General features: G+C 48.4%; 4 protein-coding genes, 1 non-coding gene and 2 pseudogenes across 7 annotated transcripts; 3 read left to right on the forward strand and 4 right to left on the reverse strand.

Moving 5' to 3' along the window:
- The first annotated feature begins 30 nt into the window (after positions 1 to 30).
- LOC142458276 (ubiquitin-like FUBI-ribosomal protein eS30 fusion protein pseudogene) lies at positions 31 to 536 on the forward strand (annotated as a pseudogene).
- A 5,044-nt stretch (positions 537 to 5,580) lies between these two features.
- Positions 5,581 to 13,399, forward strand: PHOSPHO1 (phosphoethanolamine/phosphocholine phosphatase 1). 2 transcript variants are annotated; one of them, XM_075559301.1, is made up of 4 exons: positions 5,581 to 5,871; positions 6,939 to 7,025; positions 10,067 to 10,176; positions 11,698 to 13,399. In XM_075559301.1, exon 4 carries the CDS (start codon positions 11,837 to 11,839, stop codon positions 12,584 to 12,586), a length of 750 nt encoding a protein of 249 aa, XP_075415416.1. In that variant the 5' UTR covers positions 5,581 to 5,871; positions 6,939 to 7,025; positions 10,067 to 10,176; positions 11,698 to 11,836; the 3' UTR covers positions 12,587 to 13,399. The 2 variants fall into 2 exon arrangements, with proteins under 2 accessions (XP_075415416.1, XP_075415415.1); XM_075559300.1 differs by having other exon boundaries at positions 11,828 to 13,399.
- Positions 13,400 to 14,206: 807 nt separating this feature from the next.
- On the reverse strand, positions 14,207 to 24,604 carry ABI3 (ABI family member 3). 2 transcript variants are annotated; one of them, XM_075559303.1, is made up of 8 exons: positions 24,488 to 24,604; positions 18,355 to 18,504; positions 16,742 to 16,918; positions 15,576 to 15,661; positions 15,359 to 15,454; positions 15,126 to 15,271; positions 14,607 to 14,744; positions 14,207 to 14,370 (listed from the first exon to the last, which is right to left on the reverse strand). In XM_075559303.1, exons 1-8 carry the CDS (start codon positions 24,602 to 24,604, stop codon positions 14,207 to 14,209), a joined length of 1,074 nt encoding a protein of 357 aa, XP_075415418.1. The 2 variants fall into 2 exon arrangements, with proteins under 2 accessions (XP_075415418.1, XP_075415417.1); XM_075559302.1 differs by having other exon boundaries at positions 18,337 to 18,504.
- Positions 24,605 to 28,137: 3,533 nt separating this feature from the next.
- Positions 28,138 to 28,706, forward strand: GNGT2 (G protein subunit gamma transducin 2). The gene is made up of 2 exons (XM_075559304.1): positions 28,138 to 28,221; positions 28,581 to 28,706. The coding sequence occupies exons 1-2, from the start codon at positions 28,138 to 28,140 to the stop codon at positions 28,704 to 28,706; spliced, it is 210 nt and encodes a 69-aa protein (XP_075415419.1).
- Positions 28,707 to 47,082: 18,376 nt separating this feature from the next.
- Positions 47,083 to 47,154, reverse strand: TRNAQ-UUG (transfer RNA glutamine (anticodon UUG)). The gene has a single exon. It is a non-coding gene; the product is annotated as a tRNA-Gln (tRNA).
- An 11,991-nt stretch (positions 47,155 to 59,145) lies between these two features.
- On the reverse strand, positions 59,146 to 105,962 carry B4GALNT2 (beta-1,4-N-acetyl-galactosaminyltransferase 2 (SID blood group); the record flags this gene model as incomplete). The annotated part of the gene is made up of 10 exons (XM_075559305.1): positions 59,146 to 59,351; positions 59,887 to 60,106; positions 66,336 to 66,476; positions 67,296 to 67,483; positions 69,343 to 69,429; positions 70,342 to 70,522; positions 72,604 to 72,641; positions 73,226 to 73,332; positions 105,095 to 105,229; positions 105,763 to 105,962. Coding segments are annotated over 10 exons (1,503 nt in total), but the record flags the coding sequence as incomplete, so codon positions are not given.
- LOC142460233 (large ribosomal subunit protein uL3 pseudogene) lies at positions 79,981 to 81,207 on the reverse strand (annotated as a pseudogene).
- Positions 105,963 to 143,070: the final 37,108 nt, after the last annotated feature.

Below are 143,070 nucleotides of genomic sequence, written 5' to 3' on the forward strand. Positions count from 1 at the left end.
GTCAGTGTAAGACATGGAAAAACAGCTCTTTCTCGCCTCCATCTTCGCCGCAGCCGGAGCAGGCGCTACCTTTCAGCCGCCATTATGCAGCTCTTCGTCCGAGCCCAGGGGCTACACACACTCGAGGTGACCGGCCAGGAGACGGTCGCGCAGATCAAGGCCCATGTTGCGTCGCTGGAGGGCATCGCCCCCGAAGACCAGGTGGTGCTTCTGGGAGGCTCGCCTCTGGAGGATGGGGCGATCCTGAACCAGTGTGGGCTGGAGGCCCTGGCTACTCTAGAAGTAACTGGCCGCGTGCTTGGAGGCAAAGTCCATGGTTCCCTGGCTCGTGCTGGGAAAGTAAGAGGCCAGACTCCCAAGGTGCCTACACAGAAGAAGAAGAAAAAGACTGGCCGGGCCAAGCGGCGGATGCAGTACAACCGGCGTTTTGTCAATGTTGTGCCCACCTTTGGCAAGAAGAAGGGGCCGAATGCCAACTCCTAAAGCCTTTGAAACCCTGGCTTGCTAATAATAAAGCCATGTCGCCCCAGGCAAAAAAAAAAAAGACATGGAAAAACAATAATAATTTATAAAGTATCAAGGGTTCAGAGGGAGGGAGGGGGGAAATGAGAAGCTGACACCAAGGGCTCAAGCAGAAGGCAAATGTTTTGAGAATGGTGATGGCAACAAATGTACAAATGTGCTTGACACAATGGATGGATAGATTGTGACAAGAGTTGTATGAGCCCCCAATAAAATGATTAAAAGAAATATCCCTGTGAGTTTCTGAGACTATAAGTCTAGGGGAGTAGAAAGCCTCGTCTTTCTACCTTGGAGAAGATGATGGTTTCAAACTTCTGACCTTGAAGCTGGCAGCCCAATGCCTTAACCACTATTTCTAGGGGATGTACACTGGTACAGATAGGAACTGGAAACACAGGGAATGATCCCTTCAGGACCAGTGGTATGAGTGGCGATACTGGGTAGAGGAAGGGTGGGTTGGAAAGGGGGAATCAATTACAAGGAAGACATCGAACAGGGCAAGATAAGACAAAATAATAATTTATAAATTATCAAAAGTTCATGACAGAGGGGGAAGCAGGGAAGGAGGGGAAAAAATAAGGAGCTGCGGGGAGGGAGGGGGGAAAATGAGGAGCTGATGCCAGGGGCTTAGGTGGAGAGCAAATGTTTTGAGAATGACGAGGGCAATGAATGTACAATGTGCTTTACACAATTGATGTGTGTATGGATTGTGGTAAGAGTTGTATGAGCCCCTAATAAAACGATTAAAAAAATAAAGAGAACAACCACACAAACTCACACACAAAGAAAGCTAAGATCTTGGGTTTCTCAGCCTGTGGCTCTAAAGCTACAATCCTGGGGCAAGTGATGCTCCTTCCTGTGAAAAGCACATGGAGGACTCCAGCCCTTGTTATCTGAGTCAGGGTTCACCGGGATACCAGGGAGCCCGTCACCTCAAGTGCTCTTGGCAAGATCTTCACCTGAGTCCCAAAGTGAAACCCCCATACAAGGAGAGGAGGTCCTGCTGCCCACATGCTGGGCCAGGCCTCACTGGTCCCCCATGATTCCATCTCTGTCTTTACACATGTGGGCAACATCTGGGGCGTTCGGCTGCTCAAACAGCTTGCTTACCCTGAACCACGAGGGAGAAAGGATCGAGAGAGATTGGGGGACTCTGTCGGAGACACCTTAGCACAGAAAGGAGGTGTTTGCCCTTATTTCACTAAAGGGGGTATTTCACAGGGTACCTGTGTTAGTTAGATGGTAATATGTCAACTAGACACTCCTAGTGAGGGATGCAGTCAAAGCTGTCAATCAAGTCTTAGCCTGGAGACTCCTTGATGGCATAAGAGTGAGACACTGGAAGCTGCAGCCTCTCCCCTTTCGCCTTCCTGTTTGCTGGCCACCCTACAAGCTGCTGGAACCCGGCCACATTTCCACTGACCGTGGGTCCACACGACTCTGCACCCACTGGCCTGTGATCTCCCTGCATCCTGCACCATTGCCTGTGGCTGCGTGATTGTGAAGAAGGACTCATGGCCTAGTGTCACACCTGGGGACTTGAGTCGGACTGGGCTGGGACGCTTTCTTGATATATAATTGTCAGGGGAAGCCAGCCCCTAACGCATCATTACGGGTCCGGTAGGCGCAATTGTACAGCGATAATAAGCAGTGATCATAGTAGAGTTACTGAGAGCATGAGAGATAGAAGAGAAGTGTTGAAATAAATGGAGTCAGACACGTTTCATGGTAGCATGCTCACCTCTGCCCCGCATGATGGTCCACGTGGAGGGAGAGAGAGAGTTTAATGGTAGCCCCGGCCCCTTTTATATTCTCTGGGGACATGCAAGCCCCCTAATTACAGGTGAGGACATATGTCACAGGAAGGCCCTGTACTATAGGTAATACAGTAATCAGAAGGGGTGGTCTAGGGACATACACGCAAAAGGAAGGGAAGGGTATGGGTTATACATGTGACAAGATGGGCGGACCCTAGATTCAAGATGGCGACCTAACCTTGATCATCCTTGGATGGGTTTGACTTCTCAAGGGTCTCCTACAAGGAAACAGACTACTATCCTTATCAGAAGGGAGTGGGCCCTATTTATTGTGGGATAAACAGTGGTAACTACTTGCTCTAGATGGCTGATAGCTCTCAGGGAGAATAACCCCTGACCTGCTTCTGATGACCTCCAAGTATAGTCATTCCCAAGCAGCTGTCTGGCATATATTTGGGGGAGACAGCTTGGGAGAAATCCTTCTGGATCCCACATATAATGACTTCTCCATATAAAGCTCTTTCTTATGCATCTGTGTCACTGACTTGTTTCTTAGTCAACCCTGCCCGGCACAGTACTAATGAGCCTTGGCATTCCGCTGGAGCCCAGCTTGGCAGTTAGAATTCAGAGATGCCTGGGGCCACAGAAAGTCAGCTGCCCATCCCTCCCCCAGCTCCTATCATGAATTTGAAAACAAGGTTGGAAACTGTTGCTAATATCTTCAAAGGATTGGGGTTCTGGGGAAATTGTTTGATCCGCCTGTATTTATGTTCCTGGTTGTAGGGTGGGGAATGATGCTGGAATAATTAATTATTGTGAAGATTAAATAATGTCTCCCACATAAAGCCTGGATGTTGGACCTGAGCACAGCAGGGGACTTGTTTCGATCAACAACCAACAACTAAGGCCTACTGTGTGCCAGGCTCTGTGCTAGAAACTGGGCTCTCTGCTCTCCTGCTTGTGGGCTCAGGCTGAGACTCTGGTTAATCAAACTCACAGCCATCATCAAGCCAATTTTGACTCTTGGTGACCCTGTAGGGCAGGGGAGAACTGCTCCTGTGGGTTTCTGAGACTATCACTCTTTATGGGAGTAGAAAGCCTCGTCTTTCTCTTCAAGAGGGGCTGGTGGTTTCGAACTGCTGGTCTTGTGGTTAGCAGCCAAGCATGCAACCATTTCACCGTCAGGGCTCCTTGGCAAGCTAATTGCTGGGGTGGAAACCTGGGGCTATCATTCACCAGCTGGGTGACCTGGGGAAGCACTGACTTCCCATTTCATAGGGTTGCGAGGACTACATGAGCACCTACTAAGTGCTTAGACTGTCATGTGATCGGTGACATGAGAGGAGCTGAGGTCTATACGACAGGCAGAGCTGGCCTGCCCAGCAGGATGGGAAAAGGCTTTTGGAGAAGCAGCTATTGAGGCAGTGGGATGAGGGTGCCCAACAAGATGAGGCAGGGTGGTCAGGGGAGAAAGCCTCAGGGAGGGAGAGGGCGAGGAGGCAGTGAGGTGGGAAGGTGCGGAGTGAGATGGAGCAGCTGGCCGGCTTCAGGAGCTGGGTGCCAGGAGGTCCTGTCAAGGGTTTTAAGGCAGGGGTGACATGTTCGGGTGTGCAGTCTTTGTTTTGCTTTTAAGTCATGGTAAGTATATAGACCACAAAACATTGGCCATTTCCATGTTCTTGACATGTCTAATTAGTGGGATTCGTTGTCGTCATTGTGTTGTGTGACCAGGCTCAGGATTTGCAGTTTTAAAAAGATCTATTTCCCATTGGGAGGAGGCCCTAACAGTTAAGGGACCAACTACCAGCCGAAAGATCAGTTCAAACCCCACCGGAGACACCTCAGGAAACAGGCCCACTGGAGCGCAACACACACGCTCGACATCACACTGGACGGCAACCACACACTCTACAACCAGCAACACATACATTCAACGGCAACCCACAGCAGCAATTTGGGGATGTGGGAAATGGCCCCCGCTGCCTGCCCACGCCCCCCACTGTCTTCCAGCCACTCTCCCCTATCCAAGCCATCCTCCCCTCCTGCCCTTATACGGATTTCCAACCTCTCTGCCTCCTGTGACATTGGGGTTACCTTTGGGTTCATTGGGCTGTGAACCCAAGTCAGCAGTTCAAAACCACCAGCCGCCTCCTGGGATAAAGATGAGTCTTTCCGCTCCCTGGAGTTTGTCTCAAAATCCCACAGGGGCAGCTCTACCCTGTTCTATAGGGTCCAACTGTGAATTGGAATTGACTCGATGGCAGTGAGTTTGGTTTACAGTTTGCCTCACCTCCAGCAGCTTCCAGCCCCCTCTCCCCACCGCACCCACCCCACACACTCAGGGCTTTGCTGGCCCTCTGCAAGGAGGACGGTCAGGATTTAGGGAGCCCGGAGCGCCACCCCGACCTGCACCGACCTTCCACATTCGTCCCTCCACACACCGCTCGGTGTGACACGCTCCGTGGAATCCAGTGTGCCTGGGCTTGACTCGGGCCAATCATTTTTTCTGGCGGGGTGGGGACATTTCACCACAGCACAGCCCTGAGTGTGTCCTCAGGGAACCTCAAGTTCGCTGCCCGCTGCCCCTCTCCTCCTTCGAGCCACTCTGCCTTCCCTGATCCACGGGCTGCGAGAGCAAGAAGCGGGGCGGCGGCTCCTAAGGTGGCAGAGAGTGGTTTTCACTAATAGCTCCGTTTGCCGAGGGGCACGCCGTGCGGTCTCCCGACTCAGAGTTTGGGCGTAGAGCCCCTGGCTGCGCTCCCCCCCGGTCGCTGGGGGAAGGGTCCCCAAGGAGGGAGGGAGGGAAGGCCAGGATGAGGCAGTGCCTCCGCTGGGAGGGCAGAGGGCACGGAGCTACCCGCACGTGAGAGTCCACGCTGGGTCATACCACCCGGCTCAGGGGCGCAGGACAAGGTGCGGGCTGCGGACAGGGGCGCATTTCTGCAAATCTCGGGGACCCAAACCCCGGAGGACGCGGCGGCGAAAGTCCCCAGCTCTGACATTGTTAGGTGTGGGAGAGGAGGGTGACATATATGTCTGTCACCCCATGAGGCGCCCGCACCCACACTTCTGGACCGACACGCGCTACGTCTGCCCCCTCCGGCTCCCTCCCCCGCCGGCGCCCAATCCCACTTTCGGGCTCTTAGCGCTCGGGGCGCCTCCGGGGCAGCCAGGAGGCGTGGCCCGCCGGCCGCCCGCCCCTTTGATGTGCGCCGGCGCCGCTCTGATAGGACAGTCGCTTGTGACGTACGGGGACTGCGGTGGGCCCCGGTGCCGCAGCAGCCGCAGCGCGCCGGCGGTGGCTCGGGCTCCAGCTCCCGGGCATTTAAAGGGGACGCTGCGGTCGCCCGGGGGGATGGGGTGCAGGTGGAGGGGACGGCCCAGGCGTACATCGTCCACGGCCCCTCGGGATTGGGGGTATTCATGAGCTGGTGTCCCTAAACCAGGGGCTGGAGAAGACACAACGCGTCCCCTCCAATTCCCGTAAGCACCCCTTGCTCCATCCTACGCCCAAATACCTCCGCTCCTCTCCCCTCCACCTCCTCGCGCTTCAAACTCAGCCGGGACAGACTACAGCTGTCGCCTCTCCCACGTGAGTGCCAGGCTCGGGGAGGTCGGGAGACGGCCGGGGTCCCGCGGGCGGCGGGGGCTGTGTGGAGTTTGAGGATGCTCCCCAACGCGAGTGACAGTGGGTGGGGGCAAGCCCCTGGGACAGATGAGTGAGTCCCCCTTCTGGACCCCGGGCACACGGTGCCGGGGTGGCAAAGCTCAGGTTTGTTCCTGGCTCTCGGGAATAGTGAGAGCCTTGCTCCCGGTCACCCACGGACTCCCTCCTCTCCCCGAGCTGCGCACCCCCATCCCCTGCATTGGAGCGAGGTACCCGCCAGCTGGGGCTGTGCCACAGCTCCAGCTTTCCAGCCACCTCTAAAAATAACTGCCCCCACCCCACCCACAGCTGCCATCTCCCTGCCCCTGCCCACGGAGCCTCTCCACTCCAGCTCGTCCCGCCTGGGCAGCGGGAGCAGGAGGTGGATCTCGGTCCTCACTTCCTCCCTGACACCAGCTGGTCAGCTCCGCCGGTTCACGACCCAAAAGAGGCTTGAGGGCCAGTCGGCCGAATCTCAGGCGGCACTTTGCCCCAGAGTCGCCGGCGAGCTCCGAGTTCTCATCCTGGCTGGGACTACTAGGATGCCAACTTGACCTTTGGGCATCTGTTTTTCCTATCTGTTGCTGGGGCGTGGTGAGCAAGAAAGGCCGCAGGCACCGTCGGAGGGAAGGCAGGAGTGGCCGTGTTGTGGCTGATTCCTAAAGATGGATAGAGGGGAGCTGATCTTGGACAGAGGATTTAGGACGGTGGTTTTTCTGGGATCCTCCCCACCCCCCTGCCCCCATCCTGCATATTTCCTGTGGAAAACTCCCGTGAGCCCCACCCACCCAATTACAAGAGGGGCTGTAAATTTAGGGCCTAGCCAGAGGGGCTAGTTTCCTCCCACCTTCTCCCCTGGCGACCCTCCCACCCATAGCCACAGACTTCACCTGGGACCGTTTGTCTAAAAGGCTGGAGGAAGTAGGTGAGGGTTTGTGATTGGCTATAGCGTCTGGGAGGCGGGGCCTTTTGGACGGGACCACCTCCCAGAACCCCTCCTCTTTTTGCTCCAGCCTGAGAGGACTGCTCAGGGCTTGCTTCACTTTCTCAGAGGCACTCGGTGACCCACGACCTGATTCCTCCGGACGAAGCTGCCAGAAGTGAGTAGCCTGGTGAGACTTTAAGGGGAGGTAGGCCGCAATGCGATGGGTGCCACGGGGCTTAAGCATGGGAGCGCTTTTGATGGTAGTGCAGGACAGGGCGGTGTTTCCATCCGTTGTGCAAATGGATGGAATCCACCCAATGGCACTCAACAGCAGCAGCAAGGTTCCCACTGGGGTCCTGGAGGGCCGGCCGGCCGGGGTCTCTGTGACTGCTTGGGGAGGAGGGCATCCTGACATGGTTGGCTCAGTTGCAGGTGGAAGAAGCCCAAGGTGCCCGGCTCTCTGATCTGACCACAAAAAGTTGGTCTCTGGGTAGCACTTCGTGTTGTCTCTGAATGTGCCCTTCCTTTTTCCGCGAAGGCCTGACACATGCCTGGACGAGTTTGCCTTTACTTCGGGAGGTCATATCAACCAGGATTTGGGAAGGCTGAAACTCCCTCCCAAAGGATCATCCCCACCCCAAACTCTCCCTCCAACACCTGTCACTCCCTTGTCCCTCGTGCCTCTCTCCCCATAGTGCCTCTGACTCGCCTTTTCCAAGTCCCATCGTTGCCCACACTCCTGTTCGGCTTGGACCTCTTTTCCGAGTCCCCAGAACAGTGGTTCTCCACCTTCCTCAAGCCGTGGACCTTTCCATGCAGCTCCTCCTATGGTGGTGACCCCCAACCATAAAATTATTGTTATTGCTACTTCATCACAGTCATTTTGCTACTGTTGTGAATTGGGCAACCCCTGTGAAAAGTTCGTTCGACCCTCAAAAGGGTCGCGACCCACAGGTTGAGAACCCTTCCCTAGATAGTTCTCCAGGTAAAGCCACTTCACAGCCTCAATCTCATCACTGTTCGACGGGGTTTAGTGTATGGGAAGTCAGGGAGCTTGAGAGGGTTAGGGTACCCCAAGATGGAGTGTCCCCCACCCCAGGCTGGGGGTGTCCTTGCCTCTTAGATATCCCATTCTCTGTCCTGAAGCTCAAGAGTTCCCTGCTTCTTGGACACAAATGTGGTCCAGGGAGAGTCACCTTGACAAAGTCAGAGGTGTGCTGTGATGCCCATGGTGGTCACCAGAGGGCAGCAGCCAGTCAGGTTTTTGCTCACTGTCTTGGTTCTACCGTGGCTGCCTCCTCTTCTTATTCAACTTATTCAAGTGGAAAGACCAGAGCAGAAAGGGCACTGGGAGCTGTGGATGGTACCCTGTAGCTACACTGGAAGGACCCAAGAAGGCAAACAACCCCATTGCCAAAGTCTGCCAGAGATTGAAACCCAATTAGAGTACCAGGATGCTCTCCAAGGCAAGGATGCCGAAACTACCTCTCACGTGCTTTGAACATGTCAGTAAAGACTAATCCCTGGAGGAGGACATCAGGCTCAGTAAAGAGGAGGGGCGGCAACAAAGAGCAAGGTCCTGGGCGGGATACAGCGACACAGTGGCTGTAACACTGGGCTCAAGCATAGGAACAATTGTGAGATGACAAAGTTCACGAAGCTCCTGTTTTTCCTCGCTGCTCTTCACGCTCCTGAATTCCAAGAGCAAGAACAACTTGCTTGAGGCCACGCTGTTTAGCTGAGACTATGGGCTTCCTGACCAAGATTAGCACAGGGCCTTAGGTAATCTTGTTCTTGGGGGTCCGGGAGTCAGAAGACTAAAAACAGGAACTCCAAAAGCAGACTTTGCCACCCTTCAAAGCCTCTCTTATTTGTGGGATTCAGGAGCCTGTGATGTGCAGTGGGGAGCTCTGGGAAGTAGTGGTTATGCATTGGACTGCTAACTGCAAGGTCAGAGGTTCAAAACCACCAGACTCTCATCTAGAGAAACACAGGACTTTCTACTTCCATAGCTGTGGGGTGCCAGTCCCCACAATCGAATGGGTCCAAGGGGAGGTTAGTCATTTAAAGAGACATGAGACAAGCTAAAGCGTGCTAGTGGCCACCTCTGGGACCATCATGATTTTAGGAGCCAGGTCCACGCAGAGAGAGAGAATATATTTCAAACCACGGCTTATATACACCATGCAAGTCCCCCTAATTACAGGTAACCACATACATAACAGGAGGGAGATGAGCTAGGGGTATACACACAATAGGAGGGGTGGGGCACTAGGTGGGGCACACATGTGACGGGAAAGTATACACTAACAATATAGGAGGGCTCTAGAGTCAAGATGGCAGCCTCACCTTGGTTATCTCTGAATTGGCTTGACCTTAGGAGTCTTTAGGCTCCTCTCCTTCAGGGGAATAAGGGAGTGGGTCTTACTCTGGAGTCTGATTGCCTTAAATGACTGACAACCTCTCCAGGTAGATGACTTTCAAGCAGTTGACCTCCAAGTCTATAGTCAGTGACCGTGTGTTTGCAGGTAGCACCTTAAAATTGGCATTATGGGGAATAACTTTTACTAAAGAGAATGTGAGTGGAACGAATCTCCAACCCACGAACATGAAGGTTTTCTCCACGGGAGCCTGGGCCTCATCCTTAATGTATGAACGTTGAAAGTTTGTCTTATACCCTTGCTTCCTGGTTGTTTCCCACACATAGCGAGCTAAGTTCAGAAACTCACTGGGGCAGTTCTACCGTATCCTACAGGGTCTATGTAAGTTGGCATCCACTCGATGGCAGTGAGTTGGTTCTTTTTCAGCAATGAGCAGTGAGCAGGCGCTTTCTTAGTTAAATGGAGTGTATGCCCTGCTTGTGTGAGGGGGCCGTGGCAGGTAGAGGAAAAGACACTAGACTTCAGCTTGGATCTGGTTTTCTGAACTGACTCTGTCACTTCTACTCGGTGACCTTTGGGCAAATCAGTCAACCTCTCTGGGTTTCTAATAGCACCACCCATCACCTCTCCAGCATCTTGGGGAATTGCTATGAGGAGACAGTGTGGTCTCTAAGTGCTGGGCCTATTGGAAGGGTGGCTTTTACTGAGACCTTGGCAATGGTTTCTGGGAATCGGAAGAGAGGGGATTGATGCAGATGGGCAGCAGGCAGGGGGGTGGAGGATGCAAAAACATCTGGCCGACCTTCTCAAATGGACCTCGTATTGTTGTCGTCAGGAGCTCTGGAAGACAGCTGGAGGCCAAGAGTCCCTACTGTCAGTGTCTCCGGTGCTCTGCTGACAATGAGTGGATGCTTCCCAGTCGTTGGCCTCCGATGCCTGTCTAGGGTAAGTGGGGGCTTTCAAGGGTCTCTTCAGAGGAGGCCACCTGAGTCTCATCCTCACCTACACGGAGGTTCCATTAATCCCCAGAAGCTTCTATTCCAGGTGTGGGGCACTGGTGCTTCTCAACCCCAAGGCCATTGAGACACCAGGCAAGCTATTAGTGAGACCACAGGGTAGCGCTAGGGTTGAGGTCAAAGGGGCCTTAGGGAAGCAGGTAACCACTGGCCATTAAGTTGATTCTGGCTCATTAGGACAGAGTAGAACTGCCCCATAGGGTCTCCATGGCTGTGGTTTTTAGATATGGAAGCAAACGGCCTCACCTCTCTCCTGTGGAGCAGCAGGTGGGTTCGCAGCCAGGCACTGACCACTGCATCCTTCTGGCTCCTGGGAGACAGACAGCGAGGTTCAAATCCCAGCTCTGGAATTAGGGAGTTTGGACTTGTATTCTTAGTGAGTTGGGTCATTGACACCCCAGGTCGATTGACTGAGGGGCTGTTAGGAAGAAACCAGTCAGAGGGAATGTCCATTTCCAGGCTTGGATGGTGGGGAGTGAGCCGAAGCTGCCCCTGTACCCAGTCTCACTGCTCCACGCAAAGGTGACAAGGACCAGCTGCCGGGCTCCTGCTGTCCCCACTTGGCTTGCCTTGGCTGCTGCACACTTGCCCTTTTGTCCCAATACTCTACTTGTCCTGGCTAAGGTCCCTGCTTTCTGGGAGGCCCGCCCATTCACTGTATCGTTATCCAGCGGTCTGTCCCCAGGCTCCTCTGGCATGGCCTCCTGCCTTCCCCTTCCTCACTGCTGACTGACACCCAGCTCCTCCCCTCTCCCTACCAGCTGCCTCGGGCCACTGCTGCACTCTCTCTTCTCCCTCCCATTTCCCAGGTGTGCCGTGGCCTGGCCTGGGGGGCTCCCACCTCCCCAAGCCCCACTGCTTCTTCTGCAGCCTGCTTGCTTCGGACCCTGGCAGAAACCCCACCCGCCGACAAGTCCCTCCCAGGGAATTGGCAAGTGGAAGTAATGAGCATCAGCGCAGGGTCCTGAGGATTGATCCCCGGGAAGCTGTGTCCCTTCCCTGGATGTGACCGCCTAGAAGCAGCTGCCAGAGAGCCTGCCTAGGTCTTGTACGGTCCACCCAAGGGCTCTGATCCTGTTCACTGGCCAGGGGAGAGGCCCTGGCTGGCCGCACATTTCTCCTTTGGGCTAAAGCCTTGGCCCCTGGAGCTTGGCTCCCCAGAACCCATCCCGAGCCTGGCATGAGGATGCTAGTGGACATCTTCCCACACCAGTTACAGGGGACCAGGGGGATTCTACAAGGTCCAGAGCCAGAACCCCCAAAGGGTGACATGCAATGCCCTCCTGTCTCCTAAACCCCTCCCTTGTTAAGATTCCAGATTGGAGCAGCAAAACAGGTCCCAAGGGCCACCCTTTCGGTGGTGGTTCTGATGTAGGATGCTCAGAGGGGGAGGGCGGGGCGGGCTTGTGAACCACTCCGCCCCGCTTAACCGGTCTTGGGTCCTCCCCAGGTCTTGGATATGTCGCTGCCTCAGCCTCAGGCCCAGCCCTGCTAACCAGCCTCTTCCCGGCCGGCTGTCGCCGCGCCCCCTCTCGCTTGCCCCCTCCTCCTCTCCCCACTCATCCCTACCCTGCTCCCAGGACGGCGGGATGGCTGCGCAGGGCGCACCGAAATTCCTCTTGACCTTCGACTTCGACGAGACCATCGTGGATGAAAACAGCGACGAGTCGATCGTGCGAGCCGCTCCCGGCCAGCGGCTGCCGGAGAGCCTGCGAGCCACCTACCGTGAAGGCTTCTACAACGATTACATGCAGCGTGTCTTCAAGTACCTGGGCGAGCAGGGCGTGAGGCCCCGGGACCTGCGCGCAGTCTACGAGGCCATCCCCCTGTCGCCTGGCATGGGCGACCTGCTCCAGTTCGTGGCCAAGCAGGGCGCCTGCTTCGAGGTGATTCTGATTTCCGACGCCAACACCTTCGGCATCGAGAGCTCGCTGCGCGCCGCTGGCCACCACGGCCTGTTCCGGCGCATCCTGAGTAACCCTTCGGGCACAGACTCGCGGGGGCTGCTGGCGCTGCGCCCCTTCCACAAGCACAACTGCGCGCGCTGCCCCGCCAACATGTGCAAGCACAAGGTGCTCAGCGACTACCTGCGCGAGCGAGCTCAGGACGGTGTGCACTTCGAGCGCCTCTTCTACGTGGGCGACGGCGCCAACGACTTCTGTCCCATGGGGCTGCTGGCAGGGGGCGACGTGGCCTTCCCGCGGCGCGGCTACCCCATGCACCAGCTCATCCAGGAGGCGCAGAAGGCCCAGCCCAGCTCCTTCCGCGCCAGCGTGGTGCCCTGGGAGACGGCCTCCGATGTGCGCCTCCACCTGCAGCAGGTGCTGAAGGCGTGCTGAGGGCGGCCGCCGCCGGGGGCGGTGAGTGGGACAGACTGACTAGTGGATTATGCCCCTTTCGCTCGCTCGGGGACCGCACTGCTGCCGGGGGGGGCGGGGGGGGGTGGATTGCGGCTTCTTCTCATTGGGAGGTGGGAGCGTGGGGTTCGGAGCGGTCTCTATCTATGCAGTTCTCCAGCTCCACTGCTAGTTACATCAGGTGCTCGGCCAACCGAGGCGGGCGCTCTCCTTGGAAGGCTGAAGGGCTTCCGTGGCAGAGGCCAGAAGTGACATCTCCTGCTGCTTTCGCTGCCCCTTCCCTGGTCTTCTCTCAAGGAGACCTAGAGTCCGGAAATCGTCCAGGTCCCTGCCACCTATGGTCCACGCGACTCCCATTGAAGAGAAGATGCTCCCTCCGCCGACGGCCACGCGACTCCCATTGAAGAGAAGATGCTCCCTCCGCCGACGGCCCCAGGCCTCTTCAACCTTGCTTCACCCACCGTGATCGCACACTATTGCTAAACGGGCATCCCACCCACCCTCCAGCCCAAGGAAAACAAGCCAGAGGAAACAATCACCTCCTGGTGGTGGCACGAGGTAGTGCACCGTCCAGCTCGAGGACCTGGCAGCCTGGGGCAGTGCCTCCTCTCACCCCCAGCCTCGTCTATGCAGCAAGAGACCAGGGACTTTTTACCAAAGTCGCCCCCGTGGGCTAGGCCCTCCGAGCCTCCCTCTCCCCCGCCCCCCGTCCCCCGTGTGGAACAGAAAGCCATGACGTTTTTAAGCAGAGCCAGCAAAACTCCTCCCTCTTTGGTGTTCGGAGCTATAAAGAAGGTGAAGGGGGAGGAAGTGTCTGAGATCTCTCGCGCCACAGCCTTGAGGGTGGGGGTCAAGGTGGTGTCTATTCACCGAGAGCCCCACCTAGAGGACTAGGGGGGTGGTCTCCACTCTTGGGGGAGGGGGTTGTCCAGCAGTAGTCTAGACATCAGGAAGCACAGTACACCAGCGCTCACTGCAGGGGACCTTAAGTAGAGAGGGGGCTACTGAAGATTGAAGAGGGTGAGACGGGGAGATGTAGGGCCTGCTCTACTTACTGCTATGGAGTCAGTGTGAACGTGTGAACGCATCCCGAACCTACAGGTCAGAGTGGAGCTGCACCTGTGGGTTACCTAGACTTATTTCTGGGAGTAGAAAGCCCCGTCTGTACCCGCGCATTGGCTCCTGGTTTCAAACGCCCAACTCATAACCACTCCACCCCCAAGGGTCCCGTAGATCAGACTAGGGAGGTTCGGTAATTAGCAGAGGCGGACTACTAATTATGTATGGCAGGGGCGGTGACTTAAATGATTCTTCCCTCTGGCCCCCCAGTCTTGCCGGGCAGCCGAAGTCCATCAAGGTTTTATTCAAAGTTGGCACTTGTGGCTGGATACTCCTCTGCAGAGGAGAACACACTCCTTGGCTCCCAGTTCTTCCTCACTGCCAACAAATGGGTTTCTGGGTGGTTCCTCATTCTACCTGCCGAGACCCTGTCCCACTATCAGGGGGCTGGGAGGGCACAGTCCTTGAAGTGGGCAGGCCTGGCCCCACCCAGATGGTGGAGCTCGCCAGCGGCCAGGCGCAGAGCCTGGAGCGCCCAGGCGGTCAGCAGCTGGGCTCCACATAGTTCCCAGGGAAGAAGCCAGCGCCCTCTGAGCTGACGCCCTCGCACCAGCCATCCGAGTAGCGGCGGGTGATGCAGATGATGGTTCCCGCGGGGAAGGAGAGTTCATTGTCCTTTTGGCGGGTGTATGGGTACAGGGTCACCACTGCAAGGCAGGAGGCGGGGATCATGAGCTGGGAGGTGCAGGAACAGTTCTTGAAGTCCCCCTCCCACCCCTCCCAGCTGGATCTACGTTGGATACCAGGCTCCCCAGCCCCGGGGGCTGGCCTAAGATGAGCCTCGGATCTGTTCATCTAAATGCGGGGAGGTGGGGGGGAATGAGATGCCTGGGGGAGCGGGCAGAGCCCCCACGAGGCCAGAACCGCCCCAGGTCTCCAGTACCTTTCTCCAAGTACGCAGCAGGGACCCAGGCGGGCTCAGATGAGCCAAACCCTGGGGGCGGGGGTGGCAGCGCCAATTCGTCCACGTCTAGGGGTGGAGGAGGTGGGGGCAGGTCCAAGGGCAGAGGCAGCTCAGGGGCTAGAAGGGAAAGCGGGAAGGCCACCCTCAGTGCCCAGAAACTACTTTGTGGAAGAGTAGGGGCCCAGGAGCCCCCCAGTTGTATAACTGCAGCCCTGGTCCACCTGACTCCTCCCACGGTGCCCCTAGATCCTCAGGAAGCACCAACAGCTGGGAACAACCAGGTGGCCACAGGGCAGGGTGGCCTCGGGTAAGTGACCCCGCTGCCCCAGCCTCCACGCCTTTACCTGCTAACGGGTGGTGGGTATGAGGGCCGAGAGGGCTGTACAGATCTCAGGGTATTAGGCTCAGCGAGGTGGAAGCTTACAGACCCGCTGTTAGCCTCCCTGGGAGACAGTGAAGAAGGCGGCTCCGCATGGAGTGAGCGCAGGGAGCGCTTACCTGGCGGGGGTGGCGACAGCTCCTCAGGCGGAGGGGGCAGCTGGAAGGCGGCGGCAGTGGGTGGGGCCACGGGGCCAGGGAGAGGTGGAGCAAGGGGAGCTCCCAGGCCCTTGGTCTGGAAGACCCCACCGACCCCTTCAGCGCTGCTGGAGACAGAAGAGGGCCCGTTCGACGTAGGCGCCTGCTAGGACTGGGCAGGCCCAGGACACCCACCACCCCGCGGTAGGGCTCACCCTGCCGAGGCCAACGAGGAGACGGAGGAAGCCGCGGAGAGGTGGCCGTCAGGCACCACCGGGAGCTGCACGGGCTCGGGGATGCGGGGCGGCCTCCTGGGGGCGGGAGAGGGGCATCTGTCAGCAGGGAGGGGCGGGCTGGGGAGGACAGGCCAGATGGTGCCATTTGGGCGCGGGGAGGGAGCGGGGTTGACCGGATCCGACTGACAAGCCTCACCCCAGGGTGGCGGAGGCGGGTGTGGAAGGCGCCTTGACGCTCTTTCGAGACAGGGTCCCAGTCCGCGACAGCTGCGTGCTCAGGTCCTATAAGGGAGTGGGCGGGGCTGACCTGTGTGGGGATGGGACAGTCCCCACCTCATTCCCCAGAAGAAACAATGAGGGACGGACTGTTAAGAACTAGGAGGGAGCAGCGTGCTGGCCCAGCAAGTTCCTATTTCTACTTCTCAGCCGCCTGCCACCCCCTCCCCACCCCCCACCTCGTCTAGCTAGTGGTCTGGGAGCTGGGGCTTAAGCTGCAGTGGGCCCACGACGTCCGGGACCACAGACACTTTGGGGCGCAGACACAGTCTGGTGGCCACTTCCTTTGCACAGCACCGCGGGGATGAGGGGTGGGGGCACCTCCACCCATGTCCCCCTCCCCATCATCACCATCTCAGAGCACAGGCTCAGCCTGACTAACCCAGTCCCTAATTCATTAGACGCCCACCGCCCACGGGAGCATCCTGAGGGAAGAATCCACCGGCCACTTTGGCAGGTCTGTGGAGCTGGCTTTGAAGAACTTGTGGTCCCAGAGCACTTGGAGTACACAAGTGACACAAGGGAGTAGTGGGGTCCCCAGCTTTGGGGATGAGGGCATGGAGCCCGCTGGGCTCCCCGGAGCAAGAGGGAAGGTGACTGGAGAAGGCGGAGAAAGCAGAAAGGCCTTCCCAGGAGAAGGCATGGGGAGTGGAGGAGGGAGTGTGAGTCGGAATCTACTCGGAAATGTGCACGCAGAGGAACAGGCAAAATGGGGGGGGAAGCTGGAGGTGCCCTTCCCAACTCTCAGGAGGTGGGCAGAGAAGAAAGCCCCCCACTTCCGCAGTGTGTCCCCCCATCCACAGCCGCTCTGGGTTGGTGGCTCAGTACGGTGACCTCAAACCCCCAGACAGAGGAAGTTGCTGTTCTCATGCACACCCTGACATCCTCCCTGCCCCTCTTCCCCTTCGCACCCAGCACCCACAGTGGGGGCCTCAGGATGTGACGCTCAGCAGATGATCGGAGTACAGGATGAAGGTCTTTAGGAGAGGGAGGGGTCCTGACAGTGTTATACTTCAGAGAGTTAAGAAAAGGCAAAACGGAGGTGGAAGACGGCTGGGAGTGGGAAGCAGTGGGACCTTTCTTTACCTTGATCCCATGGCCAATATCATCTAAGCAAGCAAAGTTGAGGGGTTTCCTGTAGTAAGGCGTGAGGGCCGGCAGGCTCTCAGGGGCGATGACCTTCTGGCCAGGGGGCAGGCGCTGGACAGCAGCCAGTGTGCCAATCTCCCTGCGGGCCACCTTCTCCATGTGCATGTTCACCATCTGCAAGACAGGATTTGGGGCGGCCATGGAGACATCTGTCCCATGGAGATCTTGGAGGTGGGGGGTAGGGATCATGGGAGGTAGCCAGGTCAAGAGACAGCTTCAACCCCGAGGCCAATGAGCAACTGAGAAGACTAGCAAAGGGAGGTGGGGGGCGGGGGGGGGGGAAAGAAAAGTAGGGACTTCTTCTCCCCCGCAAGTCTCGGCCGTGCACAGGGCCAGTTCTCCCCGGGCCTATAAGGTCTCTGAGTCAAAATCCACTCTGTGGGGTCAATTTATTATTTTTTTAAATGTTCTGTTCTGAGCAGGGGAAGGATGGAGCCACTTTAGAGCAACTTCCTGGTGGAAACAAATGAAGGTTATTCTTAGCTGAGCAGAAGCGGGAGGAAAAGAGAAAACAAAATCCTGGGGGTAGCTGGGAGGAGACGGGAAGGCTGGGCTAGCTGCGAGGTGGCCTGCGTGAGGTGGAGGCGGCAGAGGACCTTGCTGGGTCAGTTCCCTTCTATAGGGGAAAAATAAATGAATAACCTTCCATTTGGAATGTTCTAGGGGAGAAGCCGACAGCACCAAGAGGGCAGTGTCTCTGGCTCAATGAGTGAGAGCAGGAAGAACGCCCCCCACGCCCGCCCCACCCAGTGCATACTGACCATGTGGCCAGGGCGCAGGCAGAGCCAGATGCGGAGCTGGCCTATGCGTGTTGAATCGGGCAAGCCCTCGGTCAAGGATCCCGGAAGGAAGGAGGAGGGCGTGCGTGCTAGAAGGGTGGGGGCACTGCCTGGTGGTGGCAGTGTTTCCAGGGCTGACCATGACTTTGCCAAGGGAGCCAAGTGCACATGGCCTCAGGGGCATTTCTGGGGTCCTATCTTCAGGGGAGAGGAGCCCTGGGGTCAGAGTGGCTACTTGTGGGGCTGCGATCCCCAAGAACTGCAGTTGGAAACCACCAGTGCTTCCGAGGGAGAAAGACAGATAGAGCTCTGGACTCCCACAAACAGTTATCGGCTCGGAAACACAAGGGCAGGTCTACCCTGTCCCATAGGGTCGCTGTGAGTCAGCATCCACTCCCTGGCAGGGAGTTTGGCTTGAGTTGTTTCCAGATTTAAACAGGGGCCGTTTGCCTCTTTGTGGGACTATGTAGCCCTCAAGATCGATAGAGCCAGTTTGCTAACTGCAGGGTGGACTGCGGAGAAGGCAAAAGTCCTGTCTTCAAGGAGCTCGTTGTCACATGGACAGAGAGAGCCACCATGGAGACAAAGCCACAAAGATAAGGAGGTGCCAAACTTTGGGAAGTACCAGCCCTCTGGAGTAGTCTGGCCCCTCGTCTTGGGGAAAAAAATCAGGAAGAGGCATCTGCTGAGGATATGTCTGAGTGGGGCTGAGGAGTCAGAGACCACAGCTAGAAGCCCCCCCTGCGCCCTTACCTGGCCCAGCGTGCTCACACGGGCTTCCACTTGCCGCAGCGAGGCTGCCTGCAGATCCAGCATGCGCAGGGTGTGCCCGGCCAGGTTGCCCACCTGGTAGGCCACACTGGCCAGCGCCTGCGTGGTGAATGCCATGGTCTCCTCCAGCGCCTTCCGCTTGTCTGAAGTCTGAAACACACACCGTCCTGGCCTGATGAGGCCAGCCCCTTCGCCCAGGCCCCTGGCAGAGTGGGACGGGACAGGAGGGAAGGCAGGGGAGGCTGGGATGAATGTCCAGGGCATCTCCAGAAGGATGTTACAATGGCCAGAGGGCATTCAGTGGCATTCGGAAAGCCAGTGAGCCATTCTGGGGAATGAGTGCCAGGGGAGGGAGAGAGAGCCTTTCTCAAAAGGCCCCCTGGGGAGGGAGTTGCGAGGGCCCTGCTACTTTCCCCAGAGCTGCCCTGTTCCAGGGGAAGGAAGGGGAAAAGGAAGGAAAACTGACTGGAAGGGACCTTCTTAACTGAAAAACAAACAACATACTGTTCCCACTCCAGAATTCTTCAGGGGTGGAGGAAGCCAAGGAATCTGTGCCTTTAAAAGCTCCTCAGGTGCTCCCTCTGCTCCTCAAACCCAAAATCAAATTCCTTGCCACCAAGTTGATTCCAACTCAGAGCAACCCTATAGGACAGTAGACCTGCCCGTATGGATTTCTGAAGGGTAAATATTTTTTAATAAATTAATTGATTATTCTTAAAAATTTTTTATTAGGGGCTCATACAACTCTTATCACAGTTCATACATATATCAATTGTGTAAAGCACATTTGTACATTCATTGTACATTCATTGCCCTCATCATTCTCAAAACAGTTGCTCTCCACCTAAGCCTCGGGTCCTCATTTTTTCCCCTCCCTCCCCACTTCCCCTTCCCTCATGAACCCTTGATGATTTATAAATTATTATTTTGTCACACCTTACCCTGTCCGACGTCTCCTTTCACCCACTTTTCTGTTGTCCATTTCCCAGGGAGGAGGTCACATACAGACCCTTGTAATCCGTTCCCCCTTGCCAATCCACCCTCCCTTTACCCTCCCAGTATCGCCACTCTCACCACTGGTCCTGAAGAGATCATCCGCCCTGGATTCCTTGCGCTTCCAGTTCCCATTTGTACCAATGTACATCCTCTGGTCTAGCCAGATTTGTAAGGTAGAATTGGGAACATGATTGGGGGGATGAGAGGGAAGCATTTAGGAACTAGAGGAAAGCTGTATTTTTCATCATTGCTACATCACACCCTGACTGCCTCATCTCCTCCTGGAGATGCTTCTGTAAGGGGATCTCCAGTGGCCTACAAATGGGCTTTGGGTCTCCAATCTGCACTCCCCCACTCATTCACTATGGTAAGTTTTTTTGTTCTGATGATGCCTGATACCTGGTCCCTTCGACACCTCGTGATCGCACCAGCTGGTGTGCTTCTTCCATGTGGGCTTTGTTGCTCCTGAGCTAGATGGCTGCTTGTTTACCTAATTTTTAAATCATTTTATTGGGGGCTCATACAACTCTGATCACAATCCATTCATCATCCATTGTGTCAAGAACATTTGTACATGTGTTGCCATCATCGTCCTCAACATCTGGAAGGAGCAAACATGATCTTTTGTTCTGAGGACTGGCTGGTGTTCCCAGCTGCAGCCCAGCACCTCCCCCACTACACCGCCAGGGCTTCTTCTCCTCCTCCTGTGACCTTAATGCAAAAGTGAGCCTTTGGGGAACTAGTGGTCTGGTCCATTTCACAGCTAAGGAAGCTGAGGCCTAGAAAGGAGTGGCTTCATCCATTCCCCTCACTGGCTTTCCAATACCCCGAGAACAAAATCCAAAACCCGAGAATCTGCTGCAGTTCCCCCTCTCCCTGCCAGCCACACAGGCCATTGCTAAGGTTGTTTCTATAGAATCTCTGGTGGTGTGGTGGTTACTCATTGGGCTGCGATCTGAGAGGTTGGCAGTTTGAGACCACCAGGTGCTTCATGGGAGAAAGATGAGACTTTCTACTCCCATAAAGTTACAGTCTCTGAAACTCACAGGGACAGTTCTGTCCTACAGAGTTGCTATGCATCGGCATCCACTCCACAGCAGCGAGTAGAGAAGATTGTTTCTACCTCGGGGCCTTTGCACATGCCAGATCTTTTTTTTTTCCCCCTCCTAATCTTAGCATTATATCTCGGCTTCTCAGAGACACCATAACCTCACTACCCTATTCAAAATTTCCCCTTGACCTTCATATTGACTCTTTATCACTACCACCTTGTTCTCCTCTATGTGTGGCACTGAGCACTATCAGAAACTATTTCTCAGGCGGTGAGGGCAGGCGGGCGGGGAGGGGGCTACTCTTGGAAGGGAAGAAGTTGTCACTTCTTTCTCAAGTGATGTGTTTGCGCCTGCTGTAACATTGGTACTTTCACAAGAGATGTCATAATTTTGATAATAAAATTCTTAACTTTAAAAAAGAAATTATTCCTCTATTTCTTCTTCTACCCGCCCCCCCCTTCTTCTTGCTAACTATCCCTCCCCACTAAAAGGTAAGTGCCAAAAGTCCAGCACTTTCCTGTTTGGCGGACTTTCTACTCCATAAAGGTTTAAGTTCTCAGAAACCCACAGGGGCATTTCTGCTCCCTCTGATAGGGTGGCTTTCCATGAGTCAGAGTTGACTGGATGGCCGTGAGTGGGCTTTGCCTGAAGGACCAGGGGAATGATACCTGACACACAAAGATACTTAATAAATATGCATTTGTCGAATTAATTAATGGGCTGAATGAGGATCTGAGCACTTTCAGGGCATCTTCCTACTGCATGCCAGGCACCCTGCCAAATGGTGGCCACAGTCACGCTGCCCGTCGGTGGTGAAGGAGTGAGCAGGGGAGGCTGGAGACAGAAGAGGTTTTTCAGTCCCGGATCAGACTGTGGGGGCTGGGAGCAAACTCCTTAGGCCTTTTGCTTCCCCAGGCTGCTTCCTCATCTCCCAGCTGTTTGCTCCACCCAAAGCGACACTCCTTTGCATGTCCACTTACATCTCATCAGCCTAAGTAACCAAGAGCCTTAACAAGACAAGCTAATCAACCATAACAAAACCCAACAGTGTGAGTGCCTCATGCTGAGGCCTGGATTCTGATTCAAAGTGACCCTAGGAGACAAGTCACAGCTGTCCCATAGCGTTTCCAAGACTCAATCGTTATAGAAGCACACTGCCTCATCTCACGCACATGGGGGAGGAGCCAGTGGGTTTGAACCCCAGACCTTGCAGTTAGCAGTGAAGCTGTGAACTCCTGAATCTCCAGGACATCACAGACTTACACCAGGAGGTTCTAATCAGCTAGGAGAACAGGTTTTGTTCTAGCTCAAGGTCTTCCTTGCAGAGGGAGACCCCTTGATTTCTTAGTTCTCCCCTCTTCTCCTGCAGCCCCCCACCCCAGAGTGGCATGTGGAATTAGCCACATAAACAGGAAAAGCAGGGGCTCGGGCCCTGCTCTAAGAGGCTAGAGGCTGCACCCCCACTGATTCCTGACCCAAACTGAGGTCTGGGAGGACTACATGCAAATAACCTTGTCTGTAAACTCAGTCGACCTTGACCCAAGAACTCTGCAGAGCACTGATCTGAAGTTACACTCCGCCTCCCCCTCCCCCCTTGCCACGGGTTCTTGACACCTGGTTGTGGGTGAAGGAGTGAAGGCGGTGAGAACCAGGCCTTGGTGAAGAACAGCTCTGGGAAGCCATACAAGCCTTGCCTAGGGCATCTGATCTCTGGACAGAGCCTCAGAGAGGCCTGGAGACGTGACTGGTGGTGCGGTCCTGGCATTCCCACTGGGGTCTGGCTTTCCCATGCCCTGGGTGTCTTTGCAAGCACCGGTCACCCCTCTCCACGTGAGTTATATTACCCACCATGTGCCTTTTACCTCTGCACTGAGTCAAAATAACACAGACATGGCAAGAGCTACCATTGAGCATGCCCCGCTTAAGGGCCAGGGCCGGGGTGGAGGCCGACTCTAACACGTGATCGCAACTCACCCCACCTGCAGGCGCCCCTTGGGGAAGGGGAAGGGGGAAAGTTGCCACAGTTCTGGGTAGTTGGCAGGTGGCTAACCTGGGACTTGGAGTCCAGGCTCTGTGACCCCGGATTCTGCGTGTTTGCTCTGTGTACCAACAAAAGCCCATCCAGACACATGTGAGATCTGCAGGAAGCACAGCAGCCCTGGTGGTGCGGTGGGTTAAGCATTGGCCTGCTAACCTCAAGGTCAGCGGTTTGAAAGCACCAGCCAGTCCCTGGGAGAAATGTGAAGACCCTCAGTCCTGGGAACCTGAGGGGCAGGCCTACCCTGTCCTAGAGGGTCGCGGTGAGTCAGCATCCCCTCAATGGCGGTGAGTTTGTTTCTCTTTTTGACAGAGGGAATGGAATCAAACTGGTGCTGCGCCACAACTTGACTCCTGCGGACCCTGGCGAGGTCGGAGGAGAGCTGTGCTCTCTAGAGGTTTCGCTGGGTGGTTTTGGGGAAATGGATCATAGGCGTCTCTTCTGAGGTACCGCTGGCTGGATTCAAACCCCTGACCTTTGATTTGCATCATCCGGGAATGGAAAGGACAACTTCCCTGAACTTCTTGAGCCGAGAGCATGAGCTGGCTTGTAAGCCATGTGCCATCTCACCCAGCAGACCCCAACGACAGTCGGGTAGTGTGACCCGTTTGAGGTTGGTCTCCGGGGACCCTGAAGTGGGATTTCTGGGTTTGAATCTAGGTTTCTGCTGCTCACTTGGAGACCTTGGGAAAGTGACTTGGATCTTACAAACCTCAGCTTCCTCATTCGTGAACTGGAATGATACTTCCTCCCAGGACTGGGGTGAGGACTGACTGAGGCAGAGCAGGGACCAGGCCTGGCCCCAAGCAAGTCCCCATCCCCCACCAGTCTTGCTAACTGGCCCCCTGCAGTCTCCCACTGTCTCACCCGCACTTGCTCCTTGCTCTTGGCAGCCTGGGCTGGGAGACGGGCCTCCTGGGGAATCTGGGCTACTTCAGGTTAAAGAGAGTTTATCCCAGCAGCAGGTGGCCAGAAGGTCAGCATTTTGCAGGAAGGTTGGCAGTCAAAAGCCACCCCAGACACCTTAGAAGGAAGGCCTGGCACAAAGCTTCCCAAAAGGCACAGCCTCCCAGTGGCCTCAGGAACAGTTCCGATGTGCCACACCTGGGGGCCTGGGAGTTGAAATGACCCACAGCAACTGGCTGGGCTGGTTTGTTTGTGTCACAGGCAAAGCCTGTGCCGCTGTCTTGATGTCACACGGCATCTCAGGGAGGGAGAAGGATGGCGAGGGAAAGGCTGAGCGACTTAGGATGAGTCACCTCGCCCTCCCGTACAACCTCCTTCCTTACCTATGCCAAGAAATACCAAGCTCACTGCCATCGAGTCCAGCTAGCGGTTTTGAACTGCTGACCTTGCAGTTAGCAGCCCAGTCTGTAACCCAGGACACCACTAGGGCGCCTCTCTCATCTGTAAAGTACAAATAATGAGACTGGCCTCACTGGGTAGATATGCAGGGCAGTGAGGACCTCAACATTAGATCCACCAATCGATATTCTCAGTCCTGGGACAACCCGCCAACTGAAAAACTACTCTAACACTCTCCCTCGTCATCTTCGGCCAGTAGTCTGCTCCAGGAGTCATGCTGTCCCCACCCCTGCCTTGGGGTCAGCCCTCCCATGGCCCCAGCCCAATCGGCAGGCTCGCAATTGTCCCTCAAGGTATCAGGGAAAGAATGCCACTCCTCCTGTGCCTTGTCCCTTGCCCATCTCTACTTCACTGTAATGACTGGGGAGTTCTTCTGAAGTTATCTCCTAGACCATCCTGAGAATGGAATGATGGTGTGAGGACCAGGGCCTGTGGGGACAGGCAGGCAGCAGGTGAACCCCAGGTGAGGCTGCGTCCAGCAGTGGGATGGCACTGACCTGGGTATTTCTGAGACCCTGGGAGCGAGAAGAAACAGGCAGGGCCTTGGCTGGTCAGGATTAGAGTTTGGGGACAAGGTTAAGGTCAAAGCTCGAGTGGGAGGGGTCCTGAGCCCCAACCTAGCCCACCGCTGAGCCCTCTGGTACCTGTCAGGCTTGGGACAGTCCCAGGCCTGCCCACCTACCTGCACGTAGTTGTCCTCACAGTAGTTGGCAACCCGGAGCAGGGCACTGTGGTTACTGAGCAGAGCCTCCCGGCCCGCGGGGATCTCAAACTCCTGCAGCTGCTGCAGCTCCGCCATGGCCCCCAGCCACTTGCTGGCTGCTCCCCGGGGAGCCGCGGGTTTTGAGTCTCACCTTGCCCTTGATTGGTTGCTGGGCCTCCCCTCCCTCCCTCCCTCTGACTACTTTTGGTTTCCTCTGCGTGAGACCCAAATCTGCCTGCAAAGGACAGAGGCTCATTCCCGGACAAGAGGAAGTCAGTCCCTACTTCCTGGGCCTGGGCCTCTCTGTCCCCTGATCAGAGAAGGGGGAAGCCAGGGGTCTCTTTGAGGGTCCAGCCCCTCAACCCCTCCCAGCAGAGGAAGCCAAGGCCCGGCCAGCAGTGATTGCTCCCTGGTCCTGGAGAGGAAACTGGATGCTGGGGGATGGGGTGGGAGGCTGCGGAGGAAGGGGCAGGCCTGCCCTGGGAGGTGGAGATGGATTTTCCACTCATGAAAGGGGGAGGAAGGGCAGAGGGTGGGGGCTTCCTTGGGAAGCTTGGGGATGAGTCACCAAGGGACAAGGGAGTGGAGGGCGGATAGGACATGGACGTCAGTCGCTCTGGAGGGGACTTGGGATGGCAGTCAGCACAGATGGAGAATAGCCTGTAACAGCAGAAGGGCTCAGGGCTGGGCACCAGGAAGGACATACCAAGCGGTTCCCTGGGAGAGGCTCCGGGCCACTAAAGTTTTCCACCCACTGCCGTCCACTCCATTCCTGCTTAAAGCAAGCCTGGGGACCAAGCAGAACGGTCCCATCGAGTTCCTGAGCCTGTCATTTTTTTGGAAACAGATCCCCCGGCCTTACTGTGGAGCAGCTGATAGGCTCCAACCACTGCCCTCTCGTTCAGAGCTGCTGCCCCTACTTGGACACACTCCGTGTCTGATGCAGGCAGTCCAAGACACGGTTGACCGGAGCTCGGGTGACCGAATGTGCCACTCAGATTGGACCACGGAAGCACTAGCTTCAAATTCCAGATCAGTGGCTCTGTTTCGGGAAGCAGCAGCGGACGGGGCACCCAGCTGGCCTCAAGGGGAGTGGTCTCTAATCGCCCATTAATGGGGACTTGGGCTGACAGGACTTGGGTCCTGTCGGACTTCAGGGTCGAAGGTGTCACAGCTGTTCCATGGGACTTGGATCCTGGTAAGAGACTGTCGATGAGGCCGGGCTGGCCACCTCCTCCTCTCCCCTCTTCATGTCCAGTCCGTCACCTGACACCTCTCCCAGTTACCACGAGGACTCCCTGAGAGTCAGAGGAGGGCGGAGCTCCTGGGCTTCTCAGTCACTGACATTCCTGCAGTAGATCACCAGGCCTTTCTTCAGCGGTGTTCAGGCTCATTGACTGCTTACACCTCCCAGGGGCTGCCTCTGGGTCCCTAAGGCATCTGCTCTACCAGAGCATCCCCTTGTCATTGACAGTCGTCAGCCAGAGCAGGAATGACGTTAAAGGACACAGCCCTGGGAGGTGAGGGGAGTGTCCTCGGAGGAGACCAAGAAAGATCAGTATGTGGGCCCTGTGCTGGGGACTGTCATCAGGGAGACCCCCTACTAGGGGCTAGAGCAGCGGGTTCTCAACCTGTGGGTCGAGACCCCTTGGGGGTCAAACAACCCTTTCACAGGGGTCACCTAAGATCATCAGAAAACACATAAATATTTCCCAATATATAATTACAAATTATTTTGTGATTAACTACTAGGCTTTAATCATATTTAATTATGTTAAATTTGTAACAATGAAAATACATCCTGCAAAAAAAATAAAAATAAAAATAAAAAAATTTAAAAAATTAAAAAAAAAAGAAAATACATCCTACATATCAAATATTTACATTATGATTCATAACTAACAAAATTACAGTGATGAAGTAGCAAGGAAAATAATGTATGGTTGGGGGTCACCACCACATGAGGGTCTCGGCATGAGGAAGGCTGAGAACCACTGGGCTAGAGGGAACCCATGAGGCAACGCATTATGAATGCAGGCGTTGAGAGACCACCGACAGGCATCGGAAGCAACCATGTCCCCACTTGTGAACCGGCGCAAATGCGTTGGCAAGAGGCCGTCTTGATTGGAGGAGTGAGTGACGGTAGAGCTAGGGGACCCTTGTAAGAAGCCACTTCGGGCGTCCACTGGGGCACACAAAGGCTTCTTGGATGAAGGATGCAGGGAGCTGAGCCAGAACGTACCTTGTTGGCAACATGAACCACGTCAGCATCGCCCTGGAGGGGAGGAGGGCGAGGGTGCGGAGGAGAAGAGGCAGGCAACAGAGACGGAGCCCCTTGCAGACCTGGAGCTTGGGACTTGGGGAAATAGCGCCGGCGGGGCCTCTGACCAGCGCCTGGGTTGTGCAAACAGACTGTCCTGGGCTACTAATCAAAAGATCAGGAGGTCGAACCCATGCAGCAGGACCATAGGAGAAAGGCGTGGCCACCTGTTTCTGACAGATCAGTGCTTCGTAACTGCTCGAAGTAGTTCTCCTCTTGTTACATGTGAGGCGGCCCTGAGTTGGAAGGGACTTGATGGTATTGGGCTGGGGATGATGGTATTGGATTGGGGACGTCGCTGAGGGCAGCGTCAGCTGACGCAAGGCGGGATGAAAAGAGGTACATTAGAGTCAGAGAGAGGGGGGTGACCCCTGTTCCCTGGCTTACTTGTGGGAAGAACATCAGCGTCTCTGCTCCAAGGTGGTCAGGAGGGCTTGGGGGCTCAGGCGGAGGATAGGCTTAGGACCTTGAGCCTCTGATCAGCTTAAGCCTCAAAGCTTTTGACTTCCAGACCATCTGCTTGATCCGAAGATTTTCAGCGGCCGAGGAAGAACTCAGAGGCTCAAGCAGCGTCTTGTCTGGACCACACAAGGGCTTCCAAGAGCTCCCTTCTTCCTGGCAGGTGAGAGGGGCTGAGGTCTCACGGGGCTGGGGTCTAGCCCAGCACGGGCACCGGTGCTAACTCTGTACTGACAGCGATGATGGTAATCACACCAGTGATCATAAGAAGCGTGTTAAGGACCCACTCTGTGCCGGGCCAGGAAGGAAACTAGCTACGGGCATTATTTTCTCCGCGTTCACAATAGCCACCTGTGGCAGGTGCTATTCTTACACCATTTTGCAGATGAGTAGACTCAGGGAAGTCTAGTGACCTGCCTAAGGCCACACAGCGAGGAAGCAGCAGAGCTGGGGTCAGAGCTAGAGCCTGGCAGGCTGCAGAGCCTACTTCATCACCAGTACCCCAAAGTACCCACCCGTGCCAGGACCTGGGGACAAAGCAAGAAGTGCCTGCCTCAATCGAGAAAAATAATGTTGCTTTCCAAAGCTTCCCCGTGAAAAGACCTTCCTTCTCCCTGCTGTGGTTCCCTGTTTGCTCCGTAGATAGGCTGCCCAGGACAAAAGCCGCACCTCTGTCCTCAGACTCGGGGCATCCTGCTCCTCACAGCGGGACCTGGGAGGGTGCAGTGCCCCTGCATTGCCTGCCCTGAGGGCGATGGCAGGGCCAAGGCTACAAGCCGGGGGTGTGTGTGGAGAGGGCAGAGGAGGATGCTGAGGAGTTGCCCCCACTGCGGACTCTCTGTAGGGGAAGATGGCCCAGGATCTCAGTGAGCAGGAGCTGCTGAAGATGGAGGTGGAGCAGCTGAGGAAGGAAGTGAGGAACCCCAGAGACCCGGTGAGCCTTTTCCCTCCCCCTCACTCTCTGTTCTCCTGCTCTGTGCTCCGTGGAGATCTGGGGCTCAAAGGAGGTAGTGATGGGACATGAGACGGCTGGAGGGAGCAGGAGGCGCTCTGGCATGGAGCTTGGCCCGCGGCTGCCATCCCTCTCTGAGCATCGGCGCCTTCAGGGTGTTCTGCCCCCACCCTGGCTCGGACGCAGCCCCTCACTCTTTACGGTCTGGGTCCAGGCTGTACCTCTCTCCTCTTCCACTCATCGCTGTCCCCTCTGGCCTAACGGGACAAAGCGGGGCATTCGTTCTGAGGAGGAACAGCCCAACAAACCCCGGGCTGCCCCCGCATCGTGTCCCCGCACAGGTGTCCAAGACAGGAAAAGAAATCCAGGCGTACGTGGAGGCCCAGGCAGGAAGCGATCCTCTTCTCCAAGGCATCCCTGAGGACAAGAATCCCTTCAAGGAGAAAGGCTCCTGCGTGATCAGCTGATGGCACTGAAGCCCCTGGCCTTCCTCAGCCTCCTCTTCACCCAGAACCACCGGAGGACAACGCCTCCCCTCCCCCCGCCCCCGGGAACCCGTGAACTTCACCTCCCCTCCACCTGCTCAGAACCATGCCCCATCTCCCCCGCCCCCCCCCCCCCACGCAGGAATAAAGCTCTCTGACCAAAGGCGATGTGACTTTGTCCCCAAGTGCCTTTTCAAACTCTCTGCCAGCAAGGTCACCACTAGTCCCGTAGGAAGCCTTCTTCGTGGGCTTAGCACTGAGCACCATTGCGGGGGCGGGGGGGGGGGCGCTCCGAGACCCTATAGGGTACACCGGGGGAACATTGACTTCTCTTTAGAAGCCCAGTCATTTGGAGGCCGGTCTTGGGAATGGTTGCTCCTCTCCTGACTCGTGTCCTCTCCTGTGGTCCTCCTCCCAGCCGATCCGATCACCCCAGATGGCCTCAGGCAAAAGGAGCTTGGGAGCCACGCTGGATCTCTTGCTTTACGGAATGCCATTGGGTTGCCCAACTTGTTCTTGGCACTAGGGATGGAAGAGTGAACAAGACTGGCATGGTTTCTGTTTCTATGGGATTGAAACAAGCCATTGACAGTGAATTCAATAGGTACTACTCCGATGGGGAATGCGTGATGCCGTCGTCCGTCAGCACAGACAGCCCACGGCAGCTAGCCCAGAGAGGTGGGGAGCGGAGAGAGGTCAGGAGAGCTTCCTGGAAGAAGTGGCTTTACGTTGATAAAGGAAAAGACCAATCTGAGGAAAGGAAGTTGGGGGCGGGGGGTGGGGGGAAGGGGGCGGCCGTGGGGGGAGGGTGCTCTAGATGGAAAGCCTGTGCAAAGCTGAAGGTGACATTCCGGACAATGAGCACCGGCAATGGAGCAAACCTGTTGCATGCTGGGAAGGGGGTTGAGGGTGGTAAGAGACAGGGTTTGATCAACCACGAGACCAGAGAGAGTGATGGAGACCAAGTCTCAATAGGTCACTACAGGTAAGCATCAAAAACTCACGGCCATCCGGTCAGTGCCACCTCACAGAGACCCTATAAAACAGCGGCTCTCAACCTGTGGGTCGCAATGCCTTTGGGGGTCGAACAACCCTTTGGCAGGGGTCACATGATTCATAACACTAGCAAAATGACAGTGCTGAAGTAACAATGAAAATCATGTTATGGTTGTGGGGTCACCCCAACATGAGGAACTGTAGGAAAGGGTCGTGTCGTGGCATGGGGAAGGTTGAGGACAAAGCCAAACTGCCCCTGTGGGTTTCGGAGACGGCCACTCTTCCTCCTCCTCCTCTCCTGAAGAGCGGCGGCTGCTTTCAAACTGCTGACTGTGTGGGTAGCAGCCCAGCGCGTAAGCCTAGGCCACCAGGGCTCCTTTGAGTTCAGTGGCCTTTTCTTTTCATCTGAGAGGAAAGAGGAAGCCTGGACAGGTATTTAAGCAACAAATGGACATGCTTCAGGTCATATTTTTAGCCCATGTTTTTAGCATACCCCTCTGGCAGGAGGAAGGTGGACTCTGCTGAGGGACTAATGAGGGGGTGACTCACTCTCGGCCTTGTCATCAAGGAGATTACTGTCTAGAGGATACACAGATGAAAAGACAGTCAGAATGCTATGTATTCTTTTCTGCGGGGGGGGGGGGACTGAGGGTGGGGGGGTAGGTGATGCTAGTTGCCACCGACCCTGTGTGCAACAGAACGAAACACTGCCAGGCCCTGCGCCATCCTCATCATTGGCGCAGCCCCTGTGTCCGTCCATCTGGCCAGGGCCTTCCTCTGTGTCGCTGCCCCCCCCCCCTACTTTACCAAGCAAGCGTGATGCCTGTCCTTCTCTGAGGAGGGCGACCTGATTCAGCTGAGAGTGTGTGCCACACCCTAGGAGGGAGGCCCCAAAAGGCTTCTAGAAGCAGCTGATCGGAGTTGGGTCTTTAGGGTTAAGTCAGAATGGACGAATGGAATGCATTGTGAGTAGTATAAGCCGGCATGTGGGTGTGGGATAAACTGGGGAACACCTATCCATTTTGAGGTGTTAGAAAGTCGTGAGGGAGGCCTAGATGCTTAGGGCCTGCAGCAGCGGAGAGGTGGGGCTGCAGATGATCTGAGAGGTCATGTCCACAGAGGGGTTTGAAGACACGTGACTTGGGAATGCGGTGGTCGAAGAAAATGTGCCTTTTGACCAACGGGAACATGTAGAGACAGGGAAGCAAGTCGGGCAGTGGTTGGGGAGGTCAGGGGAGAGGCAAAGAAGGCCTCGATTGGATGGCGGGCAGAAATCTAGAGTTGGGCGCTGGGTTGAAGGGTTCTTGGGGAAATAAAGTTTTCAGATCTTGACGATTCAGAGAGTGAAGAGCGAGGATTTATTAGATAGGGCTGAAAGCAAGAGTCAGAGAAATCTAAAATTATACACCGTATTGCTGCGAGTTTACTCAGCCTCTCCTCCCCAGCAAGAGACAATCCAAAGATCAGCCATCTGCACAGGAGTGAGGTCAAAGGGCTACTTCATACTGCCCTCTGCTGGTGACTCTCTGGGACAACACACTGCCGGCTCTCACCTCAAAATGAGATGCCCAGGGTCTCTTCAGAAAGAGCCCAATGGTGCAGAGGTTAAGCACTTGGCTGCTAACTGAAAGGTTGGTGGTTTGAATCATTTGCTCACTCATTCACTCACATCCAGTCCATTCTGACTCATAGGGACCCTATGGGACAGGGTAGAGCTGCCCTTGTGGGCTTTAGAGACTATAACTCTTTATGGAAGTAGAAAGCCTCGTCTTTCTCCCACAGAGTGGCTAGTGGTTTCGAATTGCTGACTCTGTGGTTAGCAGCCCAACGTGTAAGCCCCTACGTGACCAGGGCTCCTTACCATAAAGAATCCAACATTGAACTCCCTGTGAGGTAGTTCTCCTTTGTCTGGTGAATCAGAATCAAGTGGATGCCCATGGGCATTTGTGCCGACGCATACTTCACCAGAATAAAACAATCGGCGGGGCAGGTGCAGACTGTTGTGTGGAGAGGAGAGAGGATCTCTCCTGAACTGAAAGGGACGGGAAATGTGGAGGAGGGCTAGAGAGGGCCTCAGAGAAGCTGGAGTCAAAGGGGAAGCGTCTCATCGCCTAGACCAGGGACTTTACACGCTGTTACCTGGGATTGCGGCAAGTTATGGAATTAATTTAGTACACGGAACAGCTTGAAAAGCAAACAAGTGATAGAGAGCCTTGGGGCATTGGTCCAGTAGAATTCTTACCTTACACGAGGAGACCTGGGTTGAATGCGAGGCAGGCACAGCCACCGTCCGCCAGTCATGGAGGGATGAGTGATCCATGATGAGAAATGGCTTTTAGCAAAGTGTCCAGATGCAGATGGACGAGGAAGGAAGACTTGGTAGTCTGCAACTGGCTGACTTGATAAGTAACAACCTGCACCTGCAGTAAGGATACAATGGTTTCTTCAGTCTTTTGCTTCAGTCTGTGTATGTGTGTGTACGTGCATTTACTGGGCTGTGAGGTGAGCTAGACTTCTTACAGGGGTTTTGTTTCCACGAAACAAAAACATGAAAGCCTCTGAGAAAGAGAGAAAAGTCCTTCACAGCCGAATCGGACCGCAGGGTGGAGAGGAAGGTGCCTTTGAGGAGCCTGGCCTCCATCAATGCCATCATCTCCCCGCCTGCCAATCGACAAAGACCCATAGCTTCTTCAGACCACTCCCACACACCCAGGCTGTCTTCTGCCGTCCTATGTGGGTCTGCTCCGATCCTGAGAAAGTGCCTGTCGGGCAACCCAGAGGAGGCACAACCGGGCATGGACATGAAGGTGGAGTCTTGTGTTTGCTAAGATTTCCCTCTCCTCACATAAGCAATGATGCTTTTCACAAGTTGTGCTAGAAATTTCCAAAATACGCTGTAATCGTGTTTATGCTGACTCAGACCCTTTAGAACTTGTCCCGTGGATTTCTGAGACTGTAACTCTTTATTTATTATTTAGCTATCCATCCATCTATCTATTTATTTTTGAGACTATAACTCTTACAGAAATAGAAAGCTTCATTTTTTTGCTCCTGAGGAGTGAATGGTGGTTTTGAACTGCCAACCACGTGGTTAGCAGTCCAAGGCATAGGCACTACGCCACCAGGACTCCTCTACTATGGACCTGGCACCTAAATAAGAAATAAGAACTGCTTTATGGATCCTGGCAACACTGATGAAAAAGCACCATTGAATCCTCTTAAGTAAAAAAATGTACCGCGAACTTCTAAGTTGTTAGCCAGTTTCTGACAAGACAAAATGTATCTGTGTGATCTCAGAATCAAGTTAGACCTTCTAAATGCAGATCAATAGCTCACAGCACAGCCTCTTCTCTTGTCTCCCTCTCTGGCAACAAACCTTCCATGGAGGGCCTTCCTCTTTCTGGCCGCTCCTCCACTTTATCAAACCGGATGTCTTTCTCCAGGGACTGGTCTCTCCTGACAGCATGGCCGAAGTATGTAACATGAAGTCTTGCCATCTGGTCTTATTTCATCCAACACAGATGGGTTTGTCTTTTTGGCAGTCCATGACACTTTCAATCTTCTTCTCCAGCACCACAATTCAAATGTATTGATTCTTCTGTGCAATAGTATTCCATTGGATACACACAGATTATATATCCATTCTACTGTTGATTGAAGTGTGAGTTCTTTTCCAGTTTAGCTGTTTTAGGGTACAAAAGAGACACTTTCTCAAATATAATCTACAGAGAACATTTACTAGGCCTTTAGAGAGACAAGAACAACCAATGACATATGTGGGAAACAAAGATTTCTCCCAAGTTGTCGCCCCCAAATATGTGCCAAACCTAGCTGCTTGCTACACATGGTGAATGACTACACGTGGAGGTCAACAGAAGTAGGTCAGGGGTCATTCTCCCTAAGGGTTATCAGCCATCCACAGCAAGCAGACACCACTGTTTATCCCACAACAAGTAGGGCCCACACCCTTCTGATAAGGATAGTAGTAAACTGTTTCCCTGATGGAGAGCCCAGGGCAGTGAAGCCCACTCAAGGGTGACCTAGATCACGAATCTAGGGTCTGCCCATCTTGTCACCTGTACATCTCTGGTTCCACCCCTTCCTATCATGTGTACACCCCTAGCTCATCCCCTTCCTGTTATGCTTATGTCTGTTGCACATCCCTTTCCTGTGACACATATACTTATTGTACAGCCGCTTCTGGTGACGCGTGGTTACCTGTAATCATGCCCCCTCAGTAGCTATAAGCCTTGGTTAGCAATACATTGTCCCACCTTGCCTCACTCTCCTGCCCTCTCAGCCCAGGCTGTGTGTGGACCTGGCTGGTAAGATCATGACCATCCAGGAGGTGAGCATGCTACCATGAAATGTTTCTGACTTCTTTATTTGGCTCTCATTCCCATTTCTCTATGACTTTATTATAATCTTTAGGTACATCTTAACCGTACAATTGGACCTACCGGACTTGTGATGATTGTTGGGGGAGGCTCTCCCCTGACAGACCTAGTAGACACATCTTCCAGAGGAGGGAGTCCATATTCGCACGAGGCCAAAATGGAGCCAAAAGGTTTATTGAGATACAAGGCTTTAAAAGGCCTAGGAAGCGGATGAACAATCTGGAGGAGAAAACAACGGGACCGACAATTCCAGGGGGACATGGGAGAATGGGAGATGTGGGGAAAGGTAGTGGTGTTAACAAACCCAGGGACAAGGGAACAACAAGTGACCCAAATTGGTGGTGAGGAGGGTGTGGGAGGCCTGGTAGGGCGTGATCAGGGTAATATAACTAAGAGGAATTACTGAAACCCAAATGAAGACTGACTGAGCATGATAGTGGGACAAGAGGAAAGTCAAAGGAAATAGAGGAAAGAGCTAGGAGGCAGAGGGCATTTATAGATGTCTAAATAAAGGCAGGTATATATGCAAATATAATTCTATATGAGGACGGGGAAATAGATCTATGTGCACATATTTATAGGTTTAGTATTAAGGTAGTAGATGGACATTGGGCCTCCATTCAAGTACTCCCTCAATGCAAGAACACTTTCTTCTATTAAATTGGCATTCTATGAAGCTCACCTTCCCGACACAACCACTGAAGACAAAGCGGATACATAAGCAAATGTGGTGAAGAAAGCTGATGGAGTCTGGGTATCAAAAGATATAGCATCTGGGGTCTTAAAGGCTTGAAGGTAAACAAGCAGCTATCTAGCTCAGAAGCAACAAAGCCCACATGGAAGAAGCACACCAGCCTGTGTGATCACAAGGTACTGAAGGGATCAGTTATCAGGCATCAAAGAACAAAAAATCATATCATTGTGTGCTCACCTCCCTGATACGGTCGATGAAGACAAAGCGGATGCATAAGCAAATGTGGTGAAGAAAGCTGATGGCGCCCAGCTATCAAAAGATATAGCATCTGGGGTCTTAAAGGCTTGAAGGTAAACAAGCAGCCATCTAGTTAAGAAGCAACAAAGCCCACATGGAAGAAGCACACCAGCCTGTGCGATAATGAGGTGTCTAAGGGATCAGGTATCAGGCATCATCAGAACAAGAAGCCTTATCATAGCGAATAGGGGTGGGGGAAGAGTGCGGAGTGGAGACTCAAAGCCCATTTGTAGGCCAGTGGACATTCCCTTACAGAAGGGTCTCGGGGAGGAGATGAGCCAGTCAGGGTGCAAGGTAGCAATGATGAAACATACAACTTTCCTCTAGTTCCTAAATGCTTCTTCCTTCCCCACTATTATGATCCCAATTCTATCTTGCAAGTCTGGCTAGACCAGAGGATGTACACTGGTACAGATAGGAACTGGAAACAGGGAATCCAGGGTGGATGATCCCTTCAGGACCAGTGGTGTGAGTGGCGATACTGGGAAAGTAGAGGGAGGGTGGGTTGGAAAGGGGCAATCAATTACAAGGATCTACATGTGACCTCCTCCCTGGGGGACGGACAACAGAAAAGTGGATGAAGGGAGACGTCGAACAGGGCAAGATATGACAAAATAATAATTTATAAAATTATCTAGGGTTTGCGAGGGAGGAGGAGCGGGGAGGGAGGGGAAAATGAGGAACTGATGCCAGGGTCTTAAGTGGAGAGCAAATGTTTTGAGAATGATGAGGGCAATGAATGTACAAATGTGCTTTACACAATTGATGTATGTATGGATTGTGATAAGAGTTGTATGAGCCCCTAATAAAACGATTAAAACAAACCAACAAAACAAAACTATACAGCTGCTAGAAGGAACCGTGGGGAAAGACATTTGGGCCTTGGGGTGAGGCCACGATATCTTCTATTTGAAACCAGAAACACAACTCACACAAGAACACATCTATCACTGTAGTTCATCACAATTAAAAACGTTTACTGAGGAGATATTATAAGTCACTAACAGGGAGAAAATCTTTACAAAGTACATACTTGATCTAAGATAAACCCCCAAACGAAACCCAGATGGCACAACCCTCTTGAATATGTTTAGACCATTGAATTATGTGATGTGTGCATTATAGGTCAATAAACTGTTAAAATGAGGAATTAAAGAAAGTGTCACAAAACCATGATTGGTGGCAGATCGATACATCACAGCTAGAGGAGGGATCATGGAAGCATGAATGGGACTGTGATTGGGGCACATACATCATTAGAAGAGCTTAAAAGATTGGTCCAGGGCCTTCCAACGGAGGCAGCCGGGGTGGTGATCTCCATCAAAGAGACACCCAGCAAGGCCCCTAAGAGAGGCTGTCCTTCCTAGGTTGGCCAGAGAGAGCAAGACATTCTGCCTGGGGGCATGATTAGCTACATCCTTTGTTAATTATCAGAAAGAGTTCAGCGGAGGCTGAATCTATGTTAGTACTTTATAAATGGATTTGGGGCTGTGGGTCCTTCCATAGCTTTTGAAAACTGGGTACAAACAATTTAAATCTTCTTTTTTCAATTTAATCATTTTGTTGGGGGCTCATACAACTCATCACAATCCATATATACACCCTCTGTGTCAAGCACATTTGTACTTTTGTTGCCATCATCATTCTCAAAGCATATGCTTTCTATTTGAAACCTTGGTATCAGCTCATTTTCCCCTCCCTCCCTGCTGTCTCATAAACCTCCCTCAAAGAAATAAAATAAAAAGAAACTTCCCTCATAAACACTTGATAATTTATACATTTTATTATTAAATAATAAAATTATTATTTTGTCATATCTTTCACTATCCGACATCTCCCTTCACCCACTTTTCTGTTGTCCATCACCCAGGGAGGAGGTTATATGTAGATCCTTGTAATCAGTTCCCCTTTTCCAACCCACCCTCCCTCTACCCTCCCTGTATCGCCACTCAGCACTGGTCCTGAAGGGATCATGTGTCCTGGATTCCCTGTGTTTCCAGTTCCTATCTGCACCAGTGTACATCCTCTGATCTAGCCAGATATAAGAGAGAATTGGGATCATGATAGTGGTGCAGAGGGGAAGGTGGCAGGGGAAGCATTTAGGAACTAGAGGAAAGTTATATGTTTCATCGTTGCTACACTGCACCCTGACTGGCTCATATCCTACCTGAGACCCTTCTGTAAAGGGATGTCCAATTGCCTACAGATGGGTCTTGGGTCCCCTAATCTGCACTCCCCTTCATTCACAGATTTGATTTTTTGTTCTTCGATATCTGATACCTGATCCCTTTGACACCCCGTGATTGTGATCACACAGGCTGGTGTGCTTCTTCCATGTGGGCTTTGTTGCTTCTCAGCTAGATGGCCACTTGTTTACCTTCAAGACTTTAAGATCTCAGGTGCTATATCTTTTGATAGCCGGGCACCATCAGCTTTTTTCACCACTTTTGCTTATGCACCCACTTGTCTTCAGCGATTGTATGGGGAAGGTGGGCACACAATGATATGATTTTTTGTTCTTTGATGTCTGATAACTGAAGGTGAGCGTCATGGAATGCCAGTTTAATGGAACAAAGTATTCTTGCAAAGAAGGAGTACTTGAGTGGAGGCCCAATGTCCATCTGTTACCTTAATACTAAAGCTATATATATATATATTTCCCATCCTCATATATATATTTACATATATACATGCCTTTATTTAGACTTCTATAAATGCCCTTTGCCTCCTAGTACTTTCCTCTATTTCCTTTTACTTTTCTCTTGTCCCACTATCATGCTCAGCCTTCATTTGGGTTTCAGTAATTACTCTGGGTTACATTACCCTTGATCACACCCTACCAGGCCTCCTACACCCTCATCACTACCGATTTTGGATTACTTATTATTCCCTTGTCCCTGGGTTTGTTAACTCCACTTCCTTTCCCTCTATTTCCCCCTTTCCCATGTCCCCCTGGGAACCATCAGTCCTATTGTTTTCTCCTCCAGATTATTCATCCAGCCTATCTTATTTACACAGACCTGCAGAGATAATAACATGCACAAAAACATAGCAACAAAAGAAAACAAAACAAAAACAACAAAAAGCCCATGACAAAACAACAAGGAAAAGCCTGTAGTTCAAGGACTGTTTGCTGGCCTTTAGGAGTGTTTTCCAGTCGTGTCTGATGGGGCGCCAAGCCCTGGCTCCAAAGTCTATTTTTGGTATTCTCTGGGGACGTTTCTCTGTTCCCCTTTCTGTAAGTGTTTTCTTCGGTGTGGCGGGATCAGATAGGGCACAGTTCCCACACTGTGTCTCCGGTGCTGTCCCCTGTAGGGCTATGGGTCAGGGAGGGACGTGTCTCACAGTAGTGCTCACCTTCTGGTCCTCTCTGGATTGGCTGCTCTGAGCAGGAATATCCTCGTCAAGGCTTGGTGGGCCAGGATATGGTCCACTCTCTCTTCCTCCCCCTCCATTTGCTCCTGTGTGCTCTGATCAGAAATGCCCCTCTACCAGGGCTGCAGCTTCAGTGCTGCCCTCTAAAGTAAGTTCTTCTGGGCGGAGGGCAGGTGTCCATGTAATTGGGACTGGGGCAGGCCCCTAAGACCTCTCCACACAAAACTATTCTTACACTCCTCTAGACACACATATGTACACATTTCTGTTAGCCTATGTATGGGGGTGGGGTGGTTTGAGGGGAAATGGAATTTTTTCACAACCTTTTTGAAGCCTCCTCATACCAGAGTGAAAGTGCCAGGTTATAACATAAGATTATCTTCAACTTTAGTATTTACTGTGAAACCATTTTCCAAAGTAACTGTTCCAATCTCCAGGCCTATGAGTAATGAAGAGGTACAGTGGGATTCCAACTTAAATCCCAACTACCCTGTTGGCATCAGGCTATGAATGTTTGTGAAAACTCCAGCTTCCATTGAAACTCCTCCGATAATTAACCAAGGGTGTAAATCAGGGGGCTCACACTTTGTCAGCGTGCGAGCTACTTACAAAATGATCAAGTCAAAATGATCTGCCGGCTACAAACATGCAAAACATGTACTTTAATTAATTTATTATTTATTCATAAATGTATTGAGAATTCTTTATATGCACAATGTATGTTTATGTGCCTTGCATAACCACATAGTCCATATTGCACAACACAACACAATTAACTATGTACATTTTTTGCCTTTACCTGAGTTTACTCTGAAGACTTGCACTGAATGGAATGAGCCAGGGATGCATAGTCTGGACAGTAGCTGCTGACAGCCAGCCTCAAGCACACTTCCAACTGATCATCAGTCATGGTGGAACGGTACTTGGACTTCATGATCTTGATGTGGGAAAAGGCTGAGTCACATCAATAAGCAGAGCTGAATCATGCAGTCAAGGAGGTAGCACATTTTCTCATGTTTGGGCGCTTTTCCTTTGCGAGTAAGTTCCAGAACTGGTCATGCGCTCTGGACCTCAGCTGAATGCCGGCTTGTAGTGTCAAAATCTCCCATTCCGTATGAAAGTGATACGTTTTTGTCTTCTTACTTGGTCCAGCTCCCCACTCATTTTAATATCCTTTCTTACGTTTAAGAGAAAAAAACCAAAGTCTAAAAATTGGTGATAACTTAGCGTGTCAGTCTTGCTGCACTTAGCGAACTTGTTTTGACATGTGTTTGACACCTAAGATTGCATCTGATTGGCTGAACTTGATATCAGTTAAGCGATGGCATTGATGATAGGTTTACATCTATTTTTTTTAATGCCATGCGATCTACCCACACTATATTTGGGATCGACTAGTAGATCCCTATTGACATATTGAGCACCCCTAGGGTAAATAGTCTCACCCTCAGACAGTGTATAAGTCTGGGTAGGCTAGAGAAACAAATCCAGGGAGACTTTATGTGTAGGAGAGAGAGTTTCCTATGAAAGAGCAATTATACATTAAGAAAGCATCCCAGCCCAGTCCAGATCATGTCCATAAATTCAACATTAGCCCATATGTCCAATACCAATCTATAAAATCCTCTTCAGACTCACAAAATGATGCCGATCACAATGATGCCGAATGCAGGAGGATCACAGGCCAGTGGGTTGGAGGTCTTGTGGATCCAGTGGTGTTGTAAGCACTTCAGCACTTGCAGGGGTCTCTACATGGCTTCTTTGCCTCCAGAGGTCTGGTTGCATCAGGGTAGGTCCATGTGGCTTCTTTAGCTGCCAGGGCGCAACACCATGTGTCTTGTCAGTAAAGCGTCTCTTAGGGAGTGAGCAGAGAGAGAGAGAGGGATCTCCTGTCTCCAAGGAGGAAAATACAGGAGTTCCTAGAATTCTCAGGAGAAGGCCATGCCCACACAAAAGCTTCATTGGTTATATCTTGATTGACAAGCCAGACTCCACCCTTTCACTCATAATCCTCTCAAATTGACACCAGATTATGTAACTACCACAGGCAGAGTGAATTGGAATGTGGATTTAGACTTTCTTGAGGACTTGTCTGAGTGTGTCCTTGAAGGATATTACCATACTGGGCATGGTATTGAGGGGTGTATGTATCACAGAACCATGAGTCATATTCGATCAGTCATTCCCTAGTTTTCTTGGTCAGAAGACCCTAGACCAGCGGTTCTCAACCAGTGGGTTGCGCCCTCTTTTAGAGTCAAATGATCCTTTCACAGGGGTCGCCCAATTCAGGACAGTAGCAAAATTACAGTTATAAAGTAGCAATGAAAATAATTTTATGGCTGGAGTTCACCACCACATGAGGAACTGTAGTAAAGGGTTAAGGCACTTGAGAATCACTGCCCTAGACCAATTGATGAGGTAGGAGGGAAAAGAGTCGGCCTGTTATTAATCAAAATACGAGGATAATTTAAGATTGAAAATTTAACAACCCCCTCCCTTGCAATAACCTTCCTTTTAAGCTTAATCAGTAGGGATGCTCTAACACCCAGAAGGTGGTAAGCAAGACCAGTTAGATGAGTAGCCAGGCCCAAGCATCCCCACGGACAGAAACTATGGTGCACGCGGCCCCAGGCATGGTGGTCTGGTAGCCCCTGGAAAAATAACGATGCCGATCGATTGTTGTTTTCTGTGATCACTGTCACATTGTTTGTAGTATGTAACTTTCTTGGTTTCCACTGGATTTTTGAAGCAGTTGGGAGGTAGCAAACTCCACGGTTTTCCTCCATCTTGCGCTTGCAGAATCAATCTGCTTTCTCTTGTCCCCGAACAGTGACAGGCAATCCTGGACCCGAACAGTGACAGGCAATCCTGGACCCTTGCTTCTGGCAACGTAATTGTGTAAGCTCTTCTGTCGAACATAATAAACAATGTCCCAATCATGGCTCTCTTCTCGTCCCACCTGTAACTGTGATGTACTGATCTGCCACCAACTGTGAATTTGTAAGTTTCCTTTGTTCCATGCCTTATTTAACTAGCATTCTGTGAATCCTCCCGATACCATTATGACCTCATGTTGATGCCCCCCCCTTATCTGGATGATGTCTGCATCTTTGTGTTATTAAGTCTAAGACTTAATAAATGGTCTCCTTAAGTTATATTTAAGATTGGGGTCTCAATCACAATGATCTACATATAAGCCCCTCCCAAGGGATGGACAATAGAAAAGTAGGTGTATGGGACAGTAGGTGAAGGGAAACATTGGTCAGTGTAAGACATGAAGAAAATAATAACAATTTAACAATTATCAAGGGGTCACGAGAGAGGGAGGTTGGGAGAGGGAGGGGGGAACGAGAAGCTGATAGCAAGGGCTGAAGTAGAAAGAAAATGTTTTGAGAATGATGATGGCAACAAATGTACTTGACACAATGGATGGATGGATTGTGTTAAGAGTTGTATGAACCCCCAATAAAATGATTTAAAAGATTGGGGTTAGCAAGAGACCAGAATAGTGTCCAAAGGAGTCAAGGCCATGGGGCTAATTATCGATGATGGAAGACAAAGGAAATGGGTCAGAAACGAAATCACTGTGCTGGACTACTGATGGAGGGTGAGGGAGAAAGGACCCTACACACAAAGTTTACAGGTTAGTTTAAAAGGCTTCTAGGATTAGTTCTGGGGCTTGATCACCTGCCCATGTAGTGATGAAGGTACGACCATGACTACGAGGTCCTGAATCATATCCAAGTCTCCACCAGGACTCCGAACTTTATTTTTCTGCGGAGACACTTTAATTCCCATGGTGACCCTGGGACCTGACAGGACATTAGCGGTGAGGTTGGCCTGGTGTGGATGTGGGTGCAGCTGGACCCAGTCTTTGGTAGCTGTCATCTGCTCTGGTGATCTCGTAGTCTTGGGTACTTGGACTTGATTTTTCTCTGTGGAGGTGGTGTGCTGGGCGCCCCCATAGCCCATGGAGTAGCAGTACACATGGATCTTCTTATCCTGCTCTGATGAGAGATGCTCCTGCGACTCACAGCCATAGCCCCGTCTCTATCGCCCCTACTCTAAACTTTAGATGGCATGCAGCTATCAATGATTAAAGGCTTGCCCAGTGTGGTAGTTACATAATTCCATGTCAACTTGATAAATAGGTGTAGGGGTGGAGTCTAGCCTGTCAATCAGATCACAGCCTGATGAGGCCTCCTTGTGGGCGTGGCCTTCTCATGGGGATTCTAGGAACTTCCTCTCTTCCTCCCTGGAGGTGGGACACACACACACACACACACACACTCTCTCTCTCTGCTTCACTTTCCTGCTGTTGAGACACTCAGAAAAGTGGAGGAGTCTCATGAAGGCCGATGCTTCCACTGCCACTGGATCCAATAGACTTTCCACCCACCTGTCTGTGATCTCCCAGCATTCAGCATCATTACAAAAACTGCATGAGTCTGAAGAGAAATTTATAGATTAATATTGGACATATGGACTAATATCAGACTTAGGGACTTCATCTAGACTTGGCTGGGATGTTTTCACAAAATACAATTGTTCTTTGATATAAAGTTCTCTCTTACACACATGAGTGTTAATAAATGTGTTTCTTTAGTCAACCTGGTAGAACACCTGCCAGGCAAGTTTCTTAAGGGCAAGACTGCCCCAGCCACCCCTAATCCCACCCCCGGGGGCAGTTGAAATCTATTTTCAAACATACTGCCACATTGCTGTCTAAGGGTCAAAAAGAACTTAAATAGGACTCATAATGGAGTCATGACGCCCATGGCACACCCAAGCCTTTCACAAAGCCTGTTCTAAAGTTTAAGTTCAAATACAAAAGTCAGTGAGCTTTTTCTTTGCACTTCTGATGATTGGTGACAGTTTGCACCTATATGTGTTGATCATTTTTTTTCCTGCCTTATTTATTTATTTATTTATTTTAAAAATTTATTGGGGCTCATACAATTCTTTTCACAGTTCATACATATACATACATCAATTGTATAAAGCACATCTGTACAGTCTTTGCCCTAATCATTTTTTTCTCTTTTCTTCTTTTACATTTTATTAGGGACTCATACAACTCTTACCACAATCCATACATATACATACATCAATTGTATAAAGCACATCCATACATTCCCTGCCCCAATCATTCTCAAGGCATTTGCTCTCCACTTAAGCCCCTTGCATCAGGTCCTCTTTTTTTTCCCCCCTCCCTCCCCATTCCCCCCTCCCTCATGTGCCCTTGGTAATTTATACATCGTTGTTTTGTTGATCATTTTTAATTTCTCTCTTTTTTTCTTTGGTGAAGTGTCTGTTGACATCTTTTGCTACTTTTCTATTTTGCAAAGATTCTTCCTTGATTTTCAATTTGGTCTGTAATTTAGATACTTGTCAGCTGTTCATTTCAAATCTCTTTCCCATTCTTTTGCTGACCTCTTCATTTTCTTATAAAGGGTTTTTGATAAGAAGAACATAGAATGTTATCTGGGTGAGGTGGGGGTTCTCAAAATTTGAACAGGTCCTCAGGAGCAACTTTGTGGAAAATATTAAAGACAAACAGACAGTGGGACATAGGGGCTCCTCATCCCATGTCAGGGCTGATAGAGAATGTATTTCCCAGTGGGTATATAAAATGGGGCTTACAGCTCTTTCATAAGGCATGCACGTCACACAGCTAACATATTACATAGTTAACAAGTGATATAAGTGGTAACATACTAAACAAGCAATACAGTGAGTAAGCATCTTGACCTAGTGCTAGCTGACCTTGAGTCCCCCTGCTCCTCCCCAGGGGTTTGCTACATTTACAGTGGGTTGTCTATAGAGCCTGATTGCTCTTATCTACAGGCAACCTTTAGGCATTGGGAAGGAGCCAGCCACAGAAATGATGGAAAGTCAACTCTGGTGAGGGAAGACCCTTACAATTATGAGATATAAATAAGTCTTAATACACATTCTCACAACAAAACACAGTTCCTCCAATAACCGTCCACAAAAGAACGGTCATAAAGGAGCTACCATATAAGATGAGTCATTTCTGTGTCTAGGTCCTAAGAACAAAAAGACCACCATCAATATTTAAAAGGCCAGAGAAGAAATTTCTGTCCTGGAACAGGTGAGAAATACTTCAGCCAAAACCAAATTCAGGTTGAGTCGAGGTGGAGGTCAACTGATCATGTATATTGTACCATATTTTGATCCACATAATCAAGTTTACAATAATCTCTGTCAAGACAGCAAAGCTGTTCGAGTCCCTTGCCTGTGGCTGGAGGGGCTCTATCAGAAGCTTGTTGACTAGATAGTCTGAAGGTGTGTTTGGGGCGCCCACTGTCTGCCACAAATTGGGTGTTCACAATTTAAGCTCTGAGACTTTCCCCGTCACATCTGGATTTTGTAATTGCCATCTTTGGATCACCCAGACTGGTGTGCTTCTTCTGTGTGGACTTAGTTGATACCTCACTTAGCTGGCTGCTTGTTTGAATACGACAAGCCTTTAAGACCCCAGACACTATTAAGATTGATAGCTGGGCACCATCTGCTTTCTTCACCACCCCTTGCTGTAGCACCCTTATCTTCAGTGATCGTTTCACGAAGGCGAGTATCAAGCTGGGCCATGTGATCAGAACTGTTGTTGGATCGAGCCCAGAATCCATCTGCTTGTCCATGGGTTCTGAATGACTCTAGTTGTTCTAGGCAGTCATGTTATGACAAAAGCAGAAACCTATACGAACAACAACAAAAACCAAACCAACAAAAGGCCGAAAACAAACAAACAAGAAAACCATTTTCAATCATCTCCCTGGGGTATAAGAGTACACTGATAAAATCAACAAATTTATCAAAAATCCAATGATTTCGAACTTAGTGCTGTTGATAAGAGAAGTTCATGTGGGAATAGTCCAACTTTGAGGTGCAATCACGAGGTTTTGCTTCGTACAGATTGATTTCATAATTGAGCTCAGTTTACACTGAGCATGGGGGTTGGCACTAGGGGAAAAATTTCCTGTATCAAGTCTTACCGATGCAGATCCTTGCCTAACAGATTAACACCTGTTATATTAATGCACGGAGAGGTTTTATGTAGATGTTGGTTCTGAGTCCCCTTTCATTGGGTAACCCACTATGTCAGGGGCCCCACCCAAGGTCCAGGGACCACCATTTCCCCCATCTTTTGCTTCCTTTCCCATGCAAGTATTTCAGTCCTAAGTCCAAGGATACAGGTAGCTTTGTGGTAGGGCCCATTATGTATTCAGGCATGTGGGCTGAATCCTTCTGGTGTGGTCCTCTGGGGAAGCTATGGTGCCTGTAAGGCCAGTGTCTAAGGTCATCACGGTGCTTAGTCCATGACATGGTTCACCAAGGGTTGGGTAGACACATATTTGTAGTGTCTACCCAGGAACATAACATCGGGTTGATTTCCCCCTTTGGTTCCCTATACTTGCTGGGCATCCCTTCCCAAGGTGAGGTTGTTCCTTCCCATTTACCCACCATACTCACCAACAGAAATACCAGTGCCCCTCTGCAAAGCGGATGCTCCCTCCCCTGATTTCCCAGTTAGGTTCGCCTCTCGCTCCTGTGGAGGGTACAGACTAGCTCTTTACAGGAAATCCTAGTGTATGGTTGGTAACACGCTTTCATTTGTGGTAGAACAAGTCTCAGGCACACCGATCCATTCAAGTGTGGGGTGGGTGGGGAGGAGAAGTGAGCGAACCCTGTCTCCATGGCACCCTCCCAAAGGTGCGGGAGCAGCGCCAATCACCCTGCAGGGAGATCGGAGGTGCGTCAGCGGATTCCCTGGTCACGTATCCCAGAGGAGCAGGTAACACTCCGAGCATCTCCTCCACACTATCCCAGCGGGACACGCCTTCCCGCAAACCGCTCACACCCCAGACACCCCAGACACCGATCCCGGGCCGCCTCATTAATCGAGATGTGTTCAGCCTGGTTGGTGAACCCCGCATTTCTCCCCGTCGACAGGTGACAAACCGGCAGCAGAGACCCCGAGAGGCTGTCGAGACGAACTGGACGAAGGGATCTTGTTTCCTGACTAAAACACGCCGACAACCTCACTGCCCGCGTAACCGACAACCGAGACCAGCCGTCCGCTCGCCTCCAAAGACACGCCAACCGCACCCTTCCCAGAGCCGGCTATTTCCTCGACCAATCAGAACCACGCGTGCCCCTTTACCCCGCCCCTCGGCGTCTGCCGCGCCATTTCATTGGCGCTCACGGAGAAGCCGAGTCTCGTATTCGCCAATAGCCGAGAAGGATTCCCGGGCGCTCTCGGAGAGGCGCGGGCCTTGGAAAGACCGCCGTTGCTTCCGGCAGGATCCTCGGAATCTTTCGGGATTTTCCGGCTGTTTCCTCCGGGGTAAAGTCACGTTCGCTCCGCTCAATCTCCCATCAACACAATTATTTTCTCCGCCCCAACTCTCGCGCATGCGCATCGTTACTCCCAGGGTGGCCCCTAAATGAAAGTTTCGTGGGCGAGCGACCTTAAGCCGCTGTTGGAGCGGTCAGCGGGACACCCTCCGAGGCCAGGATGGCCGCTGCCCTCGGCGACTCCCAAAACACGAATTGCGAGACCAAAAGGGCGGTGAGGTCCCACCGAGATTTGAACTCGGATCGCTGGATTCAAAGTCCAGAGTGCTAACCATTACACCATGGGACCCGCTGGCTGCTCTAGGCGGCCGGGAGCCCTTCTCAAGGCGCAGAGCGGGAGGAACTGGTTTCGAAAGCGGCCCGGCTGCCCGGTTGGCCGCGGCCGGGTCCAGGGCCCTGAGACCGAGGCCAGCCCGGTGGGCGGAAGCAGGGGACCGAGGGCTTCCGCATCCCTGGCATCCCAGCCGTTCCCGGCCTCGGGGGCGTCATCTCTTCCCGCCGCTTCCGGAGTCTCCCCGCTGGGACCTGGCGGGCACCCGAGGGAGGCGGCCGGGAGGCCGGGCCGGGCTGGCGGGAGCGCTCTCTGCCGGGCGGAGCCCGTGGACCGCGCCGGACCGGGGTCTGGAGAAGACCGGCGGGCGGTCTCAGAACCGGAGGCTCCGCGCCCTGGGCCGGGGCTTCGCACTGGTTTATTTTCCGGAAAGGTCTCTAGCAGGAACGCCTTGGCCACGCGGGCAGAGACTCAGACTGGCACGCGGGGGGACACTGGTTCAAGGCCCTTTCGGGGCGCTGGGGCCTGCGCGGCTTGGAGTGCGCCCCACCTGCGCCGGGGTCTAGCGTTCCACGTGGCTGGGGGCTGGCGGGAAAGCGTCCTCACCTCACCTTTCCAGCAGAACTTGGGCAGGAAATGCAAAAATACCCCCGACCTATAAATAGGACTTTCACTTGCTCCCTATAAAAGAAATCCCGGTGAAACAATGGAACATGATTTCCCTTCTCCCCACCCCGGCCTGCCGGATACTAAGAGAGCCGGACTCTCATAATGTGGGCGTGAAAACTAACATTTTACGCGGCGTTTGGCTCAGCAACTCTATTTCTTAGACTGTAAACCAAATTCCACAGAGATGCTATATGCACGTGTGACAAGGAAGAGCATTTAAAAATTAAGGCTCTGGACCTAACTAAAATTCCGGCTTAAGATCAAGGCCAAATTTCTCCTTGTCCCGAGGAGCTCTGTTTTGTGTTTTTGAAAACAACTTTGTTCGACAGTACCTCCTGATAACTATAAGCGTTTTATCGTGCACCTTTAAATAAATTACTTCTACAGAAAAAAATTGCGGACTTACCCACTTTCAAAGTTGTGGCCCATGTTCAAGGAGAGCTTATTCAGCGCAAGCAGGTGTGGGGCATCCGGTTAAACACGTGACTGTATTGGCTAAGCGCCCCCATTAGACCATCCTAACGAAACGCCTGTGACCTTTTTTAATATCCACCTGCGCTGTCCTTGGAGTCCTTTTAACGATGATTCCAGGAAGCTTATAGGCAGCCACAGCTCGTCAGCCCAAGTCCCCTTTTGGCAATAGTGGTCAACTGCAAAAATGATTGCCCAACATTCTGCCGCCTGCAGCATCTTTGTAACGTCTCCCAATCAGAACTGGCCCCCAGCGACCCCTCCCCTTCGGTCTTGCCTTTAGTAGCCTCTGTAGCTGCAGCTCCTTGTCAAAAGCTTTGGGACTCTGTTTTCTTCTTTCGCACCATGCTCTTTTTGCTGTAATACATTCTTTGTTTTAAATTTTTAACAGACTTGTAGGTCCCCCCCTCCCCCCACTGGGACAGTGACAAACATTTGCTGTTTATCTGCTGTGTGACATCTGAACTCTATTCCTTAGGGCATCCATCTCTATATAGTTCCTCATCACAGTAGGTCTGCGTCTCTGAAACATCCTAAGCTTGGTTGGCTGGACTTCTAATCCAAAGAGATGGATGCCCAGAAAGAGTCCGTTTGGATAGAACCTGTACTGCTGTGGGAAATGGCTGTCCTAAGGGCATGGGGGCAGTCATCGCATGTCCACTGGCAGTAGAAATGATGTTATAACCAGACCATCTCATATCCTGACATTGGCTGGGCCCTGACTGCCTATCCGCCCCCACCCCTATTCTTGGCCATTTTTCTGAGTTTGATTTCTCAGTCTGTCTCTGATGCTATTCTGATGGTGCAGTAGTTAATGACAACACTCAACCAACGACCAACAGTCAGTGGTTTCACTCTGCCTGTCACTCCTCAGAGGAGCCCAGGCGGTGTGTGGTTACAAGTTGGGCTGCTAACCACAAGGTCAGCAGCTTGAAACCATCAGGTGCTTTCAGGGAGCAAGATGAGGCTTTCTACTCCCATAAAGAGAGAGACTCTTAGAAATCCACAGGCATAGTTCTCCCTACGGACCCTTCAGGGACACTCTTGAGTCATACGCAACTCGGTTTGCTTTTGGATTCTTTGCACTGCTCAGGAGAGCGATGTGGTCGCTTGCATTTATAGAGGTTTACAGCCTTAGAGACCTCATGGGCAGTTCTCTGTCCTACAGGGTGGATGTGAATCAGAGAGCCAGTTGCCAGCGAGGGATGATTAGCGATCTGAAATCTTTCCAGTAAGTTTCTTTTGATGCCTATGGTGCCCAGGGTCCACTTCAGTTGTGTGCTTGGCTCAAACTCGAAAAGGATTTGATGACAACGATCTCTGAGGAGTAAGTGTATGTGGGCCTTGCTGTTTTTCTGTACTGCTTTTAAAATGTTGTGTTTTCTTTTCCCTTTTAAATATACCTCTTGTATATTGTTGCTATGAGTCGGAATCAGCTCGATAGCAGCGAGTTGTTTGGGGTTTTCCCTGGAGAAACGTTCAAGATGTTCCATTTTGAGAAACAAAACCATCTCCCCTTGAGTTCCTCTTGAGGAGATAAGGTTGTCCCTTGATAAGGCTAGGAGTCCTCGTGGTGTACTGTGTTACGTGTTGGGCTGCTAACCACAACGTTGTCAGTTCAAAACTACCAGCTACTCCATGAGAGAAAGAGAAGACTGTCTGCTCCAGTAAAGAGTCACAAAGTCTTGGTGTGGGATTGTAAAGAGACTTTTCCCCAGCTTTGTCTCCCCCAAAGACATGCCAAACATGAGAGACTTCTTGCTAGCATATGGGGGAGGTCAGATGCTTAAAGACATCCTCCCTAAAGTCAGTCAGTCACCAGACTATGGTAGCCCGCCCCCCACTGCTAAGGACAATGGGCTATTTCTCCCTAAAGGCTTGCAGTCATTGATTTGGTCCCTGTAGGTGGAGTTCACACCCTCCTGATAATGGTTTCTATAGTTGAGCCAGGGAACAGGTCAAACATGCTCGGTGACATCCAAAGTTAGGCTGCCATTCTGAATCTAGGATCTGCCCATCTTGCCACATGTATACCCCCAATCCCTTGTCTTTGTATTGTGTGGATACCCCTAGATCACCCCCCTCCCATTACTCTATTACCTATATATAGCACAACCCTTTCCAGTGATGTATGCCTTCACCTGTAATGAGGGGGCTTGCATGTCCCCACAGAATATAAAAGCCTTGGTTAGCATTAAATATCTCTCTCTCCACGTGGACCACCAAGTGAGGCTGAGATGAGCATGCTACTTTGAAATGTGTCTGACTCCATTATTTCTCTTTCTCATGCTCTTTATGACTTTACTATAATCTTTACTTATTATTGCTGTAAAATTGCGCCTTCCGGACCCATGATGATGTTAGCTAGGGGCTGGATTCCCCTCGCACCTAAGGAGCAGTTCTACTCTGTCTTCTAGGGTCCCTGAGACTTGGAATCAACCTGACTGCAGTGTGTGAGTTTTCCATGAAGGCTGGAGTCAGTGGCTTTAGTGCCTCTGGGTCTCAGTTCTCCCCTCTATTTCCTTCTTATAAAGGGCTCCAAAGGGACTATGAAGGAGAATACTTAGAAATTACATTTTCAAACTCAGGGATGAGGGAACAACAAGAGATCTAAAAATGATGGTGAGGAAGCCCAGTGAGGTTTGATCAAATGCAATGTATCCAAGAGGAATTACTGAGAGCTGAGGAGTGGAGGGTGAGCATGCTAGTGGGACAGGAGGAAGATGAGAGGAAATAGGGGAAAGAAATAGGAATCAGAAGCTATTTATAGAGGTATAACTATAGGCTTGTATATAGTGAATATATTTATAATGAAAGGGATAGAGGCCAATGTACACGTATTTATGTGTTAAAGTATTCATTGCAGACGGACTTTGGGCCTCTACTCAAGGCCTCCCTAAACACAAGAACACTTTGTTCTAAAAATCTGGCACTCTTTGATACCTTCCCAACACCATCACTGAAGACAAAATGGGTGCAAGAGCAAATGTGGTGAAGAGAGCAGATGGTGCCCGGCTATCAAAAGATATAGCATCTAGGGTCTTAAGCCATGGGTTCCCAGCCATCTAGCAGGGAAGCAAATTAGCCCACATAAAGTAAGCACACCAGCCTGTGTGATCATGAGATGTTGATGGGATCAGGTATCAAAAGATCCAAAACAATTTTATGCATGTGAATGAGGGCGTTGGATTGGAGACCCAAAGCCTTTCTGTAGACAATTGGACATTCCCCCACAGAAGGGTTACAAGGAAGGGAACAGTCAACTAGAGTGCAGTATAGCACCAAGGAAACCCAGCACTCCTCTAGAGCAGTGGCTCGCAACCTTCCTAAAGCTGCAGCTCCAATACAGGTCCTCGTGTGGTGGTGCCCCCACATGTGGGCATATCTGTATGTGGCACACCAGCCCGGAGATGCATACAGACAGGAGCAGTGCCTCATTTCCTAAGGCCATCGGAAATATGATCTTAGGTGACCCCTGTGAAAGAGTCATTTGACCCCCAAAGGGGTCAAGACCCACAGGTTGAGAACTGCTGTTCCTGAATGCTTCCTCCCACCTCACTACCATGACCCAGTTTTACCTTACAAATCTGGCTAGATGGACGTATGCACATTAGTACACATGGAATTCAGGACAAATAAAATGCTCAGGAGTAGTAGTGGGATTAGTGATATCATGAGGGTAGGGGGATGGGGGGGCGGGGAAGGGGGAGAAGGGGAACCCATCACAAGGTTGGATATATAACCCACTCCACAGGGGGACAAATGGAAATCGTGGGTGAAGGGTGACAACAGACAGTGTAAGACAGGAAATAGTGGCAATCATATATAACTGATCAAGGATTCAGGAAGTTTGGGGAGGGGGAGGGAAAAAGAGGAGCTGATACCAAGGGCTCAAGTAGAAAGAAAATGTTTTGGAAATGTTGATGGCAACATATGTACAACTGTGCTTAACACAATTGAATGATGGATCGGCATAAGCTTTGTAAGAGCCCCTCAATAAAATGATTTAAAAATTACGTTTTCAAAGGCTTCTATAGAAGGGGAGCTAATTGATGCCAGGGGCTTAGGTGGAGAGCAAATGTTTTGAGAATGATGAGGGCAATGAATGTACAAATGTGCTTTACACAATTGATGTATGTATGGATTGTGATAAGAGTTGTATGAGCCCCCAATAAAATGATTTAAAAAAAAAGAAGGGGAGCTAATAACGATGAGTACAAGACAGAAGAAAATGTTCCAAAGTTGATTGTGGTGATGATTGTACAACTAACTCTTCTTTTTAAAAATCATTTTATTGGGAGCTCGTACAACTCTTATCACAATCCATCCATCCATCCATCCATCCATCCATCCATCCATCCATCCATCCATTGTGTCAAGCACATTTGTACATGTGTTGCTATCATCATTCTCAAAACATTTGCTTTCTACTTGAGCCCTTAATATCAGCTCCTCATTTTCCCCCTTCCCTCCCTCCTCCCCCTTCCCTCATGAACCCTTGATAATTTATAAATTATTATTATTTTGTCATATCTTATACTGTCCGATGTCTCCCTTCACCCACTTTTCTGTTGTTCATCCCCCAGGGAGGAGGTTATATGTAGATCCTTGTAATCGGTTCCCCACCTTCCCTCCACCCTCCAGGTATCGCCATTCTCACCACTGGTCCTGAAGGGGTCATCTGTCCTGGATTCCCTGAGTTTCCAGTTCCTATCTGTACCAATGTACGTCCTCTGGCCAGATTTGTAAGGTAGAATTGAGATCATGATAGTGGGGGGAGTAAGCATTTAAGAAGCAGAGGAAAGTTTTATCATCGTTGCTACCCTGAAACCTGACTGGCTTGTCTCCTCCCCGTGACCCTTCAGTAAGGGGGTGTCCAGTTGCCTACAGATGGGCTTTGAGTCTCCACTCTACACTAACTATTCTTGATGTGATTGATTTATATGATATGTGGATCATGTGCTAATAAAATGGTTTTTGTTTTTTGGGGGAGGAAAAACATTTTTAAAAGCTTCTATAGAATAATAATTTTTAAAAAGCTTCTATAGAATTTCCAGTGGTCATGATTATATGCTTTGAGACACACAGTAGGACTCCAACTTTTCTTTACTTCCATTTTCTCACCTTTCCCCTGTAGCTCCCTCCACCTTCTCTCCCTTCCCATCTTCAAAAACCTACTCTCAAAGCAGACCAACTCAAAGGCACCCCCACCCACCCACTCCATTCCTCATGGGATTATCTCAAAAGATTACCTCAAAGGATTTTGTCATCACTTGGGGAAAGTGGAAGCATTGCCCTAGGACTCAGTCTCTTCTATCTCTCTTAGACCCTTTGGGCTGGGCGATGGATTCCTTAGGGACCAGGGACCAGGCCCTGCTCATCTTTGACTCCCTAGTATCTATGGCTGGTGCTGTAGCACGCACTTCTTGGAGGAAACAGAACTCCAGGAAAAATCACATGGCGATGGTAACATCAGAGAGCCTCTAGCTATCTGGGACAAAGGGAGAGACTAGGTCATTTCCCCCAGGCAGGCATAACTGGTTTCCTTGAACATAAATCCTCAGTGCATGCCACCCCAAAGGTGCCATCCATGACTTCTTCGGGAACAGACGCAGCCTCCACAGGGTCATGAAGCGTGGGGTTCCAGGCTCTGCCAGAGGTAGTCGGTGGGTAGCAACTGGAGTCTTGAAAGATCATCTAAAGTGCACCTGCTGGCCTCTGTCTGTCTGGAGGAAAGATGAGTGAAGAAAATGGAAGATTTAGCCCACTGGGCTAATGAACCACGTGAGCACCAGTTGCCATGGCCCTGAGGCCAAAGGAACGAGATGGTGCCTGGCTACCCCTACCGACTGCGTGGGAAAGGATCTTATCAGAAGGTGCCGGATAGAGTGGGAGAAAAATGTGGGACGCAACTCAAGATCATAAAAAAACCCCAGGTTTGCTGGTCTAATAGAGATCGATGGAAACCCAAGACTGTGGTACGTAATCACTCTTCCGGTTGGGAAATGAACTCACCCACGTGGCTTAATTTTCAGCCAAACAATACCCAGGTCTATGAGGCGAACCACGCTAGTGAGGGCCACACACCTCAGAACCTTCAACCATTTGAGAGGATAAAAGGCAGCGTTGGCCCAAGGACAAGGTTCAGAAGGTAGGGATGAAGGCGGATGGCAACAGGAAACACAGGGAGAAAGTGGGGTAAGTGGCATTGCATTAGTGAGATTTTCATGGCCAACGGGAACAAATTGTGTTTAAATTGTCGAACAGAAAGCTGGTCCGCCCTGTAAACCTTCCCCCAGTTCACAGCCAAAAGTTAAACCGTACAAATGACCGCCAAGAAAAGAAGCAATCTGTTGGTTTACATTCGGAAGCCAGCTTCTTATCTCATGAACCAGCCCTCAAAAGTAATAATAACAACAATGAAAACAACAAACACAAAACCACTGCCACTGGCTTGATTCCACCTCCCAGCGAGCCTAGAGGGCAGAGTAGAACTGCTCCTGTGGGTTTCTGAGGCCATAACCCCTTAGAGGAGGAGACAGTCTCCTCTTTCTTCCAAGGAATGCCTGGTGGGTTAGAACTGCTGACCTTGTGGTTAGCAGCCCGGGGTGTAATCACTACACCAAGGGCTCCTGTGAGTTTAGTACAGGACTTTCTTTTTCATCCTAAGGAAATAGGAAGCTTTTGCAGGTGTTTAAGCAACAAAGGGACATGCTTCAGTTAGCCTTTTTAGCTTATCTCGCTGGCAGAAGGAAGATGGCCTCCGCTGGGGGGTGTTGAGGGCGGGACTCGGGGACAGAGTACAGTGGGCCCTCTGCAAATCTTTATGGGAGGAGAAAGACTCGACTCTCTTCCTCCAAGCGCCTGGTGGGTTAGAACTGCCGGCCTTGCAGGTGGCTTTAAAAGTGACTTTCTTTTAGATATCAAGATGAATGATAACCAACAAATATCAAATTCAAAGTCATTTCAATAAACACACTCTAAATTTAAATTCTGAAAATTTAACCAAATCTGAATCTTTTTATAAAAATAAAATTTATGATTTTAGCCTTCCATGCCCATCTAGTTGCCAGTGCAAGGGAGTCACTTCACACTTTCTTCATGACATGCCTCGGCCTACAACATCTACAGCAATTCAAGAGAAGCGCAAACCTTCTCCTATTTTTAACCGTTCTTAAACTGCCGCGGGCAGTTGCTGTGACAGCCACGCTTGTTTCCCAGCTCTTTGGGGACCATGAACTGAAACAGAGAGCAAAGGAAGCAAATCCATACTAAGCACTAGGCAAGATCTGCTGCATTGATGCTACCAGAGTGGAGGAATAGGACCAAGGGAGCAATTTTTCTTTTCTCTCACCTACGCACTTTCAACGGTCAAACTAACCTGCGCGTCAAAGCTGTCCACATACTTTAGGGCTACATGTCATTCTGGCCAGCTCCGAGTCACGTGTGTTCATCAGTACATACACATGTCTATGAGATGAGGGTTCTCTGAAGCATGAGATCTAGACTGGACCCTTCTGGCTGGGTTAAAGGCACTGCTGCGTGGAACCGTCCGGGGGGCTTCCCTGTACAGCGATGGTGTTGTGTGTAAACCGCAGGTGCCTTTATGCATAAGTGATTCTGCACCGTTAGTTAAAGCAGCAAAGGCTTTAACCGCAATCTTTAGACAATAAAGTGATAATCGCTATAAATAGTCCTCATTACCCTCGCTAGTGATTGGTCCATTTCTGATGGCTCTGGATCTCACATCTGTAATTCTGTTTGAACAAATACAAGGGTGAGTGCCAATTTATATCCATAACTTGGAAATATTGGATTAAAGTGCTAGGCTTTAGTTTTTGTTTTATTGAAGGAGTCTCAGAACCCTTAATATGCTCATATGCAGTGTGACTTTCAAGAGTATGAACTGTTTTTCAAAATTATTTAACCACTCATTTTTTTCATGAAGTTTTATTATTATCTATCCCCACAGAAATAATGACACATACAGACATAGGCAAATCTATGTTCACTGTTGCTTTATTCATAATAACAAATAAATGGAAAAATCAAAGTGCCCGTCAATGAATGAGTAGATGATCAATTAGGGTACAATGAAAACAAACAGCGAAATACCATGCAATCATAAAGAATTATTATGAGCTCATGAAGCACAATACAACATAGATGAATCTGAAGGCACACCTGAGTTGAGGCAGGCATATCAGGGCATAGAGTGTTATGATCTCTCTTTTACACAAAAGACAGTAATCATTTTATAAAATGATAATAGATAAGTATAATGAGATCAGTGATCATTGGTGGCCACCAAGGAAAGGATGGAGCAGGGGACGTAGACTTTAGATCAATGAAAAGACATTATTCTATTGTGGTAGCAGGTGTACAATGCTGCTTGATGTGACTGAATTATGGAATGATGTATATCAACTCCCAATAGAAAATAAAGAAAATGATAAATGATTATATAAAAATGTGAATAGACAACATGAAAAAAAATTACTCAGCATCCCCCCTGGCAATGAAAAACATTGTCACCATAGCCCATAATCCAGGAGAAGGGGCAGGTGCCTGCTTTTTCAGGCCCCCTCAGGGGGTGGTATCACCCACTTTGGGAGACAGTGCAGACCATCCTCCTGGAGAAAAGTGGATTCCGGCGAGTAGCCCCGAGGACAGAGTAGAACAATTCAATAGGGTTTCCGAGGCTGTAAAACTTTACAGATGTCAACCGCTTCATCTTTCAGCTGCAAAAGGCCGGTGGGTTTGAACTGCCAACCTTTGAGTTAGTGGCCTAATGAGTAGCCCATGGTCCCACCAGGGGTCCTTAGAGACTTGCTAATTTTTGGTAATCGGAAAAATGGCACTGAATATGGATGTAATGAGCACAGCACAACCAACGTAAAATGAATGTTTAAGCACATAGGCTGGGTACACGCATACTGATGTCCAGGTAGGCACAGGTAGGTCATTGGAGAGAGCAGATAGAAGCATCTGTAGGTGTATATAAATACAGATATATGGGTGAAAACAAATAGTCACTGAGGACACAAATACAGATGTTCTTCTGGCAAAAACAAGCACCTTCCAAGACTGGTTTTCTGCACTTGACAAGTTAGGACCATGGTCTCATGGGCCGACTCAGTCAATGGGCATCATGTGGTTCACAAAAGTGATTTCCATCCTATCAGACATGAGTAGTATCTGGGGTCTTAAAAGCTTATGAGTGGCAGTCTAGGATATGACTATGGGTCTGTGCTCACCATGAGCAAAACAGTAAGGTAACCAAAAGCTCGGAGAAGAAATAAATCCATTGAGCCACAATCTCTTCTATCCCGAGACCAGAAGAGCTAGATGGTGCCCAGCTTCCACCAATGACCATTCTGACCAAGGTCACAAAAATGGTCCTGGCTAGAAAATATACAGTAGAACTCAACTATTATTATTGTTTTTAAAAATCCAGACCCACTGAAACAGTGAGACACCTTTGAAACCCAGAACTGAGCCTTTCCCCGGAGAGTACCCTTTAGTGAATTAGCAGAGTGGTGCACAAAATCAAGGATAGTGCCTATAATCTTGGTGTCTTACTAAGAAGCCATCAATATGAGACCAACAGGTCAACAATTACGCTAAGGCAGAGGTAAGAAGAGACGTGGACAGAGAAGCTAGAGGACTGCAGAGGTAATGAAGGAAGTACAATGAAAGAAACGTTGACTCAGGTTAGCGTAACTAAGGTCACTGAACAATTTGGGTGGAAATGACCAAATGGAAACTGCTTGCTTGTAAACTCTTGCCCAACACTCAATAAAATATTATTTTAAAGCATGTATCTCACAGAATGCTCTTTCAGAAATGCTGCACTCTCCTACGCCATCTCCAATCGGGATCTCCAGGGAACACCATGGTAAGTAGAAACCACAAAGGAGGGACGAGAGGAGCACTAGGGAAACCTGCTGGCCGCCAGTGGACCAGAAAGAGCCTTCCTCAGCAACATGTGACAGCTCCACGTGGTAGATGATGTGATTGTTGCATGGTCAGCAACTGGTCTCAAGTCCTTGGAATTGTGTGTGTGCTTTCAACCTCAGTGATGCTCATTCATCATGACACCTTAGCACAGGTGCCAAGTGTCACTGCGGTGGCATGTCTGATGCCAGGGAAGCCTTTATGCTAGTGCCCAGCGGGATGGTCCCCAGGACTCTCCTCCTCCTTGCTGTGTGCCTGATTCCCTTCCATCTAGTAGACTCTGGACTTGGCATCTCCCTCGCCTGGTCTGCTGACCCTGGCTGCCCAATTCCATTACTGGGCTCAACCGAACCAGGTTACAACTTCAAGAGAAGAATCTGGATGAGTCACAGTTTTTGAGCCCACAAGGTGGGACCAAATCAAATCAAAGTGTGTCAATGAGAGTGATACTCAAGATGATCTCATCGTGATAAAATGTGCACAAAACCACCCGTCCACCATTCTTCCCAGCGTGGATGCCAATCCCCCACAGACGCTTCTATGAGACAGCACATGAGATCGTGCGAAATACTGTGTGAGCAAGTGGTTTGTCAGTGATAAAGCGCCACACAACAGACACTAATTGGGACAGTCTCCATTGCCTCGGCTAGTGGCTGGTCCATTTTTAGTGACCTTTAACTTTTGCTTGGTGCTTCTGGTAACAAGACCCCCAAACAGTTACTATCGAGTCCTTTAACTCCAAGTGTGCTCTGAAGTCTGACCTGTGATGCATTTGTCCCTTCCCACCATTTGGTTCAAATGCGATGCTCATCTTCTCTGTAGTCCAATTTTTTTTTGTAACCCTAACCCTTGTCTCGCTGTTCTAGATAGCCACAACCAGCCAGTCCAGTGCCTTTCTATATCCAGGCACCTTTACGTAGAGCACTTCAGACGGTTCTTGAAGTAGTAGAGAGCCAGCTTGAACTGGACCTGGGCATTGGTGTTGGCCCGGTATGAACTGTAGGTCTTCTCCAGGGCTATATCCTCCGAGTCCACTGCAGTAAAATGAGCCTGATGACCCATAACCACTTCGGGGCAGGACCCCACCAACAGGGTGCCCAGCCCATCAATGAAGAACTCTGCAAGGAAACGAGGGCACAACTAAGATATCTGAGCTTCAGCCAGAGAGCCCGGGGAGGTCCGGCTCCAGGTAGGATCCACACCCTTAACTCTGGGAAGGAAATAAGCAAGCCCATTTCTCAGGCAGATGATCTATGGACACAGACTCAGAGAGACACACAGGTGTCCTTTTCAAGTGGACAGAACCATGGACTCCAGGGAAATGAGAAGGGCACCAGAGAGGGCAGTTCATCCATTGGAATCAAATGGGGAAAATATTTCCAGGGGTAAAAGCAGGATGGGTAAAGAAGGAAGGAATGGAGGTGGAGGAAGAGGAAGCATGTCTCAGGTAGAGGCAGCTTATGGGAGACATCAAAGTCTCAGAGAGGGTGAAGGAGGGCGCCAGAGAGACTGAGCTCCCTAGGTTGGGATGACAAGGGAACCCACTGCGGTTGGGCCCGAGACCATGATCAGTGGGACACGACCCTTGGAAAGAACACATTTCTAACACGAATTCACAACCCAGCTCCCTTCCTCGCTCTTCTGTCCCCTCACCTGAGTGAGCCACTCGTTGCAGATGAGGATCAAAGCCAACTCTCTGGAGTCGCTCGGTGTGCGCCAGGAAGAAGTTGACCACCCCACTGGTCACCACACAGTTGGGGAAGTTGTCCAGGGGCCTGAAAGATCCCGTCCGCCGATGAATACAGTCCCCAGCCTTGCTCTGCTCCAGCAACAGTTTAAACTGGAAGACGTTTCCAAGCACACTGCCACCTACCTACCAACGGAGAAATCACCATTAGAAATCTGTGTGAGTCTGGGTACTTTAGAAAAACAAATCCACAGACACTCATGTATAAGAGAGAGTTTTATACAAAGGTTAAGTGCGCATCAAGAAAACATCCCAACCCAGTGCTGCCCAAGCCCACAAGTCCAACATTAACCCATATGTCCAACACCAATCCACAAGGTCCTCCTCCATCTCACAAAACAGATGCAATGATGCCGACTGCAGGAGGAAAGCCGAGTCAGTGAACGTGTAAGCATCTCAGCACTGGCAGGGGTCTCCACACGGCTGCTCCAGCACCCAGGGCTGCATCAGGGCAGGTCCATGTGGCTTCTCCTCAGGGATGTCTTGCAGGAAGTGAGCCTTGCCAGCTGAAGCAGGGAACTGCAAAGGCAGCTGCACCCTGGTCTGACCATCAGAAAGCAAGAGACCCGAGAACTAGAAAGGCGAGTCTCACACACGGAGCCATTTATCTCTCCACCCTTCAATTAACCCCACATGTGTTTATTGGCCAGGTTGGCACAATAAACTAACTCAGAGTCAATCTCCTCTTGCCACTTCCAGGAAATCTTACCAGATCGTACCTGGTTATAATAAGGATGAGACTCTATCGGTCCTTCAAACTCTCCCTCCGTTACGCGCAGGCACCAAGTTTTAAGCGAGGTCTGTTCCTAAGAGTGTCTTGTTGTTCCGTGCTGCTGGCTGGTTCCATCTCATAGTAATATACAACAACCAAACACTGCCTGGTTCTGAACCAACCTCACAACTGTGGTTAGAGAAAGCTCTTTGTGGAGGCCACAGTGTCAATCCGCCTCACCCAGGATCTTCTTCTTCTTCTTTTTTTAAAAATCATTTTATTAGGGGCTCACACAACTCTTATCACAACCCACCCATCCATCCATTGTGTCAAGAATATTTTTACATTTGTTGCTCTCATCATTCTCAAAACATTTGCTTTCTACTTGAGCCCTTGGTATCAGCTCCTCATTCCCCCCCCCCTCTGGGGGGAGGTCAGAGGCTTACAGACATCCTCCCTGAGGGCAGTTAGTCACCAGACTACAACAGGTTAGCTCCAAGCGTTCACACCCTACCAAGAATGGTCTCTATCAGTTGAGCCAGGGAACAGGCCAAACTGGCTCTGTGACATCCAAAGTTAAGTTGCCATCCTAAATCTAAGATCTTCCCATCTTGCCACATGTATACCCCCAATCCCTCCTCTTCCTATTGCGTGGATACCCCTAGATCACCCCCTCCCATTACTGTATTACCTATAAGACAATCCCTTCCTGTGACGCATGTCTTCACCTGTAATTAGGGGGCTTGCATGTCCTCAGAGAATATAAAAACCTGAGCTCGCATTAAATATCTCTCTCTCCCTCCACGTGGACCACCAAGTGGGGCTGAGGTGAGCAAGCTACCATGAAATGTGACTCCATTTATTTCAATACTTCTCTTCTATCTCTCATGTTCTCTATAATTTTACTATGATCTTTACTTATTATCGCTATACAATTGTGCCTACTGGACCCGTAATGATGTGTTAGGGACTGGCTTCCCCTGACACCTCCCCACACCCCTCCATCCTGAGCCCTTGATAATTTATAAATTATTATTTTGTCATGTCCGATGTCTCTCTTCACCCACTTTTCTGTTGTCTGTCCCCCAGGGAGGGAGTTATATGTAGATCCTTGTAATCAGTTCCCCCTTTCTCCCCCACCCTCCCTACACCCTTCCAGTATCGCCACTCTCACCACTGGTCCTGAAGGGGTCATCTGCCCTGGATTCCCTGTGTTTCCAGTTCCTATCTGTACCAGTGTACATCCTCTGGTCTAGCCAGATTTGTAAGGTAGAATTGGGATCATGATAGGGGGTGGGGGAGGAAGCATTTAGGAACTAGAGGAAAGTTGTATGTTTCATCGTTGCTACACTGCATCCTGACTGGCTTGTCTCCTCCCTGCCACTCTTCCGTAAGGGGTTGTCCAGTTGCCTACAGATGGGCTTTGGGTCTCCACTCCACAGTCCCTCCACTCACAACGATATGATATTTTGTTCTTTGGTGTCTGATAACTGATCCCTTTGGAACCGCTTGAACACACAGGGCTGGGGTGCTTCTTCCATGTGGGCTTTGTTGCTTCTGAGCTAGATGGCTGCTTCTTTACCTTCAAGCCTCTAAGACCCCAGATGTCTTTTGATAGCTGGGCACAATCAACTTTCTTTTTAGAAAAATTATTTTATTGGGGGCTTGTACAATTCTCATCACAATTCATACATCCATCCATTGTGTCAACCACATTTGTACATTTTGTTGCCATCATCATTCTCAAAACATTTGCCTTCTAATTGAGCCCTTAATATCAGCTCCTCATTTTTACAATCAGCTTTCTTCACCACATTTGTTTATGCACCCATTTGTCTTCAGCAATCATATCAGGGTGGTGAGCACACAGTGAGATGATGTTTTGTTCTTTGATGCCTGATAACTGATCCCTTTGGCACCTCGTGATCGCACACATTTCTGTTTAATAGAATGCCAGTTTAATAGAACAAAGTGTTCTTGCGTTGAGGGAGTACTTGAGTGGAGACCCAACGTCCATCTGCTTCCTTAATACTGAACCTATAAATATATGCACATAGATCTATCTTCCTATCCTCATATATAAATATGTTTACATATGTACATGCCTTTATTTAGACCTCGATAACTGCCCTTTGTCTCCTAGTTCTTTCCTCTATTTCCTTTTACTTTCCTCTCATCCCACTATCATGCTCAGTCTTCATTTGGGTTTCAGTAATTCCTCTCGGTTACATTACCCTTTTAAAAAAATTTGTTTTGGCTTGGTTCTTTTTTGGTGTTGTTACATTACCCTTGATCACACCCTACCAGGCCCTCTATACCCTCCTCACCACCATGTTGGATCACTTGTTGTTCCCTTGTCCCTGGTTTGTTAACACCAGTTCTTTTCCCCCCACCTCCCCCTCTCCCATGTCCCCCCGGAACCGTCATTCCTGTTGTTTGCTCTTCCAGATTGTTCATCCAGCCTATCTTATTTAGACAGACCTGCAAAGATAATGACATGCACAAAAGCATGACTGAGCAAAACAAAGCAACAAAAGAAAACAAAACAACAACAATGAAAAAGAAAAGCCTGTAGTTAGTTCAAGGACTGTTTGTTGGCCTTTAGGAGTGTTTTCCGGTCAAGTCTGATGGGGTGTCAAGCCCTGGACCCAGAGTCTATTTTTGGTATTCCCTGGGGACTCCGTTGCTCCCTTCTCCTTGCTGTTCTGTTCCATGCCCCTAGTGTTCTGCCTTGTTGTGGTGGGATCAGATCTGGCAGAATTCCCACACTGTGTCTTCAGTGTTGTCTCCTGTAGGGCTAAGGGTCAGTGAGGGGTGTGGTGTCTCATAGTGGGGCCGGCCATGTAGTCTTCTCTGTGGATTGGATGCTCTGAGTGGCAATATCGTCCTCAAGGTTTGGTGGGCCAGGTTGTGCTCCACTCTCTCTTCCTCCCCCTTCATCTTCTCCCATGTGCCCTGATCAGACATGTCCCTCTCCCTGAGCTGCAGCTTCAGTGCTCTCCTCTGAAATAAATTCTTCTGGGGGGAGGGGCAGGTGCAGGATCTTTTTGCTGATGCCCTTCTACTTCACCAACCATGATGTCCTTTTCTGTGAACTGGTCTCTCTCTCTCTCTCTCTCTCTCTCTCTCTCTCTCTCTCTCTCTCTCTCTCTCTTTAATCGTTTTATTAGGGGCTCATACAACTCTTATCACAATTCATACATACATCAATTGTGTAAAGCACATTTGTACATTCATTGCCCTCATCATTCTCAAAATATTTGCTCTCCACTTACGTCCCTGGCATCAGCTTCTTATTTTGCCCCTCCCTCCCCGCTGCCCCTTCCCTCATGAACCCTTGATAATTTATAAATTATTATTTTGTTTTATCTTGTCCTGTCCAACATCTCCCTTCACCCACTTTCCTGTTGTCTGTCCTCCAGGGAGGAGGTCACATGTAATCGGTCCCCACTTTCCAACCCACTCTCCCTCTACCCTTCCAGTATCGCCACTCACACCATTGGTCCTGAAGGGATCTTCCTTCCTGGAAGTTGTATTTTTCATCGTTGCTATATCACACCCTGCTTGGCTCATCTCCTCCCCAAGACCCTTCTGTAAGGGGATGTCCAGTGGCCGACAAATGGGCTTTGGATCTCCACTCCGCACTCCCCGCTCATTCACTATGGTAAGATTTTTTGTTCTGATGATGCCTGATAACTGATCCCTTCAACACCTCGTGATCATACAGGCTGGTGTGCTTCTTCCATGTGGGCTTTGTTGCTTCTGAGCTAGATGGCCGCTTGTTTACCTTCAAGCCTTTAAGACCCCAGACGCTATATCTTTTGATAGCTGAGCACCATCAGCTTTCTTAACCACGTTTTCTTATGCACCCATTTGTCTTCAGCGATCGTATCATAGAGGTGAGAACACGATGATATGATCTTTTGTTCTTTGATGCCTGATAACTGATCCCTTCAGCACCTCATGATCACACAGGCTGGTGTGCTTCTTCCATGTGGACTTTGTGGCTTCTGAGCTAGATGGCCCCTTGTTTATCTTCAAGCCTTTTAGACCCCAGATGCTATCTCTTTTGATAGCCAGGCACCATCAGCTTTCTTCACCACATTTGCTCTTTCACCCACTTTGTCCTCAGTGGTTTTGTCGGGAAGGTGAGCATCATAGAATGCCAATTTAATAGAAGAAAGTATTCTTGCACTGAGGGAGTACTTGAGTGGAGGACCAATGTCCCTTTGCTACCTTAATACTAAACCTATAAATATATGCACATAGATCTATTTCCCCATCCTCCTATATAATATATTTGCATATGTACATGTCTTTATCTAGACCTCTATAAATGCCCTTTGCCTCCCTGCTCTTTCCTCTATTTCCCTTGACTTTCCTTCTGTCTCACTATCATGTTCAGTCCCTACCAGGGTTTCAGCAATTCCTCTTGGTTACATTACCCTTGATCATGCCCTACCAGGACTCCCACACCCTCCTCAGCACCAATTTGGGTCACTTGATGTTCCCTTGTCTCTGGGTTTGTTAACACCACTATCTTCCCCCACCTTCCCATGTCCCCCCGGAACTGTTGGTCCTGTTGTTTTCTGCTCCAGATTGTTCATCCAGCCTATCTTATTTAGACAGATCTGAGGAAATAATGACATGCACAAAAACAAGACAGAGAAAAACCAAGCAACAATGTACAACAAAACAACAACAACAGCAAACCAATGACAAAAAACAAAAGAACACACAACAAGAAAGAAAAGCTTGTAGTTAGTTCAAGGGGGCCGGGGACTGGTCTCTCCTGATAACATGTCCAAAGTACATGAGATAAAGACTCACCCTCCTAGCTCTTAAGGAGCATTCTGGCTGTACTTCTGAGAAGACAAAGTCCTTGGTTCTTCTAGCGGCCCACGGTGCTTTCAGCCTGCATCAGCACCGTCCTTCAAATTGCATGGATCCGCCTTTGGTTTGGAACCCACCACTTTTATTTGCTTTTATAAGTTGGAATTGACTCAACGATATTTTGTTGTTGTTAGTGCAAGAAAAAGTTCAAAGCCTTTCCAAGGATTTAAAAGTTGCATAAGTAGGGGGAGAAAGGAGGAACCAATCACAATGATTGCCATAGAACCACCTCCCAGTGGGACGAACAACCGAAAAGAGGATGAAGGGAGACACAGTCGGTATAAGACATGAAAATAATAATAATTTATAAATCATCAAGGGTACATGAGGGAGGAATGGGGAGGGGGGTTGGAGAGGGGGAAATGAGGCCAATACCTAGACCTCAAGTAGAAAGAAAATGTTTTGTAAAGGATGATGGCAACATATGTACAAATGTGCTTGATACGATGGATGGATTGTGTTAAGAGCTTTAAGAGCCCCCAATAAAATTATTTTTTTTAAGTTGCACAAGCCGTATAAGTGGAGGTTAGTTTGATTTTAAAAAAAAGAATTGTTTCCAGTAGGGCTGGGTTCAATCTTTTCAAATGGAGAGCAGGTTGACATACCGTTGAAGGAGTTGCCCACCATCCAAATCCGTCCCCGAGGCTGCCTCCCCTCCATTTGCTATTGCAGCCACAGCCTCCCCCACAGTGCTGGGTGCTTGGATTTTTATTTTCTGCTTACTCCAGAATCCGCCCCCACACCCCTTACCACATCTAGTTCCGTCTTTTCCAGGACATCCACCAGCACCTCAATCTTGGTCTTGCTGGTGAAGAGAAAGTCATCATCCACCCAGAGAACATATTTGGTGGTGACCTGAGATATGGCCAGGTTCCTGCCAGCAAACCAGCCCTGCGGAGGAAAGGCGACTGAGTGTTGCTTTGACCATTGACGGATTACACCTGGAGGGTGTTTTCAAATTTCCAACACCAGGCTGCACACAGACCAACGAAGCAGTTCATGGGGTGTGATGAAAACATCAGGGTTGGTTTTCCCCCCAAAGCTCCCAGTGAACCCATTGTTCAGTGAGGTCAAGAACAAGGCTTCGGCTTGGTTCACTCCAGCTGCTTAAGAGTCTGTATCTCCACTCCAGAGAGGCAGTCAGAATCCACCCTTGAACAAGCTCCTGACGTGATTCTTATCAAAAGAACCGGCTAGAAGATCTAGTTTATTCATGTCCTCCTGTTTCCTTGAAGAAAGGCGTGTGTCTTAGAGAAACAGAGAGTCAACGAGGGGGGAGGGAGACAGGAAAACACAGAGATAGGGTGAAGAGAAAGGGAGGAAGGGAGAGAAAGAGAGAGAGAGAGTTAGTTCCCAGCTTCTGCTTGAGGGTGTCATAGGGAGGCATATTCCTGAGCTGTTGGGTCTGATTTGCCAGGAAGCTTAGACTGTTAGACACCTCACTTCACCTCACTTAGAAGGACCCCAATCCATTTCCACACCAAATATGAAGAAAGGCTGGATTAACTGCCCCTCTGTTGCAGACATTTGAAGGGGACTTGGCTTTTCTGTGGATTTGGTGGCAGCTGAGGGACCCGTAGGGGCTCCCTGTTCCTCTCCAGGATGCTGCCTCCTAAGACGACAGCAGAAGCAGCCCCATCCAGGGAGGACCTCATTCTGCGACAAGCTTGTCCTGGGACCCCAGCGTCTTCTGGTTTTAGACCAACATACCTTCCCAAAGGGCATGGTGTAATACTCCACGTGGCTGTCATTAATCTTCAGGGGCTTCCTGCTGTCATCAGCCACAATGACTGTCAAGTCTGGGTAATACTTGCGAATGCTCTGGAGCAGAAGCAGGAGCTTGTGGGGGCGAAGGAACGTCTTGGTGGCAATAGTCACCAGGTCTCTGAGCTTCCTCTCTGGACAAGAAAGGGATGGAGGTCAGAATCACTCTGGGGACAATTCACTCTCCTGACTTGTTTGGGTCTCATGGCTTCTTTATTCCACAACATTTTGGTGTCGATGGTGGGCCTCATGCTCCTAACACACTGAACCCCAAGCCAGACACCTGGAATGTGTGGGTTCTGAGGGAAGATTTTGCTAGAAACCATGGACGAGTGCTACATTGTACTCCCTTGAACTCTCGTCACCTGCCACCTGCTATGTAAGCTCTCAAACTGCTCACAGCTCTGGGTGCCAACATGACTGGCACTGCCTCAAAGCCAAGCCACCCTTGGAGCCCACAACTAAGTCTTCGATCTCACTATGGAAAAGGAATCCTGGGAGCCCATATAAAAAGGTGCACGAGAAGCCTGCAGACACTGGGTGTAGCAACCACTGTAAAACTCAGTGTGGTAGTTACATAATTCCATATCCCCTGGATCTATAGAAGTGTTGAGGTGGAGTCTAGCGTGTCAGTCTTGTCCCAGCCGAATGGTACCTCCTTGTGGGTGTGGCCTTCTCAGAAGGAGGGTCTTGAGAACCTCTGTCTCTGTCTCTCTTTGCTTTGACCTTGCTGTTGGAGAGCCACTCTGCGACCTGCCAGACCCCTGTGATGCTTCTGGATCCATAAGACTTTGCGCTGCCCCCCCCCCCCCGGCCTGTGATCTTCCCGCATTCTGCCTCATTGCTTGTCACTGCATGAATCTGAAGAGGGACTAATGGACTCGTATTGGACTTATGGAGTGGAGCTGGAGTGAACCGGGATGTTTTCCTGATATACAATTAATTCTTGATATAAAGCTCTTTCTTACACATATATGTCACTGGGTTTGTTTCTGTAATCAACCCAGCCTAACAAACTCAAATAGGCACAAGGAAAAAGGATATATTCTAGAATCCAACATGCCGACAATTGTATAACGTTTCTGCCTATGGTTGAATTGCATGGCATGTAGATGAAGAGGTAATAAAGCTGTTAAAAAAATAAAAGCTCAGATAGGAAGGAGTCAGGTGACAGAGGGAAGGGAGGAAGCGAGCAAACAATGCAGAAGGACAGGAGCAAGCAAACCCATGTCTCTCACTCACAAAGATTCCAGAGCACTCACGGAAAACTAGTACATACCAGCAACAACTGCCAAGAAGCCTACCGTGCACAGAAGAATCCACTCCAGATAGATGGGAAATAACAGAGAAATCTGACAGCTCTTGAGATTCTTAATTAAATATAGAAAAGAATCACATATACAAAAAAGGGGAAATGTGCAAGCAGACATAAGTGGAACGAGAATATTTGAATATGAAAACAATGTAAATTTATTGAAGATAATGGCTAAGAAACTAGCGGTATAACTTCGGAAGTATTGCAATATTTTTAATCATACAAGAAAGATATGAACACGTTGTAGCAGTAGACTGGAAATTTTAGGCGAAGTAGAAAATCTGAGACGAACACTGCTAAACTGACTTAATGCACCAGAAAGTCATGAACCATTAATGACATGGAGTTGATGTTTAAAAAAAGATTCCCCTTTTCTCTTGCCCCCTCTAGTCACATTTCCACTCCGAGATTCTTTTTTTTTTTTTAATTTTAACAATTTATTGGGGCTCATACAATTCTTTTCACAGTTCATATATATACATACATCAATCACTCCCAGATTCTCACTGAGACAAGAAAAAAGAAAAGGCAAACAAAACTAGTCATTTTAGGAGCCCTGTAGGAATGATCATTTTTATCAACTTTCCTTCCACTGTCCCTGAGAAGATCTCTTGTGAATTTCACCAACAGTTCTATGGGGTCCCACCACGGGGCACGAGGATCAAGGAAGGAGCTTACCTGGTCCAGGGTCATATAATTTGGGGATGACAGGGTAACGGATGGTCACTGGAAACTTGGCCACCAAGGACTTAGACTCTAGACTCACTGGAAGGAGAAAACTGGTCAGTCTGGATCAAATCAGGACCACCCTCCGCACGACCTCCGGGAAGCCAAGCTGACGGAGGAGTGAAGGTCTGAGAGGAAAGCCCTGGCTGGAATGAGACTGAGGACCCAAGATTAGACTACGGATTAGACTCCAGTCCCACTGAGGCTCTCGATTTGCTGGGTCCCTGGAGCTATCTACTGAGTGCCTCCCAAACCCACACCCCCCTTTCCCCCCCAGGAGAACCTGGTGAGTGGAGTGAGCACTGGGCTTGGAATCAGAAGATTTGGATGAAGGGCTGAGCCATTTACTGCCTGAAATAAACCAAACCGGTTCCCAGCAAGTCCATTTTGGCTCATGACAACCCCGTGTGTGTCAGAGCAGAACTAGGCTCCAGACGTTTTTCAGTGGATGATATCTATCTATCTATCTATCTATCTATCTATCTATCTATCTATCTATCTATCTATCCACCTATCAACTGATTGATCTATCGATCTATCGCAGATCACCAGGCCTTTCTGTCAAGATGCCTTTGGGTGGACTTGAGTCATCAACTCTTTAGTTAAACTCCAAGCCCTTTGTACCACCCACTCACTGACAGTGAGTTCATCCCGACCCATAGTGACCCTATGGGACCGAGTCACTGCCTCTTAGGGTTTCCAAGGCTGTATGTCTTTCCCGAGGCAGAAGTCAAGCACTCAGTTCCTGCACTAGCAGGGACCCTTGCTCCTCCACCCACAGATGCCAGTAAGAGGGACAGAGATCGGGAAGTTAGACGTCTGTGCTTAGAAACGGAAGTAAGGGAATAGATGTTAACCCAGACAGGCTTCCTGGAAGAGAAATGCTTTGAGGGGGCCTGGTGGTGTTGCCTGACTCCCTACACATTGTGCAACCCAAGGGCAGGATTTCACCTATGTCCACCCGGTGGATCTGGTACACAGTGCTGGTGTAAGTCACGTGCTGGAGGATGAAATTCAAAAGCTTCCGGCTCGTGGTGGCAATGACCAGCTGCTTCTGGCCTCTACCCTGCACCACATGGTCTGGAGTGTCAGCGAGGGTGTTCAGTGTCCCCAGAGAAGCTGTTAGGGTCACCTAGGGAGGGCGAGGTAGAGAAAACAAATTCAATGCAGGAGACGGAAACCGTCTCCTGCTCAGAAAAGCCACAGCTCCAGGACGGCCAGCAGGGAGAGAGCACACAGATGAGAGAAGGTGCTTGGCCTGGGACGCCAGAAGGGGGCTTCGCACACCTGGGAGACCTTTGTTCACAGGACTCCATTCTCCTAGATTCTCCCGAGTCCACCCTCTTCTCTTTTGGCCTTCTCTTTGCTCATTCTTCCACAGGAAGTTTGTCAGGGATTGGTTCTGGGCCCCTCTCCCCTCTCACTCTGTCCCTCCGCACTGGGGGATCCGTTCCTTCCCAGGTTTTATGTGCTGCGTATATGCTGATGGACTCCAAAACCATGTCTTCGGCGCATCTTCCAAAACCATGTCTTCTGCGCATCTTTTTCTTTGTCGCTCTGCTAGGAAGTCTCACAATCAACCTAAACTTGTTCTCTTCAGCAGCGACCAACTGTTGTGTTTGTTTGTTTCCTCTGAAAATCCATGTCCCCACCCTTTCCTCAGTTCTCATGAATGTCAGTATTATCAATTCAATTGTCCAAACCCCTGAGTGGAAGTCACCCTTGCTCTGCGTTTCCCTCACACCCACTGTGTTAGACAGGGTTCTCTAGAGAGACAAAACCAGATTGCTAACAATTAGATAGATAGATAGATAGATAGATAACACAAGAAATGAACAGTTAAATTATATACAGATAGATATATAACACAAGAAATGAACAGTTAAATTATAAAGCAGTACAAATGGCTCAGTGCAACTCACTCCCGTGAGAGAGTTGTGAGACACTGGCAGTCCTTCACGTCTTGAGGGCCGCCAGGTAGTCCTCTGCAGAGAGAGCTAGGCTATCCCAGCACAGGCAGCAAACAGCAAGGCAGGCCACCAACAGTCAGTCAGGTCACCAACAGTCAGTCCCCAGCTCAAGAGATGTAAATTCCAATTGTGTGGCAAGGCAGGTCTTAAAGGGACCTCAAATTACAGCGACACAGTCCACAGGTTAGATGTCCCACAGGTAGTGCAGCTTGCTAATTGAGGCACAGAACGAGCAAGGCAGCCGCACACTGGTTCGATGATCAAAGAGCGAGAGACAAGAAAGGTGAGGCTCACCGAGCCATTTATCTCTCCGCCCTTCAATTAATCCCACATGTGTTTATCGGCCAGGCTGGCACAATAAACTATCTCACCCACTCCAATTTTCTAGCGAGTCCTGTCAAGCCTGCCTTCAACCTACACTTAGAATTGGACCGTTTTCTTCCACCACCACTGCTACCCCTGATTGCAAGCTATGCTCTTCTCTTGCCTTGTCTTCCACGCCAGCTAGTAAATCAGGTAACAAAAGTAAGCTGGATGGTCATTCCTGCAGAAAACGTCAGTCCATCAGGCACCAGGTACTCTGAGAGCTCAGGTGCCGGTGCTGGAAGAAGCGTGGAGGGCAGGACAAGCTCCTGCCTTCCCGAAGACAAGACAAGCGAAGAGAGGATGTGCTTCTAACCTGCCTTCCCCACCAAGCAATTCAGGGTGGGAAGTAACGTGGAGTGGCTGGGGCTGGGGAGACAGGAAGAGGAACTTTCCAGATTTGCCCATCCCTCCATGCTAACACAGAGAGGTGGAAAACAAAAACGCACGGTTTCCAGATACTTTTGTTAGTTAGGGTTTTCAATGGAATTCACATCCCACCGGTCAGATGTGCCTGCATGAGCTCTTGGCTGGGAAAGGAAAGGAGGGTCAGGCTCCTGGCACTGCCCACGCCAGAGGGTACGTGAGGCTGGAGCCTGGGCCAGCGGTATCAGTCGCCTTGATGACTCAGTTCCTTAGTGTAGCTAGGGGGTCCCCTCTCCCCCCAGGACCCACTCATTCCCATGACTGGAAAAATGGAACCTTTGCCACCTCCTTCCACCCCCAGTCTTGAATTCACACCTGCTATTTGTTCCAGGTAAATATTGGTGGGGGCTTCTGTGAGAGTCTCAGAGCAGCCGTGGTTGGGAGGATGCGGCCTGCGTAGTGAGCAGAGGCCAGGATGCGAGGGACCAAGGGGCGCTGGGAAGGGGCCTCTTACCTCATAGAAGGGAGCCTCTGGGCCTTCAAACTGGAGTCCTGGGGCGCACAGGGAGGACACACAAAGCAAAGCTGAAAACTGGCCTGGCTTCTAGGATTCCCCCACCCACTTGGTTGACGCCTCCTCCTCCTTTGGGAGCCCCTTCAGGCTTCGGCCCTACCTAGAGGGCTGGCTGACACTCCCCTTCTCCCCAGGGTGAGGTTTGCTCCTGGTTCTTCTCAAACCCCAATACACGACAGTCATGTGGGTGTCACCTCCTTGACAGTGTCACCCGGTACACACTGTGCACCCACACCTCCCTGGGGCCACTGCAGCATTCAATGAAATGATGCAGACAGAGCCTCTTGCATTGGGCTGGTCGCACAGCCGGCACTCAGGCACGTTGCTCCCCTGCCTTCCCTTCTGTTTCAGGCGCAAGAGAAGGCTTTCTACTCCTATAAAGGATTCTAGTCTCGGAACCCCCAGGCAGGCAGTTCTGACCTGCCCTATAGGCTTGTCATGAGTCAGCATTGACTCCACTGTAGTGAGCTTGCTCTGCTCCCCACCCCCGCCAATCCCTTCTTTTGCTCTGAAAGAACATGCTTGACTATGAAGGAATGAGAGAGCCACCTGCTGTACTTACCTGGGATGGGAACGGTGTGCAGGGGCATCACCTCCACTCCCTGGATGGGGTACCCAAAGGGAAGGTTGGGTTGAGCCAGCAGTGGTGGTGGGCGGGGCAGCCCTTCTCTGCAGGGAAACAAGATGCCCAAGTTAGCAAGTTAGCGCCAGGCCCTGGGTAGCCCTGGGAACCTTGTGCTACCTGTGGAGAGAGATCGAAAGCCGATGGACCCGTCTCCTCTCCCTGCTCTCCTTTCCTTTATGGCCCTTCCCCTCATCAACCTCTAATTCTGTCAAGGTACAGAGGATGGTTTTTACAACAAAGCACATCAAGAGTCAAATCAGTACAAAAGAAAAGACCAAATAAAAGATGCTCAATGTCACTAGTCATCAAAGAAATGCAAATCAACCCCCGAGACCACGCCCACTAGGATGGCTAGTACCAAATCTGTGGGGATCACAGTACTGGGGAGATGGGGCAGCCTGGGCGCTGCTGGTGCGACTGCAGAGAACTGAAACCCAGGCATGCGCTCTGAGGGGTGCGGGCGCTGGGAAACAGAAAGTCCAACAGCGACGTGTACACCCACGTTTACTGCCACGTCTGTCATCACAGTCCAAAGGGGGAAACCACCCAAGTGCCCACCCACAACTACACAGATGAACGGAATCAGGTGTATCCACATGACGGACCGGTACTCTTCAGCCATAAAAAGAAATGTTCTGATTAGTGTTACCACATGGAAACGACGTCAGATAAAAGGGCAAGGACTGTAGTCTTCCCACGGATCTGAAACACCTGCTGCTGCCCCGTGTCACTGAGTCGATTCCGACGTGCAGCGACCCTGCCTTTCTCACAAGTGTGATGCCGGAGGCCATGGCGGCAGCCACTGTGCCAGCCCGTCGGAGGCGCACAGCTGTTTCTTCTCATTCTGAGTCCGTCCCACCAAAGGCTCTCCTCCATCCAGGTCACTGCGGGTGACTCTACTTTTGAGAAGGTGACTCTTCCCCGTCACAATTCGAATGCTTTCCCACCCGAGGGGCTGCTCTTCGGGACAACCTGACAATGTCCCGCTGTTCTTCGTGAGGGTCTGGCATGTGACCATGCCCGCTGCGATGTGTAAGCTTCTCGGTGGCTCGTGCCTCCGAAGCAAACGGCCTCCTCCTTTTCCGTCTGTTCTTCGTGGGGAAGCTCTGCCGAGAACTGTCCCCTCGTGAGTCCGAATGCGTCTGATGGCAGTCAGAATGAGGTGGCCTTTCAAACCCCAGTGCTGTTGTTCGGCCATCGCAGCGGCACACAAGCGACAACAGTAGGACGCCCATGGAGCACCAACTGGCAGACAGGTGGTGGATTCATGATCTAGAATGGGCAAACTCATCCAAAGAGAAGCTTCCCAGGGGAGGAGGGCGGGTTGAAGGAGGGAAAGGGAGTTATCATTTAAAGGATGAAAAAAAAATTGGGGGAAAAAAGAAGTAAGAGCCATGACGTGAACAGATAGCTGGACACCCATGTTCATCACAGCACGGTCACCATAGCAAGAAGACAGAAGCAACCTCCATGCCCATCCGTGGGAGAAGGGACAGACAAACACTGGTGCCCACACACAACAGAATACTGATCGCTACAGAGTCGATAAACACTGTTTGATCCCATTCTCATGAAAGGAAACATATCAAGAAAAAGGTTTTCAGACCCAAAGAAGCAGGCTTTGATGATCGCCAGGGGCGGAGGGCAAGCCCGAGGCTCGGGCACAGACAGGTGCTAGCTAAATGGACAGGGAAGACACTCGTCTACAGGAGGAGAGGAGGGAGCAAGGCCAGGGAGTGGGGGACAGGGCAAGCTACTGCGAGGTTTGATACGTTCTTTAAATTGTTGAATACAAAAAAAATGCGGATCTGAAATATAAACTCTCCCCTAATTCATTCAATTCTCCCTTAATCCCCTAATGCTTTAAAAAAATAAAAATTGAGGGAGGGGGGAATGGGGAGGGAGGGGAAAAAAAAGAGGACCTGATGCAAGGGGCTTAAGTGGAGAGCAAATGCCTTGAGAATGATTGGGGCAGGGAATGTATGGATGTGCTTTATACAATTGATGTATGTATATGTATGGATTGTGGTAAGAGTTGTATGAGTCCCTAATAAAATGTAAAAGAAGAAAAGAGAAAAAAAAATGATTAGGGCAAAGACTGTACAGATGTGCTTTATACAATTGATGTATGTATATGTATGAACTGTGAAAAGAATTGTATGAGCCCCAATAAATTGTTAAAATAAAAAAAAATAAAAATAAGTTGAGCAAAAAATAAAAAATAAAAATTATGTATCTTTACTTTAGGAAAGAGAGTGGTGAGGCTGCCTCCCATTGTGAATATACTTCACACCATTGAATTGTACATTTTAAAATGGCTAAAAGGGCGAATTCTCTGTTACATGTAGTTTACCACAACAAAATAAAATTTTAAAAGGTCAAGGAAGAGGAGGAGGAGGAAGAGGAGAGAGAAAATAATCAGACCACCCAGCTCAACCTATGGCAGGGGTTCTCAACCTTCCTCACGCCGAGACCCTTTCATACAGTTCCTCGTGTTGTGGTGACCCCCTCTCCCCCAACCATAACATGATTTTCGTTGCTACTTCATCACTGTCATTGTGCTACTGTGATGAATCAGGTGACCCCTGTGAAAGGGTCACTCGACCCCCCGAAGGCGTCGAGACCCACAGATTGACAACCACTGGCCTAGTGGCGCTTCTGGATATGTGACTGACAATTGATACTTGGTTCCTAGTTTCTCAGAAAGGAAACAGAACAGTTCTGGAAAGGAAGTGAAACTTTTCTGAGCAGTGAAATAAAAAATAAACCACAGCACAAGAAATTTTATATGGTCTCAATAGTTTTGGAACAAATGCCTCTTTTTTTTTTTTTTTAGTTTAAATGCATTTTATTCTAGACAACCTACACGACATTTTTTTTCCTTAAAAAAAAAAAGCCTCCGCTCCAAATAAATCAAGGTCAAAAGTAAATGAAGAGCTCACGATGATATCAGTTCCATCTGTCTAAGTCCTGGTGTCGTGTGGATGAGCAGCAGCCAGTCGGGATGAGGCATCGGTCGTGAGTTGCCCACGGTGTTAGCATTTCTCCATCTGTAAGCCATCCTTAAAGAAGATCAGATCTGGGGTGACACCATCTTCACGGCAGTCCAGCAGAGCAACCATGCCATCTGGATTCATGTTCTCACCAATAAAGAACTGGCAAGGATGTTCTTGATTTTTTTTCTGCAGCACCTGTCATAAAAGGCTTTACTCTTTCTGGTTTCTGTTCTTCAAGTTTGCCTTTGATTGATTTCATGTCGTCTTTGATGGACTTCTTTTTTTTTTTTTGATGGACTTCTTGTAGGCTTCTTTTGTGAAGCTGGTTTCCTGCAAGTGATGGTTCACGACAATATCAACACCAGTGACCACGGTGCTTTCTGCTGCATCACCATCGGGGCCTTCAGCTGAGGCGTTACCCCCAATGAGGGAGTCATCGATGGCACCTTCGGTCCTACTGACCATCTTCCCCTCCACTTCCAGACCCAGCCCGACTGCATCTCCCGGATCTTGTAGATGTCGGAGAACATCTCATCATGGCTGATGAGGTCCCGGTAGATGATCATGATGGCGGTTGAAGGGAGACAGTGGTGGCGCTAGCTTAGCAGGAGCCCGGAGCTCTGAGCGAGCATGGTGCAGCTGGAGCGACGCTCAGGGGGAGGGAGGTGCGGGCGGAAAGGCCAAATGCCTCTTTTTATGCAGTTAATTTTTTTTGGTAACAGCTTCTGGGCACGTACCACACCTAGTGAGTTGGGTTCCCCAGGGACTAAGGTCATAAGATTGAAGTCACCTTCAGAGACCCAGCTTAGTCAAGAAGCTAATTTAGAGACCCTTGAAGAAAGATTGGATTATTAAAATAATGGATATTTAGGGGAATATGAAAAAGACACGTTTTTTAATTAAAAAATAAGACATACTAACAAATAACAAAAGAGGAAGTATAACTGGCTAATGAATGGGAAGAACACACATCTTCAGACTTATGCAGGAAAGTGAAAATGAACACAGAATGACATACTCTTTTCCACGAGTTCTAAACTCTGAAGCCCGTGAGTGCTGGGTAGGTAGGGAGCATGACACGGACCAACCCTTCAGGAAGGGAAGTTCAGTTAGCCCTCTGGCTGGGCACTTGGCAGCACCCCTTAAAAGTTCATCTGTGTGCCCCACTGTGGTGGTTTGCGGGCTCTTTCTTGTTTTTCAATATGTTTAAAGCACTCTATGATTTCACAGAGCATCTTTATGCACGATGCCTTATTTGATCTCCCCCGGAACCCTGTGGGGTAGGTGATAAGATGTCCATTTTTACAACAGAAGGAATAGAAGCCGTGTGCTACTGATATTACAAATACTACTGAGAATTCTACTAGAACTTACATGATATGAACCGAGGGCTATGTATGAAAAAGCGAAGAAAGGAAAGCTATGGAAAATGTGGTGGCGAGGGGGTGGGGGGGAGTGAGGAGCTGAGACCAAGGGCTCAAGTAGAAAGAAAATGCTTTGAGAATGATGATGGCAACAAATGTGCCTGACACAATGGATGGATGGATGGGTGGGTGGATTGTGGTAAGAGTTATATGAGCCCCAATAAAATTATTAAAAAACAAACTTCAAATAAGACTAGCCTATAGTGTTCATGGACACTGTTCAAAGCGATAATGCTTTCCTGAGTTGCCATGCTGAGTGGAGTTGCCTGGAAAGGAACTCGGGGAGGTTCCATGTGCTGCTGGTTTAACAAGCCGCCGCTCTACAGACTTCGAAGTAAACACTGAGGGTCAAGAAAAAGGAAAAGAAAAATGTGCCCTGGGAATCCGTGGAGAGGCACTCAGAAGCAAGGATTGCACACGGTGATGTTTCTTTGTTGCTGTTGTTGTTGTCTGTCTTTGTTTGTTTCCCCTTTCACAGTAGGTTCCTGTCTTCACTCATAGGGTTCGAGGATCTCCACAAATACAAAAAAACTTTTTTGAGTAAAAAAACCCAAAACCCCCCAGCATGTATTTCCATAATACAGACATGTTGCTTTAAGTGACCAGGTTTTAAGAGGAAAAACATTTTCTTTTGGCTTCAGTTGATTGTCCAAGTCCCACATATGTCCTTTTAAAACTTGGGTGAGGTGGGGGCGGGGAGGAGGTTTCATACTGTGTAATCTGGATAATAAGAGATGAAGTAAAATAAGTCGAAATAACCTTTCTTAATATTCTAGGGAATTAACAAATCTGTATCACCTTTGAGTAACAATCGTCTTGTTCCTCCCCAGTACAGCTTTGCTGTGATACAATTACTGGTTTGCTTGTCTGTATTTCTGTGGGGGATTGGCTCTGTAAGACTGCAATGATATTTACCTTCTTGGTTCCAGGAGGTACACAATGGAAGTCTCCTGATTGGATGAATAAAACTCCTCTTACGTCCTTCCTGTCACCGAGGGAAGACTAATATTTGAAATATAGAGAAACCACAAACAAGCAGTAACCATGAGATTTCCCCCCAACCCAGTGACTATTAAGTGCATGAGTGGAAGAGGGCTCTCGGTCTATAATCTGGACCTGGTTGTAGCAGTCTGCCAGCCAGTTCACCGGGGGCATCCAGGGCAGGCGGGCTGGGGGATGGTGGCAGTGATGGAGTCCTGGAGTCAGAAGAGAGCTGGGCCTGAGAGCAGAGGCCCAAACAGCACCAAGGACCAGGAGAGGATGGCATGCAAAGCCCCAAATGACACAGGAACCAAGGTCACTTGGTGGGGTAAAAAAGGGATCTTGGAAGTTGGTTGTGCTGGTGATTTGTCCAGAGATGAAGGGTCTCTTATCGAGAAGGTACCAGCAGGTGTCCTACCCAACCCATCTCATCTTAAAAGGGTCCTGCCATAATAGGATCAGAGGAGGTAGACTGCTGTTTGCTTGCTTCCACTCTTTCCCCCCCTTTCTGGCCTTGTGGTACACGATTACCTGGGCGCCCTGTGTTCCCAGCGGGACCTGGGGCTCCCCAGCTTCCAGGGAAGCCAATTGCTCCTGGATCACCCTTAAGACCTGGCGGACCTATTGACCCGGGAATTCCAGGTGGGCTACTTTCTCCAGTCAATCTTCTAACTCCTTTTGTACTTGGGGATCTTACTGGAACTAAAGTAAGATTTCTTTTCTTTTTTGTTTTAATCATTTTATCGGGGGCTCTTACAGCTCTTATAACATTCCATCCATCGATTGTATCAAGCATAATTGTATATGTGTTGCCATCATCACTTCCAAAACATTTTCTGCTTGAGCCTTTGGTTTCAGCTCCTCTTATCTCCCCTCCCTCCCCCACCCTCCCACCACCCTCAATCCTTGATCAATTATATAGTGTTATTATTATTTTGGATCTTACACTGTCCTTTGTCTCCCTTCACCCACATGTCTATTATTCATCCCCTTCAGGGATGGGGAGCTGTTTGTATCCAACCTCATGATGGGTTTCCCTTTCTGCCCCCTTCCCCTCCCTGCCACCCCCCCCCCCCCCACACACACACAGTCAGATCTCTCCAGGTCTGAGAATGTTCCCAGGTTCTCCGTCTGGGACCATTAGTGGTGCTATTCAGCAGTTTCACATCTTCTTCCATTTCCGGCTCCAAAGGTGCTTGTTGTTCTTTCTGCTGGTGCACTGGACACACGCGCCTCCACGTTCCTGATGCCCGCCTGATTCAGCGCCTTCTCTTTTTTTTTTTTTTTTTTGTCACTGGAAAAGAAGTCTTTATTCTGATCCCACCAGCTGTACCATCTGTTATGACCCTTCCTCTTTGGCAATCCGGTCTTTCTTGAGTGGTCCCATGAAAGCTTTTTTCTCTTCCACGGTCTGGAAACGGCCATGGCCAAACTTGGAGGTGGTGTCAATGAACTTGAGGTTCATCTTCTCCAGGGCACAGCGCTTGGTCTGCACCAGCAGGGACTTGCGCAGAGTGAGCACTCGCTTCTTGGTGCCCACCACGCAGCCCTTCAGCATGACGAAGTCATTGGTCACTTCCCCATAGTGGACAAAGCCACCCAGGGGGTTGATGCTCTTGTCAGAGAGATCGTAGTCGGTGTAGGCGTTGTTCTTGATAAGCTTGCCGTCCTTGACGAGGTAGCCCTGGCCGATCTTGTAGATCTTGTTGATCTCTGTGCAGTGGTGGTAGCCTTTCTGCCCAGCGCGGGCCACCGAGAAGGCCACACGGTCGGGATGCCAGGCCCCGATACAAGCCACCTTGCGCAACCCTCGGTGGGTCTTTCGGGGCAGCTTCTTGGTGTGCCAACAACTGGTGACCCCTTTGTAGCCTTTGCCCTTGGTCACCCCCGTGACGTCGATCATTTCATCCTGCCCGAACACCTGGTTCACTGGCACCAGCTTCTCTCGGGCCCAGTCCAGCTTCTCAGCCACGGAGCCCCCGTTCACCTGCATCTCCGTCAGGTGCGCCTTCTCCTGGCGCAGGGGGAGCAGGCGCGTCAGGGTGTGGGTGATGGCGCGCATGACCGGGCAGGACTTCTTCATGCTGCTAAAGTCTTTCTCGAGCTGCTTCTGACCCTCGTCATCCTGCCACTTCTTGCAGTACTTGGTGAAAGCCTTCTTCTTCGACTAGTGCCAGTTCTTGTAGAACCGCCGCTTGCACTCGTCGTCACTGATGTGTTCCGCAAAGACCGTCTTGAAGGTCCGGAGGCCGCGAGGTGTCTCCACATAGCCCACGATGCCCACCACCACCATGGGAGGGGTCTCCACGATGGTCACGGCCTCCACCACTTCCTTCTTGTTCACCTTGGAGCCTGGCCTGTTGACCTCGCGCACAATGTGGGTCATGCCGGCCTTGTAGCCCAGGAAGGTCGTCAGGTGGACCGGCTTGGAGGCGTCATCCTTGGGGAAGCTCTTCACCTTCCCGCGGTGCCGGCTGCTGCGCTTCCGAGGTAGGAAGCCCAGAGACCCGTGCCGGGGTCAGCGCCTTCTCTTGAACTTGGCCATCCCGTGCCTCTACACGGAGCTGCGAATCAAGCCATGTGCTATTCAGACTCGTTAAAACCCTTGGAGAGTTCATTTATTATGGCTCCATGTCCACTCGCTGGGGAAGCCAAGGGGTTTAGCTGCGAAAGAGCATCCTGAAATCTTTGATCCGTTCTCACCCTGAGCTTCTGGAAAGGCCGGGCGTCTGTAAGGTCCTCTAGGGGGACTGTGAGTCAGCATCCATTCGATGGCAATGAGCTTTGGACTTTATTCCCTGGCCTGCAATCCCACCACTGTTGTTGCCATTCAGTGTACGGGTGCAGGTGTGTAGGTCCCTCTCTGAGCTCTCTTGTGCTCTTTTGGTCTGTGTGTCTATTCTGGCACCAATTCCACGGTAAGTTACTCTGTCTTCGTATATGTTCATTGTTAGTACAATCATTTCTCTCATCTTGTTCATTTACGGAATGCTCTAGTTTACATATATAATAGGCAAATCATTTGGGGCTGGGGAAATATGAATATTTTGGATTTTATCCACACACACACACACACAAAGCCAAACAACATAAAGTTGAATTTAATGTAACAGAGAAATGTTCACAAATACATTTTCCAGAAGTTGTATAGTTTTACATTTAGGTCTGTGATTTGTTTAGAGTTCATTTTTGTGAAAAGAATATGCTTTGGGTCTAGGCTCTTTGTGTGTGTGTGTGTGTGTGTGTGTGTGTGTGTGTGTGTCTGTCTGTCCAGTTTTCCCAGGGCCATTTATTATAAAGCGTGTCCTTTCACCATTCACTTGCCCTTGCTTCTTTGTTAAAACTCAGTTCACTCTATTTGTGTGAGTTTACTTCTGGGGTTTTCTTCTGTTCCACAGATCTGTAAGTACACTGGAGCCCTGGTGACCCATGGGTTACATGTAGGTCGGCTCACCTCAGGGTCAACAGTTGGAGACCTCCAGGTGTCGAAAGATGAGGCTTTCTACCCCTGTAAACAGTCTCAGAAGCTCCGGGGCAGTTCTACGCTGTCGGACAGGGTCCCTATGAGTGGGAACTGACTAGACGGCAGTGAGTTTGTTTGGGGTTTGCACAAACACACTGACCCATTGAAAAACAGGCCACCAAGTGAAATGATGTTATATGATACAGTCTCCATCAGTCCCTTACAGGACCTGAAGATTTGGAGGGAAAGGCAAGTGCTGGCAGACAGAGCTGATGGGAGATGCAGAGAAGCAGAGGGGAGATCCCCAAGTCTCCTGTGCTTCACGCTACCCATGAAACGGAGCCAGTCAGTGGGAGTCTACTGGAATCTTCTGGAAACCTAGCCTTCTTTAAGACCCACAACAATCACCCAGGGATTTTGCAGGGAAGGGTCCGGCTGACGCTGCCAGGTGGTGCTACCCGGCAGGGCTCCTGGAGGCTGACTGCAAAGGATGCAGCTGGCCCTCCGGGAGACGTCCTTCACCTCCACAATAACGCCACCTGAGTCTGACATGGTCACGTTGCTGACATCTTGGCAAGGTTTTCCAGTTTATGTTGGAAAAGGTCAGAGGGATATCACTGTCAATAGTGATTAACCCTACGTGTTGAGAAATCAAGTGATTCTGATTAAAAAATAATAATTAAATCATTTTATTGGGGTCTGATTTTATTTTAAAGCAGTTGTACTTTGGAAGTTTTCTGCCATAAACATAAATTGTTTTTTAAGATCATAAACTTTCCCCCTCCACACTAGAAGAAGCATTCTTTCACTTTTACCAGGGCCGAGAAGGGGAGGGAGGAAAGAGAAGCCACAGGGGAGAGCAGGGTTCTCAACCTGGGGGGTCTCGACTCCTTGGGGTGGGGGTTGAATGACCCTTTCACAGGGGTCGCCTAAAACCATCGGAAAGCACATATTTCTGATGGTCTTAGGAACGGAGACATGGCTCCTCTATCTGTCTCCATGGGGGTCCGCCCACATGCAGATACGCCCACCTACGAGTACCAGGTGTGAAGACTGTTACCCAAGTTATACCCTGCTTCAAGGCAAAGTTTCATTTATTTGTCATTAGAAATAAATATTTCACGATATATAATGACATTGTTTTGTGATTAATCTCTATGTTTTAATTATATTCAATTTGTAACAATGAAAATACACCCTGAATACCAGATATTTCCATGATGATTCATAACAGTAGTAAAATGGCATGATGAAGTAGCAATCAAAAGCATGTTATGGTTGGGGGGGGTCACCCCCACATGAGGAACTGCTTCAAAGGGTCGTGGCGTGAGGAGTTGAGAACCGCTGGGTTAGAGGGTAGACAAGGGTTTCAATTTAGGCAAAGGAGAAAGCAGGATTCAATGAAAGGGACTTTAGAAAAACGTGATGGAGGCAGGGGAGACACCGGGAGCTTTGCAAGAGTTGAAGGCAACAGAGATAAATGCTGTGAGATACACTATTCTGAAGTAGTGCTGATTGAGCACAAATTTTTTATTCCCTTCATAAAGAAAAGGAAAGTGTGGACTTAAATGGTGACTGCTTTATTGTAGGAAATAATTGTATAGAAAGTAGGGGACATCGCAGACCCATAGTGCTTCGAGGGACAACACTGGAGGCACAGTGCGAAAATTGTGCCCGATCTGACCCCACCACACCGGGGCGAAATGCTAAGGGCGTGCAACAGAGCAGCAAGGGGAGCAGAGCAATGAAGTCCCCAGGGAATACCAAAATTAGACTTTGGGGTCAGGGGTGTGACGCCCCATCAGACTGGACCGGAAAACACTCCTAAAGGTCAACAAACAGACCTGAAATTATTCACAGGTTTTTCTCTCATTTTTTGTCTTTGGTTTTGTAGTAGTTATTGTAGCTTTGTTTTCTTTTTAGTTGTTTATTTTGCTTTGTCTTGTTTTTCTGCTTATTACTGTTTCTGCATGTCTATCTAGATAAGATAGGCGGCATAAACAATCCAGAGGAGAAAACAATGGGACTGACAGTTGGTGGGGGGAAGACAAGGGAGAGGGGGAGGAAGGGGAAAGGAAGTGGGTGTTAACAAACCCAGGGACAAGGGAACAAGTGATCTAAAATCAATGGCGAGAAGGGTGTAGGATGACTGGTGGGGCTTGATCAAGGGTAATGTAACTGAGAGGAATTATTGAAACCCAAATGAAGACCGAACATGATAGTGGGACAAGAGGAAAATTAAAGGAAATAGAGGAAAGAACTAAGAGGCAAAGGGGACTTATGGAGGTCTAAATACAGGCATATTGGACATATGTAAATATATTTATATATAATTACAGGGAAATAGATCTATGTAAATATACTTATATGTTAAGTATTAAGGTAGCAGACGGACATTGGGTCTCTACTCAAGTACTCCTTCAACACAAGAACACTTTGTTCTATTAAACTGTCATTCCGTGATGCTCACCTTCCCAATTGCTGAAGATAAAATGGGTGCATAAGCAAATGTGGTGAAGAAAGCTGATGGTGCCCGGCTATCAAAAGATATGGTGTCTGGGGTCTTAAAGGCTTGAAGAATAAACAAGCAGCCATCTAGCTCAGAAGCAGCAAAGTCTGCATAGAAGAAGCACACCAGCCTGTGTGATCATGAGGTGTTGATTGGATCAGGTATCAGGCATCAAAGACCCAGAACAAAAATAAAAAATCATATCAATGTGAATGAAGGGAAGTGTGGAGTAGAGACCCAAAGCCCATCTGTAGACAATTAGACATCCCTTACAGAGGGGTCACAAGGGAGAGACAAGCCAGTCAAGGTGCAATATAACACCGATGAAACATACACCCTTTCTCTTGTTCTTTAATGCCTCCTCCCCCCTCCACCCCTATCATGACCCCGATTCTACCTTACAAATTTCTCTAGACCAGAGCATGTACACAGGTATAAATAAGAGTTGGAAACACAGGGAATCCAGGACAGATAAAACCCTCAGGACCGATATTGAGAGTAGCAATAATATGAGGGAAGGGGAAGGTGGGGTAGAAAGGGGGAACCAATCACAATGATCTATATATGGGATAATCCCCTCCCAGGGGGCTGGACAACAGAAAAGTGGGTAAAGGGAGCCATCAGTCAGTGTAAGACATGGAAAAAATAATTTATAAATTATCAAGGGTTCACGAGGGAGGGGCGGAGGGGGAAAAATGAGCTGATACCAAGGGTTTAAGTAGAAAGAAAATGTTTTGAGAATGATGATGGCAACAAATGTACAAATGTGCTTGACACATGGATGGATGGTGGATTGTGATGAGAGCTGTATAAGCCCCCAATACAATGATTTAAAGAAAGAAAGTAGGGGACAGTCATTTGGATGGACCTTCACAGTGAGACAACAAAGAATTGCTAGGTGCTGCAGAGTTGGTTCCAACTCACAGTGCCCTTATGGACAGCAGAAGGAAACACAGCCTGGTCCTGCCTGTGCCCTCCTCACAAGGTGCCCGTGACCAAGCCCATGGAAGCAGCCACCTTGCCTTACGTCGTCCTCTTTGTCACGGCCCCCCTACTTTGCCAAGCATGGTGTCCTTCTTCAAGAACAGGCCTGTCTTGACGACGTGTCCAAAGTGGATGAGACAAAGTCTAGTCATCCTTACCTCTAAGACACTTTCTGGCTGTGCTTCTTCCAAGACTTGCTTGTTCTTTTGGCAGTCCACGGGTCGTTCAAGATTCTTCGCCAGCTTCTTCATTCAGCAACATTGATTCTTCTTCGGTCTTCCTTAGTCAATGTCCAACTTTCGTTCTTCCTTATCCTACTGGCTTGTCTCTAGATCCTTGTGACCCTTCTGTGAGGTCGTCCCTTACAATACATTGGAAGTTATTCCATCAGCAGCTGGGAAAATCGGCCCTGGTGACAGGACACGAAGCTGGAGATCACGTGATAGAATTTAGCAGGACAAAGGACTTCTTTCTCAGAAATAGCTTTCCCCCCCCCCAACAACAACCTAAGCGGGGATTGCTCAAGTGGACATTGCCGGACGGGATAGGAAGGAATCAAATCCACTACATCGGTGGGGAGAGACCCTGGCGAGACTCCCTGCCAGAAGCCACTGCAAGACTTGGCCATAGATCATCCAGGTGTAGGTTCAGGTGAGTTCATGAGTGGCTTCTGTGTGGCACAGACTGCGATGCCAGCATGATGCCCTCCTCCAGTAGGCACAGGGCTCAGCCCTGTGGATGGAAATGGCAGCCCACAGGCAGCATCATGTGGAGAATGGCCACTGGACTTTGGGAGAGGAAAGACCAGCAGTTTGCTCTCGGTTCGACTGTAAGTTCCCTGAGAGCAAGATCTCCATGAAACTATGCTTGCACCGAGCAGTGTCTTGCGAAAAGCAGGCCGTCAGTGTGCATCAGCCTCTAAAGAGGAACATGAGGAAGCACGAGGAGCTGAGCCTCTCCTGTGCAGGCTCTTCCTCCCTGGCGTGAGAGTCAGTGTACATAAACCAGTATTAGGCTGTGTTGGCATTTCCTTAGAGAGCTGCCCTTCCCACCAGGAAGGAGGATGCAGGTGAGGTCTGAGCAGGGCTGCCTCCAGCTCCTTAGCTGTGTAGAATCCAGTTCTTCTCATTGCTTCTGCCCAGCTCCCTCTGGGCCATCCCCTCCTCCCCAAAGACACCGTCCTCATGTCTTCCTGTTCCCCCCCTGCACGCCCCCATCTGAACCCTTATTCCTCCCAACCTCCCCTCTCCTTCTCTGTCCTTCTTCCTCCATCACACCTCTCCAGCGGTTTCCACACGGGAGGCCTCCTCTGGTGGAGACATGTGGGGGAAGGGCCAGCCCCCCACAACTAATCATGGGTTCAATAGGCACAATTATACAGTTAATATATATAAATGTTATAATAATGTCCTAGAGAGCATGAGAGATAGAAGAGACATTGAAATAATGAGGTCACACACATTTCGTAGTAGCATGCTCACCTCACCCCTGCTTGGTGGCCCCCGTGGAGAGAGGGGGAGGGGAAGGAGGACAAGGGGAAAGGGAGCAGGTGGGAGAGGACTGGGGAGGAGAGGCCAAGGGGGGAGCCAGAGAGAGTGCTCTTTATTGCTAACCCAGGTCTATATACCTTTGGGGGGCGTGCAAGCCCACTAATGACAGGTAAAGACATACGTCTCAGAAAGGGGTTGCACTATAGGTTATACAGCAATGAGAAGGGGACAATCTAGGGATATACACGCAATAGGAAGAGGAGGGATTGGGGGTATACATGTGACAAGAAGGGTGGATCCTAGATTCAGGATGGCAGCCTAACTTTGGCTGCCACTGAGCTGGTTTGACCTGTTCTCTGGATCTCCATAGAAACCATTACCAATAGGGTGTAAACCCCAACTACAGGAACCAAGCGAATGGTCACAAGCCTTTAGAGAGAAGTAGCCCATTGTCCTTAACAGCAGGGAGCAGGCCCTACCTGTGGGGGGACCAGACAGTAGTCTGGCAAGCGACTGCCTTCAGGGAGGATGTCTCTAAGCATCTGACCTCCCCCCAGATGCTGGCAAAAAGCCCCTAATATTTGGCATGTCTCTGGGGGGGAGACAAAGCTGGGGAAAGGTCTCTATCATCCCACAGAGATGGCCCTGGCTCCCTCCCCTCTGCAAGCCCACACTGCCCAGGCACAGACTGAAGCCATCGTCCTAGTAAATGTCCCCTGTGCTTCCTCTCACACCATTCAGTTAGGCTGCGGACACTCCTTGCGTTGACACTAGCACTGGGGCGGGCATCTCAGGTGCCCAGTGGGTAGCTCACACAATAGTGGCAAAGAGCAAACAAGAGGCAGCCAGACGGTGAGAACCATCCTGGCCAGAGGCAGTCCGAGAGAGGTTATGGCACCACAGAAGCAGAGCACCAGGGACTGCTGGCTGTGACAGCTTATCATTGTTGCCTCTATTTTCTCTATGTAGTGGGTTAGACATTGGGCTGCTAAACACAAGGTCAGGAGTTGGAAACCCCCAGCCGCTCTCCATAAGGAAGACGAGGCTTTCTTCCCCCCCTTGAAAACTGACAGTCTCAGAAATCCACAGGAGCACCCCTTCCCTGACCAATAGAGTCGCTACGAGTTGGCGCTGACTTGATAGCAGGATGGTTTTGAGCGATTCTACCATTCTACAGTGTCATTCAGAAGATCCATCCTGAGATGGAGCCCGTTGGTGTGGCCACAGTGCCAGCCCCCCTCAAGGAGGTTTCTTCATACTCACTGATCCTCGATTTCCTCACTCACATGATGGCTTCCTCTAGACATGGGTCCCTGCGGGTGAAGGCTCAAGCCAGCACACAAGGCAATGTTTTCTTACACGCTATCATGTTTTCATGGTCAGTTTTCCAAAGCAGATCGGCAGGTCGTATCTTCTACTCAGTCTTAGTCTAGAAGCTACATTGATGCTCAATTAGTGACCCTGGCACTGTTTGATACACCAGTGTCATAGCTTCCCGCATGGTAGCAACATGCAAGTCATCATTAACAGGGCAGACGGAAAGAGGGCTTGAGGAGATTGCTATTGACTCACGTTCTAAGTGACTGATAAGGAGCCCTGATGGCAGGGTGGTTACACATTGGACTGCTAGCCACAAAGTCAGCAGTTCAAAACCACCAGCCACTCCACAGGAGAAAGATGAGGCTTTCTACTTCTCCTGTAAGGAGAACCGCAGTCTCAGAAACCCCTATGGGCAGCGGTTCCACCCAGTCCTTCTAGAGTGGCTTGTGAGTCAGAATCAACTCGACAGTGAGTTTAGTTTGGGAGAACTGGCTAACACTCATTTGATTCCCCTAACAAGTGACTGTATTTAAATCGTTATCCTCAGTTTTATCTAAAGTGTTATCCTCATTTTAGAGATGAGAAACTAAAAAACTGAAGTTCCTAGAAATTAAGTCACTTGGTCAAGTTCACACAGCCCTTCAATGGTAGAGCTGTCATTGCGGTCCTGGGAGATTGGCGAAGAGTTGTTAAACCCAGAGCCTCTGCTCTGGGGTCCAAGCAGAGACCTGCCAGGGCCAGGACTCCACCCCTATCATATATATATATTCCCACTACCTCAAGATCTTGAAATAATGTTTTAAGTCTAACTACCATAAAACATAATTCTTTGTTAAAATAAAGTTCATTTAAATATTTTAAGTCTTCACTCATTCTTAAACTTTTTATCAACGGGGTTATAGAAATCACAAACTCTGCTCAACCTGACCAATTCATTGATACAGATAAAAACCTTAAGTCTCTGGCTGGTGGTGGAACATTTCCCCAATTCAAGTTCTCATTGTAGATATTATCTTTGGCTATTTAAAATTCCTTTACAATAGAGAGGGCTTGTTTTCTTTAACATTGAGAACCCATCCAATTTCAGATAACTATATTAATACAAGTTAGTTCTCAAAGTAACAACCCTGATCTTCAATATTATAAAGAAGTCTTGTGCAGCAGATTTACACAATGTAATACTATCTGGACGGGGTCAGACGGGCAAAATGAAGGGTCCCCCTACGAAGCTGAAAACTGGCCAGGCCAAACAGCTAAGACGGAAGAACCCGGCTCGGGGAGTGAAACCTCACGTTCTGGTACACAGAGCTGACAAACCATCTCGGAAGCTGACAAACCATCTCGGAACGTCTTGCAACACCTGCCGCCTTGAACGGTCTCCCCACCCCCAGGCATCTTCTTTTAAAAACCCAACACCCTGACCACTGCGTACAACTTCCCTGACCTGCCTCGCTAGGTTGAGGAACCTCTCCCAGGAGCTCTTTCGCTTGTCCTTGAATTTACTTTCCATCAATCCGACTCTGATCTCACTCCATGCCTCATTTGGTGCCAAAGACCCAGGAGGAGAGTTGGGGTCCTGACATGCCTCTGCCTCGCCCTTGGCAAGTGGGGCGCTTCCCCCTCTCCTCCCCGAACTTCTGCCATCAAGTCCTGGCTCCCCAAGACTCCGGTTAGTACTCTGCCACCCAACCCGGGGAGCGATACCCACACTGAACAGAGGCCACCCCAGGCACAGAGGAACAGCAAACTCATATGGGAACATAGGGTCCCCGCCAGGGGTGCCACGGAAGGGGTTTATACTTCTACCCTAGTACTAAGAGGAGCTGGAAATAACTGCCTTTCCCTGAAAGGGGTGCAACAATAAGGACAGTTTCTCGTGCCTGTGAATGTGGGCCTGGTCAGTGAGGTGTATAACAGAAGCAAACATTCCTTTTTCATGTGGCCCCCAGTCCTTTGTCTCTGTATTTATTTCCTGTGCTTTCTGCCAGTAACAGGACTGTTGGCCCTGAGTCTGGCAGCCACTGCGCCTTCAGACTGAACTAAATCGCAAAGCACACTCTTGGGCCCTTTCTACGTGTTTGTGAGCTTTGTGTTTGCAGCTCTGCAGTGCCTATTCTAAAATCTTCTAATTCCCTCTTTTCTTATCCTGGACAAAGGCCTCTGACCAACCCTCTATCTTGTGGGCCACAGCTTCCTTTGTCTTCACTGTTTCAAGGTCCCAGTCTGCTGACCAAGTCGCAGGCTTGTGCCAGGGAACCTTCCTGTTCTGGAGAGTTCAGGACTCTCCCCTGGGTCCATAGCTCTGATCAGGACACCCTCCGAGCTACCGGACCATTCCTGACTGCCGGGTGTGGATAGGGAACCAAAGGACGCCCTCCTCCCCTACCTGTACTCCCACAGTTTGAGGCACCATGGGAAGCTCACTATCCAAGCCTCACAGGGGCAGTCCCTTGGGGTGTTTGCTGGCCAACCTTTCCAAATTGGGTCTGGCCCCTGACCTCCGTCCAAAGTGCCTGGTCTTTTTCTGTAATCAAGTTTGGCCTCGATACTGATTGGACAATGAGTCGTGCTGGGCAAAAAATAGCACTTTCAATTTCAATATCCTCCAAAAATCTCCGTCACTTCTGCTAGCAAACTCACAAATGGTCGGAGGTCCCATACATCCAGGCCTTTTTCTTTGTCCACTCTCGTCACTCTCTTTGCATCTCTTGCCCAATTCCCAGCACAGGCCCTCCCAAAGGCCGAGGCGACTGTGCCTCGAACACCCGTCCCCTCCCGGAGTCAGACCCATAGACTCCCTAGAGTCTCTCTCTTTCCCCCTGCTCAGCCCCCTCCCTACTCAGCCTCCTCTGAGGCAACACCTGCAGTTCCCCAAACCCTCCAATTCCAGTCACCCATCCCTTTGTCATTTCCCATTGCCAGCCATACCCATTCCCACCACACCCTTGCCAAGTTGTGGGGGCAGAAGGACCGGTCAAGGTCCATGCGCCGTTCTCCCTGACGGACCTCTCCCAGATAAAGAAGCGACTGGGCATTTTCTCACAGCACCCTACCTCCTTTATTAAGGAGTCTCATTGCCTTACTCAAGCTTATGACCTCCCTTGGCATGACCTCTACATAGGGCTGGTCTCCACCCTCACCCCAGATGAGCGGGAACGTCGTGCCCTCACATCCGCTCGGCAACACTCAGAGCAGGTCTACTTCACTGACGCTACCATGCCAGCGGGCCCTCAGGCTGTCCCGAGGGAGGACCCAGGCTGGACCTACCAGATAGACACCCCTGCGGGACGGGAAGGCAGGACTCACAGAGCCCACGCGATACAATGCTTACTGGCTGGCTCGCAGGCTATTTCTCATAAAGCAGTACATTTTGATAAACTGTGGGAAATTACACAGCATCTGGGTGAAAACCCAGCTGCTTTTCTTTCTTTTTAAAAAAATCATTGTATTGGGGGCTCATACAATTCTTATCACTATCAATCCATCCATCCATTGTGTCAAGCACATATGTACATTTGTTGCCATCATCCTTCTCAAAACATTTGCCTTCTACTTGTCTACTTGAGCCCTTAATATCGGCTGCTCATTTCCTCCCTCCCTTCCCACTCCCCCTACCTCATGAACCCTTCATCATTCATAAACTATTATTATTTTGTCATATGTTACACTGTCCGACATCTCCCCCTGCCCTCCTCTCTGCTGTCCATCCCCCAGGGAGGAGCTATACGGAGATTCTTGTAATCAGTTCCCCCTTTCTACTTCACATTCCCTCCACCCTCGCCACTCTCACCACTGGTCCTGGAGTCATCTGTCCTGGATTCCCTGTGTTTCCAGTTGCTATCTGTACAGTGTACATCCTCTGGTCTAGCCAGATTTGTAAGGTAGAATTGGGATCATGATAATGGGGGGGGGAGGAGTATTTAAGAACTAGAGGAAAGTTATATATTTCATCGTTGCTACCCTTCACCCTGACTGGCTCATCTCCTGCCCACAACCCTTCATTAAGGGGGTGTCCGGTTGGCTACCACTGGGCTTTGAGTCTCCACTCTGCACTCACCCACATTTTCAATGATATGATTTTTTGTTCCTTGATGCTTGATACCTGATCCCTTCGGCACCTTGTGGTCACACAGGCTGGTTTGCTTCTTCCATGTGGGCTTTGTTGCTTCTGAGCTAGATGGCCACTTGTTTATCTTCAAGCCTTTAAGACCCCAGACGCTATATCTTTTGATAGCTAGGCACCATCAGCTTTCTTCACCACATTTACTTCTGCACACATTAGTTTTCAGTGATCATATCAGGAAGGTGGGCACCCAATGATGTGATTTTCAGTTCTTTGATGTCTGATAACTAGTCCCTTCTACACCTCGTGGTCAGACAGGTTAGTGTGCTTCTTCCATGTTGGCTTTGATACTTCTCAGCTAGATGGCCGCTTGTTTATCTTCAAGCCTTTAAGACCCCAGATACTATATCTTTTGATAGGTGGGCACCATTAACTTTCTTCACCACATTTGCTTATGCACACATTTTTCTTCAGCAATCGTGTCAGGAAGGTATGCATCCTGAGATGCCAATTTAATAGAACAATGTGTTCTTGCATTGAGTAATTACTTGAGTGGAGGCCCAATGTCCATCTGCCAGCTGCTTTTCTTACTCGCCTAACTGAGGCTTTAACTCAATACACCAGATTGGACCCCACCTCTCCGGCTGGAGCGACTGTGTTAGCTACCCACTTCATAACAGTCATCCCCTGATAGTAAAAAGAAATTTTAAAAGGCTGAGGGTGGCCCTCAGACCCCTCTCTGTAACCTGGCGAACACGGCATTTAAGTATTTTAATGCCTGAGAAGAGCAGGCAGAAGCTGTGTGAATCCCGGGCTTGCCAGAAGGCTAATATTGGCAAGCCCAAGTCTTGGTCGCTGCCCTGAGGCTGGCTGGAGGGAGGGGTCAGAAGACTCCAGGAACTAACAACTTTAATCACCCACCTCTGGGATCCTGCTTCAAATGCAGCCAGGAGGGCCACTAGGCCAAGAACTGCCTGCAATCCCTGACTTCCCAGCAAGCCCTGCCTGGTGTGTGACTGCCCCTCAGCACCTGGCCAGGGAGGGTCAGTCCTTCCAGACCCCAACCCACTGTTGGCACTGTTGGGCCTAGCAGCTTACAACGACTAAGGAGGCCCTGACTCAGAGACCCCGGTGACCCTTGCCAGTCTAGGGTAATGATCAAGGTAGCTGGTAAGCTGATCTCCTTCTTGGTAAACCCCAGAGCTACCTTCTCAGTCCTCTCCTCAGGCCCAACATCCCCTTCCCTGGTCTCGGTTATGGGAATAGATGGTAAACCCTCAAAGCCTTTGGTTACCCTCCCCCCTCTTGTTCCTAGACATAGATGTGTTCTCTCTCTCTAATTTCCTTTTTGTCATGCCTTCGTGTCCATCACCACTGTTGAGGAGGGATTTACTCTCCAAACTTGGGGTTAGCCTCTGGTGGAACCATATGCTCCTTTCTCCTTCCCCCCTATTCCACTTTTATTGGTGCTCTCTCCCACTGAGCCCCTGCTAACACCTTCCAGAGCCTTGCTGGCTAACTCTTTCAATCTGGTGGTGTGGGGCACCTCTAAACTTGTGATCGCACCCCACCATCATGTTGTCCTTATTCGCCTCAAAGACCTCATCATTTTTCCATCTCGACCCCAGTTTCCCATATCACTCACACACCACAGAGGCTTACAGTCCATCATATAGCACCTTCTCGCCAGCAATCTCCTCACTCCCATCCATTCCCCTTGCAACACTCCAATTTTGCCGGTAAAGAAACCCAATGGTACCTATCACCTGGTCCAGGACCTCCGCCTCATTAATGATGCCGTTGTTCCCATCCATCCAGTGGTCCCCAATCCTTATACCTTATTGGTCCACATTCCCCCAACACAACCCATTTCTCAGTCCTCGATTTAAAGGATGCCTTTTTCACCATTCCCCTGGACCCTGCATGCCAGCACTTGTTTGCCTTTACCTGGGAGGATCCAGATACGCACACTACCTCCCAATATTCATGGGCCGTGTTGCCTCAGGACTACCGAGACTCCCCCATGCCCACCACCATCTCTTTGGCCAGACCCTTGCCACTGACTTGCAGGGGTGCCCACTTTCGCCATTCACCCTTGTGAAATATGTGGATGATCCATTGCTGTGCAGTCCCTCCTTGGCCAGCTCAGAGGAGCACACAACACAACCCTTAAACTTCCTGGTCTCCAAGGGCTATCAGGTTTCACGCTCCAAAGCCCAGCTTTCCTGCACCTCTGTCACTTACCTAGGGCTGTACCTCACCTCCACTGCTCAGGGACTGACCAATGGTTGATCAACGGCACACAATAGATCTCCAAGTCCTGGAGACCATGGATCAGCTACTTTCCTTTTTGGGTTTCATGGGATTTCTGAGGCATTGGATCCCTAACTTTTCCCTTTTGGCTAAACCTCTATATGAGGCTTTGTGTAGGCTACACCTGCTGGACCCCTAGACTCTCCTCAGGCAGTCAGGATGGCTTTTCACAAGCTTCAGAGAGCTCTTTTGCAGTCCCCACCTCTGCACTTACCCAACCCCGAAAAGCCCTTCTTTTTGTTTGCTAATGAGAAACAGGGCATGGCAGTTGGAGTCCTGCTTCAGCCACTGGGACCATCTTATTCTCCAATTGCATACCTGTCCAAGCAGCTGGACATGACGGTTCGAGGGTGGCTCTAGCAGCTGCTGCATTAACCAAGGAGGCCTTCAAGTTAACCATGGAACAGCCCCTCCAGACACTTTATGACCTTTTGCTTCCTTTGTGCCTCCCTCCAACCTCCTTTACTGGCCGCAGTTCCCTTTCTAACCTTCTCCCCCCAGCCACCCAGCAACAAAAGTAGTGACTGCCCTGCCTCAATATTTGGCATTCCATCATTCACCCCAAAACAGACCCCGACGTTACTTACCCTCTGTGTTATCAACAACAGGGAGTCCCAGCAGACTTAGCCTGAAGCTCCACCCACAGTATCACAGGTCTTATCAGAGCCCTTCCAGAGATGTTTTTCTGGTGTAATGGCAACTTCTTAACGAAGTGCCTCAATAATCCTACCACCGCAAAAAAAAAAAAACATTACCAACTTGACCGCTAACCAGCTATTATTACATCCTTACAGCCCCCAGCCTACTAACCCCAACCCAGTATGCTCCAGCCTGTAACCCCTCATCAACCCCATGCCAGCAGAAAGTAGTTAGATCAGATCACTGTGCCCCTTTATCACTTAAAGGCTGGCATGCCTGGACTGGACCAAGATGGCAAGTTGAAGAGCCCCCTCTACAAAGCTGAAAACTGGCCAGGCCAGATGGAGCCAAGGCAGAACAACCCAGCTCAGGGAGTGAAACCTCGTGTTCCGGTACACAGAGCACCGGAAGAACCTGACAGACTGTTCTCGGATGGCTTGCAACACCTGCCACCTCGGACGGTTTCCTCACCTCCAGGCACCTTCTTTTAAAAACCCTACACCCTGACCACTGGGCGCGACTTCCCCGACCTGCCGCGCTAGGTCACTGTACCTCACGCCAGAGCTCTTTCACTACAATGGAGCTTTCCTTGAATTTACTTTTCTTCAATCCAACTCTGGTCTCACTCCGTGCCTCAGTTTACCTTACAAATGCATCTTTTGATCTCTTGACTGCTGCTTCCATGAGCATTGATTGTGGAGCCAAGCAAGACAAAATCCTTGAGAACTTCAAGCTTTTCTTCATTGATCATGATGTTACCTATTGGTCCAGTTGTGAGGATCTGGGTTTCCTTTGCATTGAGTTGTAACCCCTATGGAAGACTACAATCTCTCATCTATCTCAGCAAGTGCTTCAATTCCTCGTACTTTCAGCAAGCAGGGTTGTGTCATCTGCGTGTCATAGGTTGTTAATAAGCCTTTCTTCAATCCTGATGTCACATTCTTCTTCATATAATCCCGCTTCTCTAATGATTTGTTTAGCATACAGATTGAACAAATATGGTGAGAGGATGCAAACTTTTCCTGGTTTTAAACCATGCAGTATGCCCTTGTTCTGTTTGCACAACTGCCTCTGAATCCATGTACGAGTTCCTCATGAGCACAATGAAGTGTTCTGGAGATCCCCTTCTTCTCAAGGTTACCCACAGTTTATTTTGACCCACACAGTCATTGTATAGTCAATGAAACACAAACATCTTTCTGGCTTTCTCTGTTTTGAGCTAAGATCCATCTGACATTAGCAATGACATCCCCTGTTCCACGTCCTCTTCCGAATCTGGCTTGAACCTCTGACAATTCCCTGTCAATGTATTGCTACAACCGTTGTTGGATAATCTTAAGCAAAGATTGACTTGTATGTGATATCAATGGTATTGTTCTATAGTTTGCGCATTCTGTTGAGTCACCTTTCTTAGGAATGGATACAAATATGGATCTCTCCCAGTCAGTTGGCCAACTAGCTGTCTTCCAGATTTCCAGGCATAGACAAGTAAATGCTTCCAGTGTTTCCTCAACTTGCTGAAACATTTCATTTGGCATTCCATCAATAGTCTATTCAATTGGTACTCCTGGAGCCTTGTTTTTGGCTAGTACATTCAGTGCAATTTGAGCTTCTTCCTTCAGCACTATTAGTTCTTGCTCATACGCTACCTCCTAAAATAGTCTAATGTTGACTCATTCTTTTCGGTACAGTGATTCTGTGTATTCTTTCCATCTTCTCTGGATACTTCCTTCATCATTCATCATTTTCCCATAGAATCTTTCAAGACTGCAACTCGAAGCTTGAATCTTTTCTTGAGTTCTTTCAGTTTCAAATATGCTGAGTCTCTCCTTCTCTTTTAGTTTTCTAAGTCTAGGTCTTGATACATTTCATTATAATATTTTGTCTTTTTGAGCTGCTTTGAAATTTCCTATTCAGCTCTTTGACTTCATCCTTTCTTCCATTTCCTTTAGCTACTCGACAATACGAGCAAGATTCCGAGTCTCTTCTGTGGTTCACTTTGATCTCTTCTTTTTAATTCTGTCTTTTTAATGACCTTTTGCTTTCTTCATGGTTGGTGGTCTTAAGGTCCTCTCACAGTTCATCGGGTCTCTGTCATTAGTGTTCAATGCTTCAGATCTGTTCTTGAGATGGAGATACATCTACCCAAGCCAGAGTATTCTCCATGGCCTGATATGCATGTGAGAGTTGGACATCAAATTAGGAAGACCAAAGAAGAACCGGTGCATTTGAATTATGGTGCTGGAGAAGAATGTTGAACGTACCATGGATTACTAAGAGAACAAATCCATCTGTGCTAGAATAAGTAAGGCCAGAGTGGTCCTTAGAGGCTAGAATGGCAAGACTGCATCTTACACACTTTGGACATATTTCCAGGAGAAACGAATCCCTGGAGAAGGACATCGTGCTTGGTAAAGTGGAGGGGCAGCGAAGGAGGGGGAAGGCCCTCAACAGAATGGATTGACACAGTGGTTGCATCAATGACTCGGGCTTAGGCACAATTGTGACAGCACAGGACTGTGCAGTGTTTTCCACTGTTGAACATATGGTTGCTATGGGTCGGAACCGACTCGCTGGCGCCTAACAACAACACAACAATGACAACAACACCAAGTTAAGAGAGCATCTGTCCTGCTTTCACCTCAACAGCCACCTTATTTTCAAAACCTTTTCAGATCTCTCCACTCAGTAGGAAGGGTTTCTGGACTCACTGCCACCCGCCCCGTGCTGTTTAGCCTTCCTTCGTTACCATAACATTTTCTTAATAATTGTGGATATAAAGCCATTAACTCTCTACTTAACCTTCTTTAACCTTCCACATTATTTCATATCCACCCCATTGTTTTCCCTCGATGCTTTTCTCTTTCCTATCTTGACACAACCAATCTCTTTCACTTTGTGTCAACATTGCTTTGTTTTCCTTTCACCAAACACATTCCAAATATTTAATCTAGCCCAGTGGTTCTCAAGCTTTCTAATGCCGAGACCCTTTAATACAGTTCCTTATGTTGTGGTGACCCTCCAACCATAAAATTATTTCCATTGCTACATCATCACTGTAATGTTGCTACTGCGTGAATAGGGCGCCTCCTGTGAAAGAAGTCCCAAAGGGTCTTGACCCACAGGTTGAGAACCACTGATGTAGCCCAGTCCAACCCGCCCATTGTCATGAGTCAACGCCCACCCACTGACCCTGCGGTTTCCAAGGCTTTCCATCTTTACAGAAACCGATCGCCTCATCTTTCTCCTCTCTGAGTGACTGGTGGATTCAAGCCCTGCCGGATAGCAACTCAGTGAGTGCTTAACCAGTGTGCCATCAGCGCACCCAAGTTACATCAAGAGATCTTGGAAACTTGTAAAACATTTGCCAGGAAAATTCCCTTTCATTAAATTCTGGGAATATTAGGATTATTGAATTTATATTAATGCTTACTTATCACAAAACCCATGAGAGCAACGCTCATGGAAGGGACACTCTAATTTCATAATACCACCTGGAGATAGGAAAATATCTTGTATTCATAACGTATCTTCCATGTACTTAAAAAAAAGCCATTTAGAGAAGCAAAGTCAAATGCCTTGTGTCTTTTTAAGGCAGGGTATGCCAATCAAAATAACCATTCATATTTTTTTAGTGTATTTTTCAAATAGGTCCATTTGAATTGGTCTACTCCGAGATTCCTCTTTGTATCAAAGTGTACCGATGCAGTTACTGAAAGCTCAGGTCATCCTTATGGCAGCTGTAGAGATGGATGCACATAGGAATCCATTTCTTTGGGAAAAGGAAACAACGGAGATGAGAGAGAGCCTCAAGGAAACGCTAGCAATGGTCGCCCTCGGGCTTCCACCTGGGTTGAGTGTACAAAACAAACACCGCGCCCATTGAGGATTATGCTGTCATGACAAAACAGACATACAAATGACAAACTCACCAGTCTCTAAGGCCAACTCAAACAGTCAGGGTTAAATCCTCAAACAAAACAAGGGAATTGAGGAAGCTAGTTTCTGCAACAGAAGCACAGGTTCTAGATAAACCCCCTGGAGCCCTCACGGCGGAGTGATGGAGGCCTGGGTTGCAATCCACAAGGCCAGCAGTTGGAAACCACCAGCCACTCCTGGGGAGAAAGACGGGGCGGGGCTTTCTACTCCCGTAAGGAGTTACATTCAAACAAACAAACAAAAAAAGTGACCATCTTGGAAACGCACAGGGGCAGTTCTGCCCTGTCCCATAGGGTCACTCAGAGTCAGCAGCAACTCCCTGGGTTTTTTGAGATCAAATACATTAACTTGCCATCGTCTCAGATGGAAGGCTATCAGACCCTGTGACCACGCCTGCGGACCAAGCGGAAGCTCCTCCTCGTAGCGAAAAGAAGGACAAAGCAAGCGGTAATTCATTTCCCCAAAGGGAATGGGAAAAGATCGGTCAGGTTTTCAGAAACGAAAACGATGTGAGACTTATAATGTTTCCAACGTGACTCCTAATCTGGCGTCCGAGTAAGGGGGAGCGAAACAACAGGCAATTCTTCAGAATTAGGGGACCCCACGCTTATCAACTTTACTTTAAATGAGTGCAATAAAACCCACAGAACTGATGAAAATCTGTGAAACTGCAGACTCACCTGGAGCCTGGGAACTAGAAGCTCAGAATCAGAATCAAGCACTCACCCCAAGTAACAGAGCCCTTAAGCTTTGGATTTGCCAAGCTGGCCTGATGAGAGATTGGGGATCTGGAAGCAGACGCAAGGGTCAGTTCTAAACACTGGCCTGCTTGGACGAGAGGCTTATAAATTCAGGAGCTTTTCAAGAAAGGATGTATAACTTCACTCAAGGGGTGCAAATAACAGAATTGTCGGTGAAGGGATTTGCTGGATGGGGTAAGATGCATACCACAAAATAATAACGACAATAAGAACAACAAGGGCTCTGGGGATGGGCAGGGGGGCAGGGAGGGGACAAAGAGGAGCTGATATCAAGGAGTTCAAGAAGAAAGAAAATGTTTGGAAACTGATGTGGTGGCAACTGTACAATTATGCTTGACCTAATTGAATGATGGATTGCTATGGTATCCGTACGAGCTCCTTATAAAAGGGTTACTACATGTCCAAAGACTGGAATGTACATATGTAAATATATTTACATGAGGGTGGGGAAACAGAGCTATGTGCATATATTTAGAGGTTTAGTATTAAGGCAGCAGATGGACATTGGGCCTCCACTCAAGTACTTACTCAATGCAAGAACACTTTGTTCTAATAAATTGCCATTCCAGGATGCACACCTTCCCGACACGATTGCTGAAGAAAAATGTGTACATAAGCAAATGTGGTGAAGAAAGCTGATGGTGCCTGGCTATAAAAAAATATAGCATCTGGGGTCTTAAAGGCTTGAAGATAAACAAAAGGCCATCTAGCTGAGAAGCATCAAAGTCCACATGGAAGAAGCACACCAGCTTGGCTGACCACGAGGTGTAGAAGGGACCAGTTATCAGACATCAAAGAGCTAAAAACCATATCAGTGGGTGCCCACCTCCCCGATACGATCAATGAAGACAAACGTGTGCATAAGCAAATGTGGTGAAGAAAGCTGATGATTCCCAGCTAACAAAAGATATAGCATCTGGGGTTTTAAAGGCTTGAAGATAAACAAGTGGCCATCTAGCTCAGAAGCAACAAAGTCCACATGGAAGAAGCACACCAGCCTGTGTGACCACGAGCTGTCGAAGGGATCAGGTATCAAGGAACAAAAAATCCTATCATTGAAAATGTGGGTGAGTGCAGCATGGAGACTCAAAGCCCGATGGTAGCCAACCGGACACCCCTTACTGCAGGGTTGTGGGGAGGAGATGAACCAGGCAGGGTGCAGGGTAGCAATGATGAAACAACTTTCCTCTAGTTCTTAAATACTCCCCCCGCCAATTATCATGATCCCAATTCTACCTTACAAATCTGGCTAGACCAGAGGATGTACATAGGCACAGATAGCAACAGGAAACACAGGGAATCTAGGACAGATGACTCCTCCAGGACCAGTGGTGAAAGTAGTGATGCCTGGAGGGTGGAGAGAATGTAGGGTAGAAAGGGGGAACTGACTACAAGAATCTACGTATAGCCTCCTCCCTGGGGGAGGGACAGCAGAGAAGAAGGCGGGGGAGACGTCAGACAGTGTAAGATATGACAAAATAATAATACTTTATGAATGATGAAGGGTTCATGAGGCAGGGGGAGTGGGGAGGGAAGGGGAAAATGAGCAGCAGATATTAAGGGCTCAAGTAGAAGGCAAATGTTTTGAGAATGATGATGGCAACAAATGTACATGTTCTTGACACAATGGATGGATGTATGGATTGTGATAAGAATTGTATGAGCCCCCAATAAAATGATTTTAAAAAATAAATAAAAGGATTACTAAAAAATAAATAAATAAAATTTTTAAAAATTGTTTTAATTTAGGAGTTTTACTCAAACAGGTGGAGCACAGATCCTGAGAGACCTACCACACTTTCAGAAAAGGTGAGGACAGAGAACACAAAGGCATCTTCAGGATGCCACGCATAAAATTTCTAGCAGAGTTCTGCCTAAGGCTTTAGCTCTGAGATTCCTGTAATGACTTTATAAAACCTAGAGTTGTTGTTGTTGTTTGTTGTACCTGGTTGATTCTGCTGCCTAGAGACCTAGCTAGTCTCTTACAACTTCAAATCCATTTAAGAGCCAAGCTGCTACCCAAAACACGACACAGAAGACCTGAAAGTTCTCCCATTGCCCTGGAGAGAATGGGAAGAAGCAGGGAGCACCAGTCCCCTGGACTCAGTCTCTGGTTTCCTGTGAGAATTCGGGGTTTAGAGAAAATGACTTTTGAGCTCCTAATCTCTGTTGAAAAGCGTGTTAGACCAATAATATCAATGGATTTGAGGTTTACGTAATATACAATTGGCGAATTGAGCAACAGGTGTGACGACAGAGTGTTTCGAAGATGGAAGAGTGTCCCTAAATTCGTGTCCTCCATCTTATTGACACTGATATGAGGAGGCTGGGATCCTGTTTAAATAACAACAATTTATTCCGAAGCACAGCTCCCAGTCACACCCTGGAGTTTCTTCTGAACACTGACTGTCAAGGTAATTCTGACACACCGTGACCCCGTATACACGAGAAGGGGACACTGTTCAGCCCTGTGTGGTGTTTCAGGCCCGGCTGCAGCCACCGTGGCAAAGCATCTGTTGAGGAGCTTCCCATTTTCCCTGGAAACTGACTCAAATTCAAAGCTCTTGAGTCAAGTCCAACTCCCAGCGACCCGATCGGACAGAGTAGGCCTGCTCCTGCGGGTCTGCGACGTTGTGAATCTTCAGGGAAGTTGAAAAACTCATCTTTCTCCCACAAAGCGGGAGGTGGCGTTGAACGTCTGACCTTGCAGTTATCGGCCCGATGTGCATAACCCACTACACCCCCGGGGCTCTTTGGACACTGACAACATATAGCCATGCCTCAAACATGACTAATGCTAAAGGCAAGATCGGTTTGCCAAACTAGTTGCTAGACTAGGGTATGATTTAAAGGCCACTGCAGGGGACCAGTTTCCTTCAGGCTCAAGTGTTAAATGACAATCTAAGAGCAATAGCCTGGATTAGTCACCCCAAGTCCATGAGCTCCAAAACTCTGATTCCAAAAGAACTGAAACTTTCCCAATATCATCCTGATTTTCTAATTTTTTAAAAACATTTTAATCGTTTTATTAGGGGCTCATACAACTCTTATCACAATCCATACATACATCAATTGTGTAAAGCACATCTGTACATTCATTGCCCTCATCATTCTCAAAACATTTGCTCTCCACTTAAGCCCCTGGCATCAGGTCCTCATTTTTACCCCTCCCTCCCTACTCCCCTCCCTCATGAACCCTTGATAATTTATAAATTATTATTTTGTCATATCTTTCCCTGTCCGACATCTCCCTTCACCCACTTTTCTGTTGTCCATCCCCCAGGGAGGAGGTCACATGTAGATCCTTGTAATCGGTTCCCCCTTTCTAACCCACCCTCCCTCCACCCTCCCAGTATCGCCATTCACACCACTGGTCCTGAAGGGATCATCCGCCCTGGAATCCCCGTGTTTCCAGTTCCTATTTGTACCAATGTCCATCCTCTGGTCTAGGCAGACTTGCAAGGTAGAATTAGGATCATGATAGTAGGGGAGCCGGGGGTGGGTGGGGAGGAAGCATTTAGGAACTAGAGGAAAGTTGTATGTTTCATTGTTGCTACATTGCACCCTGACTGGCTCATCTCCCTGAAACCCTTCTGTAAGGGGATGTCCAGTGGCTTACAGATGGGCTTTGGGTCTCCACTCCGCATGCCCCCCCTCATCCACTATGGTAAGATTTTTTGTTCTGATGATGCCTGATACCTGATCACATGGTTTTCTAATTTTCAATCATATTATAAAATAGTACAGTAGATCCATAGGTGGTAAGCTGTCACAGCCAGCAGTCCCTGGTGCTCTGCTTCTGTGGTGCCATCACCTCTCTCGGACTGCCTCTGGCCAGATGGTTCTCACCGCCTGGCTGCTTCTTGTTTGCTCTTTGCCACTATTGTGTGAGCTGCCCGCTGGGCACCTGACATGCCCGCCCCAGTGCTAGTCTCAACGCAAGGAGTGTCCGCAGCCTAACTGAATGGTGTGAGAGGAAGCACAGGGGACATTTACTAGGACGATGGCTTCAGTCTGTGCCTGGGCAGTGTGGGCTTGCAGAGGGGAGGGAGCCAGGGCTGTCTCCACCAGGGAAGGCCTCCCATGTGCAAACCACTGGAGAGGGGTGATGGAGGAGGAAGGACAGGGAAGGAGAGGGGAGGTTGGGAGAAGGAGAGGTTCAGATGGGGGAGAGCAGGGGGGAACAGGAAGACATGAGGACGGTGACTTTGGGGAGGAAGGGATGGCCCAGAGGGGGCTGCGCAGAAGCAATGAGAAGAACTGGATTCTACACAGCTAAGGAGCTGGAGGCAGCCCTGCTCAGTCCTCACCTGCATCCTCCTTCCCTGTGGAAAGGGCCAGCTCTTTGAAGATTAAACCTGGCAAACCCTGTCTGAGGAAAAGCAAACCCAGCTTGCTACTGATTCTCATCCCAGGGAGGAAGCGGCTGCACAGGGCTCAACTCCACCCAGGACTCATAATGCTCCCCTGTAGGGCCTGACGCACATGGTGGCCTGCTTTTCACAAGCACTGTGCTTGGTGCAAAGCCAATCTGGAGCCAGCCCTGCCCTCAATGGGCTTCCCACTCCTTCCGAAATTCATGCTTCTTCCCCCCGCAGTCCAGTGCCCACTCCCGGTGATCTGAGCTGATAGATGGAAGGACATCAGACTGTACCAGGTCTGTGATTAACTTGTATCATTCGCATCATCCTGACGATCTGGACCATGCTGCCCCCTGGGAGGAGGACCCAGTACGCCAGGCAAGGTGTCGCTGCATCTCAGTCAACTCTACAGCAGTGAAAGCGAGGACAGCCCCTGGGACAGTGGCTGGCACGTGAGTGAATAGCAGTCCCGTCCTCTCTCTGAGGACCGCACCCCATCAGGACAGAGCAGAGAGAGCTGTGCGTCTCGTTCAGAACCCAGGAGCCCTCCGATCCTGCATTACCTCCTCTGAAAGTGTTCGTATTCCACCTCCCGACGTGCTCTCACGGCTGGGAGGTCGCTCTTGTCGTAGGCATTCTCAAAGTTATAACCTCCCTGGTGACTGGTTTTGCAGTTGCATTCATTTTTCGGGAACAGCCTACAAACAAGAAAGAGGCCTGTAAACATGGATGGCGCGGGTCGGCAGATGGACGTAAGGGAGCCGGTGTGTCTGCCCCAGAATTTCATTTCTCCCCACTGGGTTGTACTGGTCGTGTTGAAGCCTGGGAACCCTGCGGTGGTCTTCCAAGAGTCACGGGGAGGCTTGAGGTTGGAGGTGGGGAAGGAGAACTCCGGTGGGAGACTTACTTCTCTTTTGAAGAAGCCTTTGCACTTCGCTTCGTTGTGCGCGCATGAGTGTCAAGGGCGTCTCTGCCCCAGCAGGGACAGAAAGGGAGCATTCCCCCGGGGAATTTCATCAGCAGGTAAAGGGATGCCACCGGGCGCTACGAAGCAGGCCTGTCCTAGTCCCCTAGTGATTTGGAATCGCTCTAGGGATCCGCACAGGTCCAGGAGGTTAGAAACCATCGGGGCAAAGGGCACAGCAGTGCAAAGTAAAGCCTGAAGAGGAACGAGTGAGATGCCAGGCCAGAGTGGAAGAGGATGGGAAAGAGCGGACTCTCCAGCGCTTACCAGATTCCATCGTAGGTAAAGAGCTTCCTGAGTTGTTCCTCAGGTAAAAGCTTCAGCACCTGCGCTGCTGGAGCGGGATGAGGCATGAGCGCTGCGTTGAGATGATGCTCGTCAGTATGCAAGATCGTGATATCGAACAGCCATAAAAGAATGCCAAGTCCAAAGACTAAGAGTGCTCCCTTGAGGAACCACAGGACTCTAGAGCCATTCACGAGAGATCAAAAATCAAAAGCAAGTCAACGTTAAAATATTTCTATTGATTACATAATAAATGACTTTGTTTATATAGGATTAGTAACATGAAGGGCAACCTAAACCTATGTCTTATACTCTTTAACAATATACACATCTGATAAATCCCACCGCCATCAAGTTGATTCCCACTCAGAGCAACCCAGTAGGTGTATTAGGGATTAAATTCTGAGCCCTGGGTTTGCAAAAGACCCTAAATGCATTTTGAGCCTCCACCTAGACTCAGCCTCCGTTGAGTTCTTTCTGACCAGTGACCCACAATGTCTAAAGCTTTGTCCTGAGGCAGCAGGCACGTTGCTTCGTGCCGAGTGCATTGGGAAATGGATGATTGCAGAGGTCATTCGATTCAACTTTAATGTTTGACCTCCCTTTTGACCCACTTTAAATTTGGTCTAGTCTTTCATCTTTTTTCTACTTTCCTTTTGGATTGAGAGTTTGATCGGTTCTAGTTTGTTATTGCTGTTGGGTTTTATTGTGTATGTTTTTCTGTATTTGAAATCTGGGACAGGCACTGGAGACAGTCATTGGAAGCATGGTTTCTTGGGGGCAGTGCAGGGGAGGTTGGGGAGAAATGGGGAGCTAATAACAGTGGGTATAAGAAAGAAGAAAATGTTCTCAAATTGTTTGTGGTGATGATTCTAAAACTCCCCTTAATATGATTGAACTATCGAATGGTATGACATGTGAAATATATGCCACTAAAACTGTTAAAAATCCAAAAACAAACATTCTGACTCACCTGGCCAGACCAGAGAGGGACAGTCTCAGCGACTCGCCTGGATATGTCCTTAATGGAAATTGAAGTATTAGGGTCTCCACCATCAAAAGTTCTTCTCCCACCTCCCCAAAAAAGAGTCATAAGATGACTATGGTGTTTGGAGGACCTGAGAATAAATCCTGTAAGCTTTTCTAATCTGCAATACTAGGTGTTTGCAAATTATGGTCCCTTTTCTGCTTCTTCAATCCCTCCACCCACTTTGATGAATTAATCTACTTCCAATTATCATTTTGTGATGAGTTTCCTTTCTCTTCCATGTTCTATTTAAGTAGACTTATGAATGTGAATTCCTTGGACAGGACTATGAGCTCATACTGATGGTATCCCTCATGAAAATTATTTGTCCTTATTTTGTCTTTGCCCTGTTTAAGACTTAGTAAAGGGATGTCTGTAAAATATATTTAATTTTGGGTCCTTCTTCCCCCAGAACATAGGACCCAGAAAAACTGCCTCCTAAGGTTTCTGAAGCTATAAATCTTGCTGAGATGGACAGCCTCACCTTTCTCCGGAAGAGTGGTTGATGGGGCTCTTACAGCTCTTATCACAATCAATACATCCTTCTATTATGTCAAGCACATTTGTACATATGTTGCCATCATCATTTTAAAAACATTTTATTTCTACTTAAGTCCTCGATATCAGCTCCTCGTTTTACTGCCCCTTCCTTCCCTCATGAACTCTTGATAATTCATATATTTATTTTCATGTCTTAAACCTACCACTGTCTCATTTCACCCACTTTTCTGTTGTCACTCCCCCTGGGAGGGGTTATATGTAGATCCTTATGATCAGTTCCTCCTTTCTCCTCCACCTTCCCCTTCCCCTCCTGGTATCTCTAGTCTCATTATTGGTCCTGGATTCCCTGTGTTGTCAGCTCTGAGCTGTGCCAGTGTACATGCTCTGGTCTAGCCGCATCTGTAAGGTGGAATTGGGGTCATGATAGGGGGGAAGAGGGGAGATTGAACTGTTTATCTTGCAACATGCCACCCACTAGGCCACCAGGGCTCTTTCTGACAGATACACGGAACAGTTAAATGTAAACAATCAAGTTGTAATAGAGATTCAGAAAAGTCAAAGGTAAAAGAATGGCTAAAAAGATCTGAAGGGGGAAAAAAAGAGTAAGGTTGGCAAATTAATGTCAGTATAGTTCAAATAAAAGCAAAAAACAAGGTAAGCAGAACAAAAGGACCACTTTATAGCGATCAGATGCATGATTCGTTGTGGTCTGAGTACCAAGTTTACAGAAGGCTATGGCTTGTGCCAGCCCAGGTAGGTGCAGCGTAGCCCTCAGGACTTGCCTGAGTGTGTCGTTAATGGAATTTGGGGTACCAGGGCTGTTAGGTCATGAGTCATGCCCTCAACCAACTTGGCTGAAGAATCCCAGTACCAATCCTGTAAACCATTCTAAACTGCAATTGTATACATCAAGGGTCCCTTTCCAGCATCCATAATCCCCCCTGTGATAGTGATGAATTGGTCTGCCTCCAATCATGCTTTGGTGACAAATTTCCCTTGTTTATATGTTATACAATTAGCAACATGATTATAAATCCTGCAAAAACAGAATATTGATAAATCTAAGAACTACCAAGTAGACAACTTGTGCTGTTCTCTACCTACTATACATGGGTTATATAGTTACCTTCTCTGGGCATTGACTTCCCAACCTACCGCGGGAGTACCTAGTAGCCTAGTTTGTGTTAAAGGACACTCCCTGACCATGATGGATTGGACCAACAGGCAACATTGTGTCCAAGTTGGGCCAATCTTTTGGAATTACGTTACCAAAAACCAGGTACTGAGAATCAGAATTAGCAATCAGATATCAGATAGCCATGTTATTTCAGTCCCCCAAGGGGATGAATGGAGGGTGTGAGATACACTAAGAGAAGTCTAGATCTTGAATATTTGGATTAAAAGGGATGATTTTCTAGAAAAATACAAATGGACTAAAAAGATCGATGGAGGTAAATAACCTGAGACTATGTACTTAATCTTTCAAAAAGTCCTATGCCTTTATTTTGAAAAGTAAACAATTCAAAGCTAATTTATAAAGATAGCATTTCAATGACACAAATCTAGGTACTTAGGTATAATGATACAAATACTCTAAATAAATATCACCACATAAACAGCAGTGGTTTGTTAAATGAAAAATTTACCATTAATAAGTAGGTTTCTTTCTAGGAGTAGCATGATCAAATATTCTGTACTCTGTTAATACATTTTACCAAGTGAATATTAAGATCAGCGCTGAAGACAAAATGAGTGCATAAGCAAATGTGGTAAAGAAAGCTGATGGTGTCCGGCTATTAAAAAGTATAACATCTGGGGTTTTAAAGGCTTATAGTTAAACAAACAGCCATCTAGCAGGGAAGCAACAAAGCCCACATGGAAGAAGCATACCAGCCTGTGTGATCATGAGGTAATGGGAAGAGGTGTCAGAAGTTCAAAAGCAAGCAACCAAATCAATGCGAAGAGCTGTGGATGTAGTGGAGATGCAAACCCACCTGTAAGATAATTGGACAGTCCTCTCAGAAGGGCCATATGAAACATGATAAATCCAGGTGAGATATGGCATTGATGAGCCACATACCTGTCCTCTAGTTCTTTAAGCTTTCCTCCCCTTAGTATTATGGTTTCTATTTGTTTGACCTAATTAATCATGATAGATTTGTGTATGTTCATTTGTATATTTAAGATCATTTTGTACAGGAAAATCAAGATAGATAAGCCGCCAGAAGAGTAACAGGAGCAATGGTTCCCTAATGGTGCAGGAAGAGAGAGGTGGGGAAGGGAGAGGGGGCGGGGATGTAGAGCTGATAGCATTGATATTGTAGAACCCTACTTGAAGGGACTGAACAAAAGAATTGTATGTGAATGGCTATATTGGATTGTGTAAGATATGACAACAACAAAACGCAACTGTGATAGAAAAAAAAGAAAAAAGGTTCTGGCGGGGGTATGATGGGGGAGGGAAGGGGCAAAGGGGAGCTAATATCAGGAGTTCAAGAAAGAAAGAAAATGTTTTGAAAGTGTGGTCACAATTGTACGATACCATTTGATGTGACTGAACTATGGAAGGTTGTGATATCTGTAAGAGCTCCTAATAAAATTATTTTTTAAAAGAAAGAAAATTAAGATCGGGGGGAAAGTCATTTATTGACCGATGATAAAATGTATTTAATCAAACTCAGCTTCTAAACAGGTCTACAAGGTGAACAAAAACACTAGCGAGGCACTCATTGTTTAAAATGATCAACCATTCAAGATTAAAAGGGTAGCATTTGCCCAAGGACAATGTTCACAAGGCAGGAAAGGTCATGAAGAATAGAAACAGGAAACACAGGTAGAAGCAGACTGAGTAATGTTCTGTTGTAGAGATGACAATCATACAGAAAGAGAATTTTGTTTCTTCTATGCCAATTTGGATACCTTTAATATATTTTTGATGTTTTATAGCTCTGACTAAGACTTCCAGGACTACATTAAGTAAGATTGATGATATAGGACAACCCTGTCTAGTTCCCATTAAAAGAGGGAATGTTTTCTTTTTCTATTTTTTCAACAGCTTTATTAGCACTTTATCCACATGTCATACAATTCAATGATTCGTTCATGTCAAGAAGAGTTGTACAATTGCCATCACATTCAATTCTAGAACATTTTCTTCTTCCTTGTAGTCATTGTTATTTGTGTAATTTTTTTTTCATTGTGACAAAAATATATAAACAAAACATTCTCCAGTTTCACAACTCCTACTTGTACAATATGGTGCCGTTGGCTACACTCGTTGTGCTGCACAACCACTACTGGCATCCTTTCCCAAGTTATTCTACTGCCATCACACAAACACAACTCCCCCGTGCAACAACTTTGCCTTCACCTATCTGGTAACCATTGGTCAGGTTTGGTTTCTCTCTCTCTCTCTCTCTCTGTCTCTCTCTCTCTCACTCTTTCTTTCTTTCTTTCTTGCGACCCTCCCACCCATTCCCACTGGTTTTCTTGATATGGTATTCACATATCTTATATCCCCATAGTTAAATCGCTTTTTAAATGAGTTGTAGAACCACACTCAGGTCTAGTGCTCTCTCCTCTCTTCTACATTCATTGTTTGTTCCTCAGATACCCTCACCCTCTCTATATCCCACTCCCGTCGACCCCAACCTCCCCTATAACCCCCTGCATCAGTTATTATCTCTATGCCTCAACTCCTTCTGTGCTTCCCAAACTGGAAAGGCCACAGAAACAACAAAAAAACAGAAACAAAAACAGTGGTAAGGATAAAATAAAAATAATATAAAGATAACAATACAAGTAAAAATAAATCATGATAAAGAAAAGACCACCATCAATATTTAAAAGGCCAGAGGAGAAATTTCTGTCCTGGAAGAGGTGAGAAGCACTTTAGCCTAGAACAAATTCAGGTTGGGTCAAGAGGGAGATCAGCTGATCCAAGTATCAAGTTCATTTTTTATAACAATTTTATTGGGACATAATTCACATATCATACAGTTCAATTGTTCAATCGTATCAAGGAGAATTGTGCAACCATCACCATATCAGTTCTAGAACGTCCCCCCTCCCCCCCATGGTCAAATCACCTTTAAAATGAGTTATGTCACCACCATCAGGTCTAGTGCTCCCTCTAACCCCCCCTCCCGCCTTCATTTTTTATTCCTGAGATCCCCTTTCCCTCTCTATCACGCCCACCCCACCCTGCACCCCCTGTCAACCCTTGTATCAGTTATTATCACTATGCACCCACTCTGTGAGTCACAAATTGGGAAACCCCACAGAACAATAAAAAACAAAATTGAAATAAAGTGATAAGGATAAAATGATAATAATATAAAGACCAAAACAGAAATAATAAGTAAGAAAGACAAGAACCCCATCAACATTCAAAAAGACTAGGGAAGAAATTTCTGTCATGAAGCCAGTAAGAGACAGATACTTGCACCCAGAACCAATGCAGGTTTGGCCAAGTATCAAATTCGATCCAACATATTCAAGATTACAATGGTCTCTGCCTGATGATAAGGCTGTTTGAGACTTGCCTATGGCTAACGTGGATCTGCCAGCAGCTTAGTTTGACTAGACCAGTGGTTCTCAACCTTCCTCATGCCACGACCCTTTAATGCAGTTCCTCATGTTGTGGTGACCCTCAACCATAAAATGATTTTTTAAACATTTTATTAGGGGCTCATACAATTCTTATCACAATCCATACATATACATACATCAATTGTATAAAGCACATCTGTACATTCTTTGCCCTAATCATTTTCTTTTTTTTTTTTTTTTACATTTTATTAGGGGCTCATACAACTCTTACCACAATCCACACATATACATACATCAATTGTATAAAGCACATCCATACATTCTCTGCCCCAATCATTCTCAAAGCATTTGCACTCCACTTAAGCCCTTTGATTCAGGTCCTCATTTTTTCCCCCTCCCTCTCTGCTCCCCCCTCCCTCATGTGCCCTTGGTAATTTATAGATTGTTATTTTGTCATATCTTGCCCTATCCGGAGTCTCCCTTCCCCGCCTTCTCTGCCGTCCATCTCCCAGAGAGGAGGTCACATGTGGATCCTTGTAATCAGTTCCCCCTTTCCAACCCACTCACCCTCCACTCTCCCAGCATCGCCCCTCACACCCTTGGTCCTGAAGCTATCATCCACCCTGGATTCCCTGTGCCTCCAGCCCTCATATGTACCTGTGTACAACCTCTGCCCTATCCAGCCCTGCAAGGTAGAATTTGGATCATGGTAGTTGGGGGGAGGAAGCATCCAGGATCTGGGGGAAAGCTTTGTTCTTCATCGGTACTACCTCGCACCCTGACTGACCCATCTCCTCTCCTAAACCCCTCTATGAGGGGATCTCCAGTGGCCGACAAATTGGTCTTGGGTCTCCACTCTGCACTTCCCCCTTCATTCACTATGGTATATATATATATTTTTATGTTGTTGTTGGTATATATATATATATATATATATATATGTATATATTCTTTTTTGTTGTTGCATGATGCCTTATACCTGGTCCCTTTGGCACCTCGTGATTGCACTGGCTGGTGTGCTTCTTCCATGTGGGCTTTTTTGCTTCTGAGCTAGATGGCTGCTTGTTCACCTTCAAGTCTTTAAGACCCCAGACACTATCTCTTTTGATAGCCGGGCACCATCAGCTTTCTTCGCCACATTTGCTTATGCACCCGTTTGTCTTCGGTGATCGTATCATGGAGGTGTGCAGCCAATGATATGATTATTTGTTCTTTGATGCCTGATAACTGATCCCTTCAGAACCTCGTGATCACACAGGCTGGTGTGTTCGTCCATGTGGGCTTTGTTGCTTCTGAGCTAGATGGCTGCTTGTTTATCTTCAAGCCTTTAAGACCCCAGACACTATCTCTTTTGATAGCCGGGCACCATCAGTTTTCTTCACCACATTTACTTGTTCACCCGCTTTGGCTTCAGCAGTTGTGTCAGGAGGGTGAGCATCGTAGAGTGCCAATAAAAGAAAGTATTCATGCATTGAGGGAGTGCTTGAGTAGAGGCCCAAGGTCCTTCTGCCACCTTAATACTAAACCTATAAATATAGACACATAGATCTATTTCCCATCCTCATATATATATTTGCATGTACATGTCTTTGTCTAGACCTCCATAAATGCCCCTTGACTCCTAGCTCTTTCCTCCATCTCCCTTGACTTTCCTCCTGCCCTACTACCATGTTCTGTCCCCATCTGGGCTACAGCTATACCTCTTCTCTACGCAACCTTACCCTTGATCATTCCCCACCAGGCCTGCCACTCCCCACTCACTACCATTTTGGGTCCCCTGTTGTTCCCCTGTCCCTGTGTTTATTAACACCACTTCCTTACTCCCCTACCTCCCCCCACCCCAAGTCCCCCCAGAACTTGTTTTTCTTCCAGATAGTTCATCCAGCCTGTCCTATTCAGACAGACCTGTGGAGACACTAACATGCATAAAAACAAGACAGAGGAAAACAAAGCAACAGTATGCAACCAGACAACAAAACAACAACAACAAACCACTGACAAAGAACAAAACACTTCACAAAAGAAAAGCTTGTAGTTAGTTCAAGGATCATTTGTTGGCCCTTAGGAGTATTTTCCAGTCCAGTCTGTTGGGGCACCACGCCCTGGCCCCAAAGTCCACTTTAAGCATTCCCTGGGGACCTTGCCACTCCATTCCCTTGCTGTTCCGCTGCACTCCCCCAGTGCTTTGCCTTGGTGTGGTGGGATCAGGTCAGGTGCAATTCCCACACTGTGTCTCCAGTGCAGTCCCCTGTATCACCCTTGGTCACTGAGGGGCATCATGTCTCATAGTGGGGCCAGCCATGTTGCTCTCTCTGTGGACTGGCTGCTCTACTCAGGAACATCATCCTCACGGTCTGGTGGGCCAGGCTGTGTTCCACTCTCTCCTCCTGCCCCTTCATCTGCTCCCATGTGCTCGGATCAGATATGTCCATCTCCCAGAGCTGCAGAATCAGTGTCATCCTTTGAAACAAATTCTTCTCGGGGAGGCATAAAATTATTTTTGTTGCTATTTCATCACTGTCATTTTGCTACTGTTATGAACGGGGCGACTCCTGTGAAAAGGTCGTTCAACCCCTCAAAGGGGTCTCGACCCACAGGTTGAGAACCGCTGGACTAGATACTCTGCAGATGGGTTTTGGGCTCCCACTGCCCTCCATAGCCTTCTACAAATTGGGGGTTCACAATGTAAGTTCTGATACTTTCCCTTCATCATATTTGGATTTTGTTATTGTCATCTTTGGGTCACACAGGCTGGTGTGCTTCTTCCAGGTGGACTTAGCTAACTCCTCACTTAGATGGCTGCTTGTTTGAAAACAAGCCTTGAAGACCCCAGGCACTCTTTCAATTGATAGCTGGGCACCATCTTTCCACTCCGCACTCTGCTGTAGCACCCTTATCTTCAGGGAGCGTTTCACAAAGATGAGTATCGAGCAGAGCCATGTGTTCAGAACTAACTGTTCTTGAATTGGGGCTAGAGGCAAGTGGGAGCCCAGAATCCATCTGCTTGTCCCTGGGATCTTCCCGCCTCAGCTTTACTTTGGCAGTTGTATTATGACCAAATAAAATCTCCATAAGACCAACTACACGAACAACAGCAACAAACCAACCAGCAAACAAGCAAGCAAAACAAAACAAAAGGCAGGAAAACAAAAATGCATAGAACAAACAAAAAAAATTGTCAATCATCTCCCTGGGATATAAGGCGATTGTGCTGATAACATCAATTTTTCCAATTACACAGCCTCCAGGCACCATCGATAGGCGGGATCTATATGAGTACAGCTTCACCAGGAGCTGTAATCCAGGAGTTGTTGCCCTGCACTGTTCTGCACTGATCGATTGATCTCTGCTTACCCTAAACATGGGGATTGGTGCCAGGGGGAAACTTCCTGGATCAATTATTACAAGTGCAGATCTCTGCCCAAGAGATCAAAGCCTGTCACATACTGCAATGGGAGCATTGAGGTACTAAATATTTGGGGATTCTGGGCCCCTTATCATTGGACACCTACCAAGCTGGGGTTACAGAAGAGGGAATGTTTTCCATTTCTCTCCATTAAGTGAGATCCTAGCCATTGGTTTTGTGTATATGGCCTCTGTTACGTTGAGGAAATTTCGCTTATATTTTTATTTTATTAAGTGTGTCTATGCAGAATAAATGTTGAATTTTAAAAAATCATTTTATTGGGGGCTCATACAACTCTTATCACAATCTATACATACATCCATTGTGTCAAGCACATTTGTACATTTGTTGCCATCATCATTCTCAAAATATTTGCTTTCTACTTGAGCCCTTGGTATCAGCTCCTCATTTTTCCTCCCTCCCTCTCTCCCTCATGAACCCTTGATGATTTACAATTTTTTCCCATGTCTTGCACTGTCTGATGTTTCCCTTTACCCCCTTATCTGTGTTCCATCCCCCTGGGAGAGGGGCTATAGGTAAGTCATTGTGATCTGTTCCCCCTCTCTCCTCTCCTGGTATGGCTACTCTCAATGTTGATCCCGTGGAGTGTATCTGTCCTATATTCCCTGTGTTTCCAGCTCTTATCTGTACCCATGTACATGCTCTGATCTAGCCAGATTTGTAAAGTAGAATTAGGGTCACGATAGTGGGGGGGGAAACCACTAAAGAACTAGAGGAAAGGTGTATGTTTTATCGGTGCTACACTGCCCCCTGACTGGCCTGCCTTCTCCCTGAGACCCTTCTGTAAGGGGATGCCCAATTGCCTACAGATTGGCTTTGGGCCTCCACTCTGCACTCCCTCCCCCACTAGACCCCCATTCACATTGACATTATTTTTTTGTTCTGGGTCTTTGATGCTTGATACCTCATCCTATTGACACCTCATGATCACACAGACTGGTATGCTTCTTCCATGTGGGCTTTGTTGTTTCTTAGCTAGATGGCTGTTTGTTTATTTCCAAGCCTTTAAGACCCCAGATGCTATCTATATCTTTTAATAGCCAGGCACCATCAGCTTTCTTCACCACATTTACTTATGCACCCATTTGTCTTCAGCAATCTTGTTGGGAAGGTGAGCATCTCAAAAAAATGCATTTAATTTTAGACCACCTACACGACATGTTTTTGTTTGTTTGTTTGTTTTCTTTCTTTAAAAAAAAGATTAAAAAGCCTCCACTCCAAATAAATCTAGGTCAAAAGTAAATGACGAGCTCAAGGTGACGTAGTTCCGTTGTCTGAGTCCGGGTGTCCTATGGATGAGCGGCAGCCGGGTAGGAGGGGAGGCTGGTTAGGATCGTGAGTTGCCCGCTGCGTTAACATGTCTCCATCCCTCAGCCATCCTGAAGGAGGATCGTATACCAGGTCATGCCATCCTCACGGTGGTCCAGCAGAGCAACCAGGCCCTCTGGATTCGGGTTCTCACCCAGAAAGAATGGGCTGTTTTTGAAATGTGCACGGATGAACTTGACTTGTTCTGCAGCCCTGTCGTAAAAGGCTGTACCCTTTCTGGTGTCTGTTCTGCGAGTTTGCCTTTGATTGATGTCGCGTGGTCTCCGCTGTGCTTCTTGTCGGTGCCTTTGGTGAAGCTGGTTTCCTCCAGGGACGGTTCATGACAACATCAGCACCTGTGATCACTGGGCCTTCAGCCGAGGCAATGCCACTGATGTGACCTTCTGCCTACTGTCCATCTTCCCTCCACTTCCAGGTGTTGGAGAACATCTCATCATGGCTGGCGAGATCACGGGACATGATCATGATGATGGAGAGAGGAAAGCAGCCGTGGCGCTAGCTTGGCAGGAGCCTGTTGCTCAGAGCCAGCAGGGAGGCGCAGCCAGAGCAGTGCTGGGATGGGAGGGGCGGGGCGGACAGAAAGACACTCGTTTGTTTTTTTGATGGAAGGGGGATAGTGCATTTGGAGTTCTTTCCACCAGATCGGACTGTTCATCAAGCTTTCTATTTAGAGGTTCTGAAAAGGCTGGGTAACAGTGGGCAACCAAGAAAGGCCTGATTTGTGGCAGACCGGGGACTGGTTTTGCCACCACGACAATGCACCTGCTCACGCAGCCATCCCAGTGAGCCAGTTTAGGGAAAAAAGCAGCCTGCCTCTCTTGCCCCATGCGCCTTACTCACCTGACCTCACACCATGAGACTTCTTTTTGTTTCCTGGAATGGAGAGACATGAAAGGACAGCGATTTTACTATGCAGAAGAGGTGAAGAAAACAACCAGGGAGGTGCTGTCAGCCATCCAAACAGATGAGTTTGAAAAATGTTTCCAAGAATGGAGTTACAGATTTGACAGATGTATTAAGTGTCATGGAGAGTACTTTGAAGGTGACAAGCTTGTTTTGTAAAAAAATTTAAATACTACCCCCTCCCCCCACCCCACCCCTGGGACGAACAACAGAAATGTGTTTGAAGGGAGACAGTGGTTGGTGGAAGATATGAAAATAATAATAATTTATAATTTATCAAAGGGTCACGAGGGTGAGAGGGTGGGAGGGAGGGGAAAAAGAGGAGCTGATACCAAGGGCTCAAATAGAAAGTGAATGTTTAGAAAATAACGATGGCAACATATGTACAAATAAGCTTCTTGCAGTTGATGTCTAGATTGCTCTAAGAGCTGTAAGAGCCCCCAAGAAAATGATCTTAAAAGAAAAAAATAAGAAAGTCAATTAAAAAAATTAAGAACATAGCTTCAAAAAGTATTCCGTCTTTTTTGGGGGGAGGCGCCCCCTCTTATTCTACTTTCTCCCAGGCGTGTGTTTTACTCCTCTGACTTTGCCCCTTGTTCTCAGAGCACCTATGTGGTGCCTGGTAATATGGTGGAAGGCATTCAATAAATGTGAGTGAGTGAGTGAGTGAGTGAGTGAGTGAGTGAGTGAGTGAGTGAGTGAGTGAGTCAATGAGTGAGTCAATGAGTGAGTCAATGAGTGAGTCAATGAGTGAGTCAATGAGTGAGTCAATGAGTGAGTCAATGAGTGAGTCAGTGAGTGAGTCAGTGAGTCAGTGATTGAGTCAGTGAGTCAGTGAGAGGTGGGGCAGAAAGAAGGTAGGGGGAGGGTGTTGCTTTCCACTTGCAGTTTCCCGTAGCAATCTCTAGAGGGCGGTATCACACCACACTTGGCTTCACCACTCTGCTCAGCGTCTTCTTCCTCAGACAGGCCAGGGAGATGGATAGAGTGGGCTTACTTTAGATCAAGGCTCTGAAGCAGGGAACCTAAGCAAGCTAATGTAGACGGTGCTGCCCCTTCCCACAGACACGTAGGCTTAGTACCCAGAGAGATGGTTGAAACCTGGAATAAAGCTACTGGCTTCAAAATGAACACAACAAAACGCCAGATGGAAATTCATAAACATTAAATAGCTGGAAAAAAAATTCTATCAGTCAATCAACTACAAGACCACTAAGCTTGTAGTTTTGCATATATGGGTGTGCATTTTAATGAAAATTTAATATCTAGAGCAATCAGGCTGTATAGTGTGTCCCACCCTAAGAATGGCCCACTCCCTTCTGATAAGGGTAGTGGATTATTTCCTTGAAGGAGAGTCTAGAGGAAAGGTGGAGCCCACTGAAGGATGACCAAGGTTAGGCTGTCATCTTGAGTCTAGGATCTGCCCGTCTTGTCACATGTGTACCCCTAGACCCTCCCGTTCCTATTACGTGAACACCCCTAACTCATCCCCTTCCTGTGACACATGTGGTAACTTGTAATCGGGGGGCTTGCATGCCCCTAATTATATATAAACCTTGGTTAGAAATATACATCTCAGTTGATACCAAGGGTTCAAGTAGAAAGCAAATGTTTTGAGAATGATGATGGCAACAAATGTACAAATGTGCTTGACACAATGGATGTATGTATGGATTGTGATAAGAGTTATATGAGCCCCCAATAAAATGATTTTTTTTTTTTAAGAAAAGAAATACATGTCTCTCCTCTCCTCCCTCTCTCTACACGGACCTGGCTGCTGAGATCATGGCCGACTCAGAGGTGAGTGTGCTCCCATAAAATGTGTCTGACTCCTTATTTTATCTTCTCTCCACCTCTCAGGTAATCTGCAGCACCGTCTCTGTGGACCTCACAGTGTGATGGAGGAGGATGGCAGCTCATTTACACGAGACCCTTAATCAATGAAGACATTTACTGCAGGAGAGGCGCTGTCCCTTGGGGACTCCTGGCTTAGCCGGTGGAGTGGACATGAGACGAGAACCGAACCGGCTTGGAATTGGAGGCAGTAGTGGTCAGGTGCTCTACAGCACAGGTGCAGGAGGGCTGAGGGTGGGCCCATGCAGGCTTCTGGGATGAGGCAGCATTTCCACTAGGTCCTCCCAGGTGAGATGGTATCTCGCAGGCAGCAGGCGAGAAGGGGAACTAGACCGCATCTCTACCAAGCCTTCTAGATTGGGGGATATTGCCCTGTGAGGGGTATTTACATGTGAGGAGAGTGAGAATTAATGATTAGTAATCAGAAAGATCAGGTGTTACGTGCTTACTTAAGCCAGGCACTGTGTTAAGTCCTTCATCTATACCAGTATCGGCTCTGTAACCATGATGAACCAAACCAAACCCAGTCAGACTTTTTCTCCTCTGGTGGCTTTGAACTACCAGCCTTGCCAGAGGTAGCCCAATCCTTAGCCCACAACTCCACGAGGCTAGGGGCTATTAGGTTTGTTTTTCACTTAAGGAACCTGAGGGTCGGAGAGGTTAAGGGACTTGTTAAAAAGACTCAAGGTCAAGACTGTCTGACTTCAGACTCCATGCCCTTAATCACTGGATCACACCCTCTTTCCACGTAGCCTTTCGAATTTCAATTTAAGTGGCAGTGTGGAAAACGGAGTGAGGGTGGATAATGTGTCAGACACTTTCTGAATATTTTAAAGACTTTAGCTCATCTGGCTGAGTTTATCATTATCATTGCCCTTTTACAAATGGGGAAACTGAGGCTGAAAGAAGCGTGTTTGTGCAAGGTCGTCACCAGGCAGCCTGGCCTCAGAGTAGAGGGCTCTTCTCAGTCGTGCTCATCTGCTACTTTGTCTGCTGTGAAGGGAAAAGAAATGGGGCTCCCAGAACTCTGGACCAGCGACAAAAGCAGTGGGGGAGGGAACACTGTGGTCTGTGAGGAGCTCCGGCAGCATAGTGGGTTTCATGTTGGGCTGCTAACCACTAGGCCAGCAGTTCAAAACCATCAGCTGCTTAATGGGGAAAAGATGAGGCTCCCTACTTAAAACCCTGCGCGGGCAGTTCTACTCGGTCCCTCGCTAAGCGTCAGAATCGATGGATGAGTGAGATGCTACATGAAGGAGAATCCATCTGTAGGAGGCAGTCACTGTGCTTTCTCTGCTGCTTCCCCAGCAGGGATGCCATCCTGAGGCCCGAGCTAAACAGCATAGCTCCCCAAACATCTTTTCCTTCAAAAGCATTTTAACAGTGTTTTTTAATTAGAAAATACATCTGCATAACATAGGGTTCCTTTTGCCTGGTAACTGGGAGCACCGAGCTGCCCAGCGCCTTCTTGAATGGCGATCCCTGGGACCCTGAGTCCTGAAGGTGCTGAGCTGGGGTGGGGAGGGGGTATGTGCCATGTCAGAAATTGACCTAAGTGATGGTGAGGAAGCTTCCTTTCTTTTTTTCAATACAAAAGCCTTTTATTTACTGTATTCCATCTTCCCACTCCTCTTCAGACCTGGGGCCCAGCCAACTTCTAAGGTTTCCTGCAATCTTGTTCTTAAACTTGGGGCCTTGGGGGCGTGGCCAGGGGTTCTAAGAGGTGGGCATCTCCTTATCCCTGGGACGTGGATGTGGAAGGAATCTTTCCTGCCTGGATGCCACTTCTCAGGAGAGCCCCTCAAGTCAGAAGGTCCACCCCCACTAGTGGATGCGAGGGAATCTCACCATGGATCCCTGTGTGGCCACTTCTAGGCCACACCAGGCCCAGCCGGTGAGGAAACTTTCCGTGGCTCTAATGGCAGGTACAAGTCTATCCAAGGTCTTTGCCACCAGTTCTAGGCTTTCTCTCTCAAAGGGGGAAAAATGAAAGTCAAGATGTGGGAATGATGAGGACAGGCTTATGAAAATGGAAATATCCCAAAAAAATAAATAAAAAAGAAAATGGAAATATCCCATTTGGAGAAAGGAAAAACTATAATGAGACACAGTGCATTAGCAATTAGAAAAATGAACTCTGAAATTGGCCTGCCTGAGTTCAAATACCAACTATGTTATAGTTAGACTTTGGATAATTTACTAAGATACATTGCCCATATGGAAAATGGGTATATTATTGATACTGTTCCTCGTTAATTATTCATCTATTAATTTCTGGTATTTATTCAGATTTAAATGACCAAATACTTACAAGGTACTCAAGACAGTGTTTATAAAGTAAGTCCCTAGAACCTATTATTTAATCCAAATGAAAAGGCGATGTTATAGAGCAGCTGGAGAACCACCACGGAAACCGTGTTCAGGATGCGGTAACAGGGTCGTGGTTGGCTACAGGAAGAATTTCCCAGGAACTGGGTGAAGTCAGAGCTCCCCAGTGTCTTCCTGAGAGCTCTCATCTCGGGGAGGCACTTTCTGGAGCTGGAGCCTAGTCCACAGGACTCGGGGATGGGCAGGTCTCGACAGGTATAAACATTGCCCTTTGAGACCTTCTGTTGGGCCTTGCTTTTGTTTTATAACCAGAAGATGGAACCCCTGCATTTCTAAGGCCTCCATTTAGAGCAGTTTCCCACATCTCATTAGGTTCTCTTTTTAAAATCACAAGACAATCCCACTGCCACAGGGTCAGTGCCAACTTGCAGTGACTCGTAGCGCGGGGTAGAACTGCCCTAATGAGTTTCTGAAAATGTAACTCTTTTTAAAAAATCATCTTCTTAGGGGCTCGTACAGCTCTTATCACAATCCATACAGACATTCATTGTGTCAAACATGTTTGAACATTTGTTGCCATCATCATTTTCAAAACATTTTCTTTCTACTTGAGCACTTGGTATCAGCTCCTTATTTTTCCCCTCCTTCCCCCTCCCTCCCTCATGAACCCTTGCTAAGTTATAAATTATTATTATTTTTCATATCTTACACTGACAGATGTCTCCCGTCACCCTCTTTTCTGCTGCTCATCCCCCTGAAAGGGAGATCATTATGATCGGTTCCCGCTTTCCCGGCCACTTTACCCTTCCCTCTTGGTAATGATAGTCTCACGATTGGTCCTGAGGGATTTATCTGTCCTGGATTCCCTGTGTTGCAAGCTCTTATCTGTACCCATGTACATGCTCTGGTCTAGCCAGATTTGTAAGGTAGAATTGGAATCATCATAGCAGGGCGCGGAGGAAACATTTAAAGAACTAGAAGAAAGTTGTATGTTTCATTGGTGCTATACTGCCCCCTTATTGGCTCATCTCTTCCTTGTGACCCTTCTCTAAGGGGATGTCCAGTTGCCTACAGAGGAGCTTTGGGTCTCCACTCCGCACTCCCCCTCATTCACAATGATATGATTTTTTGTTCTGGGACTTTGATGCCTGATACCTGATCCCATCGACACCTCATGATCACACTGTCTGGTGTGCTTCTTCCATGTGGACTTTGTTGCTTCTCAGCTAGATGATCGCTTGTTTATCTTCAAACCTTTTAGACTCCAGACACTGTATCTTTTTCTAGCCAGGTACCATCAGCTTTCTTAACTCCTTTTCTTTATGCATCCATTTTGTCTTCAGTGATCATGTCACGGAATGCCGGTATTAGAACAAATAGTTTCTTGCATTGAGGGAGGACTTGAGTAGAGGCCCAATGTCTGTCTGCTACTTTAATACTTAGCATATAAATATATGTACATAGATCGATGTCCCTATAATTATATATAATATATTTACATATGTACATATGCCAGTATTTAGATCTCCATAAATGCCCTTGGCCTCATAGTTCATTCCTCTATTTCCTTTAACTTTCCTCTTGTCCCACTATCATGTTTGCTCTTCATTCGGGTTTCAGTAATTCCTCTTGGTTATATTGCCCTTGATCAAGCCCCACCAGACATCCTACACCCTTCTTGCCATCAATTTTAGATCACTTGTCCCCTTGTCCTTGGGTTTGTTAACACCCACTTCCTTTCCCCTGCCTCCCTCTCTCCCATGTCCCTCTGAAACCGTCAGTCACATTTTTCCCTCTTCCGGATTGTTTATCCTGCCTATGTTATCTAGATAGACATGCAGAGACAATAATAAGCAGAAAAATAAGAGAGAAAAACAAAACAACAAAAGAACAACAACAACAGAAAAAGAAATGTCTATAAATAGTTCTAGGTCAGTTTGTTGACCCTTAGGAGTGTTTTCCAGTCAAGTTTATGGGGTGCCATGTCTTGGCCCCAAAATCTATTTTTGGTATTCCCCAGGGATTTCATTGCTTTGCTCCCCTTGCTGCTCTGTTGCACACCCTTAGCGTTTTGCCCTGTGTGGTGGGGTGGGATCGGGCACAATTCCCAAGCACTGTGCCTCCAGTGGTGTCCCTTATAGTGCTATGCATCAGTGAGGGACGTTGTGTCTTGTGGTGGGGCTGGCCTATGATCCTCTCTGTGTATTTGGCTGCTCTGAACAAGAATATCGTCCTTGGGGTTTGGTGACTGTAACTCCTTACAGAAGTAGAAAGACACATCTTTCTCCAGAGGAGCTTCTGGTGGCTTTGAACTTCTGACTTTTCTATTAGCAGCCCCTTTCATAACCACTTCACTACCAGGGCTCCTCTATCTTTCAAAGGTACCTCCCCAAATCCCTACCCTGACCTCCCCAGGGTTCCACATGACAGCCTCGCATTAAAGTTGCGGCTCTTTAGTGGAGAGGGAGGCAAACTGAAAGCAGTGATTGGAAAGAAGAGAGTCAGTTAGCAGAGGCAGCAGGGTTGGGTCCTGTGGTAGTTACATAATCTGGGGTCAATTTGAGGATTAAGAGTATAGGGGTCAGTCAGGATACAGCCAATGAGGTCTCTGTGTGGGCATGGCCTTCTTCTGAGGATTCTAGGAACTTCTGTATTTTCCTACTTCAAGGTGGGAGTCTCTCTCTCTCTCTCTCTCTCTCTCTCTCTCTCTCTCTCTCTCTCTCTCTCTCTCTCCCCTCTCCTTCTCTCCCTGAGCGACTCTTAGCTGACAAGACACATGGAACTATACTAGACCTATGGAGCCGGAGAAGCCACGAGGAGACCCCTGCCAGCACTGAGATGCTTACACTGCCACTGGATCCACAAGACTTCCCACCCACTTGCCTGTGATCTTCCTGCATTCAGCATCATTGCATATGTTTCATGAGTCAGATGATTTTATTGATTAATATCAGGTATGTGGGCTAATATTGGACTTATGAACTTGATCTGGACTGGGCTGGGGTGTTTTCTCATTATTACATTGCTCTTGTATATAAACCTCTTTCTCATACACATATGAGTGTCTCTCTGAATTTCCTGGACTGTGAACTTTACTGCAGAGAGGACATCTGTGAACTTTACTGCAGAGAGGACATCCATCTCAGGCTCCCTCTTCACCCCTCCCATTGCTCGACAGCTGGGTTGTTGCTGCCCAAGCCTAAATGTAGGTCCAGCCTGACCTTCTGTAGCCGTGTGACCTGCATTCCAGCCTTACCCTTGCAGAGCCCTGCTGCCCTCAGCTACAAAGGGGGTAGTAACGGCACTGACTTGGAATAGCACTCAATGTACACTTGTTGGACTTAGCTGTCATAGGACAGGATGGGTCCTGGGCCAGAGATTTGCACTGAGGGTGAGAAGGGTCTGTCTTTGTTCTAGGGGAGCTGAGAAAAGGGACAGACAAACACCCATGAAAAGAAATGCAGCTGGCTGCCTTTTCCAGGTACTGGTGCGGAGAAAGAGCACAGCTATTGGAAACAATCATTTCCGGGTTTCTGTGGGGTTTGTCACATTGTTGCATTACTTTTCTCTTCCTCCAGCTATCTTATTATTCAAGGCAATAGGAATCCTGACGGATACCCAAGTCAGAGAACAGAGTAGCAAGCAGGACATCAGATCGGAATGTGCGCTGGGCCACAGAGAAGGGACCTATGGGCAGATGTTGGGGAGCTAACCTTTAATGATTAAAAACACAGGACTAGAAGGGACTAAGGTTGTAGAGGGCGAGGGAGGGAGGGAACAAGTGAGGGGCTGATACCAAGGGCTCAAGTAGAAAGAAAATGTTTTGAAAATGATGATGACAACATATGTACAAATGTGCTCAACACAATAGACATATACATGGATTATAATAAGAACTATAAAAGCCCCAAATAAATAATTTTAAAATATATATACTCTTAATATTGGTGGTATAACATATTTTAATAATAACATTTTAAAAATCTCTATCTTCTAATGTTGCTATCATAAAAAATAACCAGAAGGAGACTAACAGACGTTCATTTTCCCTCCGTTTGTTGTTATTGTGAATGCCATCTCAAAAACTCACTGCCATCAAATCGGTTCTGACTCATAGTAACCCTACAGGGCAAGGCGAAACAGCCTCTGTGGGTTTCTGAGAACATAAGCCTCATCTTTCTCCCACACAGCAGCTGGTGGTTTTGAACTTCTTACAGGTACTTTTCTGTTAGCAGCCCAGTGCACAATCCTCTACGCCACCAGCGATTAGAGAGTGCTTTGTGCCTCCAACCCTTGGTGTTACCCATTTCTCCATATACCCAATAGATCTGAGAGTTAACAACAGCACAGTGATTTCTTTTTTTTTTTTTAGTGAAGAAACCAAATTTGAATTACCTCAATTTTATCATCTGTGCGAATCACTTTGAGTAGCGGGCTTATTGTATTTTTTTAAATTTTAAAATAGTGAAAACTGCCAGGTGTAATATTTTGTTTAGTGAGTTTAGATTTTTGACCCATGCCCAGAATATTAATCTACCTTTGACTATCTTTACATTGATATTTATTTTCTATCAGTGTTTTAAAACTAAAGACAGAAGCAAAAGCACAGTGATTTGGTATGGACGAGGAGCAATGTGCCCCAAACCATCTGCTGTGCTGGCCTGGCCTGGGCAGGCTTGGGCCCCGGCTGGGTGTGCCTAGGAACAGCAGGCTCAGTCCTGCGCGCCACCAGTGCTGCGGCCACCGCACGTCAGGGTGTTCAGCTTGGGTGCACAGCAGCGCAGCAAGGAGAGCAAGGTGAGGCAGATCCGAGCATTCAGGAGGAGGCTGGGTGGATCTGGGATTGCTAGAACCTGAGTTCGGTCTAAGGGTCGTGTAGGGGCCACCAGTCAGAGCCAGGATACACTCCAAGATGAGCTCCACAGGAAGGCCTGTGCTCAGGAGGAGGGACTGGGGCAGCCCCAGGATACATCGCGGTGGGGGGGGGGCACGCTACTGTGCAGGCAGCTGTCCAGGTTCTGGGACAGCTCCAGGAGGAGTTTGAACTTAGAAAGTTTAAGAGAACAGGAGGAGGGGTGTGGGGAAAACAGGGGCACCTCAGTGGAGAGCTGGTGCTCCTGGGAACTACCCCTGGGCATCGGGAGAAGCAAGAGCAGCTTGTGTGGGCTTGGCTTATCCTTAGAGGCCTGGAGGGGAAGGGCACCGAGATGTACAAGAAGCAACAGGAGTAGAGCAGACAGGTCGTCGGAGCACAGGGCAGACAGGTTGTTCAGGCTGTCCAGGAAACATGCAAGATTAGAATGTATTCAGGAAGCAGAGTTTCCCAAGGCCACAGGATCTAGCTCCAGGGAGAGATGAGCGAAGAAGGAAAGAACTGGAAGAGACCTTGTGAACCCATGGGAGTCGGAACCCATGGGAGTCGGAACCCATGGGAGTCAGAAGCCAAAAGACAGGCTGCTTCCTCCAGGACCTTCCTCCTGCCACCTTCAACTCGGCATCGTGGCTACATCGCTTCAGAAAGGCTGCACAACTGTTTGCGTACCACAAATCCATGTTTAACCACCTGGTCTTTGGATCATGTCACTAAGTGAGGGTGTGTGTGTGTGTGTGCGCGTGCGCGTGCGCGCGCGGTGCGTGCGCTTTCTAAGTTCTGAATTCAATCTCATTATTTTTGGCCACCTGGTTTCCCTTTCTTCCAGGTCATAGTCTTGCCCCTCATTCTGATCAACTCCAAGTCCAAGTGGAACCAGATTTAGTCCCTGCTTTGTAGGTGGCCCCTCGAGGCGTTTTCCTTCATCTGTTCTCAGAGGCCTGGAGACAATCTATGAACGCTGAATGTCGGCATTTACCCTCTTCCCCTGCTCTTTTGGGGGCCTTACTATTTATTGCTTAAAAGTGGTTGGAGTTTTCTCTTCTTCCTCACTCCATAATCAAGCGGCTAAAGAACTGGAATTATTATAGTGATTGGACATAAATGACACAAGCAAATTAGAAACAAGGTGCTGACTCACAGGCACGAGTCAGAATTGAAAATATGAATGCAGTTATGAAGGGAAGTTTCAGTTCAGGTCAGCCGTAGGGCAGATTTGCCACCAAAGGCTAAGGTACTAGTTCTTGGTGGTTTAGGGAGAAGTCAGCTTCTACCCACATAACAGGTTAGAGATGAGAGACAGGGCTATACAGAATCAATCTTCTGTGACAGGCTGGAATGGACAGGAGCACACCCTTAGACTTGAGTCTCAGACAAGAGGATGCCTCATTGTTAGTTTCTAGGGGCCTCTCTGTGGTCCCACAATGATGGGACTTGATACTATTGTGTGCACAAAGGGTTGGGGTGAAGAACTCCAATTCCTTGCTAGGAATTTATTTCGCCAAATTTCTGCTCTATGTGGCGTTAGGCAAAAGGGTGATGCTATTGGCCTCAGGGACTGGCTGTCTTCTGGGCACATGAAACCTTTCTACTTAGGTCTGTTTTGCTGAAGCAGAACAAAGAACACTTCCAAAGTAATGGGAGAAAACTGAACTTTAATCCCTGCGATCTCCTCAGCCGACTACTGCAATGTTTGTGTGAACAGACCCACAAAGATGATGCTGAGCTCGTAGACAAATTGAAGGAAGACAGCCCCCCCCCTTCCTGAGCCCCAGTGGCATAGTGGTTATGTATTGTACTATGGTCCACAAGTTCGGCAGTTTGAAGCCACCAGCCCCTCCACAGGAGAAATACAGGGCTTTCTACTCGATTTCTCAGAAATTCACAGGGGGCAGTTCTACCCTCTCCTACATAGGGTCACCGTGAGTCAATATGCATTTGAAGGCAGTCAGGGGTGTTTTTTGTTTGTTTGTTTGTTTGTTTGTTTGTTTGTTTCGTAGTGAGCAACCCTTGCTATTCACAGCTACTAGCCTAACCCTCGCCTAGGGAAATGTGGGTCTGATTAATCGTTCCTGGGAAAATACCACTTCCACCTGAGAGTCTTCCCAGGTACATGTACAAATTCTACTGACCCACTATTCTCCCTCCCCTCCCTCCCCTCTGTAAATCCATTCTCTCCGATCTGGTAAAACTGAGATGTCATTTGAGATGACCATCACTTGTATGGGCAGCATAGGAAGGTAGAAGGTGTGTGTGTGTGTGTGTGTGTGTGTGTGTGTGTGTGTGTGTGTGTGTGTGTGTGTGAGAGAGAGAGAGAAACTGGTTTGGGAACATCCAATAAACAGAGTTTCCAGCACATGCACGGCTATAATGTCAGGTGCTCAGAACTGACACTGCTCCAGAGGGCCAACACAGCACAGTTGCTTGCCTAGGTCTATTACAGGGTGTGGTCCACAGTCGGATGATCAATCATCCCTTGAGTCCAATATCTGGAATATAACATCTCAAAGAATTATGAAATATAAACACTAGCCTCCAATGAGAATGAACTGCAATGTGTTCCTTTCAGTATTGTTCTTAGACGATGTCCAAACATGTGTCAGAGTAGGTGCCAGCACTGCCAACTTCCTCTTCTGCAGTCCCACGGTTAAAAGGATTACGGGCTGCAAGGAGGAAGCTGGAATGAAGGTCTTGGCTGGCAAACGAGGCAAGAACCACCTTTCTTACCCAGATTGTCATCATCCTCTGTACAACCTGTGCCTCGTTTGAGTGCCCACACAATGTCATCTCACAGCATGTTTTTGCATGTTCTTGAAATGATTTCTTATCAATGGTTAAGCATTGCTCTAGAATCTGGAATACAAAGTGGGGGGGACGGGGCGCTTTGGGCTTTGAAAAAGCACGAACTATGTTTCTGATCATTCTCCGTAATTGATCAAGCATTAAATTAGCCCTACCAGCCCATTCCCCCCCACCACTGGAGAGCACTCTCCCTTAAAACCGTTTGTGGGAACCCGACAACCAGCTCTGCCGAGTCTCTGCTCAGATCTGGCTATTTTCTGAAAGAAACAAAGCTAAAGCCGCTGATCCCCACGGTGGTCCAGTTGCGCCCAGCTGAGCGCCACTTATTCCGGGGCGCAGGAAAAAGGTGCTGGGGGGTGGCAGCCACCGGTTTCCAAGCCTTGAGCCTGGCAAGCTGAACCCCACGACCAGGGCGTCCACCCTACATCATCCTGGCACTCAGAGCCCACTTCATGTTGAATTAGCCTGCGAATACACCTGTGTTCCTGGCGACGCAACCATCTGGAACCAGCAGGTGTTCCGGGCGCCATCCTCCCGCCGCTCCCCCAGCCCCCCACGCAGGGACAGTGTGGATTTAATTTAGAAGTGACCTACCTCCGCTCCCCCCAGCAGGTGTCTCAGCAGGCACCTGCCCTCTCTGAGGACCCAAAGATGCCGTCAAGGGGGACCCTTCACCTCTTTCTGCACACAGCACACTCACACACACCGCCATCCTGACCACAACCTACCTGGAGCACATCCAGCCAGGCAGCGACCGCGCCATGAGTCCAGCCCTGTCCCGTCCGCCCGTCCGTCGCCAATTCTCCAAGGACGTGCCAGGTAGAGGAGGTCGCGCGCGCCCGTCCTGCCCTGGCCACTCCCCCCACCAGCCCACGCCCAGAGGCAAACCTGAAGGTGACCCCAAGGACCATGGCCCCTGCTGACTCAGGATGAGACGGGAAAGGCAGGATCTATCTACACAGCATCCTGGGGTTTGTGTCCCGGTCATTTAAGAGGTGAGTTCAGTGGTCGGTCCCACTTTTCAGGCAGGAAGCTGAAGTGTCAGCTCGCCAGTGGCAGGACTGGGAGAGACACGCACCCTGGGAGGGCAGAGTGCCTCCCTCGCCCCTCGGGGCCCGGCCACACGCCCCTGGCCGCGCAGGTGATCAGAACGGCGAGCCCGGGACCTCCCTGACGCGGGTGGGAATCCAGCCCGGGGCGTCGCAGCCTGTACCCCTAACCTCTCGAAGGGACCGGTTTGGAGCGGCTGGCCCAAGCCGCGAAAGGAAACAGCGCCGGTAGCGATTTAGTTGTAACTTGCTAGAAATCTCCCACGCTATAGGCGCTGGGGATTGAGAAAAGCAAATAGGAACTGCAAGTGGGAGCCCCACCCCACCTCTGGGGACCCCCGGGGCACACGCCATACCCGCTATACCCCAGATGGGTCCCTTGCCCACGTTTGGGCCCAGGAGTTGCTCGGTTTCCTCCCTGGTCCAGCGTCCAGCCAGCAGACCATCTTCCCGATGCCCGCCGCCCTGCGCTGGAGAGGGGGTGGGGGCTGCCCGCCAGTCCGCTCAGTTCCCTCCCCCCACCCCCCACTTCTTCTCCGCAGAGCCGGGGTCTCCTTCTCCTCCGAAACCGGCTGCCCGCTCCCTGTCGAAGAGAAACCAAATCCCTCTACCCTCTCCTCTGCCCATCACCGCAGCCCCCTTCCTGAACGGACTCCAATTCACCCTACACTGGACCCCTGTGACCCCGGGACACACGAGGGCGGTGTCGAGGGGAGGAGACCCGGACAGATGGGGAACCTAACCAGGCTGCAGCGTAAGCTCCTAAACTGCGGGCTGCGAACCCGGGGGGTGTGGGGTGTGTGTGTGGGGGTGGGGGGGTGTCGGTTCTGCCCACCAGCCACTGGGCAGGAGAAAGTGGTAAAGATTTCCAAACCCAAAAGCAAACTCCCTGCACTGGAGTCGATGCCAACTCACGGCGACCCGTGCGTTTCTGAGACTGCTACTGTTTATGAGAGTAGAAAGCCCAGTCTTTCTCCCCCGGAGCTGCTGCTGGTAGATGAACAGCCTCGGAAATCCTCTGCAGAGGATTGTGAGTTGGAATCGACTGAGTGGTGGGTTTGGAGTTTTGGGTTGGTTGGTTGGTTCCAAGCGTTGGACTGCTAATCCAAAGTCATCGCACTCACCAGAGCATAACCACCGGGACTGTGGGACAGACAGGGTTGATTCCTTTTCTGAATCCATGACAAGTCAAGAATAGCACCTGTGTGGGTCCCTCCTCCCTATCACCAAAAACCCACTGCCATCGAGTTGATTGGGACTCATGTTGGTTTTCCAAGCCTGTTCACCTTGGTGGGAGCAGACAGCCTTCTCTCCCACAGAGCAGCTGCTGGTGGGTTTGAACCAGCAAACTTGTGAGTAGCAGTCCCTTGCCTAGATCCCCAGGATTCCTTATTGTGTCCTTATCTGTTCTCTGGGTCTCTCCCTGCCTCTACTCCAGCTTCATGCTATTGATTAGTCATTCCCTCTCACGCCTGTATCTTCAAAGTGCCTTTCTCTACTGGACCCCGGCCGACAACACTCCAACATGCTTCTTACTGAAAAGGGAAACTCCAAGTGTTGTCTTTGGCGACTGCTCTCTCTTCTCCCTTCTCCTCAAAGCTGCCTGTCCTTGTTGCCAACATTCCCACCCAATTCCCAAGCTTCTCAATATGGACGACACTCTACTGGGTCACAAAAATTACTATTGCTAAGGTCACTGATAACCTTCCTGTTGCTAAGTCTAATGCACACTTGTCGACGTCCATCTTTTTCAACTGTCTCTCCCACAGTTCCAAAGTTAGATCACTTCCTGCGCTTCACTGCTAATCAATGCACCACATACTAAGGATGTGTTCCCAATGCCTATTGTTCCTTGTATCTCTACCCATTGTTAGGTGACTCTGCCAATAAAAGTATACCGTACCAATGGCACAGGGGTGACATCTGACTTCCTTTGACTTCACCAGGGGGAAAGAGACTCAACCTCAATGCCAGTCCAAGGTCAATTCCTACAAGACAGAGGTCAGGCATGCTCCCACCTCTTCCCTCCTTTACCCACTCTGACACCAACTATCCTTCCATGGCACTCTGTTTCTCTGCTGGGTCCTGTAATTCATGGCAATGGCCACACAGGACTCACAGACAGGACTCCCTATTGTGGGGTCTATTAGGGAAGTTAACAGGTTACCATTCAGGATCAGAAACACTCAGGATACATGTAGAACTGCCGGCAAAATGGTGGGCTAAGCAGGACGCGACACAGACCTCTATAACAAAGACACCAGACGCAATAAATATGGATGCTAATCCTGGAATCCTGCGCATTAGAGGGAAGGAGTGAGAAGTGAGCTGAATTGCAACAAGAAAGAAACAGCTGAACAAGAGCATCCAAAGAGGAAGCAGAGGGGTGAAGCATCAGCAGGCTTGATGAAGCTCTGCCCAAACCAACTCTTTTCTCAGGACCAACGCAAGCACTGACGCTAGTGGCCAATGATTTGAAAGATAGGATATTCTCGTGCACCTCACACCTTGGAAAGCAAAGCAGTGGCCAGCCTACAACCTCATTCATCAGTAGCTGACGGTACCCTGCCTGCACAGACTTTGCTCCGTCTGAGCTATGGCCTTGGGGATCAGATGCGGACGTATGAGTTCTACTCCATCAGAACAGCAGATGGGGCCACGCCAGACGAGCAGCCTGTCTGTCACCAGTCATCCTGGGTGGGCAATAATTTCTTCCCAAACCACCAACCTGGTCCCACGTGACCACTGGGCTGGACCCCAACTACAATCTGAGCCTGCATTAATGTCTTCTAGATCAGCTAACAGGTATGCCAGTAGGAAATACATCCAAGATAAGTTTTCTACCCGCTCACCCTCCACCCCCTATCCCAGGAGCTCCTTGGCTAGCAGTCAGTGCTGACCCATATCAGAGAGCTCAGCCCTCCACAATTCCCTCCTCTCTGGGTCCTGCCCCTGCCTCCCTTTTCTCCTCTCTTTATTTTCTTTTCCTCCCCTTGTTTTTTATCCTTTATTTCCCTTCTTTTATTTTCCTTTTCTCCTTCTGTTTCTCTTTTCTTCTTCTCCCTTCCTCTCTTATTTCTGAGATTTTCCCTTTACGGTTCTCTTCTCTGTTTCCCCCTCCCTAGTTTTGTTTATCGTATTTTCTCTTTTTCCCTTTTCTCGACCTTTCCCTTTTTTCCTTTCCATTTTTCTTTTTAGTTATTATTATTATTATTGCTGTTGCTTTCCTGCTTTCCTCTGCTTGTTTATTTATTGATTCTTAATGATTTTTTTCAGTTGTTCTTTTTTTTTTTTTACATTTTATTAGGGACTCATACAACTCTTATCACAATCCATACATATACATACATCAATTGTATAAAGCACATCCATACATTCCCCGCCCCAATCATTCTCAAGGCATTTGCTCTCCACTTAAGCCCTTTGCATCAGGTCCTCTTTTTTTTTTCCCTCCCTCCCCGCTCCCCCCTCCCTCATGTGCCCTTGGCAATTTATACATCATTATTTTGTTGTTCTTTTTTGTTTTGTTTTATTTTTATATTCCAACTGACTAGAGAAAGAAATGATGCCCACCTGACCCATCCACATCCAATCTCCTATAGCCGCACCTACTGGGTGAGAACTCTACCCACTTCAGTGCCACCTTATTATTGATAGATAATAATAAACAGATTCTTAGCTGTTCTATATGAACAGCAAACAGAGAACTGTGCATGTATTTTCATTGTCTATTACATTCTCCAGGAGATAGTGAGTGACAGGTCTCACCAACATAAAAAAAATCTGTTAAATACAATAACACCATAACCTTGGGGTCAACAGACAATTTCAGTTCACACAAATAAATGAAACCGAAAAACTCAAACAACCAGAGGCTTCAGAACCAGAAGACCTTTCTCAAAAACCAAAGGCATTGGAAGTACCTGCTAAGGAATTCAAAAGAATAGTATTTAGACTCCTCCAAAGGATTGAGAGAAAGATCAACAAAAACAAGGTAAATAAATAAAGAACTTTAAAAGAACTCAAGAAAGCACCACACAAACGACAAAATAAATGAAAAATTATAAACCATTCAAAAACAGCAAATAGAAATCCAGAAGGTTAACACCAAGATTTCAGAAATAGCCCACCATGCCTTGAGGATGATATTCCCACTCAGAGCAGCCAATCCACAGAGAAGACCACATGGCCGGCCCCACTATGAGACACGACATCCCTCACTGACCCAGAGCCCTGCAGGGAACAACAATGGTGACACAGTGTGGGAATTCCTCCCAATCTGATCCCACCGCACCGAGGCAAAACACTGAGGGCATGAAACAGAACAACCAGGGGAACTGAGCAACGAAGTCCCCAGGGAATACCAAAAATAGATTTTGGGGCCAGGGCTTGGCACCCCGTCAGACTCGAACAGAAAACACTTCTAAAGGCCAACAAACAGTCCTTGAACTAACTACAGGCTTTTCTTTGTTGTTGTTATTTTGTTTTCTTTTGTTGTTTGGTTTGCTCTGTCTTGTTTTTGTGAAAGTTATTATCTCCACATGTCTGTCTAAATAAAATAGGCTGGATGAACAATCTGGAAGAGAAAACAACGGAACTGATGGTTCCGGGGGGACATGGGAGAGGGGGAGGTGGAGGGAAAGGTGTTAACAAACCCAGGGACAAGGGAACAACAAATGAACCAAATCAGTGATGAAGGTACAGGAGGTCTGGTAGGGTGTGATCAAAGGTAATGTAACCAAGAGGAATTACTGAAACCCAAATGAAGGCTGAGCATGATAGTGGGGCAAGAGGAAATTAAAAGGAAAGAGGGGAAAGAGCTGGAAGGCAAAGGGCATTTATAGAGTTCTAGATAAAGGAATGTACATATGTAAATGTATTTATATGTGAATAAGGGGAAGTGGATCTATGTGCATATATTTATGGGTTTAGTGTTAGGGTAGCAGATGGACATTGGGTCTTCACTCAAGTATTACCTCAAGGAAAGAATACTTTGTTCTATTAAATTGGCATTCCATGATGCTCACCTTCCCAAGATGATCGCTGAAGACAAAGCAGGTGCATAAACAAATGTGGTGAAGAAAGCTGATGGAGCCCGGCTATAAAAAGATATAGCGTCTGGGTCTTGGCGACTTGAAGGTAAACAAGCCGCCATCTAGCTCAGAAGCAACAAAGCCCACATGGAAGAAGCACACCAGCCTGTGTGATCATGAGGTGTCAAAGGGATCAGGTATCAGGCATCAAAGAACAAAAAATCAAATCATTGTGAATGAGGGGGAGTGTGGAGTGGAGACCCAAAGTCCATCTGTAGGCAACTGGACATCCCCTTACAGAAGGATCTCGGGGAGGAGACAAGTCAGTCAGGGTGTGATGTAGCAACGATGGAACATACAACTTTCGTCTAGTTCCTAAAAGCTTCCTCCCCTCCCACTATCATTATCCCAATTCTACCTTACAAATCTGGCTAGACCAGAGGATGTACACTGGTACACATAGGAACTGGAAACACAAGGAATCCTGGATGGATGATCCCTTCAAGACCAGTGCTGAGAGTGGCGATACCGGGAGGGTAGAGGGAAGGTGGGGTGGAAAGGGGTAACCGATTACAGGGATCCACCTATAACCTCCTCCCTGGGGGATGGACAAAAGAAAAATGGATGAAGGGAGACATTGGACAGTGTAAGATACGACAAAATAATAATTTATAAATTATCAAGGGTTCATGAGGGAGGTGGGAGCTGGAAGGGAGGCAGAAAAATGAGTTGATGCCAAGGGCTTAAATGGAGAGCAAATGTTTGGAGAATGATGAGGGCAACAAATGTACAAATGTGCTTTACACAATTGATCTATATATGGACTGTTATAAGAGTTGTAGGAGTCCCTAATAAAATGATTAAAAATATTTCAGAAATAGATGATTTATTAAAAAGAACAAAGGAGTCTAAGTGAAACAATAGAAGGCTCAATTAGTTAAGTTGAGGACAAATCTCTGAATATTAACCTGTTAGAGAAAAATAACTGGGCGGGGGGAATGTTTGAAGAGAGCCTGAAAATTATGGGGGACTTTTTCAAGAGGAATATTTTATAAGTGATCAAAATTATGGAACAGGAAGAAACAATAAAAAAGCAGGATACGATCAAAGAGTTGTTGGAAGATAACTTCACTGACATCATGAAAGACAAGAAGATATGCATTCAAGAGGTTGAATAAACCCTAAACAAGATAGACCCTAAAAGAAAATCATCATGACATATCTTATTCAAACTCAGGAAAAATGAAAAGTTACTTTCAAAAGGAAACCAATAGAACGAAATACTGATTTATCAGCAGAAGCCACTGAGGCCACACGGTGATAGGACGACAGATACAAAACTCTGAGAGAAAAGACCATGTATGCAGCTAAATTGTCCTGCCAATACAATGAGGAAATGAGGACATTTCCAATTAAACAGAAATTAAAAGAATTTTAAAAAGATAGACCAACCTTATGAGAAATACTAAGGGCATTTCTTTGGAAAAAGAAACATAAGTAGTAGGTAGCAACTGGAGATCAACGCATATGAAGACACCACACAGAAGTCAGCCTCATAAAAGTAGAAAAAGTAAAACAAACCCTCAAGACTAAAGCTAGAGACCAAAAATATAAGTTCATAATGAAAACAAGTATAAATCAGAGGGACTGATATAGTCCCAGAACTTTCAAACAGAGGAAATCAAATAGATTCCAAGACTTAACAGATTGCTTTAAACTTGGGAAGTAAATAAATTAGAAAGTAATTTCAAAGACAATGAACACACTTCATCAAAATAAAAAAGAGGAAAATCGTAAAGGTTTAATAAACACTGGAATAATACGATGAAAATGACAAGAACACTGACAAACAAAATGAAGGCAGTACAGGAATAAAGCATAAAGAAACCAGCAGGATCAGAAGAAAACACGCAGCAAAATGACAGTAATGAATCCATACCTATAAATAATTATACTGAATGTAAGTGGATTAAATACACCAGTCAAGAGACAGAGAGTCACAGAACAGAAAGCAAAGAGACCTATTAATATGCTGTCTACAAGAGAGACATACCTTAGATACAAAGATAAAAATGGACTAAAAACCAAAGGGGATATATATATATATAATCAGGAGCGGTGAGATCTGTTTCTGATACAATAGGCTCTAAAGGGAAAACCAGCATAAGAGACAAATAAGAGCATCATATAATGATTAAAATATCAATTGAACAAAAGAGCATAACAGTAATAAATATCTAGGCACCCAATAATGTACTTTAAAAATATGTTCATTAAACTCTTACAGAATTGAAGAGAGAAAAAAGCTACTCTACAACAATAGCAGATTTTAATACACCATTTTTGATGAAGGATAGAATAACTAGAAAGATATACGCAGAATATTCCACACAACAACAACACAATACATATTCTTTACCAGTGCCCATGAGATATTCTCCAGAATAGGCCATATGTTGCAAAGTACCTTCTCAGATCTTCTCAGTGCTATAAAATTAGAAGTCAGCGATAGGAAGTACAAGAAAATAATATCAAATATATAGAAATTAAGTCACACTCTGCTTAGTAACTACGAAAGAACAGAAGAAATTAAAAATGAAATTAAAAATTCCTTGAATCAAACAAGAATGAAAACACAACATACCCCAAACCTTTGAGACATAGCAAAAGTAGTTCTCAGAGGACCGTGTGTAGCAATATTATGCACATATCAAAAAGAAGGAAGGGGGTAGAGGAAGGTGGGAAATGAGCTGATACCAAGGGCTCAAGTAGAAAGAAGGTGTTTTTAAAATGATGATGGCAACATATGTACAAATGTGCTTGACACAGTGGATGCGTGTATGATTGTGTTAAGACCTGTAAGAGCCCCGAATAAAATCATTTAAAAAGAAGAAAGAACCAAAATCAGTATGTGGACCCAACATCTCTAACAATTATAAAAAGAGTGGCATAGTAAGCGACAGCCACCAGAAGAAAAGAGGTAATTATGAAAGAAAAAAAGAAGTAAATGAAAAACAAAAACTGGGGGATACAAAAAAGTTTCTCCCCAGGTTGTTCCCCTTATTTATTGAATGCCCAGTCTAGGACACTGCTTGCAACATGTGGTAAATGATTGAAGCACACTTGGAAGCAAGCTAGTTAAAAGTTATGTCCCTGAGGGCTTTCAGCCATCTAGAGCAATCAGACCCTGTTGTCTGTCCCACCTTAGGTGAGGCTCACACCCTGCTTATTGCTTTCCTGAAGGAGAGCTCAGAATAAGTCAAGCCAGCTCAAAGAAGACCAAGGTTCTGTTAGGCAGATAGGCAGGGATGGAATGTCCATTGGCGCATGCCCAAGAGAGCCAAGCACGAGAACAAAGGGCGGCGCACTGCTCATGCTCAAAGACCTAGGTTTTCCCCTTGGTGGGCATGGGAGGGTGTTAAACCTGAATCGGCCCACCTGGGCCAGGAGAATTCAATCCAGCCAATGGGGTCGATCTGGGGTCGTCCACCACGCCTCCCCCTGGAATCCTTGAAAAGGCAGGAGCCAGTGGGAGAGAGGAGGAACTGGAGAGAGAACTTGAGAAAGAACTTGGAGCAGAACTTGGGAGGAGAACTTGGGAGAGAGATCTTTGCGCGAAGCCGAGCAGTCTCTGCCAGGCTGCATGGTCGGGAGGAATCCTATGGGTGCCGCGTAAAACCTGAAACTTCTTTTTCTTTTTTAATTAATAAATCTTTTTATTGGGGCTCATACAACTCTTATCACAATCCATACATACATCAATTGAGCAAAGCACCCTTATACATTCGTTGCACTCGTCATTCTCAAAATTCACCTTCCACTTGGGTTCCTGGAATCAGCTCGGTTTCCCTTCCCCGCCCCCCCCCCCGCTCCCCACTTCCCCCTGGTCCCTTAATAGTTTATAAATAATTATTATATCTTATCTTACACTGCTCAGCGTCTCCCCTCACCCACCCTCCCATTGCCCATCTCCCAGAGAGGAGGTCACACATAGATCTCCAAGATCGGTTTGAAACTTCTTTTAACTCTCATTAAACTCACTTGGATCATGAGCCAGGCTTCTGCGTGAATTCTTTCCCGTGCGGAGCCAAGGACTGAGGTGTAACTGTAGCCCAGAGAGAGATCTTACAGTTAGGCTGCCATCTTGAATCGAGGATTGGCCCATCTTGTCACAGGTGTACCCCTAATCCCTCTCTTCGTATTACGTGTACACCCCTAGATCGTCCGCCTCCCACTGCTGAATTGCTGATGGCACAACCCTTTCCTGTAACGTATGTTGTTACCTGTAACCACGGGGGCTTGCACGTCCCTAAGTATATATAGGCCTTGGTCAGAAATAAAAGGGTCTCTCCCCTCTCCTCATCTCTCTGCACGGACCTGGCTGCTAAGATCATGACCACCCCGGAGGTGAACATGCTACCATGAAATGTGTCTGACTCTTTCATTTTATCTTCTCTCCTACCTCTCCGATTCTCTATGACTTTATTATAATTTTCATATATTATTGCTGTCCAATAGTGCCTATGGACCGCCATGGATGTGAGCGTCTGTCTTATTCTGACAGACTGTGGGCCATGCAGATATCAGACTCCGTAACCCCGAGACTAGAAAGGCTAGATGGCACCTGACTATCACTGCCAATGGCTCTGAAAAAGGATCACTTTCAAAAGTCCTAGATAGAGTGGGAGAAAAAAATGTGACACAAAACTAAAAATCATTAAAAGAGACCAGATTCCCTATTGGAAATCTGGAGGGATTTTGTCTGTCTGTTTGTTTTGCTTTTAAAGAAGCATACCATATCTATTTAGCTAGCCCATCTCAAGAAATGAAGTCAATAACAATATCCTATTAAAACCCTCCATATATGTAGAGGAAATTTTTCTCCTATTCTATTTCCTTTTTATCCCTCCTTATTAAATGCCTATTCCATTCATAATACCTCGACTTTCCATACTATTGACTCTGTGTTCCATCCATTCCCAACACATTCTCTTGATCTCACAGAACTGAGAACAATGAAAGTGTTTCTATTTTGCCCTGGTGCACAAGTCCAGAAAAGAAGCAAGAGCAGAGGTGTTTGCGGTGTTGTTTCTTGTACCTTGGATCTGCCATTCTCCTTCAAAAGAAATACAGGGAACATAATACTAGTGCTTGGAATGCTGGGTCCCAATGTCTTTATGCTGCCATGTACAGGAAGGAACAAGATGACCCACCATTCCCAACGGACACATAACAGCAATACAACATAGTGCATTTATCTTGTTGCTAATTCAAAGGTTCCTTGAGAGCCCAGGTAGCCAGGTAAGAAGTGTATCAAGCTTGTTTACAGTTCAAGGTAATTGTATTTTCTGACTTCATGCTTTCAAAGGAGTTTCATCCAGCCAGGTAGCATACATAGACTTCAGAGCACTAGATACCCCCAGATTTGGTTTGGTACCTGGTGGCAGTGTTGTGAGGTCCCAGACCTCGAAGCAGAGTAGAAGTATTAAAGGTATTGAGTTGGAAAGGAGTTTTGCACTGGTCTTTGACTTTAAGGGAAACTTTAGAACTTCCCCATCGTACCTCTCGTCTGTGATAGATTAGCAAAACGAGGCTCATCTCTCTCACTGAACACTTGTATACACACTTGAACTCAGCTTAAACACATGTCCTCAGAATCCTAAACTCCTGCTAGCATTCACACACAAAAGGGTTGCTGGAGCCCCAGTCAAGCCATCCACACATCAGAAAGCAGGAAGGAGGGACACTGTGCTATTTACTGGTGATGTAGCACGAATACTGCATGTGGATAGCTTTAACCAGCAGAAATGTAGTTCTCATAATTTAGGGAGCTAGACATTTGAATTCGGGGTGCCATCATTAAGAGAAATTTTGCTCCCTCTATAGGCTTTGGGAAAAGGTCCTTTTCTCTACAATTTGAATTCCTCAGCTCCGTGGTGAGCTCCATGTGTCATAGCATATATCTTTCCCCATCTGAACTTGTACACTTGTTTGCTTTATCTCTTTCATATCTACAAGGAAATCTACTTAAGACACACTGTACACCACTGGTAGAGATAAGAGCTGGAAACACAGGGAATGCAGGACAGAAAAACCTCTCGGGACCAATAATGAGAGTAGCAATACCAGGGAGAGGAAGGGAAAGGTGGGGGAAGAAAGGGGGAACTGATCACAATGATCTCCATATAACCCCCTCCCAGGGGAATGAACAACAGAAAAGTGGGTGAAAGGAGACATTGGTCAGTATAAGACATTGAGTTAGTTTATTGTGCCAACCTGGCCGATAAACACAGGTGGGATTAATTGAAGGGCGGGGGGTGGGGTGGGGATACATGGCTCAGTGAGCCTTGCCTTTCTAGTTCTCGGGCCTCTTGCTTTGTGATGGTTGCACCAGGGTGCAGCTGCCTTAGCAGTTCCCTGCTTCAGCTGGCAAGACATCCCTGAGGAGAAGCCACATGGACCTACCCTGATGTAGCCCTGGGTGCTGGAGAAGCCGTGTGGAGACCCCTGCCAGCACTGAGATGCTTACACATTCACTGACTCGGCTTTCCTCCTGCAGTGAGGAGATGGAGGAGGATTTTGTGGATTGGTGTTGGACAAATGGGTTAATGTTGGACTTGTGGGCTTGGGCAGCACTGGGTTGGGATGTTTTCTTGATGCACACACCTTTATATAAAACTCTCTCTTATACATGAGTTTCTGTGGATTTGTTTCTCTAAAGTACCCAGACTGATACAGACATGAAAAATATTTTTTTATAAATTATTAAGGGTTCATGAGGGAGGGGGGAGAGGGGGAAAATGAGCTGATACCAAGGGCTCAAGTAGAAAGAAAACATTTTGAAAATGATGATGGCAATATATGTACAAATTGCTTGACACATTAGATGTATGTATGTATGAATTGTGATAAGAGCTGTATGAGGTCCCAATAAAACATTTAAAAAAAAATACACCATATACTAAAACTGTTTCATGTGATACCAACAACAAACTCCCAAAGAAGATTATAACTATAGGTATATGGATTAGGGTTTACAACACGTGTTTTGCGGGCACACAATTCAAACCATAACACTGTCTATTAGGAACTGAGATACCCTATAACAGTGGTTCTCAACCTGTGGGTCGCAACCCCTTTGGGGGGTTGAATGACCCTTTCACAGGGGCTGGCTAAGACCATTGGAAAACACAATTTCCGATGTTTTAAGAACCCAGACACCACTCCTCTATCCATCTCCAGGAGGGTCTTCCCACATGCAGATACGCCCACATACGAGTACCCGACGTGAAGACTGTTACCCATGCTACACCATGCTTCAAAACAAAAACTTCATTTATTGGTCATAAGAAATAAATATTATTTATTAATCACTATGTTTTAATTATGTTCAATTTGTAACAATGAAATTACATCCTGCCTATCAGATATTTACATGACAATTCATAACAGTAGCAAAATTACAGTTATGAAGTAGCAACGAAAATATGGTTGGAGGTCAACACAACATGAGGAACTGTATTAAAGGGTCACAGCATTAGGTCACTGCCCTATAAGAAACAGAAACTTGGGGGACATGGGAGTGGGGGGAGCAGGGGAAAGGAAGTGGGTGTTAG

Source organism: Tenrec ecaudatus, chromosome 10, assembly GCF_050624435.1.
Source record: "Tenrec ecaudatus isolate mTenEca1 chromosome 10, mTenEca1.hap1, whole genome shotgun sequence".
Taxonomy (NCBI): Eukaryota; Metazoa; Chordata; class Mammalia; order Afrosoricida; family Tenrecidae; genus Tenrec; species Tenrec ecaudatus.

What these genes read in the sequence shown, in the direction of transcription:
- GNGT2 (XM_075559304.1), top strand. Translation starts at nt 28,138, where the DNA reads ATGGCCCAGGATCTCAGTGAGCAGGAGCTGCTGAAGATGGAGGTGGAG. An exon ending in TGAGGAACCCCAGAGACCCG is followed by an intron (nt 28,222 to 28,580) that starts GTGAGCCTTTTC and finishes GTCCCCGCACAG; the next exon opens with GTGTCCAAGACAGGAAAAGA.
- ABI3 (XM_075559302.1), bottom strand. Translation starts at nt 24,604, where the DNA reads ATGGCGGAGCTGCAGCAGCTGCAGGAGTTTGAGATCCCCGCGGGCCGG. An exon ending in CCCGCCTCCGCCACCCTGGG is followed by an intron (nt 15,455 to 15,575) that starts GTGAGGCTTGTC and finishes TCCCGCCCCCAG; the next exon opens with GAGGCCGCCCCGCATCCCCG. An exon ending in TCCTCGTTGGCCTCGGCAGG is followed by an intron (nt 15,272 to 15,358) that starts GTGAGCCCTACC and finishes TTCTGTCTCCAG; the next exon opens with CAGCGCTGAAGGGGTCGGTG.
- PHOSPHO1 (XM_075559300.1), top strand. Translation starts at nt 10,132, where the DNA reads ATGAGTGGATGCTTCCCAGTCGTTGGCCTCCGATGCCTGTCTAGG. An exon ending in GCCTCCGATGCCTGTCTAGG is followed by an intron (nt 10,177 to 11,827) that starts GTAAGTGGGGGC and finishes CCCTGCTCCCAG; the next exon opens with GACGGCGGGATGGCTGCGCA.